The sequence below is a fragment of the Meleagris gallopavo genome, chromosome 14 (assembly GCF_905368555.1).
Source record: "Meleagris gallopavo chromosome 14, MGAL_WU_HG_1.1, whole genome shotgun sequence".
Taxonomy (NCBI): domain Eukaryota; kingdom Metazoa; phylum Chordata; class Aves; order Galliformes; family Phasianidae; genus Meleagris; species Meleagris gallopavo.
This window is the reverse complement of record NC_139417.1, coordinates 16115692-16256662: the sequence shown is the minus strand read 5'-3', so window position 1 is coordinate 16256662 and position 140971 is coordinate 16115692. Positions and strand designations below refer to the sequence as shown.

The window sequence follows — 140971 nt, the reverse complement described above, 5'->3', positions numbered from 1 at the left end:
CTGTAGGGTCTGGATTTACAAGGGTTTATGAGACCTGAAAACCATAGATAAGCATTTAGTAGGATTTACTGAAAAGCCATAAATGAGACTTCCAACAGGAGTTGGGTACCTTCTGCAAATCTCGCTAACTTTATATCTATACCTTTAGGGGTGTAAATACCTTCTGAAAATCTAACAGACTCTCCCCTCTTATGGTATAAATCAAAACAGGGCAGCCTGAAGGATGGGAAAACCATTTTCTAAGTGGGGAATCTGGACCCTATCAATAAGGTCACCATTCTGCAAACATTTTTAGCATAAATGCATAAGAAAATTTGTTTTCCTTTACGTGGAGAGCAAATTGTATGTTGTAAGCAGGTGAAGCTGCAGCAAGGCTACAGATGGGCAGGATTTTGAAGCTCCTATGGCTCCAGGATACCCTCCTGCGTGTATCCATGCAAGCAATTTGTTCTGTCACCCAAATGGCAAAATGTGCTCTGTGTTTTCTGGGGCCTCCACACAGCTGAGATCCCAGAGTGGAGCACTGGGAGCCCTTGCTCTTCCTCATCTGGAGATGCCAAACGTCAGGAGGTCGATGTGAGCAGGTTCCTGTGTGACCCTGCCTTCCTGAAGGGAAAGAACAACACCAGGCTCTGTTCTGCTTTTGAAAAATTCTTCTGATGTGAAAGGGGAAAAATGGTGCTGCAGGGACAAGGATTGAGCTCAGTTCCAAAACTAACAGACAAACAAAAAACCCCAAATAACAGAAGGCCCAGGAGCCATCGATCAAAAGGAGCTAGATCCCCAAGTGGCTGTTCAATGGGGCAGTCTCCAGCTCCCCAGGTCTCCATGTACAGCTGAGTGCCAGGAGTGAAGAGATGCATGTGAGGATGATTCTTTCTCACACTGCAGGATCTGGTAATGGTCCCTGGGGCTATGGTCCCTTGCTGCACAAGTGAAGTGCTGGTGCAGCAATGTCTGAACACCGCTGGCCCTAAGTCTGGTGATTTCTATCCCTAGGGGGTGCAGGTCCTGCAGCAGGAGCAGAGCAGAGCTCAGCCATCACTGTGCTGTGCGAGCTGCAGGGCTGCTGGGAAAGACAACAAGAGGGATTGTGCTGGAGTGCCTGGCTGATGTAGAAGTAAATCTTAGGAGGCGACGCAGAGTGCAGCTCCTTACATCGAGCTTTAAGACTAATTGATCGCTTTCCCTGAGCACACAAACCTGTCTTTATTTTGAGCCCGAAAGGAAAAGTTCTCTCAAAGTCACCAGAGACAAATAATCCTTCAGGAGTCACTGCTGACAAGGATTTATATTTTCAGCCATTTTTCAGTTGTGTGCGTCTCCATCCCGTCACATTAGTTTGCTAACACTTCCCATGTAACAATGAGACAAACAGAGCATTGTGCTGGTCCAAGCCAAACATTCATCTCTGCTTGGCGCTGGTTCAACGGGCCTGTCAAAACTCCTTGTGCACTGGCCAGAGCTCATTAACAGTGGTTGGATGCATATTTAGCATGGAAAAGAGCTTTACCGAGGGCTCTTAGTAATGCGGGACTGAGCAGAGAGGAGGGTGGTGGGAAGCAGAGAGGGGACACGTTCTTTGCAAAGTTGAAATGAAGGGAAAAAGTACATATCTGTGGAGCAAACATATTTCAGAGCAATGCTTTGTGCAGAAGAGAAGCGAGTTGCAAAATCCCTGGGCCCAACGCCAGCCTTAAATCTGTCTCAGAAGAGGCTCTGATGTTATCGCTCCTCAACGTGCATTCACTTAGAGCTGCTCTCACTGGGATGGGAGCAGATCTGCTGACCACAGCCCTTCTCCCCAGCCAACCTGTGGAGGCTGAGAGTGGTTTGGCCACAAGCAACTCCACTGAAGTCAATGAAAAGATCTGATGGTGGGGTCTCGCACCCCTGGGTGCTGTGTGGAGCTAGCTCAGCCCTCAGCAATCTCAGAGACCTGTTGGGGCTGGTGAGCATTTCAACAGGAGGGAGAGGGAACTAATTACACAGCCTGGGTGTTTGTGTTGAGCTGGTGTCAAGAAAGAACAATCAGGATGTGAGTGAAACTTTCCAACTTGTCCATGGTGTTCTCGTTGCTTTCTGCACATCTTTGCAGCAGAATCCTCCATCTACAGGAGTGTTGCAGATTTTCAAAGACAGATGTTGATATATTAAAAAAATTTACCCCCAGAAATGCTCACATGAAATAGACAAAGAAATTATTTCCTATTTCATGTATCCATATTCATGTACCCATGTCCCAGTTTGTCTAAGAACACCTATTACTAAATTCCTGTGTGTGGGGATGGGTTGATAGTTGGGCAAAGTGATCTTAGTGGTCTTTTTCAACTTTAATGATTCTACGATCTCCTAAAACTCTCAGTACAGTTCCAGTAAGTATTCATTCTTGGAAAGGAACAACAGACCCTATGTGCTGCAGGAGAAAGGGAGGAAAAAAGAGAAAACCTGTTGGTATTGAAGAAAGCTTTTAGTTCCTTTACAGAGAGATGATTCAGTATGAGGGCAAATAATGAAGATGCTGGAATTGAGAAGATCATTAAAAAAAATGATGAAAGAAGTTATTCATGGACTAATTGCCAGAATGCTTGAGGCAAATGCTAACAGTTAACTGATTGAGTATCTCAAGGTGTGGCTCATTTAAACCTAGCATCTCTGATTGCTTATTCACTTAACACTTGTATGCTTGCTTGCAAACAACTGCAGTGCTCATTCTGCTTTTTTCCTTCCTTCTACCTGGCTGTGCTCTGCGAGATCTTGAATGTTCCTAGTGTGATATCTCATAGTGACGTCCATTCCAATCCATGCAAGCTGTTCTGGGCCCCCAGCAGCGTTCTCTGTGCCAGGATCTGCCTTTTGGAGGTGAGCTGTGCAGTTCTGTTTGTGGTCCTCCAGGTGATGAGGGAAAACGCAGCGCAAGGCTTCAATCTCTGCTGCAGCCTTATCCCAAACCACTGCTGAGAGGAGGAACTGGGGGAGATGGGCAGTAAGAACTCTGCGAAAACAGCTCTTCAATTTTAAATATATTTTATTATTTTAGCTGGAGGAAAAGAAGTCTAAAGCATGCCGAAAGGGAGGATTCCAATCACTGTAAGCTAACTGTTGCATATCCTGTGTATCTTTATGACATGAACCTGAATGCACGTGTTTCACCAAGAACCCCTGGCTCTAATATCAGTTTGCTTGTAAAGACAGATTCCATAAAGAATGAACAATGTGAGCAGGGTGAGTCTGACTGGGGGGGAAAGGCTGCTTTTGCACCACTGAATGTCCCCAGCTTGCAGCACAGCTGCTGGCCCTGCATAAGATGGACCCTCCCACCTCCAGCATGCATTGTGCATAACTTTGTGCAGGTGGGATCTTGCTTCCAGCCCTCTGCCTATAGGAATGCATCGGGTGGTTCGATTCAGTGTTTCAATGCCACGTTCTTTCCATTCCAAATCACCGTGCAGCACCAGCAGGTGACCTAGCTGTTGTTCAAAGGGAGGAGAAAGCTGGTGATAGTGGAGACCACAGTGGGCATTCACAGAGCGGTGAGATGTAATACAACGCAGGAGTAAAACTTCACCTCAGGCAATAAAGTTTGTGTTGGGCAAAGGGAATAGCAATAAAGACTTTTAGGAGTTACTGTGAAATGTAAGAGTTTCTTAAAATCAATTACCTTGTCCTTCAGAGAGACTGACTTGATTTTATTTTTTTAATAATGCAATAATCAATAATAGATTAAATCTCCATTCCCTTACAAATCCTCTTGCCTGGGAACAACAGAACAAAGGTCTCCAGATGTCCACTAGGAAAAGCAATCTGAACACCAACCTGCATGGTGTGTGTCTTAATCCAGAGCAGGCATGTGCACGCAGTGACCCTTTCCCTCTCATAGGCTGCATGGTGGAAGAAGCCCATTCCTGCAGGATCAGGCCACAACCTGCTGCAAACAGCCCTCTGCAGTCCCTGCCTCCAGGAGCATTCGGCAACCCATGTGTTACCCTCTGGTTTGTGGGCAGCACTCATTGAACTGAGAGCTGAGGGATGTGGTAGGGTGAGTTGCAGTCAAAGGTGGGGAGCAAGTCCAAAGCAAGCAGAGCTGTGGCCATGGGGCTGCTGCATTGCTGCTCTCCTCCCTGTCCCACCCACACAGAGTCAATGGAGGCTTTCCTGGGGCAGTGGCTGTGGGGCATCTAACAGCATGCCTGCTGCTGTGGAAAGAGAACGTTTTGCTCTTGTGTGCTGTCCAAGCTGCATCTCTCCAAAGCATTAAGATTAGCTTGGAAAGAAAGGTTTGGAAGGAAAATTGAAGTGTAAAATTGCTTACTTGGTAAGCTCAGGGAGGAGGGAGTATATCTGCAGACTTTGGGATTCTGGCACACGATGATGCTAAAGTACCTGCGTGTGATGTTTCCTCTGTTGACATCTTAAAAACGCGAAGTAAGCAGAGGCTGGGATGCAGATAAGCATGGGGCTGATGAATGCTCACAGGGGGAAGCTTAGCTGGAAGCCATATGGACAGTAGAAAGGCACTTGTGTAGCCTGGTCCCTGGCAAGTGGGGCTTTGCTGCTCCAGCCACAGGGCAGGGCAGTACAGCCTGGCTGTACCAGGGCAGCTTGGTCAGAGCTCCCTGGCTTGGCTTCACATCCATGCTGGGTGTTCACAATGTCACAGCAATGGTGTAAGATGGGAGCAATGTTCCTCCAGCCCTGTCCTGTGCAGATCCCAAACGCCACTCGGGACACTGGGGAAGGCATACCACTGAGAGCATCACTGCTGATCTCCGGGATGCAGAGGTTGACACGTCGCATTAAGTGCAGAATGTTTTATTAATCACCAGAGTAAACGAATACATAAAGCCTCCTGAGCTCATTGGCAGGAAGGCAAGTCCTGCTGCCCCAAGGCTGCAATAATTTATGCTCTTCTCTTTTAATGCAGTGTCTTTTCCTGTGACTCCACAAGATTTAATGCCCTTCGGAAAGGGTGTGTGAGAGTAGGCTGCAGGCACTGCTGTCAGAGCACCTCATGCCAGGGTCACTGCAATGTGCACTGCTCAAGCAGCACTCCAGGCTAATGTCCCTTTTGGGTTTTGCTGCTGACCTGGCTGGAGCCAGGAGTTCATCTCTGGCTGCACAGTAGCCCATCCAGCCCTCTTGTCTATGCATCTCCTTGTAAATCCATTCTGGAAATAGGGGAATAGGTGCAACTTTCAGGTCCTCCCTCAGTAGGACTGGGATCCTCCTTTGGGCTCCACCACTGTGGTGCTGAGGGTGGGCTCCCAGGGCTGCTCTTGCAGCAGACATGGCTCTCTTGGAGCTGCTGGAGGTTTTCCCTGTTGGGAGCCCCCCGGCCAACTGGTGGGCCTCTCACCAGAAATTTGGGCAGAATCGTCTTTGATGGCCTCCTGCTGCTCTTTTCTTTCCACATTCCATCCCCCCCCCCCCTCCCACCCCCGCTTCTCTTTTCTTTAAAAGCTTTATTGCAAAGCAGTGGGTCGTTTCCTACCTCTGTGCCTCTCCCTTCTCAGACCCCACTCCTTAGGACTTTTAATTTTTACCTCTGCTTTTAGGTCGACCCAAATGACACTCGCTGTTCTCAGCTTACAAATTAATCAAATTGTTACAGAAGTAGAGAAATGCTCTGGTTTTGGGTTCTGTTGCAGTCCAGCAGGGAGGCTAAGGGGAGGTGGGGAGGGGTAGATGTGTTTCTTTCTTCTGCCCCTTTTCAAGGAGCGAAGCCATGCAGTGTGATAACAACAAGGTGACCAAACTCAAAGGGATGGCAGTGGGGATGGCTGGTGTCTGTGTGTTAGGGACCCCACAGACCATCTGAGTGAGGTCTCCCCCTTGAGTGTCCCGCTTACCATGGTGATCCATGAGATGTGTGCAAGGAAGAGCCTTGCTGTAACAGGGCTGTGTGTTAATTTGACTCATAGAATCATTAAGGTAGGAGAAGACCACTAAGATCATCAAGTCCAACTGTCAACCTATCCCTACCATGCCCCAGCTTGTCACCCATTCCCACTATGGCACGTCCCTTAGTGCCACATCTACCCTTTTCGGGAAGCTCTCCAAGGGTGACTCCAGCCCTTCCCTGGGCAAATTTGGGTGCAACGAATGGGCCGATGGAGTAAAAAATGTGAGTGAGCCTCTGCTGCAGTGCAAAGCAGTTGCCTGAGGTGCAGGACGTAAAGCACTAAGACCTTCACTTGCTTCTTCTCTGAGCAGTGAGGGCCATTAAAAATAATTGCTCCTTTCACTAAAGCCAGAGGAATAAGAAAATTGGTTTCTAAAATTCAGATATGAAGGACTAACCAGGAGAGGTTAACTGGAGTAGGCCACAGCAGCATAGTTTTGGGGCAGTCCTTCACATGGCATCACTGTCATCTTCAGGAAAAAGCTCACTTGAGGTTGGTCTTGCTCAAGTCTCATCATATGTCAGCACTACAGGCCTGCAAAACCAGTAGTGGAGAATGAAGACAAGCAACACAGTCTCCCCTTATGTAGCAAACCGGAGGCACCATTACTATCCTGTCCTGGGTGATGTCCCAGCTGTAGATGCAGGAGCAGTGCTCTGGGTGCAGCTCTGGCTGCAGCTGTGCAGCTGCTGATTTTTCTTCCTGCGCTTTCATGCTAACTCTGTCTGTTCCCATTGGTACCCTGATGCAGTTTTCTCTATCAGCCCAAGGTGCAGTGCAAACGCACGCAGCGGGAGATGCGGCCCTCGTGGGAAATCTGTGCTGGCTTCAGATAGACCTTAATTTATTTGATAAAGGCAAAACTGTAAACAACCTAATCTCCCCCTTGGGCCTTGCAAGCCTTCCTAATTATTAGCACCAGAAGGAAGATGAGCTAGATTTCTGCTCCACCAAGCTCGGGGGATTGCATCCCTTCCAGGTCTTGCTTGAATGTTTTCTGGTAGCATGCCTGGGTCTGTGCTGGCAGTTGGGAACAAATCCCTGCTCTTCGCTGTGTGTGCCTAATTCTCTGTGCCTGTGAGCAGCACCAGCTCCTTGTGACACTTTGTGGATGGGTGTCCTGGGACCAGGATTTTTGGTTCATCACAGGGAAAGTGATGGAAGCAAAGAAGATGTGCTGAGAAACTTTTTTTTTTTTTCCCCTCTTGTTCCTTTTGTTCATACCTCCCAGGTAAAGACTTCTTTTCGCCCTGGCTTCTTTTTATCTCAGTGGCTTTAATATTCACAACTTAAAAAGGGGAAGTACATGGAAGAGGTAAATCTCCGAAGTCTGAGACTACAAAGCTACTGAACAAGACAGAGCTGTGTGAAGGTAATTGCAGGGGGACAAAGGAAACCAATCCTCATCGTAGGGCACAGCTATTGAGCTGCTATGGACTTTCCAAATCTGCTCTGCATTTGAGTTTCACATAGCAAAGACATTTTTAAAGGTGCCTATGTTAAATTACAGGGTCTTGAGCAAATGCATTGCTGAGACAGAGACGATCTTATGCCATTCCTGTGCATAATGCTCCTTCCTCATCCAGCGCTTGTGTGAATGGTTTCCTTCTGTCCTTTCTACAACATGAATGACTTTCTGCTCTTTTATCTCCTTTTTCTCATGTGTGCCTTCACTGCTTCCCTTGGGCTTGCTTTGGTTTTCTTCTTAAATAATATTTTTCTGTTTTAATGTCTGCCAACCCATGGCTGTAAATGCAGAGAATGATGAAGCTGAGGAAACTGGGGTGTTTTTAAGGAGGCTGAAGGCCAGCAGTGATAGGCACCAGCGTCAAGCCTGGCTTAGGCATAGGGAGGCAGCTTGCTGGAACCAGATGATCTCATACAAGCCAAGGGAAAGATTCCCATCAGACTCAATGGGCTTTTGTCTTTTACCTGTTATGGATAGGCTCCAATTTTCTGTGTAAAAACAGAGCCCAGACCCCACTGGTATGAAGGTTAAATCTTTCAGATTGGTGAAAATTTCTCCTGAAGCACCATGGTACCATCACCTGCTTGCCAGGGCAAGCTTAGGGCTGACATCTGTCGCAGCCCAAAGGGCTCAGACTGCAGAACCCCTATGGAGCATGTGGGTATTTCATGAAGCAGCACCCATCCTGTGCTCATCCCAGGTGCTCCCTGTTGGGACCATGCTTGCCTTGGGCTGTGGGCTGCTGGAAGTTGAGCGTTTCCAACTCATTTCAGTGCTGTTCCAGAGGCTGCTGGAATGCAAGACACTTCCAGAGTATTTTAATAAATATAAAAACTTAAAACAAGCGCAGACATGCTGGCTCTTGCCAATTCTCCTTCCTTTCTCAATCAGGGCCTGTGTTGTATTTTTTTTTTTTTTTCTTGGAGTATCAAGAAAGAGCAAAGCAAAGGATATGACAATGAGAGGGAGGAGAAAGCTCTGCTACCCCTAATTCACAGCAAACCTGTGTGCACAGCCTGCACCATGCTGTTCTGCACTGCTGCAAGCACCTGATGGGAAGCATCTCCCTGTGCCTGGTAAAGCAACCTGACATTGGTGGGACACAGTCTGTTACCCCACTTGGCACCCCGCTGCTGACTGTGGGGTTTGGGGCTTCTGGGCACTGGCTGTGGGCTCACTCCCCTGGAGGAGAGCCGAGGCAGCGCTACCATCCCTCAGCCAGAAGTTAATCCGACTCCACGCGACCAGAACCTTATGCTCCAGAGCCACAGAAATTAGCTTTTCCTCCCTCATTTCAAAGCTAATCCTGCCCAGAGCTGCTTCGGCACAGTCTCGCCTCCCTGGTATCTGAAGGCATGGAGCCGCAGCCGCGCTGACATTTCTGGCTGCAAATGCTGCCCTCTGCACACACACTTGATGCTGATACAAGGTCTCTTGGCTGCCTGTGCTCAGCCCCATCTGTCGCAGTGGCACTGTGCCCGCCAGCAAGATGCTATGCTATATTTACTGGAGCAGAGGTGCCAAGCAGACCAGATGTTTTCAGCAGGAAAGTGAAGCAGGGAGGCAGGGGCCCTTCTAAAAGCACTGGCCCTCTTGGCAGCACTGCGAGGCAGCAGCACGGGGAAATGAAGCCATGTCACCCAGCTATCAGCATATGGCAGCCAGCATTCCGCAGCTGGATGCAGGAGGGCTCCATCCTCAGCACTCCAGGTCAGCTGTGCTGGTACTGAGATGAAGAGCAGAAGATGGTGCTCGCCGTTGGGTTTTGCAGCCATGAGCATAGCATGCTCAGCCATCATATCTGAGGAGAGGCAGTGAATAAGGTGACGTTTCCCCTTCCATATGAGCAGGAATTTGGATCAATGGCACTCCCTTGTCCCCCAAGCAGTGCATAGGGGTTGGGATCACTGGATGGAGCGCCAGGGTGGGAAGCACTGTGTGGCTGTGGTGGCACCTGCAGCACTGGGGAAAGCTGTTTCTCCTCTGCTTATCCTGAGGAGCTTAATGTTTTTCAAGCAAGCACTGGAATACAAAAGGCATCGGTAACAGCAGTGAAGGTTTTGGGAAACAACTCATTGGTATCTGTTCACACCAGTTACAGCAAAACCAACCCTACAGGATTACAGGCTGCTCAAATCCAGGAATGAAGGGTGTTTGAAGTGCCTCACTGTTAGCAAAACCCCCAAAGTGTTTTCTTGATATCGTTGTCAGGGAAATGTTGAGGTTGGAGATATTCACCCCACAAGTGCCTTGGCTCTGCCGTCAGCTGTGGATGTGCATGGAAGCTGTGTGCCTCGAGATCTCCTGGTGCTGAGCAGTGAATGAGGCAAACCCCACAGAGCAGCTCACATGTGGATGCTCAGAGCTGACAACGCTGCTCTGCCCGAGAAGAGATGTGGTTCTCCAGGGTTACAGAGAAAAAAGCATGGGAAAAAAAGCAAAAAGTTCGAGCAACTCTTGCAGAAATCTGGCACTTCTATATTTATTGTTCTGATTGACTTGAAAACTGCACTGCATCTGTGTTATTCCAATCAAGCAGCTCAGTGCTTCTGTAGTGTCGCAGTGAGCATCTTGTCATGAAGTCGAGTTCTGGAAAATAGTTTTGAAGCTCCCGGGACCACGACCTGTGTTTTATTGCTGTTGGCTGATGCTGTTTGTGGAAGTTGGAGCGGCGAGCTGATAATTTGCCAATCACCACCAAATAAGAACAGCTCAGCTTTCCTCGTTGGTCTCCCATGGGAGATCTCTGCTGCTTGAGATGCTCCATGAAACAGAGCAAAGCTTTCTAAATTTACGGGGAATTGGGACGGACCAAGGATGTGAATGCTGCTGGCTCCCAGACAGACAGAACTCTCTTGTTTTTGTTTTTTAAGTGTGGAAAATGGAGCTTGTTGCTGTCAGGGTTAGCCCATCCCGTGACTTATGAAGTAAATGCTGGGCCAAGCTCAGATCTCGCATGTTTGTTTGTTTTTAGCAGAGCTGGCCAGAACACGGCAGCACTGTGATACTACCAGAGGGAGGCCTTGGGTTTTCTCACCTTTAGTTCTGAAAGCCTGGGAGGCACACGGCCCTCTGCTCCAGGCAGCCCACAGCTGCAGAAGCAGTGGTGATGCCATGGGTGAGATTGAGCCCTCAGCTCAGAGGCCATCGCTGGCAGCTCGGGGAAATCCTCACCAGAAGCACCGCTACTCTGCGCTGTTGTGTTCCCCCCAAAATCCCCGGTTTCAGGAGATAAAAGCATCACCCACGCGTGACTCATCTTGTTGGGTGTGTGTTTTCCCTCCTCTTTCGAACTCATCCTGGAGCTGCGTGTGCTGTTGTGAACAGAAAGCAGCAGGACGGAGGGGGCTTTTGGGGGAAGGAAGGCTGAGAAATGTTTGTGGTGAGTGAGTGCCGATGGGCATCGGTGGTTGGGAGCAGACAGCCTGCTCTCTGCAAGGCACTGAGGAGCGACTGGTGAGGGGAGAACTTGGGTGCATGGGGAAGGATGAGGAAGGCTCTGACCTGCTCCAAACAGATGGGGAAAGTCCCCCTGAGTCCCATTCCCCTGTGGGAAGGCTGAGAGTGAGAGAGGCTCCTCTTGGCCACACCACTGAGAGCCAGGTATAACCACTCGAGGTGAATTTAACAAGATTAAGTCTCCCTGTTTGCTCTCCCTTGCTCTCTTCCAGCCCCAATTAACTCCTGCTTAAGCTCCCTGTTCCCAGCCACTGACCCCAGCAGGGGCTGTGGGATGCCCTGGAATGGGGCACGGTGGCACTCCAGCATCACACCATCTGCTCCATTGCCTCTCGCTGTGTCTGCCTTGAGCCCTCGAAGCTCTGGAAGAGGAGCAGTGTCTTTGGGTCGGTGGCAAATGGAGGAGATGGTGATGGAAGAGAAATCCATCAGTTGCATCCCTGCACCACTCCCCATCTCCACTCTCCATCTTTGCTCATCCTCCCGTGGTCGGGACATCCTGCACTCTGCTGGAGAAGCAGACACTTTTGAAGGGTATTTTTAACATCACCTTCTGAAAATGTTGAGGCTGAAACCTCCTGGCAGACAGAGAGCTATTCTTCTCTCTGATGAAGAAACTATTTCCTCATACATCTGGTTCATATTTTTTCTTTAGGTTTCTGCCAGAAACAATTCTGAAAACAAAACGCAGAGCAGAGTGAATGTATACATTCCTGAAGGATTCCTTCACCGCTCTTCTCTGACCCAAACTACAGCCCTCCTCACCAACCATTCTTCCTTTTTTTTTTCAATTTCTTTTTAATTAGTTTTCCTTTCAAAATGTGAAAACATACGGCCTGATGAGCTCTGGAACGCTGTTGCCTGCGTCATATAAAATGATCTACTTTTAGAAATTAATTACAGACAATACGACAAGGAAAATACTCTGTTGCAGAAACTGTTGTGTTTTTTTTTTTTTCCTAATTATTTGAGCCCATTATCACTCCAGTCAGATTTTGTCTGGAAATCCTTATCAGATATGAGTTTTGCCACTCTGAAATGTTGTGTTTTTCTTGGAAATCCAGGTTTTAACCCCAAAAGGGGAAGCAGTGGTGCTTGGAGCTGCAGTTAGGGTTGGTGTGCAGCCCTACGGCACTGTGCCGGCTCTGGTCTGGTGCCACAGGAACAGTGCCAAGGCAATGCTGGCAGGGTGGAGCTGGTGGGTAGGGGGAAAGCAAACAAAAAGCTTGATGGAAAAAAAGTGAAGGGAGAGGGATATCCCAGCTCTGCTGCATCTAAGCCCCAACAACTGGGAAGGATGGAGCAGGAAGCTGATGGATCAGTGCAACTGTGCTGCACGCACCTGCAATGCACGGTGTTGTCATAGCACCACACTGCTGCCCCTGGAGCTGCTGCTGGGGAAGCAAAGCGTTTGCAAGACATTGGTTTTCCCTAATTGGGAACAGATACCATGCATTAAGAAAAAAGTGTGCAGCCCCAAATTATTTATGTTCCTTGTGGGAGCTGTGACTGCTCATTTGCAGTCAGCCTCTGCTCATGGATTTTTTTTTTTTTTAATTATTTTATTTTTTGCTAAGATATCCAGCAAATGCCTGAGCTAAAGACTCCTCATTTTGCGGTCAGCTCGATGGCAATGGTTGCAAGCAGCTCATGGAGGGAGGCTTGCTGATGCAGAGCAAAAAAACCCAGGCTGGGAGCAGGACCCCCTCAGCCTCCCTCCAAAAAATCTCAGCTTTTCATTTCTAGCTTAGTTTCCCTGTGAAAGAGCGAGTGTGAAACGCCTGGGAGCTTTGTAAAGGCAGCCAGGGTTGAAGGCATTCCTCGGGCGAGCCCGGTGCTCTCACTGCCCGAACCGAGGGAGGTAGGGGCGGTTCGCACAAGGCTGAGTGACGCTGCGGGGCGCCGGGAGCAGAGCGGACAGTCGGGCTGGGGCAGAACTCGTGAGCCTCCTCTGGGAGGACAGCAGGTCAGGGCTGGGGGCATCGGGCTGCCCTCAGGGAGGATGGAGGAAGGCAAGTGGTGGCCGGGGTGTGACCCTGGGAACGCACTTCTGGTCGCGGTTTGACCCGCTGTAGGTGGTTATTCAAACGTTGAGAGTGACGGGGGTTACAAAGTGGGACTTTCTGGCTTTCCAGGGAAGGAAAACCGCCGGGACGCGGCGTGAAGGCAGCAGCTCGGGCTGCTGGAAGGACGGGGCTGCTCCTGCCGGGGGGGATCCGTGCCCGCTGCCTCTCCTGCAGAGAAATGCCGGCTCTCACGCAGTAATTGCTGCTGCTTGTAAGCCGCGCTGCTAAAAGACCAAAGTGACTGATTACAGAAATGGGAAAGGATTAAAATCTCTAAAACAATGCGAGGGGAAGAAAATAGATGAGTTAGCAAGGGAACCGGCTTATCTCTTCTTGAGCAAACAAACAAGTGGAAGCTAATTTTCCGAGCCAGCAGCTGAATGATTAATGGAACTCCCCGTGATTAACCCTCCGTCACAAGCTCACCCCCTCCGGATAACCGCTTTGCACAGCCACTGCTCTGTTTCACGTCGGGATAAAGACGCGGTTTGATGGTCGTAAATCTGCCGCTCAGGTTGTATTTAAAAGGGCTGTGACGTCCAGGTATATCTGGGGAAGGCAGAAAGCATCTTGCAAAGACGTTCCAGATGCACAGCACACGTACTTGTTTTAAGCACCATTCGTTTGTGCCTTTCCCAGCGTGCCATCACAACAAGCTCTGTGACACAGGAACAACATACTTTAAATCAAGAACTTGTCTTTTTCACCGCATTTTGTTAAATGATTAATTTGCCTTATATTAACTTAAAATGAGCTCATTAAGAGATTTCTTTTTTTTTTCTTTGAAAGCACTGCTCATTATACTATCATTTTAAGTAATTAAATCAGAATAAATGGCTCTGTGAAGCTATTTTAATGTAACATCTAATTATATCTGACCTAGACGCTGAACTATAATCATTAACTACATGAACTGTGTAATGTTCTGCAGACTCTTAAATAATTTACACTGGCTGGATTCAGCTGTGTGGTGTTGCAAGCTGAAGTCATTAGATCCCATGCACCTGTAGGCTGTGTGAGGCTGCAGGGTAGAGGGTGTTTCAGGTGGGTTTTCCCCAGCACAGGGTCAGGCTGCTGAGCTGTGAGCTCTGTTTGGTTGGGTTGTTCTCCTTTATGTTGTGTGTGAGGATGGAGCACGTGTTTGCCTGATGCTTCCTTCTCTTGGGCTCGCTAACCAAGGTAATACATTGAAACCAGGTGTATTTAAATGGCATTAGTCTCTCATTTAGATGCTTTCACATAAGTGGTCAGAGTACTTGGTTACAAGAAGCTTGGGCTTTCACTGTGCTGAGCTGCATGATTTCTGTTTCCCTTCCACTGAAGCTGTGCCTCCATTTTAAAGAATTTTTTTGCATCCAGGCTTCTGTTCCCTGAAATACTCAGGTAATATGTGCTCCTTAAAATGGGTCTGTCCGGAAAAGAGAAATAGGCTTGTGGGACTGTAACATCTTCCTAACTCAAACAGATGGAGAGGAGCCATGTGCTGTCATGCCACCACCACCCCATCCATCTTCGTGTGGGAAGGGGGCCATGAGCACCATGTTGCAACCTATCCAAAAATTGCTGGTGCCACCTATTGGTGGAAAGTAGTCGGTTATAAGACGATTAATGCGTCTGATTGTGCCCTCTGCTTCTCATTTTCCAGCTGGCAGGTGGGTCAAACCAGTTTTACTGCTGGTCTTCGTATCGCTTACTGTTGGCAAACATTGTTTGCATTCCTCGTGTATCTTGGATGTGATTTGCAGAGCAGTGGCAGTGATGTGGCTTGTGGCAATGGCCCCATACAGCCCTGGGGATGTGTGTGCAGAGAGGGCAGGTCTGCAGACTTGAGCTGGGAGGCTGGAAACCTGGCTTGGAAAAAGAGGTGATTTTAGACATACTGTTGAGCCTACTTGGCTTACGTTGGGCTTCCCTATGATAGGTGACCACAGTCATGGTCAGGAAGATGAGGGATGGCAGTGTAACTTGGGGGTGCGTGGCTTGGTACTGGGGGTTGTGCCCACAAAAAAAGGAAGTGTGGGAAAGGATCTCCCACCCTTGGGATTTTTCAGCCTTGCAACAGAGGTGAACAAAAGCTGGCTCCCTGCCGTGCTGCTGCCTCAGTGCATGAGGCCTTCAGCCAAGCCCTGATAGGCAACAAAAAGCCATGCTGGCCTCTTGCCTGGTGTGCTTAAAGAGTTTTATAGCTGTCATATAGTGCAGACCTATATTAGCATCGGGTTTAATACTCCCGGGAAACATTCAGCCACAGCACTGACATCATGGACTGAAGGCTCCAAAGGTTCACTTGCTTAAGTGGCTATTTGTAACAGAGTCTTTTAATAAAAGCTCGTTAGAGGAGAGCTCCTGCCTGAACCTGATTTCTGAGACAGATGGAGCAGAGCACAAATGCCCAGCATGGCCTGGGGTTTGGGGAGCAGCCCCACGAGGGCACTATTAGGGAAGGAGAGAAGCTCTGGGTGTTGCATAGAGACGAGTTTCAGTTGCTGGAAGGGCTGGTGGGACAGAGGTGAAAAGGGCTCAGACATCTTCAGCTCCTCCTCCTTGCCCTCACTGCTGATTAGTTTGGTCCCCAAACAAGGAGCAGAAGGTGTAGGGTGCTCCCAAGTTAAGACGATGGGGTGTTGGTGCTTCTCTGTGCCACTGTGTGCACCCAAAGGGGTGCAGTGCCCAGCCCTGTGCCACCACCAATGCTCTTGTGCCAGCCTTGAGCTGCAGTCTGTGTTCAGGGCTTCCTTTATGCTTTCTATTGCAATTTGGCTGAATTTTTTGTTATTTATTCTTGAAGCACAGGGTAAAAACAATCTGAATTCTGGGGAAGAGTTTTTTTAAATGCTTGTCTCCTCTGTAATTTTTCTGTCATGCCGTAGAGAGGAGCTGCTTGAGATATTTCAGCAAAGAAATTACCTACTTCAGTCCTAGGTGTTTTTTTGTTGTTGTTATTGTTGGTTTTCTAAATGCCTTAAAAAAATTTGCTCTTTGATGTGAAAATTATATGCACTTAGAGATATGCTAATATGAATCTGAACGGAGGAGTGCTGAGCATGGAGAGCAGCTCGTTTCCAGGCTCTCTCCTTCACCACCTGCATCTCAGACAGCCCCAGCCTCATCCTTCCCTGTGCAAGTCTCTCTCTATAGCCATGCTATTTACATGCCTATTCCTCATTTAAATTAGGTTTAAAAGCAGATTCTCCGTGTTTGCATTGGGAATTTGCCTTCCCTCTTTTTCAAATGAAGAGTTTATGCCTTTTTGGTGGCTCTGGTTTTGCCAAAAGATGTTGGTGAGACACCGCTCAGGAGATGCTCCAGAACCAGCTGTGCTTTCCATGGCTGTACCCTCACTGCTCACAGCAGAGCTGAAGCTCAGCTGCAGCCCTGGGTCTCTGGTGGTCCCAGGCACTCCCTCTGCTTTTGGCTTTGTATGGATGAAATCTTACTGTTAACTGAGCTAAAGCTGCCTGCCTTGGTCGTCAGTTTTGAGGGGCTGCATGCTTCTGCTGTCTGTCTGCTCTCAGAAATGTTTTGCCTACAGTTTTTTACATATGCAAAATGAGATAAGCTGGTGAAAAAGTGCAGTGGTAGAATAGCAGCCAGGATTGTATCTTCATGTTTGTTTCACTTGCTGGTTTCTGAAGCAGAGCTTGCAGCCTATAAAGGCAGGCTGGTATCATCGCAGCTGGGGGTGACGGTTTGCAGTGGTGCCATGCTGTGTGCCCAGCATGATGGCTGAGATGGGAAGAGCTCCTGCAGAAAGCCTGGAAAGCAGGAGGTGTGCTCTCCTGAGAAGCAGGAACAGCAAGGCTTAACAGGTGCTGGTGGCACCTGTGTCTTTCAGTGTCCCTATTGCATGGGGGCATTTCCCTATAGACTCTCAATTATAGAACCTCAGGCTGGAAAGAAGGGCCCTCAGTGCCAGGCTGGCCTATTGATTTCCCAGCTGTTCTATGGAGCAGCTCCGTATCTGTTTGTTGCACTCATGAATTCAAGGCTTCCCAAGAGACACACCCAAATTCCTCCAAAGCTTCCAAACCACTGCATGTTCTGACTGTCTTGCATTTGTTCGTGCATTATTTGCTTCCAGGTCTTTTCTAACCAAGAAGGGCGCTAAAAATAACCACTAAATTTAAAATATATCTCAAGAAGTGCATTGCTTATCTGCCTGTATGGTATCTGTGAAGCTCGACGCAAAATCTGGGGATACAGCAAAGGCAAATTCAGGCACCCTTCACACCTGCTCAGAGGAACGCTACTAATGAGCTGTGTGGGACTGGTGACTCTTCTCAGTTACTTGTGTCCATCCAAGCTCAGCAAAAGCTGCAATCCAGCAGCTGGGGATTGAGCAGTTCTTCACACTCAGTTGGAAGTTTGCTGCTCATTGCCTTTGCTCCCAGCACACACTGCTGGCTATTGGCTCGCCCTGCTCCTGCTGTGCAATACGTTGCTGTTCCCAGCCTGGAGCTTGCTTTTTGATTTGCATTGATGTTAAACTAATTGTTTAATCTAAAACCTGCATGCAAATGAGAAGGCTTGGGTATAGGCTAAGCTTTGCTGCTTTAAGTGCTAAACCCAGTTAACTTAGAGGCATGTAGGCAGCATTTTAACCTTGCCAAAGGGAGAACAAGCAGGTAGATCTTCCTCTAGTAAAGCCAGCTCTGAACAGGGTTGGCATATTCGGGGGGGAAATAACACTGCAGGGTAAGAATGGAAAAACAAGCTGTATCTATGAAGCTTTGTATTAAATAATCCATTGTAACCAGCTTTGGCTTTCCCATCACATGCAAAACTATAAAGCGTGTGCTTTGTAGGGTTGTGTGAGTAGCTGGGGAAGGTTTTAGCTAGGGTGCTTGTGTTCTGTATGGGAATGGAGATATTCTGGCTCTTGGGAGGTTGTTAGGGGAAAGGTGTCTTAAGTGTCTGAGATGTGTGTGCTGTGAGTGTACTTAGAGCTGCAGGTACTTGGAGCCCATCAACAGTACAGCAGTGAATTAAAATGAACACATGCATGTGTCCAGTAGAACAAAGAGAGCATTAAACAGGCACTATCCTTTTTGCTGGGGAAGAACAAAGTTTCAGAGTCCATAAATAAAACCTTTTTCTCTTCTGATAAATGTTTTGAAGGTAACTGGTGGAAACACCAGACAGGTCACAAGCATATTTCAGTTCTGCCCAGCAGAAGGGCTGTGCGGTTGGGTTGATTCATGGCCCTTTGTCATGTCCTGGTTATCTCCTGTCACAGCAGGTTTGTGCAGCAAGCTCTACACTATGTCAGTTCCTTGTTAATATTTTAGGGGAAACAGAGAACAACCATATCATAGTTGGCTGATATCTTCTCTTTCATTTCTTTGGTTATTTGTCAGGGAATCGTCTATACTGAAAGCCTGTGCAGAAATGCTGATGTGTGTGCTGTGCGCATCCAGTGACTTCTGCCATCATTGAGTTAGCCAGCAGTGTGCTGTGAGGGGCTCGGTTCTGTCAGCTGTACCAGCCGTTCAATGCAGTGAAGAGATGCTGTGTGCAGGCACATCGGCTGCTATTCTCCTCCTGCTTGCAGCTGGAATGAGCCCTTTTGGGATGGAGGGAGGTGATGGACACAGTGCTCTACTGCTTTGCTGTGCTGAGCTTCAAAGCTGCTCTGTGAGGCACTCATGCTGTGCCTGCAAGTTATCCACGTCTGAACGAAAGATACTCCTTAGAAGTCCATATTAAGCAACATAAAGTCAGAACTGGCTGCTCAAGCATGTGCTTTGGTAGGTTTTTCTGACCAGGCATAGTGTAGCAGCCATGGCTGAGCTGCCCCCATCACTCCAAGTGTGTTTTGTGCCACAAGCAGGGATGGTGTGGCACAAAACACATCCTGGGCTTGTGTAGATGCTGGACCTGCAAAGCTTTCCATGAATCTTTCCTGAGCATCCTTTGTCATCAGGAGATGCTTGGCAAATCTAACTGTGAAACATGAAGAGAGTGTATGGTTAGATAATGAATTATGGGCAAGAGAAGTAAGGTTACAGATTCCTTTATTCACTGTAGCTAAATAGTTATTGATTAACTTACCTGTAGTTGTTTTGAACTTTTGCCACTTCTTTCAACATAAGGATGTACTACAGATCCTGTATTTCTCACTGTGATGCTTGAGCTCCACAGCATATATCTATGTAATGCAACCTAGGGTTGCTTCAGAATATTGTTGGTGGCTTAGGTTTCTATACATTTATATTTTTATATCTTTACTTGTGTGGACTCTGAAACATTGCTGAGTATGTATACAGAGAGGAGAAAAATCTTTTTTCTATCCTTGGAGAACTCAAGAACTCAAGCCAAATGATACGGTTTCTGGAGAGCACTGCTTTTTGAGGACTTAGAGTTAATATTGACAGTGAGGCTGTGGGAGCTGGGCACCTGGAAAAGGCATTGGTGTGGAGACGGCTGAGTGAGGTGTCAGTTTTGGCAAGGGGATCAGTGGGGCTTTCCAGAGCTTGCATTTCCATTTTATTTGGGAGTCTGTCACTCAGCAAACACCTTTAACCTGGAGACACCATTTCAAGTGCAGCCTGTTGTCAAGGCTACAAAGAATTGCAGATGTGTGCGTGTGAAGCACTGAGCAAACAGCATGGGGTTTAGGCGGAAGGTTTAGGAGCAGGGTGGTACACAGCCAGCATCCCATGCAGATTGCTCACCCAGCTGCAGTCCTGCTGCACTGCAGGTGTTTCCCAGGGGAGAGGCAGCCTGCAGTGTGGGCTGGATGCTAATAGCCTGATCTGGGCCTGGACAAAGGGCCCTTCCCTTCCATGCTGGGCTGAGATCTGCTTTCATAGCCCTTCAGCGTAGACATGGTAACATCTGGTGAAGCACCAAATGGGGAATAGCACTTGAGGGAGAACATCAGGAAAAAGATGGAACTCTAGGTCTACTGAGTGGGAGTCTGATGTTAATTCCCTTTTTTTTTTTCCAAATGATATTTTCTGAGTAGGTGATAATCACTAGGCTCTTACTATTTAATTAAAGGGCTTAGCAAGGCAAACGATGCAGAGAACATGAAGCCTGGGAGGGGAGAGCGGGTGAGGGATGCTCTGTCATGTCCATGTGGTTTTAATCTGAAGGTTTTAATCCATCTAATAGTCTTTTTTGATGGGAGTGAGTGGGTAGGAAGGCCCAACCCCTGAGGAAGAGGAGGTTTGGAAGGGGAGAAGTGGGTGGGCAACACCATCTCCAACCACCTGGGTTGGTGCAGCTGGAGGAGCCAACGGCAGCCGTGCTGCTCTGGTCTGAGTGCTGGGAAGCAATGTTGTGTTGTCTTCAAATATTGATGTGACCTCCAGATGACGCTTCAGAAATGTGCACTGATGCTCTTCATGTTTCATTGAAATCCCAGAGAGATTTGTCACTGCCTGCTATGAGAAAAATACGATACTCCAAGATTGCTAATTTAATAACTTTTCAGTAGTTGTACTACAAAATGAATGCACACATGAATGTGTGAGTGTGTAATGAATATTTGGAGAATTTAACATAGCGTAGATTTGTTCTGAGTTTACTTCTCATAGTGCCTGCTGCAACTTCTGCAGCTCTCCAAAGAGACTTGGCCCCTTGGATTGAGAGGGTATAATTCCTGGGTATCATTTTAATTCTTTAAGCTTCCAAGATCAGTATAAACTTTTGTCTGCTGAATGGTTTTGGAGGTGAAATTGAGGAAAGGAGGGCCTACGTATGGAAAGATCCTTCATAAGAGGAAGGTTGTATGTCATGAAGATGAACCACATTAACTAGCCTCTATCTCCAGCCCGTGTTGGGAACCTAGGTGAATATAGTGGTACTGATAATTAGTGTGTTCTAGGCAAGGAGGATCATTTAATGCTAAGCTTTTACATTAAGACTGCGGGAAGCGTGCCTGGACTCTCAGCATGAATGTGATCAAATCCATATGAGGACAGGGTTATCAAATTCCCCAGCTTCCCGCAAAAATGTTGTGATTAATCATGCTGAGAGTTGCAATTAGACCAAATAAAAGCAGCATGTTAAAGGAGCAACGAAGGAGGTGAGATGAATGTTATTAATGAGCGGGAGTTCTTGGATTTGTAGTGTTTTTCAGCAGCTCTTGCCTGAAATATGTCAAACAAATAGAAGCGAGATAAATGTAGAATCAGCTGGCTGCACATTACCCACGAGGATTTGAAATGAGCGTTGGGGAGAGGAAGAAAGATCATAATTACCCAAAGGAAAAGGGCTAAATCTGTGGAGTGAAATAGTTATTAACGTTAATTGTGGCTATCATTGCACAGATGTGGAAGGCAATGCCATGTGAGGTTTTGAATGTGTGCTGTGTTCCAGGATGGTTGGCAGGATTGGGATGGACATTTATGTCTTGCATAAAGGACATCAAGCCCCCTCTGAACCCTTGTCTTTTATAGGGATATGAACCTGTGGGAGGAGAGGGAATAGGGGAACCTTCATCAACTGAAACAACAACACTGGCAAAAAGCATCCTGTAGTCAGGTTGGCCAATATTCATCTCCCCTTCGTGGGTTCTTCCATCAGCAGAATGATGCATTGTTGATTATTATCTCCTGTAACTTAATTAAGTTGTCATACAACACCTTTTCAGGGTTTACTTGAACTTCAACAACTTTTATTTTTCTTCTTCTTCCATTGGTTATAATCTTTTTTTTGGATTGGTTTCATGACGGTCCTTTCCAGCATACTATGGCTATTCAGCTTTCCTTATCTGTTTTTGTGCTGTGTGCTTGCAGAGATTTATGGGCTGAAGAATTAGATGCAGAGCAGGAAAAGGGGAAATGGAGCTAAAAGCATTAAAATCCTGGAATTCAGGCATTGAAGGAATTAAGTCTTTAAAAGAAATAAGAGGAAAACCTGAACTCAGACCGGTATGTGAAATCCTTGTGCTTGGCCCCTGAAAAAGAGCGGTCTGGGACTGCAGTCCAGGCCCTGCATTTCAGGCTGCAGAAAAGGAAACCAACATTGAACTGTGAGAGATGCCTCTGGTTTGGAAGGGCTCATCCTGGCTGCGGCACCCAAAGGTCTCAGTGGTACCCACACTTAGTGGTCAACTGGAGCCAGGTAATATCAGTACCATCAGCAGGACTGTCTCCCAGACTCCTCCTTTGCTTTTACATCCTCTCAGCCACGTGAGTGGTTTCCTCAGCCTCAAGGTCAGGTCGGCTCTTCGCAGTCTAATGGGGTTTTTGTCATATTTATTAGGTGTTTGTGTATATCTTACCACTCAGCCTTTGAAGCTGTCCTCTCCTGTACCTGTGTCTAGTTTAATTCATCTGCAGTTATTGGCTGTAGTTGAGTATTATGTGGATCTGAATGGTGTAGTTATTAATTTAGCCTTTGGGCTTTTTTATAGGGCTTTAAAAATAAACTGGGATATTGCAGAACAGAGAGGTAAGCAAGGCCTGATCGTGCCGTCTTGTGACCCCTTCCCAGCCAGGCTGAGTTGGCAAAAGACTTAACTACAGAGAACAAGTTATCTCCTCATCTTCTCCCATAAAACAGGGCTCTGTAAAGCCTGGGGTTTGCAGCTGCCAGCTGCAGTAGACCAACAGTTGTTTGTAAGAGTTTTGAATAGCAGAGATAAAGATAATGACATGTCCTTGCTACTTGGCATTTAGTTGCAGTGATTGTATCCTATAGAATCTGAGCCACTGCAGTTCCCTGTGTCCCCAGCGCTGTTTGCAATGTGCTCTGTGTGCCAGGACTGATGTTACCCTTCTTGTCAGGTTCCCCTGTATCTGCTTATTGATGACTCTTCCTTATGCTGCATAGGTGCAGCTACTTACCTGCTTAAATGCTGCCAAAACACTCATTTTGACTAAAACAATGTTAATCCAGAGCAGATGCCTAAGTGCATCTTACAGAAAGCTGCTCATGCCTGTAGACCTGTCATCGCTCCTCTCGCAGGCACGTTTGTGCTGCTCACATGGTGGCCACCTGGAGCTGGTGGTAACACAATGGTGATGTCCAAAGTCCTGCCTTTGTTCTCCACCAAATGAGATTTCTTCCTGTGCTCTGTAGCTTTTTTTTGTGTATGGGGGCCATGCAAACCCATTTCCATGATCTGAATGTCAACATGAACCTGAAATACTTCTTGCTGTCTGAGAAACTTGTTACAGCAAGGTGTGTAAGCTGTGCCAGCAGTAGGGTTTGCTGGCTGCCTTGCTGTCTCTTCTAGGAGCTGCTCTGCAGTGTGGTGGCTGGCTTGACTCACAGCCTGAAGGAGCAGCTCAGTTCTTGTGTGGTCCTCAACTTTTTGCCTCTCCCTTGAAACTCTGCTCCTTGAAATGGCCTTTCCTTGGACTGCAGCTTTTAGGATCACTGTATGCTTGGGACTGCTGAGTCCTATGTGAATGCAGTCCCCCTACTGGGAAGTGCCAAATGGTATTTGAAGTCAGGGAAGAACAAATGCAATTGGGTAATGCCTATCCAGGCAGCAGGTTCTGCTGTGGCTCTGCTGTTGGGCTGTCTCCCCAGCTCTGTGCTGTTGCACATAATCAGCATTGCTCTCCTGTCCTCTCCTCTGCACTAATTTCCAGCCCCATTGGCAGCATCTGTACACTCAAGTGGTCGGAGTTCTCCCCTTCTCCCCTACCCATGGCAGCCTTGATTTTCTTCTTTCGCACTACATGGGAGAAGTTTAAGACTCCTCAAGTGGACTTTATTTATTCTGCACCTTGGCCAGAGGGGAGACTGCTAGTGCTGTGGTGTGAATTACAGTAAAATAAATAAATGCACTAATTGCTGCTGCTTTACCTTGGAAAGGATACTTGCTTATGAAAACATCCCAAGAGGTGTGGAAAAAAAAAAAAAAAAAAAAAGGGCCAGGTTAGCTGTCTGTCCTAATGAGCCATTAACACAAGCCTGTTTAAGATAGAATAATAAAAAATCCCCCCTGCTGAACCCAAATGAAGTTCTCATGTTGAGTTCAGCTTGCTCTGGGCGATGCTCTTCTTTGTACAGGAGTAGTGGTGAAATGGAGTGTGTGGGACTGGAGGAGAGGCAAAGCAGAGGTAAATCAAGTTGATGCTGTGAAGGAATTCACACCCGCCAGCACTGTGTGCATGGCTGTAACCACGTTCTTCTGCTGCTTGCGAGCCAAAAAATTGACACAAAAAGAAATGACGGGGGGGAAAAAATGCTAATCACCATCTTTCCTTTCATATAAATGTGTTAATGGTTTAGTAAGTGTTTCCAAAAATGTGTGTGTGGGATTAAAATAGAAACCACAGCCAAGTTTAAAATGAGCTCTTGGCTGGAGAGCAGACAGTAGTGCATGTCCTTGTGCTGCGGCTCCAGTTGTGGAGGGGGATGTGTGGGAGCACACTGGGGCAGTAGGGTGGGAATGGGGTGCACTGGGGGCACTCCGGTGGTGTTTGGGGAGCTCAGCCATCCTGCTTCATAGGAGCAGTGCTCTGCATGAGCAAAAAGTAACACGTACTGAAGCATGCAAGTGTTGCCATGGAAATCAGGAGTTGTTACTGGGAGCAGGAAAAACATGAATGATCTGAAAAACCATGGGTTATTACAGCTTCCTACCTTCTGCTCTGCAAAACCCTCACCTAAATTATTTAATTATGGGCTAGCAGTTGCTGTGCATGCATGCTGCGGCTGGAGCCAAGCAGAGAGGCAGGTATGCAATTGTACCATGCTGAAGCTTGTAGTCCATGCTCTCCATCACCACACTGGTCTGCAGTGCTGGCCGTGGGTATCCATACTGGGACCTCCCTGGAGAATGCAGCAGCAGCATGCAGCCAGCCCCAGAACACCAGGAAGCCATGCCAGTGCCATCACCTGCAGCATTCCAGGGACACAGGGTGAGTGGGGGGAAGCCTAAGGAATTGACTCCAAAAAGATCAGATGGGAGCTGTGCTGAAATGGGTGCAGCAGTGTGTGGAAGTGAGATGGTATTTTGGAAGTGCAAGTTGAAATATATTTAACAGCAACGAAGACTGGAGGTCTGCATTGGAAATGCCAGCACACTTGCTGCTTCCACGGTTTTATTTTAAAGTCAAGATTCGGTGTGCTCTCTGAGAGTTGCAGTGCCCCCTGGAAACACTAGGTCTGTAATAGATGAAAGGCTGCAGACTGGATCCCGCAGGAGCAGTCTGGGAGCTGCTGGCACCTATGGGGTTTACCTTTGACAGCCTGGTGACTGAGTGTGCAGTGCCCTGTAAGGATGGAGCTGCAGTTTGAAGCCACGCTTGTCTGTGCTTAACAGGCAGCTGTGCTGAGCTACAGGGAGGGAAATAGAATTTACTTCTAAGGATGCTTCTGCTGTCTGTGGACTTGTATATTTGAGTTTGCTTTGAAGAGCCAAACCAATCAACCACATCTGGGTGGCAGGTGATGGGGGGTTTTGGTGCAAGGTGGCACAGCGCAGGTGAGAGCTGAGCAGGGATGGTCTGGCTGCAGTGACAGTAGTGACCTCATCGGCACTGCTGGGCAGCATGTGGCTGTGGGGAAGGACCCAGTATTTCCACTGCACTGGGGTATTTTTGGTGTTGCTGTGATTAACTTTCTACCATTGGCCTCCACCTTTGTGCATATAAACTTGAGCCATCCCTTTAGTAGAGGTCTCAGAGCATCATCTTACAAGGAGAAAAAGAATTTTCATTTATAATCCATGAGCCCTATTCAGCTATGGACTGTTCTCCCCCTCCCACTGCCAATAGGCCTCTAAGTGAACAAACAAATGTCTGGAAATACAGGCAATTTAGCTCGGAAGAGATATCATCAGCGTGGTTCAGAGGTTAATGGGCATGGAGGATTTATAACAAACCAGGACTATAAAGAACAAAAAAGAAAAAAGGAAAGGAAAAGGGGGGGGGGGGAAAGAGTGGAGGGTGTAATCTAGTTGACATCTATTGTTCTTTGTGTAACGGCTCATCTGTATTCTATCTGGTCGAGGGTATTACAACGAGAATTCAAAAACGTGTGCACGTGCACACGCACATCTCTCTGTGCGCACATAGATGTGCTCGTATAAACTGAAATATAACGAGGGAAAAAGCCCCTGTAAGTTCGAACCAACTACAGCAATCCATATATCTTTATTTGCTGCCAACATCCAAGCGCTGAACTCTCGAGGAGCCTGGATCTCTGCCATCATCTGTCCGTGTCTGATCTCTTTGGTAAATACGACGGCTGCCAAGAATGAGGCAAACGCAAAGCACTCGCAGATTAGAAAGAAACACATGGCAGCCACTGACCTGCTGAAATCATAAAATACATCATGAAGTAAGAAAAGAGGGAAACAAATCATCCTCTCAGGGACTGCCCATCTGCTCGCATAAAGCCGCAATCATTATTGCAAATAAATACATTCAGACTGGAGAAGCCTGGGAATAATTTAGGGGGTGGGCTATCAGTTTTTGCTTTTCTTTTTCTTTTTTTGGAACCCTCTGGAAGTTTTCCTACATAAACACGATGATATCATTGGGCAGAAATAGATATCTATCAATTGTACCCTTTTTAATTATGTAAGGAGCGAGTCTTTATTTTATAGGTGTAATTATGAAAAGCAATTACCTCCAGGACAGGATGGGGCCATGGTGCTGGAAACGGAGCCCTGCGAAATGGCAGCTCCATGTTTTTTCAATGGAGGGCGGATGTAGCGGTATTTACTTCATCTGAAAGGTTCTGCAAAGAGAATGGTGTCTGTGTTTTTGCTATGAAACGAAGGGATAAGGCAAATGGCTTCTATTAGATAGCTTAATGCATGCTTTGCTATTCTTTTTCTTGATGCTCCATAGGGCTTTATCCAGGTATTAAATTCAGTGCAAGGACACAACTTGGGTTGGATCTTTTTCAATTTTAGGCTTTCTGGATTAAATTTTACCCTAGAGGCCTGGTGTGCATACAGACCTTGCTAAAGCCCAGAGTGAAGGAGTGAAGCAGGGAGGGCTGGCATGGGAGGAGAGAGCTGACAGCAGGAGCTACATGCAAATTTTGTCATCTCCTTTTCTTCATTGTTTTCTTTCCTCTTGCTCCTTTTCACCAAACTGCTCTGGAAACCTTCCCTGCAGGGGTTATCCTGTATTTCACAGTGCTTGCCTTCTCCTTGAGACAAAGGTGCAGTTGTGAGGCATTTGGTACTTCGTTCTGCTGGGATGATTGTTCCTTAGTGTGCGGAGTGAAAGCTGTGCATGGTGTGTGTTGGCTGCATGGGGCTGTGTGCTCAGGATGTGCCCTCTGCATCCCCATCTCTCATGTTGAGCTATCCATCACCTCCACAGCACTCAGAGAAATGCCTTTTCTCTTTAGCAATCACACATGTTCCTTTTGAAATAAGTGTTTCTGAAACAGCAAAGAAAGGTGTTAAAAATACCAAAATGGGGAGAAAAAGGTGCTTGTATGGGTTTATTCCCTCCCATTTGGCCAAACAGCTGAGTGTGTTCCCTCAGACCCATGTCTTCATCCATATACATGTGCTCACAAGACCAAGCAGTGTCTGCCAATGGAGTTGGTGTGGAGGGATGCCCTCACGTCTCACTAGTTGTCCCCAGGGGTCTCAGACCAGCAGCATCTCTGAGAAGCCCTTGGTCACACAAGAGCTATGCCACCTGTCTTGGGGCAGGACCTTTCCAACTGCACCCATGTATCCTCCCTGCTCCATCCAACCAGCTAGCTTCCCCTACAGCAGGGAGGAAATGGAGCAGGAAACACACTACAAATTCATAACCTTCCCAGTCCCATTTTGGAGTTTCAGGAGTTAAAAGAACAGCAGTTACACCGAGAAAGGCTTTTGTTATGAGATGACTTAGCAGAGTCAGGAAGAAAATGAGGAAGAATCCCCCAGCGCCAAAGGCAGGCTGGCTGAGTGACCCCTACTTGCTGGGAAGCCAGCAGGGTGGCTGGATCTTGTCACGATGTGTTAATGTATAGGTTCCTCCCATATACATGGAAGTGAAGATTTGGTGCCTGGTGCCAAGCAACTCTAAAAGCACAGGGTTTTCCATCGCTGTGAGCTGCTGCTCCTGTTATGTTGTTATGCCTTTAAAGCTGCATGAGAATCCCTGCTTTCTGGTTTCTCTGAATTTATTTTTAATACTCCTTGTCTGTTCATTCCTCTGCTTTATACCCAAACTCCTCTGGGAGCCTTTTCTGTGGGTACAGCCCAGCACAGACCACACAGTGCCAGACAGCAGAGTGGCACCTGGCTGCTCCTCCTGCTCAGTTACAGGCACTGACAGTGGTGGGACCAGTCCCCTGAGCATTTGTTGGCACATGTTATTTCCCTTGGATTTATGAGTATCTTTATACGCTTTGCAGTTATATTTTGATCTTTTAATTCTCTTTATTTCTCTATAGGGTTAAGTTAACATAAGAAATTGCACCTTTGCTTAATTCTTTCCCCACAGTTAGCAAAGAAAATCAGTTCTCCTTCTCACCCGCCCTGCAGGACTGGAATTGCTGCCTGGTGTTTTTAGTAGATGGCTCCCTACCAGTATTTATTAGTTTGTGGTATGGCAGAATTTTCAGTTTTCTCCCTTGCTTCATGCCAAACTTCCTATCCTCAGTGACAATGGGAATCCAGATATATAACATGGGCTGTAATATGTCATCTTCAGAAAATAACGAGCCAACCAATTTATCATATTTTTAGTTTCCTCTTTATGGATCCCAGGGGGTGCTCTGTTTTGTTTTCTTTTGCTTTTTTTGTCTCTGTTCCAAGATTAGTGATGAAATGACATAACTTATCTTTCTTATTCCCTCAAGATACTGCGTTTGCATGCTTGCCATTCTGCAACAGCTAAAGCTCCTCATTCCCTGGGGGAATGTTGTCTCCCTGTTGCTCAAGCCTTTGCAGGACTGCGTGCCAAACTGTGCTGCCTGAAACACTCTAACTCTCGTATGGCCACAGAGAGGGAGCACAGGATATAGCTTTACTGTGCTTTGCTCCAGTCTCCCCTTGCCATGTTTGTGCTCCCTTGGGAGCTTGTACCTTGCTGTAGGGCCTTTCACAGCTTGCTTCCCTATTCTGACTCCCAAAACGTTGTCCAGTGCAAATGGTGAAGTGATGTGGGTATGAATAAGTGACCACAGCAGATGGTTGATTTCACTTACAGTGTGGGCTCTGTGTTGTGGCACCCAATTGGTTATTTTCCATGTACGGACTGGGGTTGTGTGCTGGGATGCTGGCTTTGGAGAGGTTTTCCTCCTCAAATGATCACTTAAGGCAGCTAACCTGAATTTTTAGGTGATGCTGGGCATTTGTGGGACTAGCCTTGCTGTAAATGGTTGCTAGGACAGTTGCATCTGAGGACAAGCTTCTTGTTGATAACCAACTAAATGCTGTCAGTCTGAGGTCCCCATCTTGCCCCCTCCCTGCCATGCTGCAAGCAGAGGTGAGATGAAATTGCATCATTTTGGCCCAAAGCAGGGCTGTGGCTTCAGAGCAGCATGCTACAGGTGTGAGTCCATGTGGACCAAAACATGCAAGGCAGCATGCAGGGGTTTGTTGAAAGCTGAAACAGATCCATATCTGTTTTCTCCCTCACCTTTTGCAGCCTGCTTGGCTGGTTTAAAGAAAAGCTGGTCACATGCCAGATCACATGCTGGTGAACCATGTTGGGCTGTTATGAAAATTATTGCATTAAAAGCATAACATTGGCAAGAAGTTTGTTCTTTAATAGTGCATCCTGCGGAAATGATGCGTCTCACTTCAGCTGAAAGCAAGTGCTTGCCTCAACTCCTCTGCTATGGGCACACTCCCCTTCCTCTATGGCTGAGATGTGCTCCCATCCCAGCACAGGGCTGCAGTCCAGCTCTTTCCTCCTTTCTGTGGTGAAAGAGGTGACCTTGCTTTGCTCAGGAATTTGGGGCTGTGGGACTGGTGTACGTTCTTACACAGATGCATTGTGCTTTTGATGGAAGCACATTGCTTTCTGCTTAAAAACCGTGCATCAATCTCTGTATCAGCTGTGAGACACTGAGATATAGATCTGGGTCTCTGGTCTTTAGGCCATGCAGGAAAATAATGTGGCAGACACCTCAGAAACATCTGTGGATGTCATCACTGAAGTGTTGCATCAAAGCCAATTTTGTTAGCTGTCACTGAGCCTAAGTGATGTGCTCGTGGTGGAGTGATGGAACACCCCAAACTCTTGGGACAGGTGCATTTCATCCATGGACCATCCATGAATATCCTGCAGCATCTGGATCTGCAGCACTTCCATCCCCTTGGGCAGCCAAAGGGCAGACTCCACCTGTGGAGGCTTCATGCCACAGTGCTGGGGTCTGGGAGAGACCCATGTGTCCTACATGGGTGGGGAAAAAACTGGGTTTGGTACAGTGCAGCCTTGGAGAAAAGCGTTTTCTCACCTAAAACCATTCTTCAGAAACACTGAGGTATTTTTGGAGAAAAAAAATCCTCTATGAATGTACTTGTAAATCAGGATTGTATCCTGTAAGATGGGAACAGCTGAGCTCTGGATATGGTGGGGGAAAATAAGGACCTGGGAGGCACAGGAAGCATTTGGAGGGGTATTAAAGGGGACAAAAGGCGCCTGGATTAAGGGAGACACAGGACCCAAACTCCACTGTGTCAAAACCAAGAGTGTTCTTCTGTACATCCTAATATGCCTTAATAACCTTATTAAGCATAGAGGCACCTGGATAGACAAAGCACCCTTCATTTTTCAGGTGAATTTGAAGATTTATGGGCAAATTGAGGATTAGCAGGCCTTTCAAAGGCTTAGGGAGGAGCTGTGAGCTGTTGGTTTTGCTCCATCCCATCGAGGTGGACTCTGATGACGGCTGGAGGAGCCTTTGCCATGCTCTGTCTCTTTTGGCTGTTCCCCTGTGGCACAAGAGGGGTTGCTCTGGAGCTGCCTGCATAGGGCAGAGGTTGGATGGGCTGAGCCAACAGCACCGACCTGCTTCCCTCTGACACAAGTCCTAACTGCATGGGGCTGCTAATTTCACCCTAAACTCTTGCTTACAATTTCTGAGATGGGCAACCTGTCTATGCAGCTGGGAGGGACAGAATGTGCATGTCTGTCTGCTTTATACAGATGCAGAAATACTCATTTGTTGCTGCCTGACAGCTTTCCATGAGCTTTGACCAAGTGTTTTCCTATTCCCAGAAATCTGGAGTACAAACCAATGTCACCTATTGCAGTTGCCTTAACAAGCCTTCCTGGCAGCAGGATGCAGCTCCAGCTTTGTGGTGCTGCAGAATATGTGCCCTAGGGTCAAAAGGAGAAGGAAGGGTTTGTCCCTGTACCTGGGACAGAGGCTGGCTTTGACCCTTTGGGGATATGGTTCTTTGCAATGCTGTAAAAGAAAAAACAACAACATTAAAAACAAAAATCACAGCTTTTTCATACTTAGACACCTTAGACAGGTGTTAAATCCCTAGCACAGACCATCTTGTGCATCTGTGTGGCTGCTGTGGGTTTGCCTGCATGGACCACCTGTCCCTTTACGTCTAACTTTATTCTTTGCTTACATTTTCCTAAATGCCTTAGGCAAACAAATGTAATTCTCTTAATGAAAAATGCATATATTTCTGTTAAATGGATCTAGCTGTCACTGTGTGGCTGCGTTCCCCCCATTCGGGGCTCACTAACAGGCTGGGCTCCGCACATGTGCCGCATCCATCATCTGTCACAAGTGTGCACCGAGGCATGCAAGGATCCGAGCACTAACTCTATTTCCTAGCAACCAGAGGAAACCATCACACACCACTATTTTTCCTCTGTCAGCAGGATTGCTCCAATTTATGTAACCTACAAAATGTGTGTTATCACCACAACAAACCATATATTCTGAGGCGTTATTTACAGCCCGGTAATCAGAGATGCATCCCTGCAGCCTGGTGCCTAACGCTTCCTTGCTTGGGACGATGGTTGGTTGGAGACCTCATGCAAGTGTGGTTAAATGCTTCTTTGACAATGGTGTTACCTGCTTAATTATTGAGGAAGAGAGCAAATTGCGTGTTGTGTGCTGAAATATTGAAAATAGCTGAAGCAACCTTGATTCTCAGGCTAGGGAGAAGGATTTGTACCTGCAAATAACTGAGTGGGATGTGTCAAAATGGACTGCTGGCAATAATTAGCTCTACAAATGACAAAGCTGGAAGTGTGGAGGAGTAAACTCATCCTAGGGAATGTCTGATGGAAGCAACACTGCTGCAGTGGTGCTGGGAGACAGAGCTCTGTCTCACCACAGAGGCTGCCCAGCAGCTCCGCACAGACTGCCTGAAGCCTCTGCAAGCGGTCAGTGTGTTTGGGTCATGCAGACTCCTGGGTTCTGTCCTTGGGATGCCCTGGTCCTGCAGGGCAGCCTCTCTGGTTGGCTGGAGCCCACCTGGGTGCCACCTGCCAGCGCCAGGCTGTGATCCAATTAACTTTTCAGGAGGAAAAAAGGCTTCTGGTTCTTTGGCGCATTTGTAAATCACAAGAAGCAAATGATTCAATCAGCAGATGAATATCAAGGAACCTTAGTGAGCAGCTTCTGCATCACCAGCCCGTTTAACAGCAGATTGAGCTGCAGATTACTGAGACATTAGAGCACAGTGTGATGCATCACAGCGTAAATGGAAAGGCTGAAATCAGAGCAAATTTCCTGGAGAGCTGCTTTATTTTCCTGTAATGCCAAGCCCATTATAGTCCAAAGGTTCTTAAATAACTCTTCTAACAGCAGATAATTTTACAGACTATGGCAAAAAACTGAGGACTACAAAAGGAGACAGAGATGAGGGAAACACTGTTTCAGACGGTTCAATAGAGTAGGGGAGCTGTGCAGCACGAGGGAGCTCACAGATTCATAAGGGCTCATTATGTGAATGCTGCAGCAGTCTAATCCAGAGCAGATTGCCCACGGGTATCTGCTCAGATTAAACACCCTCGTGGTGTCCCGCCTACTGCGAGGACATGGCATCACACTGCTAAACCTCTCCAGCCTGCATGCTGGCATGATAATGATGATGCAGGGAGACCACAAAAATGTCAAGGCTGAGCCCAGCAGATGAGCAGGCAGTGCCAGCCTGACCTGCAGCCCCACAAATGCTGGCTGCTGCCAGCCCACGCACATTTGGGTTTTGACAGTGATGCAGAAGCTGCTCAGGCTCTGAGCATGATGAATGTGTCACCTTCAGGATGCATAAAGGCATCTGTTGCGTCAGTTAAACAGGAGCGTGGTGGGCTGTGGAGTTTTTGTTTGCTCGTTCGTTAGCTATTCAGCTCGAAGTAGTGGAGCCTATTTACATGTGTAGCTTATTATTTGAAAGAAGGCAGCATGGTGCATAATGTGGCCTCTGAGTTAGAGCTGAGCATCACAGTAATGATAAGCCTGAGAGTAAGGAAACACTTATTTTTCTTGGCTGAAGCTGTTCCCTATTGGGATAGCAGCCTTGCCAGCTGCCAAAGGTGTTTACTGCTGAGCACACTGACACTGCTAGGATCCCAAAGGGTCGGTTACCCAGCTCCATGGTGTTGCAGGTTTGTCCTGTTCTGGCTGGGACAAGCCTGAGCTTTTCTTGGTGGCACTGAGCAGCCCATATGCTCCCTGCTGCTCTCAGCTGTCCTCATATTGCTTGCTCCTCCTGTATGGAGCCCTGGGTGGGTGAAGGAAGCAGCTTAAAAATAACCTGCCAGAACCAAAAAAGCCTGGGGGGTATTTTTAGCTTGTAGCATTTCCCTGTGTGATTCACCACGTGGCCTATGTGTGGCTGAATCAGCCCTGGTGGAGATGAGATGCAGGGAGAGGACAGGTGGTGGGGATGGTATGAGGGCTGCTGAAGCATCCCCTGCGCCCTTCAAGAACTCTCCTCTCACCCCCTCAGCTCCTCGAATCTGAGGCTGTTTTGGTAAAATACACTTTGTAAGCACTCTGGCATAATTTGGTGCTTTTTGGAGGCTTTGTTTTCTTCCCTTTATAAGTCCAGGTGCTGAGGCCAAGCAGGGTGCTGAAGGAACCAAGGGGCTCCTTCTTGCCCGCAGAACTTTTTGCTCGATGTTTAATGCTGAGTGATTTCAGCGTGTAATAGCATTACCAGGGCTTTGGGTTTGTTGAAACAGTTGCAGCAAATTAAACCTACTGGGGGCCCTACAAGCATGTGCGTGCTTGGAGCAAACCTCAAATCTGCCACCCTCTTGGGCTGCATTCCAACCCCTGGGAGCTCACAGCTGTTGGAACAGTTCCCTGAAGGATTTGTTTCCCTCTATTTACAGCTCAGCCGCTCGCTACCCCCAGCTTCTGCAGGCACAGCTCCGCTGCTAGCAGCGTGATGGCTGCTGTGAGCAGGGGGATGCTCTCCCACTTGTTTTGATTTGTATTGGTTTTGTTTCAGCTGACTTTGGCGAGAGATTTACTCGCAGTGGTTTTGGGACTATCATGTTTTAAATGAGGGTAATCAAGCCAGCACACTGTGCAAGCCAGAAAATGCAACAAAGGAACTCCTGAGCGTGCTGCAATTCTGCCTGTAGTAGGTTGTGCTTGTATTACCAGGATAAAGTTTAGCAAAAACCAAACTTCACATTCTTTATAGGCATTAATTGCATCCCTTCTTCTTCCATGAGTACAATCTGGAGTCCCCACAAGGACTTTTGCAAGCTTTTCCAAGGAGGAAAGAGTGAGTGAGACAAAGTTTGCTGCAAGATCCACACATATTTTGAAGTGTTTCTATCTTGCACCGATACCCATCTGTGTATTTCTGTGTAAGCAGTTTCAATTCTAAGCTCTGATGTGCTAAAATATGTCCTAGACAGTTTTGATGAGACACATCACTCCTAGATATGCATGTTAATGATAGGCTGGCTGCCCAAATTGCAAACCCCAAAGGAGCGATGAACAGGGTGCATAACCTGGGTGTAGAAACAAGTCATCCCAAGGGCCATCAGTATGGGGCTACGTCCTGCATCTGAGCTGCTCTTGCCATCTGTGCAGGACAAGCTAATGCAAAACAAAACCAAATACTCTTTTATTGCACTTTTTCCCAATATGATCTTTTCAAAGAAAGCTTGCATCATTATCTTTTATTCAGGATTTTTATTTTACTAGTTCCAGGTGACCGATGTATGTGAGAGTTGTTCCCCCATAACACACTGCAGCCTCGCTGTGTGCTGTCTGTATGGGGCTGGGAGTTACTCATCCCCATGGCTCGAGCTGCTCCTGCAGCTGGGCCAGGGGCTGGCTCAGGTCCTGCAGCAGGATGAGGAAGGAACAGGAGGAGCACGGCATGGCAAAAGGGCTGCTGGCTCTGCCCACACCTGAGGTGGCCTTGCCACAGCGTCTCTCCAGCTTTGCTCTTGTTGCTGCTGTTATTAATTAGCACAGTGCCTGTGAAATACTGGAAGCCGATCAACGTTTTGGTGGAGTTGGGCTGCAAAATTCTTCTTTATTTCCATGGAAACCACTCCCTCTGCTAGGGAGGCTGGTTCCCAGACAACGGGCCTCGCTGTGCCACAGGGCTGGGAGGGCAGCATGAGGTGATGCCACAAGGCGAGCAGCCTCCATGTCCTCACTGCTCACATGCAGGGCATCCGCAACCACGCTCACAGCCTCTGCATGCATGTATGAGCCTTGCCAGTACTGGTTGGCTCTGCACAGAGCTACAAATAGTCCTTTAGATAGAAATGATCGAGGTTAAAGGCTTTGCAGTACATGGGTACAGTGCTTCAGTTGTAATTAAACAAAAGAGTCGCAGCCTTGAGCCTCTGCCGTGTCAGTGTGACAAACAGAGGAAACAGCCTCTGAGTGGCAGTGGTGAATGAGCATAAGGCAAGGGAAGGAGGCCTCCCAGCTGGCAGATCCCACGTGCACAGCATCACCTCTCTGCACGGTGGGCTGCAGGGCACAGTGTGGCTGCAGGAAGGGACCTCAGAGCCTGGAAGCTCAGGACACAGTGCATCTGTTCACAGGTCCTGGATAAATGCGGAAAAAAAACAAAAAAACAAACAGAATTAGCTTGATGAAATCAAATTGGATTTTTATTTTTTATTTTTGGTGAGAAGAATTAGAAAGATAGTCTCGTGTCAAATGAAGTTTGTCATTTGACCTGAAACGAAGTTTTTCCTTAATTTCCTCCTTAATATACCTTTCCATTGTTGTACACACACCAACATCAGCGTGATGTTTTTAATAACATGTAGATGGAAATGCTCTGCTTCTAATAACGAGAAAGCTATGAGTCACTGGTCTGTGACAGAGGCTAGCGATTTGCAAAATTAGACACAACCTTTCAAAACAAGTGACCCCATAAAACTGTGCCAGGTCAAAGTCAATCTGGCTTGTTTTTACATGAGATTTGTCTCAGCACAAACAAATCCACAAAGGGCACTTCTGGGCTGCAGCGTGCATTTAAGCAGTGCTTAATATCTGTTAGTACTTCGTGCCTGTGAAGGAGAGCCTTAAACTTTCATGTTCAGGTGACTGCTTTTGTAAAGAAGATAGTGTCAATTAAGGGTGCAAGGAGAGAGTTCATCAGAGGCTTCTGTGCAATGTCATCACTGCAGTAATGAATGCAACCTGCTGCCTGGGGAGCCGTGTGCCCTGCTGGGCTGCTTGGCTCAGGATCTCCAGCTCTTTCATGGGCAACTTTAAATAAAAGGCTTTGAATAGTTAAGTCTGAAATCAGTGGATGTAGGAGTGTTATCTTTCCTCTGCCCTCTCAGCTTCTGCTTGTATCCTAAAGCATCACTGAGCTGAGGATGGAGTACTTGCTTCCATATGTCTGCTACACGCAAGGGACAGCCTCAGAAAGCCACGGGACAGGCTATGACACTAGGTTTGATTTGCACATGAGACTTTCTGTTAGCATGGGGAAAATCTGTCCATTGTAATTTCCTGCCAGTGGGTAAACCCTGCTTGTCAGACCTCGTTAGCTAAAAGGCTGCTCCCATGAGGTGACTTTGTGTTTCTGCTCATTGCCACCCAACAGGGAGCCTGCAGCCCTTGCCGAACTCCGTGCCACTTGTACTCCGTTTTCCAAGTTGTACCCAATAAATTGTTCCTCATTCAGAAAAGGTGAAGAAGACAGTCCTAGAGGCAGCCAGTCTGGCTGTGTGATGGGGTTAGTTTGATATGCTTGCACTGCTATCAGTCAAGGTCAGGTCCTCAGCTGGTTTCTATCTCAGCAGATGAAGACTTTCCAGAAGTGACAGCAAGGTTCTGGCTCCAGCATGCTGGTGTATTGTCCACAAATGGTAGTTTCAAAGGAAGCTTTGGGGTTTGCACAATGCCGTGTTGCTCTGCTTGTTGCCGGCATCCTCAGGGTTCCTGCAACAGGCAGAGCACGGTTGTTCCTTCCCTGAGGCCATTCCATCTGGTTAGGCCAGAACAACACGCTTCTATCAGCTTGGTGTCTTTCCAGGTTTGCTCCCTTAATTGTTATAATTAATGCTTATTTTATTCAAAGTGTCAAATTGCTTTGCTATGAAGCAGAGTAAAGCACTTCACTCTAGAAAACAAGACAGTATATTTAATTGATATTGAGCTGCAGCCACTAATGGATTTTCAAAATACAATAATCAAAAGGAAATCGGTGTAACGTGACATGGAATTAAAGTGTTCTGCCATAATATCCAGTGACCTCACCTGGCATATTGTATTGCCATGACTGCTTTTGTCATGAAATAATACAAAAACAAAATGAATAATTTTCAAGCAAAGTAGCCACAAAGCAATAAAAATCATTTTGGAAAGAAATTCTGTAGTTGCCAGCTGCATCCTTGCTGCTCTATGAGGGGAGGTGGCCTCGATGATGAAGCTCTCTTTTGTCACTATGTTATGGAGAGGGCTTGGTCGCATTTGCTCGCCCTGCTCAGCAGTGGGAAAGCACTCCTGGAGCAGTGCTGGAAGCTGGGGGCTGCAGAGCAAACCCTCTATCTTTGCAGGATACAGCTGCAGGACATGAGAGGTGCAAAACCCAAAAGCAAACGAGGTGAGCGCAGACCCCGTGAACCCTGCAGTGTGAGAACCAGCTCTGCTATTTAGGCAGCCTTCTCATTTCCTGTTGGTGCTTAGCTTCCTCAAGGCTTTTTGTTGCAGTCGTCTTTATTGGGTTAAATATCACCCGACAGCTGTGTTATGAATCTTGTCACTTTCTCTCCAAAGGTTTTCTTGAGGTTTTTCCAAGGCTCCCTGCTGCCATGGAAATGCCCCTCATTTGGAGCTGGTACCAAGCCCTGTCTGAGCAGGCAGGTGAGAGGAATGCTATGGATGCTGTTTTGCAGCCAGTCACTGTTGTAGCAAGCGAGAGCCGCCAGCCTGGGAGCAGTTGTGCTGCCTGTGCTGAACGTCAACTCATGCTTGAACACTTCGCTGAATCTGATGGACTTAAACATGTGCTAAGTGCTTTGCTGAGCTGGGTCTTTCTCCTGATTTATGCCAGGGTAGATTAAAATAGAATCAACCCCTTAAGTGGTCTGTGCAGTGTTGTCAGCAGGCTGGGGCATAGCGTCTGTGCTTCTGTTTTAATTAAAGGTTCCACCTATTTACGTGGAATCGATCAATCTCTGCACAAAAACATCTTTGCTGCTGATTAGCGCCGTGCTGCAGACAAATGGCATTAAACACAAATGACTTTTTGGAGAAGTAATTTATCTACGTGGAAATGAAAACTACCATTATTTTAACCGATGCCACTGTGTGATTGATCACACTGGGCTCCAGCACTGACTCTGCACGTGGAGCAGTGCAGGCTTTGCGGCGGTGCCGGTGCCAGTGGTGATGTGATGGGTGCCAGGGATCCCAAATTGCTGGGGCTGGGCTTTGTGAGCCAGGGCTGCCGTTTGAAGCTCAGCTCAAGCCTCTGAAACTGCGTTCATTAGATCGTGCGTGGAGCAGAAATGAGCTGAATGTGGCTTCACTGATAAATTCTTAGTGGGCTGAAGGCTAATGGGTGCTTTAATGGAGAAATGCAGCATTCCAGTGTGCTGGAACAGCAATAAGGGAGTCTATGGGCCATCGGTAATATACTCCTGGTGATTAAAATCACTCTTCTCCCAGACCCGCGTCTCTCAACACGCTCAAGGCATTTATTAGTGGTCCATTATATGCCCACTTCTATCTTACTGCTTAATTTGAACGCTAATTAACATCATCATACTTTCTAAAGCACAAATGGCACTTGGTAGTATTTCATTAACTCCAGGCTCTGTCTGGGAGCAGTAAGTGCCCAGGTTTCCCTTAAAAATGCCTCGATGGTTTCCCAGGGCTGCAGTGGGAGAGGAGCCCGGCGTCCATGTGGTCCCATCCTCCAACTCTCCCTGCTGTGAGGGAAGTTTGTGGGAAGTAAACCCATGACTTCATTTCCCGAAATGCTCGGGCAGTAGCCAGCAGGCTGCATGTATGTCTTATATGTCTAAACATGAGCTTAATAACTTTGCTGAAGTGGGGCCCGAGGCTTGGCTTTGAGGCTGCTCCCAGCTCTGGGTGGGCTGAAGCTGGGAAGGCAGAGCTCACCCGAAATATTGTGGTCACTGTGCCTCTCTGAAGCAGCCTATATGGATCTGGAGACTTTCGGAGCATCTTTCCTCAGGTGTCTCCTCTCTGAAGTGGACAATCTTTATTTTCCCTTCACGTCCCCATGAAGCAAACCTGGTGCTCCCTTCTGTCTCTGCTCCCGCCCTGGGCAAAGCAGGGTCCTTAGTGATGTCCCCTTAGCAATGGATCCTGTTGGGATATTGGCTTCACATTTTGCAAAACCAGAGCATATCTGCCCTGTGCTGCAATTCCCAGGTCCTCTTCTGGAGGGCTGCTGCCTAAACACTCTGCATCTTGTACTTGCACAGCTAGTTATTCCTATTCAGTGCAATAATTTCTCCTGCCAAATCCTTTTTAGCAATCATTTAAGCCTCTCTACTGTTTAATCACCTCTATTTCTAGTCTTTCTTCTGACACAACAATCAAAAACACCCATTTTGTTAAGTCTGGACTTTGATTACAATGAGCCTTAGGGGGAAATCTGCTGTAGGACAGTGAGGTGTTCCCATCCCTAGAGCCCTGTCCCTGCACCAGGGCTGTCATCTCCCCCCTGCAGAACATTTGGGGCATCAAAAGCGTTCTTTGCAGTTTCCTCACAATTTTAATACAGCGATACCCGACGGGAGGGAGCGCAGCACACCATCCCCTCGCCTCGCAGGAGCTCATTTCTCATCTCTGCAGTGCTTTTGTCGCCATCTCCTTGGCGCTGCTGTAAGTGAGAAGCCAGGGGCTGGGCAGCGCAGCATCCCTCTCCTCAGGCATTAACACTTAACAGGAAACTGGGGCAAAATCAGTGAGCAGAAAAGGTGTGGGGTGTTGTTTCCCCCCTTCCCCCGGAATTTCTCATTGTTGGCCTTTTGGCTGAGATTGAGCATAGTGTCATTAGTTCAATCTGACATATCCTGTCAGCAGACCGAGCAGTGCTTCTGCAATGAATTTCACACTGGATATATTTCTTCTGCCGCCAGCTTGTCATGATCCTGCCCTGTCATGATCTCTTTTTTCAGCCTTCTCAGCTGATGCACAGACAGCAGCAGAAAAATGAAGTGTCCTTTCTCAGCAAAGATAAGCAGCAAGGTGAGTAGGGAAGCGATTGGGTGATTCAAGTGCTTCTCCAGCACGCACAGACAGGCAGGGCACGGTATGAATAAAGACTGGGTGCCAGTGAGAGGCTGTCAGTAACATTACTACCTGTCATGCGTGTGTAAAGGCATCAAGCAGCAGGTGGGCGGCCGTGACAACCCCTGGAGAGACATCTCTATTAGTGCTCAGTGCTGCACCGGTGTGAAGCTGCAGTGTGGTAAGGGTAGGCAGGCTGCTCTGCTTAAGGTGGAAAGTGACATGTTCGGCAGTTGGGGTGATTTGATTTGGCTGAGGTTTGAGGTGGTTTAGAATCTGCTGTGAGTCTTCCTATCATTGGATCATGCCCCAGATTCCCAGTGCTGCAGCATATTGCATCTCGCTTTCAGGCTCTGTGGAGCAAATGAGCTTCTGAGCCTGATGGTGTGGATTTGGTATCCAGATGGGTGACTTCTCTCATCTTCTGTTCTAAACTGGATTTCAGGATTGCAAGAAAATATAGCAGGAGTGGTTTTCCTGCACTGTCTGACTTACAGAAGCAGTCAGTGATTGCATCTAGCAGCCCTTTCTTTTTCTCCCCAGAAGCCTTCTTCCCACCTCAGATCAGATCTGCTTTCTAGAAGCAGCCTTTGCCAGTGTTGGTTTTGTGCTGGCGAGGTTTCTGGCAGTGGGATATTTTTGGTGCTTAGTGTCAGGCTGTTTTGGGTGCAGGCAAGGAAAGCTGAAGGCTGCAGGGATGTTGGCAGCAGGGTGGCTGTCCCTGTGTGAGCACTGCACACAAACCTGTCCTGTGCATGGAGTGGCTGTCTGCACTGCTGTGAGTTCCAGGGAGGCCTGAGAGTAGCCTTGTGATATCTAAAGGGAGGCTTTAAGAAGGAAGAAGACAGACCCTTCAGCAGGATCTGCTGTGAAATGACAAGAGGAAATGGTTTCAAACTAAGAGGGAAGATCTAGACTGGACATAAGGAGGAAGTCTTTTTTGTAATAAAAATGGTGAGGCACTGGAACAAGTTGGTCAGAGAGGTGGTAGATGTTGTGTCCTTGGAGGCGTTCGACATCAGCCTGGACCAAAGTCTGAGCAACCTGACTGAGCTGCAGCTGTTTACTGCAGGGGAGTTGGATTAGATGCCCTTTAATAGGTCACTTCCAACTCAAAAGGTTCTGTGGTTCAATGAGCACTCCAAGATTTTGTGCCAATTTTAATTGTGTGAATTTAATTATAGGATTTTCTGGCTGTAGTGAGGCTTGTATGCCACCTGTCTTAGCTGAAGCAGCAGAGCCCAGGCAGAGGGGCAGCCACAGCCCAATGGTCCTGGCACAAGGCAACAACTTCTTTCTGCCTGGGATCTCATGTATTCTTCTGCACTGAAGCAATCTTGCTTTTCTCCTGGGCAGTTTTTCTCCTGACGATGCGGGCCCTGGTGAAAAGCCAGATTCAGCAATGGATGGCTCTGCCCACTGAAGGTACAGCTATCAGAGCTCTGGTCATGCTGCTCATGCTGCCATAGTAATTTTCACAGTGAGCTGTGTCTTTCTTGGCTTTCTATGCCTCTTCTCCTAGGCTGAAGGTGGTTGGTAGGAGAGAGATGAAAAGCTGGGGGTGGCAAACAAGTAGTAGCACCCATTTCTGCTGTGTCATGGGGGTGAACAAGTCATTGAGCTTTAGGCAATTGTAGAAAATCCTTTGTCTTCTCTAAAGTTTCTCAAGTTGTTGAGAATATTTGCCCCCATGTCTCGGGGCAGAGATGCAGTTTGGGGTTTTCAATTGTTCAGCATCTCCCTGCTCCCACCAGTGTTGTGCTCTGCTACCGCTTGACCCCATTTCCCCACACCAATAAGGTCAATGCAGAGCAGCACTGTCTGCCCCACAGCACTGCTCCCTGGAGCTTTCATTGCTTATTCCTTCCATTTTTCCACTTTGCACTGTTTAAAAACAAGCAAGTAAGAGCTCCCTGGAGCCAACCGCTCGTTTGCTGGCAAGGACTGCCTGTTAATCAATTAAAGCTCTGCAAATGCAGCAGGGTGGGTGATTAAGATGCTTGTCTCTCTAATGCATGCCAATGGGAAAACTGCCTGCATGGAAAATATAGGTGTGTTGGCCTCAGCCTTGAGCTCCTTGTGGTTCTGTGAGACCCTCTGCAACCCCAGCTCCTGGACACTGATATTAGGAGGGAGGCACTTATCACAGTGTTTCTGAGCTGTTCCAAACGTGTGCCCTGCACCTTATTATCTTTCTTAGCATAGCTTTGTTTCTAATCTGAGCTGGAATTGGAGGTTCATGAGGGACAGAGTCTCTGAGATGCTCCTGCCTGCTGGTCTCCTTCAGCACTGCCACTCCTGTGAAAGGGCCAGGATGGGGAGAAGGTCCCTTTATCCTAGCAGATACCAGAACCTTAATTAGTTGGGGATGCTTTTTAAGGTGACAGATACCTGACTTAGTGTAGTAAAAGGAGCCAGAGGTTGTAATAGAGAGTAAAAATGGCTGACGGAAGAAGGATAGCAAATACCAGTCCTTGCTGGACGTAAGTTATTGCCTGGGCACAATCTCCAGGGCAGCATCTCTTTGGGGGAGCCTTGCAGATGAGGTCCTCACGGTGTCTCTGCCTGCTGGGAACAGGCTGACATTGGGGATTTCTAGGAAAAGGTACTGATGAAAACAGCACTGGAAGAGCATCCAAAGTGTGCCTTGTGATGATGCTGTTGCTCTCCTGGCCTGCTCTCAGAACAAACCTCAAATATAGGGAATATTCCAACCCTTTTGAATGTCTTTTTAATTTTCATCAGTCATCTGCATTTCCAGGAAGGAATTTGATTCATTTCAGAGCCATGAGAAAGGCAGTGTGTGACTACAAAGCTATTCTTATGCTCAGCTGATGGAAGGGAGAATGTTGCTGCTGTGTCTGCATGCTGCAGCAGTTTATGGTGTCCTTGCTCAGGTGTCACTTTGAAGGATCACAACATAACATTGGTGTCCCATAAGCTTCAGTGCAAAAAAAAACCCAAAACAAACCCAAAAAAGTTGCATGCATACTTGCAGTGATAGAAGTGATGTGTCCATGCCCTCAGCTGGCCACTGGTCCAAAGCCCATCAACCCATCAAGCCTTTGAACTGGCACCATTTGCAGAACTGTGACGTAAAGCAAAGTCTATCAGTGTATTTTAGAGGCTGAGAATAATAGGAGAGCAATGAAAAAAAGGCTTTATGGGGCAGGTCCGTGTACCCCAGGTGTGCTCTGCACAGCAGTGCTGCAAAACTCCCCGCCACAGCTGCTGCTGTGGCTGTCCCTGAAAGCAAAATAAATCAGAACAATCGACGATTTGAAATGTATCTATTTACTATTTTAATACTCAGGTTTCATGGTAGCAGCTGGTCCATAAACAAACTGGCAGCAGCTGAGAGGAAGCCCTGCATACAGAGGCAGGCAGCCGCCACCAGAGAGCAACCTTGTATGCTGTTTCTGTGGAAATAGCACTGAGCTGGGAAGTAACACATCTTTCACCAGTCTGTCTCTTTTCTGCTGCTCCCCAGTCACTTAAAGATGCAATAATTGAAACTTGTCCATCAATCATGTTAGCAGACAAAACAACATTGTTTCTCTTTTCTTTTTCTCCAAAGTGCCGTAGCCTGATCGGTTTAACGTTGGGAACAAAGGTGCAAAGTCAAAAATCCCACTTAGACGTGTTCAAGTGTAAAAGCACATCATCTTTGGGGCGGGGAGGTACAGCACTCATTGTTTAGAAGCATTCTAGAGGAATACTCGAAAAGCAAAAAGAATACCAATACGTGCGCACGGAATATCTTTGGGATGAGTAAAAAAAATGCCAAGACATTTACATAATGTCTGCACATCTGTAGCCCTCTCATCCCAAGCGGTGAAACGTGTAAAGGGGTTTAGCAGTGATTCCTGTTTGGGCTTTCTTGCTAAATGCTGGGCCTGTGCTTTGTCATCTGGTGTGAACGTGGGGCAGGGTGGGCTGCAGCTCTGCTTCACTGTGGAAATGATGAATGTTTTTCCTGAGCAGGTTTTTCTCATTTGCCACCCTCCAGCTCTTCCCCAGTCCTCGAGGTCACTTTGCCATCCTCATACACACGTTTTTCTCCAGAAATTCCTGCCTTGGCCTTGGCACATTGAAACCCAGAGCAGTGTCAACACAGGACTCTTGTTTTGGGTTCTTGTTTCTGCCATAGCGTTGCATTGGATTTGAATATTTATGTACCCATTTCAAGCTGATCTAGCCGAGGATGCTGGAACAGGTCTAAGGTTACTCACTAGAAGAGCTGAAGACAAATCTCTCTATGCAAATCTTTTCCCTTTCAGGGTCAGTCAGGGAAAACTGCCTATAATCAGCTAAATAAGCTGTAGGAGGCACCAGCTAGTTTATAGCTGCTTGAGCAACAGGGGGACCAGCACGCCCTGAGTCACAGTGAGCTGCTGCCTCCCACCCGGCCATTAATGCTCCCGTTTGCAAACACTAACCAGTGGTTTTAGTGAGCCTTAAAATTAGTGGTCTGATAGTTACTGTGCGTTTCTCCCTCTCTAGTCCACTGAGGATACCACAGCTGTTAGAGTTCATAGATGCTGTCCCGGAGCTGAGCTATGATTTCAGCTCTAGATGGTTATAGTTCAGTTAATTAAAGCATGATCGTTAACTTAAATGTGCTGTTAATGTTCTCGGTACCTTGTGCTTGTGATGCTTGCTACTGCCTCCAGGTGTTGTTCAGCTTCCTCTGGGACATTGGTGGTGTGAGAGGGGGTCTCTCACATGCTCACCATCCCATGTTTGATGGTAGACATGGAAATGCTCATGTTAGTGTTAGGCTGGACAATGGGTTTTCCTTCGGCTAAAATCCTTGAGCTGTAAGACACAAGTCCATAACAGACCAAACATGTTTCCTGAACTTCACATGGTTCTGGTCATATGGGCAGAAAGATTGAATCTGTGCTTTCTACCTCCTAGTTATTTTTTGTTGTCCTTACAGGAGTCTTATTTTTAGATGATTTTCTGAGTTAATTCCAATCCTATTGCAGGGAACTCATAAAGCTGTTATTGCTCAGTCACTCCATGTCTCCTTGTTAATATAATATGATAAGCAAGGTTCACAGAAGCTGCCTACACTGGAAGAAATAGAACAAGAAGGCATTACTGAACACTGAGGGTTTTTGAAAGCTTCTTTGTTCAGAGATTGGGAGAACAACCTGTTAAACCCCATCCTCACTAAGAGAGCTGCAGATTTAAGGCTACTGAACAGAGTCATCTCTCCAGATGTAGGTTGGCATGTGGGTTCACCGTCACAAATATGACTTATGATTCATCCCCAGCATACTGGTGATGGGGGCAGAGAGTCTATATTAGGATGCATGCTGAATGGTGAGGGACAGCTCACAACTGGAAGAATGCAGAGAATGAGGCCACAGGAGACAAAATGTTTCAGTATAGCCAGGCACATGCTCATTTGCTAAAAGAGAAGAAATTTCAAGTGGTTAACATAAGGGGCGATATTCATTTTCCTGCAGATAGGCATCTTGATGGTTATTTTTACTCCGAGCAGAATCCTGCCAGGCCACCGGGTTCCTCCAGAGCTCGTGTTGCTCCTGCAGCCTTGCAGTGCTCAGAGGCACCCAGCAGCCAACTGGAGTGAAGAGGGAACATTGCGAGGGAAGCGTGTGGGCTAATTCCTTTGGGGAAAAACAGTGCAGGTACTGCAGGTGATGGGAAGTATCTGCCCCATTATGTCCTTCCCAGGTCCCAGATTTGCCCCAGGCTCTGGGCAGCTCCCAGCTGTGGCAGCACTATGCCACCCTGGGACTCTGCCGTTCAGATCTCTCCTTCCTCAAACTCGAGGTATTACCGCTGCCTTTGAAAACGCTCATGCAAAGCAGAGAGTTAAACCCAAACTTCCATCTGTTCATAACAAGACATCTTCACTGGCTGAATTTGATTAATTTAGTGATTACTATCAGGAGACGGCAGTCTCTCCAAGCCCCCCAGCTGTTCCAGCATGGAAAGCCTCTTGCTTCCCTATAAAGGGCTGCAATCATTTCCTCTGTGTCTTTTATCTAATTTCATTAAAATAATTCAGCTAGTCCACTCTGGCCAGCTGTTCTTCAGGCCTCCTGGCCTGCATCGCCTATCCAAGGCTGCTGGTGATGATGTTGGATTAATCTTTCCAATGATTTTGCATCTGTCCTCTGCTCTTGGAGTTGTTCCAGCTGTTCTCCAAACACAGCTGATAATTTAACCACCCCCCCCACCTCTACTGATTCACCAGCCTCTGAAATCTCCCAACCGTGCTCCACTTTCATGCTTCCCAAACTGGCAATAGCCATTGATAATGTCATACCAGTGTTCAACATGCCCTTGGCCCCACAGATTCCTTCTCTTTTCTGTGTGCCAAACCCCAGAGCGGTCCCTGCATTCGTGACCCACTCTGGCCCAAATGCTTCTCCCCTGTTTTCTGCTCACAGTGTCCCACTGTGCATACCCCCTTTTCCTTCTCTGGATTTGGGTTCTGCTTCATAGAGGTGCTTCACAGAGGCACTTCACAGCTTTCACAGCGAGGAAGCTTTGCTCTCTTTTTTTATCTATCATGGATAGACAACTGTGGTGCTTTCTGAGCCTGAATATTCTCTCCTAGTTGACTGGAGAAATGTGGCTATAGCTTTCTGGATGCTATACTGTCCGTTAAATCCTCCCAGAGATGCTGAAGCATTGGTCTACACTGTAATCACTGAAGGATTACAACCAGTGTCATTCCACATTAGTGGGATTATTAAGTAAAATTGGCTTACAGGCTCTGGCGTGCTGGCAGCTTCCCCCGGCTGCACAATAGCTGCTGTCCCTCCTGCACACCGCCCCTGCACTGCCTCCCTGCCAGCCCTCCCATTGATTTTAAATTTCACTATTGACTTTTAAAGCACTCAGGGGCTCAGGGTTTTCTGTGTCATTGATTTATGGCTTTCCTGGGAGCTGGGACAAGCTTCGAGATCTTCATCCATCAGCCTGCTGTCATTGTTGGGGTTTTGCCCTCAGATAGCAGCAATGACACGCTCTGGATCCAGCACTACTGGCGCTCACTCAAAATTTGAAGCCCATCTGTTCGTGACAAGACGGTTATTAGAAACTGTCCTTACTGCACAGCAGGCAGAGGTGGCTGCAGCATTGTAGAATCATAGAATGGCTTGGGTTGGAAGGGATCTCAAAGCTCAGCTAGTTCCAACTCCTCTGCCATGGGCAGGGTTGCCAGCCAATGCATCAGGACCAGCTCCAACTGCCCAGGGCCCCATGCAGCCTGGCCTTGGGCACCTCCAGGAATGCGACATCTCTGTGCAGCCTGTGCCAGCACCTCACCACCCTCTCCTGTTTAGTTTCCCACTGTAGCCAGCATCAGGGACACATGGAAGCAAGGGGCAGGTTATGGGAAGATGCTGCCCAGTGGTCCTGAGGCACTTGTACCTCCTGATACACCCGCTGTACATGAGTGAAGTGTTTGTTCCTTGTCTGCAGACACATGTTATGTAATATACTTCACTTCCCATTACAATTTTAAAAAGAAAACTAATACAGACTACTGCATCATGGCAATAACAATGCCAATTGATCATGGCAGTATTTTGAGGTTGTTTCTGGCAGGTGCCTTGGTGAATTCTTTATAAAGCGTGTGAGGGTCCTCTGAGGGTCTCAGGGACCCCCTTAACCCAACCCAGCTTTACGTTTTGTCTTCATGATTAGCACAAACAGCATTAGGCTGAAGTATAGCCCATTTTTGCCCTGCTTGCTACTCTTGTGCTCCTGACTGCACTCTGAGGTAGACACTGTGCCCATGAAGACCCAGCTTGGGGTTTGTGCTCGTTCTGTTCGACCCTGTGTACCCCAGGAAGCTGAAGAAGAAACAGTTGAAAGTTGTAACTTCTGGTTCTGAAAGCCAGAAAACAGTTATAATTAATGCAGAACACGGGATGGGATTGGCTCAAGGTCTGTTCCAGCTATGGTGTCCTTTCAGGTTAAATAGGGTGAAGTGATACACAGTCTCTTCTTCTAACAGCTCTGCATAGAATAGTTATTGCAGTCCAGGGGGCAAGAGCATTGCAAGACTTCCTTCATGCTTTAGTATCTCTCATCATTTCATCGAGAAAGTCCCAGGAAAGTCCTGAATTTCATCATGGGGATAATACTGTACTTTCATTTCCCCTTCCTGGCTCTCTCTCCCCCTTCCTGCCTCTGCCCTGGGGCACTGATCTTAGAGGAATCCCCTTCCCTGCTTTGTCCTCTGCCAGCTGTGATGTGTGTTGTGGATCTCAAGAGCTGTGCTGGTGCTTAGGGCCATCCGTTGCCCTGCTGAGCAGGTGGCTGGGCTCTCAAAACCCACAGTGCATGTAGCTGCAGCAAGACCACGTCTTGCCTGCCCTGAGTTACACTCTGTATGCAAAGAGTGGAATAAGTGAATGAATAAAACATTGGCATTGTAATGCTGCAGACAACTAGAAACATGATACAGCCACTGAAGGCTGGATTTGTGCTTCCCAGCAGCGTTTGATGTGGGTCACAGAGACTTTCCCCCAAGGGACTTCTGGTCCCTGGGGACCTGGTTTACGCCAGTGCTGGAGATCAAAAGCCAGGATGTGGTGTCGCACAGCCATAATAACTGCTGTCCAAGCTGTGCTCAGCTCCAGATCTGTGAGACAATGCTAAAACACAGCCATTGGCCAGCCAGGAATAAAACAATTTGTGTTGGCTGGCTCTGAGAGGGGATTCACTGTTTTCATCACATGCCACTGCTAGTTCAGCTGCGTGTGGAGGAAAAGAAGAGGCTTTCTTAGGCTTTATGAATTGGCTGGCCACCAGGACCTGAGCCCCTCTAGATGTAGAGTTCATCCTTACAAAACTCATCTTTCAGTTGTGGAAACGAGCAGGGCTGGGTTCCCGTCACGCAGCCCGGATTGCTGTAACCACTGATGAGATCTTCGGATACTCCGACCAGTGAAAAACCATTGCATAAAGCACCGAAGTGCCAGACGTGTTGCTAATAAATTCCTATGATGACTTTTTAATATTTACTTATGCTAGCCATTAAGCACATTCCAGCCCTTGCTGGGACTAGGTGAACCTGTTTCTATGCAGACAGGAGCATCTGTTGTTTGCTGTTGAACCAGAGCAGAGGCAGTCCTTAGCTGTAAGGAAAGCACCATGTGGGAGCCCACATGATGTTTCTGCACCAGAGACCCCCATCTTGGCACATTTTCCCTTTGCTAGGTATCTCAGCCTGGGAGAATGGTGTGAGATTTCCTCTATTTGAAAATGTGTGTTCCTGCGTAGGTTGGTTTGTGCCCTTGGGGAAATCACACCTCATCTGTAGATCACTGCATATTAGTCTATGGCTTCTATAAATATGAATTTAAATAGTCTATTATCTCAAAGCACTGTTAATGTTATTATTCCCACTTGTGAGGTGCACAACATATACAGAATATGCTCCAAATTCATTACCTACCATTTTATGTTGCATAAATTTGTAGTCTGCTCTTTCCAAAGAGATGAAACCTGGCTGTAAAATTTATTGAACAATTACTGCAGTGTAGCTTAATTAGCAACTTTGCAAACCTCTGAGCTTGAAGTGCTTGAGTCACTTTATTAGTGGATTTGAGGTTAATATTTCAGATTAATAATACACGTGAGCATTTATTAAACTCTAGACAACACTTCCAAATAAATAAATAAATAAATAAGTTATTATATCTGTAACAGTCTGAAGGAACAGAAAGTTGCAGGTGGCCCAGTGGCCCAGGTGCCACTCTCTTTCCCTTTGTCAGTGTGGCTGAGATGGAGGGATGGCTAAGCTCCCTGGAGCACGATGGGCTCATGGGTTGCCATTGAGTTTCCTTCTTAGAACAAGCAGATGGTAACCTTTAAAATGGGGCTCTTTACTCAGAGGGTGGGGAGGAGCTTGATGTTTGGAAGGCAGCTGCTTTGTATCTTTGAAAATAAAAATCCCTACATGAGGGTTCAAGTTCCCATGCAACACCTGTTGCTGAAGAAATCACTGAGTATCACTCGACCAGTTTTGGAGTGACGATGACTTGAGTGATCTGGTTCTTGATGGCTCTGCTATGCCATGCTAGCTTGTGAGGCCTCAGTTTCCTTTAGTACTTGCTGTGTTGCAGTGAAGAAGAGCAGGATATTCCCTAACGACATCACAAGGCTTGCAGTAGTGATGAATGCAAATGCATTTGGAGAGCCAAATTCATGCGTAAGGACTATGTATAACTCATCAAATTAGCGCTTGTGAGATGCACCAGTCTAGTGCTGGCTCTCTCCATGGGGATTAATTTCTTCCAAATGACTTTCATGTGGTGTGCAAACTGGAACTAGGCATGCTCGTGATGCTGTGGTGGCAGTGAAAGTCTCTGTTGGAGGGCTGGGAAGGGCTGCGGGAAGAGCAGGGCGTGCAGCACTGCACAATCTTTATTTCATTTCTGCTTTTCACTGCCTTTCTGGCCCCATGCATCAAGGTTGACTAAACTGATCCTTGCTCCATCTCCCACACACCTCTTGGAGGTCACCAGAGGAACCTCTGAAGGTTTTCAGTGAGTGATGTGGAGTCTGTGACCTGCTAAGCCAGAGGCTGAGGAGAGCTGTGGTTGGATCTGATGGCATCTAACACCCAGTGAAGGTCTGAGATGGGAATGAGCCACCTCCAACCCTATCCACTTAGTGAAGTGCCATATAACTGGTAGTGAGAAGGAGGCATAGGTTCTTTGCACAGGCATGTGGCTTGGGAAAATGTGATAGCAATATTGTGAAATGTTGGAGACTTCATCCAAGGCGCAAAGATCACCATCATCATCATCGCCATGCTGCTGCCTTGCCCAGCTGTGACAATCCCAACAATCAAACCTGGTTTAGGTTAAAGGCTCTGTTGCATGAAGGGCTTACCTCTGCTCCTGCCCATTCAGTGTCACCAAGACAAGCCTCCTCCTGCAGCCATCCAGATCAATCTAATTGTAGGCAATAGAAAATGATGCTTTAAATAAACCTCATTTGCATACTGAGAAAAACTTCTCAGCTTACTGAGTATGGAAATTACCAGCAGAAAATCGTTTATCGTCTCGGTATCAAAATATCAGAGGTTGCCTGGTGCCTTTGGGAAAATCAATTGTGATACAGCAATATTTCTCACTTCCCCATATATAATGTGATCTGCCAAATTTAATCCAATTTTGCATTTGATGGTCCCCAGTAGGATGAAAAGGTGAAGCTAATGTCATATAAACAATGCCAAGCATCATCCCCCGTGAAATTTTGTGTGACAGTTGAAAGGTGCCGAATTATCCCAAAATAGTCTAGGGACTTCACAGCTCAGGCAAGCTGGCAGTTTGCAACAATGCATAAATGTTGTTCTTCATTTTGCTTCTGTTCTCTCTTTTTAATTGTAAATTGAATATCAGTATTTCAAGCCAGTGGGTGGAGGGATGAAGGCTGACATGCTGTGCCTTGCACTACCCTCAGTAAGGAAATGCTGCGTAGTGAGAATGCGGGGGCAGGAGCAAGGCTTTGCTAAAGCCAAATCCTGTCTTCACCTGGATCAACTGAGCGTCTCATCTGCTGCCATTGTGGAGTAATTGCGTTTGGTGCAAAATGAGTGTAAAGGTAAAGCGTTGTTACAGACATGAGTAATGTCTGCAATGAGTAATGAGGTTACCACAACCCTAGGAGGGGGTGAGACTGGTGAGCTGCTGAACCTGCAACGTGCTGGATGGCAGCAGTCTGCTGCCAAATTACTGGCATTCAGCTTGGGAGCTGCCAACAAGCTGATGGAAGTGCTTCCTGTGGATTCATTGTCCTGGAAAATATTGTGAGTGTATCTTGAAAGCAGTCCTGTGCTTTTAGCTCCTTTTCAAACTGTTCTTTGACAATATTCCTTCATTTGTGCTTTCTCTGCTTTGTTTCATCACTGAGAAGTGCTTTTCTAGCCTTTCATAGCTGGCAAAGGGACAGAGGGAGGACTGAGTGTTTGGCCACTCCACCTATTGCTCCCAAGCAGCCATGGTGCCCTGTGGCACTGTGGCCTGGCTCAGCAGGGACAGCAGGACATGATTCCCACCCTGGGCTTAAAGATTTGGGGAAAGAAAGGAACTGTTAATTACAAGCCAAATGTCCACCTTTCTCTTGCATGGCAGCAGCTACCCTGCCCTTTGACAGCACCAAAGTCCCCTCTGGCAACATTTGAGGTCTGGTTTGGTTCCTCCAGGAGGGGTGGAATGTCCACTCCCATTGCCTGACATGTGAGAGGACATGGCTGAAACCACGGAGGATTTCTCCTTTTGGGATTTATGCAGCAGAGTCACACCTCTGGCTATACCACCTTCAAACCATTTTGATTTGTCACTTTAGGCTGGCTCCAGAGCCCAGCTGAACAGCTTTTCCATTAGCTGTAATGGGCTTGTGGACCAGCCAGGTGCTCGGAGCAGGGCTGCAGGCAGGGACGGCTTTGTCACCTCCTGCTGGATCACTCTGCAGAAAGTGTGGGGACCTGGACCCTGCCCTGAGGCAGGCAGTCGTTGTTGTTCCTGCCCTGGGGTCTCACTGGGGGTGGGCAGGGGCAGGAGTCTGCATAGCTGTATGAGCAATCCCCAGCAACAGTGTGAATTCTCCTGCTTCTGCTGTGAAAACCAGACAGAAAATCCTAAAGGCAAAGTTACCATTAGACAATTATGAGACATCTCCAGCTAAGCAAGCCCAGCATCTGTTCAAATGCTGATATCTTTAGTTTTCAATTGCTGCATTACATGAAATACAAGAAGAGAAAGGCACGTTACTGTTTTAACTCAACCTTTCCAAACAAATCTGTATTCACACTGTACCATAACAGAGGGACCAAGGAAGCAGACAGGAATTTATCTTCTCCAGAGAGTGATCCATCAGTGCCTGCTTCGCAGGAACATTTTTCAGACATCTCAAGAGCACCATGCACAAAAATATACATACCATGAATCTCCTGAGCAGACAAGGGCTAGCTGCAATGACGGCAGCGGTGGGAAGAGCACAGACCAATAGCAGAAGCCTGGCAGGAGAAATTAAGATTATTCCACTGAAAACCCAGCAAAAACAGCAGCAAAAAGTTTGTCCCCTTATTAAGCAAATGATTCACATTTCCATCACCACCCGAGCCCAGCCTTTCACATACATCTCAGCTTGCAGGATGTCAGTATGAGTGAGCACCTCGCTCTCCCAGTTTTGAAGCATCTGGGTTTGGTCTCATGGGGGTAATTGGAGCCAGTGGGAACTTCTGAAGGAAAGTACAGGTAGAGGCCAGCTGAGGTCTCTTAACATTCTGCAAGAAAGCCACTTCTTTGTGGGGCTCTTTTCCCACCCATGGAGCCAACCCAATGTATCTCTGAGGCTGAACTGTGGTTGAGGAGAAGACCACCATGTATATTGTGAGTCCAAAACTCACCCTGCTTTGGGAGATGCTTTTTTTCCACATGACTCCTTGGTGAGTTGAGCTGTGTTGGCTGCTGCAGCATGAATAGAGGCACTGTTTGAGCTGCCCAGAGAACGCTGAGGCTCTGCAGGCTCGTCTGATCAGCAGCAGCTCAACGGGGATCCTGTGATAACAAGGATGCTGAGATTAGTTGCTCCTGCTGCTCGATGTCAGTGTATACTTTGTGCCTTGAGGACAGTGCTTGATTAGGGAGAGAATTCCAGAAATGGCAGATTGTACTCAACTAGTGATGTAAGTAGTAATGTAATTACAAATTACCTAATGCTGGAAGTATACTGTGGCTAATAACTGTCTAAGGCAGGAGAAGGATGCTGCCTCTCCAACTAGTGTTAGTGTAAGAGCCCATGGCAGAAGTGTGACTGCCTTTCTGGAAGTGTGTGGGGCAGAAGAGGAGGGAGTAAGGACCAGAGTGCTCTGGGTTACACCTAAAGCTGGCACTTGGACCTTTTTCAGCATTGCAATTTTATGGCAGGACACTTATGCTTAAATGAGGGCCCGTTGAAACAAATGAATCTGCCCATATGCCTCCCATGTTGGACTGAGATTTTGGTTTAAAACTCTAGCATGAAGAGCATTCCTGTTTCTAACAACAAAAATATTTTCGGCCTTATGAGAAAAGATTATGTGAGAAATACGGCACTTCTTTGCATAATTATTAAATGATCATTATCCATAAGTGTAAGCTTCCAAATAGCTAACTTGGTGTCTTTTTAAAACTAACATTTGTTATAACTTACTCCAAAGTTCCCAGCATATGGCTATAGATTTCTGTAGCTTCACATTCTTCCACCAGTCAGCTGAGTAATTAAATAGCTGGGCTGGAGACTTTATTATCCAGAAAATCTGCAATTGAGCATTTGTTGCACAGAAAATGGACACATTTCTTTTCTGGATGCATTTTGGATGCAGTAGAAATCTGAATCTCTGGTGATTTTGTTAATAGAAGTTTTCCAAGTGTTAAGCGATATCAAATTAAGTGAAATGGAACACTTTGTGGCTAAATATTTCACATCTATGTACAAACTTCTTCTCTTATTGAAGGCTGTGAGTTGCAGGCTGGCCCCTGCATTTCCAGCATGCTGAGTGAGATTTTAGCCCTGGGACACCTATTAAGGGTGATGAGTGTCAGAGTGCCTTGTACTTCTTTTCCATCTGTGCAAGGTAAAATGCAGGCAAAGAGCCTTTTCATTTCTTCATCTCTGCAAAATGCCTTGCAGCTTGTTTTCTCCTGGCCTAGCTGGAACTCTATGCTGTTGACACTGTAGAATAATTTTTCTTTCAGAAATGATTTGTGTTATAGGGCCTGGCACTGTATCTCCAATAACCAAGCAAACAACACACTGCATTAGGGGCCGGTCACCCAGAATGGGTTTGACTCAGCCCTGTTGTTTTGGGGTTTGGAGGTGGATGTACACTGATTGCGAGGCAGGGAATGAATGCTACCCAGGACAGGGATGGATGTGAGGAGCTGACCTCACCCACGCTTTGCCCCAAGACATGGCATATGTTGAATAGCACAGCTCCAGCCCACCTGTCTGCCAGCCAAACCTCAGTGCCAGATGCCTGTTTTGAACCATCAACACTTCTGTGCTGCAGGAACCTGCCCTGATTTGAGGAGAGGAATGGCATCTTCTCATGCATGGCATGGTCAGGTCTGGTTGTGTGGGGAGGTCTGCAAGATCCACTCCTTGCTGCTCTGCATGCAAGAGAGGCCGTTAACAGCTGGCACTCAAAGTCTGAACCCAGGCATTAGCAGGAGGTGGCAGGGAAGGAAATCATGTTATTACACAAAGCTGATTGACTTAGTCTTGATTTTAAATGGTGTGGTGTGTGGGTCCCTCTTCAGGCTTGATCCACAGCCTGTTAGAGTCACTAAAGGACTTCTGTGGATGTCAGCGGTCTTGGGCTCAGGCACTAGTGTGATAACGGTGCCTTTGTTGCTCAGTGTAGTTTCTCAGAACCTGGTTTCTATAATGCAACTGCTTCAACACAGCCACTGAATGCAGAAATACCTGCCTTGATCTGCTTAAACTGCTTTTATTTAAACTGAGCGCTCTCTAGAGAAGTACACTCAGTCAGAGTCCTAGCAGGGCCCTGCTGCATGCTGGCGTACAGCAGGCTTCCCTTGCAAACCATGCTGGGGGCATCTGGTGAACGCCAACAAAATGGAGCCAACAGGAGTGCCATGGGTTTCTTCAATGGTTGGAGCCCTTGAAGCCACGCAGGCTGGTGCTTATTGCTCTTGGTTGTGAGAAGGCCCAGCAGCATGGACCCTTTCTGCTTTGAGACAGGTTTGCTGGCAGACAGAAGAGGCATTGCCTGGGACCTGCAGGAGCACTCATTGGGTGCTTTGCCCGCTCCCAGCTCCTCACATCTCCCCTTATGTGCAGGGGTTGGTGCTCCTTCAGTAGATCAAGCCTATGTGCTATAAAAGCAGACCTTTAAAAGCAGACCTATAAAAGCATTGCCTCTGCTCAGATGTCTGAGTACCTGGAAATCCCTTGTGTATACACGCTTTAAGGTTTGGTGGTTTCCAAACCTCCTCATTCACTCTGATTTCTGTGTTCTGTGGTTTGGGGAGTCCCTGCCTTGGCTATCCTGCTTCAAAAGAGACATAGGAGAAAATCTGCTTCTTCCTAGGCAGAAACCACTGTTCTGTTTCCTCCTTTGAAGAACAGCCACCGAGATTTAACAGTCCTTTGTTATCACTGCTGTTATCACCCGCTTGGCAGCAAGAGGGGAGTGCAACTTTGTTCTCATTCTTTTGCCATAGCACCTACCAGCAGGCTGAGCTTTGTTTGAAGCAATCGTGGTTTGCATTGAGAACTCTGAGGATATTTTTAGGGTGATAAAATTACAGAGATGATTTGGGGCAATGAATTGAATCAAAGGAGTGGCTTTTGGCTCCTGTTCCCTTGCCAGCATCTCGTGCTTTATTTATAGCCGCATGTATGTGCGTGCATTGCTACGTGTTCACCTCTTTCCCCAAATCAGATGAAATCTGCCTGGCACAGATGATATCCAGACTATGTTTCCTTATTCATCAAAGGACTGTTGCGTCATGTTTCATGTCTAAGTCATACCTAGAAGTGCATGAAGCGCAGCTTTTTGAGCTGAATTAAGATCAAATGAGTAGGCGGTGCAACTCCAAGCCTTTGATGTAGACAAACCAGGAAAGTTCTCTCCATGGCGAGAAGCCATGCACAGCTCCCTATTCTTCCAACAAACGGCTTAAACAACTAATAGCTTCAAAAGGTGCTCCCATGAGCACTCACCCACTTCCTGCTCATTCAGAACCATCCATTTAGCATCTATCTAAGATCTTTTCGCTCTGCCTCCATCATGCTGCTAAAGGAGTGATGATAAAAATTAATAGCATGACAACCAGCTGTGTTTGATGACCGCCACTAAAGCTGGCCGGGGAGAAAATTATATTTGGATTTTGGCCCACTTGTTTTAATTGGGCTTCCAAGGTACTTTTCATTTGTATATGTACCTGCAAGCTTTCACCTGAAGTAATTGTTTCTATTAGTCATCAGAATCATAGAATGGCCTGGGTTGAAAAGGACCACAATGATCACCTTGTTTCAACCTCCCTGCTATGTGCAGAGTTGCCAACCACCAGACCAAGTTGCCCAGAGCCACATCCAGCCTGGCCTTGAATGCCTCCAGGGATGGGGCATCCACAGCCTCCTTGGCAACCTGTTCCATTGTGTCACCACCCTCTCTGTGAAAATGGATGCATTGTGGCTGGTGATTGATCTGTGATGTGAGCTGCATGGCTGGGGAAGTGGACTGAGATGCGCGCAGCCAGAGCATGGTGGTCAGCAATGAGTGCTGAGGGCTCAGGTTGAGCGTAATTCCCAATGTGTTTTAAATAGAAGGGAGAAAAGAGAAGGAAGGAGAGGCCCAGAGTGGTGTGGATGGAGGGGAGTAGCTCAGTGTAGCTTTACGTGTGCGACTTCAGGTCAGGGCTGGTCTGTAGGAGAGATGGGGCAGTGCTGAGTTTGGTTGAGCACAAAGCTCTTTGCCATTCTGAAGTAATGCAGACAAAAATAAAATCCCAAATGCTGCCCTGACTCACGCTGGCTGTAGAGCTGCTTTCATGATTATCATGTTGAAAACCTTCATGTCTCAAGGTGTAAAAAAAAAAGCAGATAAATGGAGTCTTCCATCTCCTTCAGATGTAGGAAAAAAAGAATGACAACCATCACCGCCAAATACCTGGTGTGCTCCGACTAGCAAAAGAGATTTTTGCTGTTTTTCCTTCGTGGAAGAGGTCTCTTTGGCTGTCTCACTGATCCCTCAGGCCAGCAGCTCTGCGCATCTAGCAGGGGCTGCTTCACCTCTCTGTGCTCATCCTGTGGAGCAAACAGGGCTGGATGAATGCTAGCAGAGAGGCGAGGCAGCTTTCTTCATCTGCTGCTTCTCTGCCTCACTTGCCCAGAGCACTTCACAATTATAGAACTCAGACACTTAAAATAACATCTGGGTAAGGAAACAAAACAAAGTGTAACTTACAGTTCACAACCAGCTCCCCAGAAAAGAAAGGAGATTAACAGGTAATGACTTGTCTAAAGAAATCCATCTGTTTAATCGCCTTGAAACCTCAGACAGGCAAGGCTAGGCAAATGCTCTGAGATGACCTCTTCTACCAGAGATGCTTCTTTTTTAGAAAGTATCATGAAACAAAGAGCTCTCTTTTGGCCCAATGGAACTTCCCTGAAGGACTTGATTTTTTTTTTTTTTTTTTTCCAGACCAGCTCTCTGTTGGGTTTGGAGAAGGAAGGATCTGGTAGGAGGGTGAGGAGAAAGGCAGGTAGATCCTCCTCATAAAGCTGAAGGCCAATTGCCTGGAGTCTGTCCTCTGCTTGAGCCCTGCAGCTTCCCTGGGGGTGAGAGAATAAATGTGAATAAATGTTAGAGGAACAGAAAACAATAAGAGCCTTAGACTGGAAGCCGTCTGGGAGGAGTTTCAGGGAGGTAGCAATGAGTGCGGAGACTGCAGGTCCGGGTATCTCGGGCAGGAAACCAAAACAGGAACTTTCAGTGGACAGATGCTTTTGCTGTGTAGGAGACGTCAGCTCCGCATTGGCCAGGATCTGCTGGACAACTCTTGACCTGTGGCTTGTTCAATGCAGTGTTTCTGGTAGTTCAGGTCCCAGCTGCTGTGACTCTGGTTCAAGCCAGCCCCATGAACACATCCAGTCCCATGCTGTGAGGTTTGGATTCATCTCATTTCTCAGCTGTGGCTGCTCCTCCTAGCACAGAGGAAGATGCCCAAGTTAAAGCTGCTGAGCAAAAGTGCTCTCTGTACAATTCTATCAGCAGAAGTTTCCTTGGTCACCATGTTTCTGATATTATTCAGGCTCTGATGGTAACGGCAAGAGTTGCTGTAAGGTATCGTGAGACAAAACAGCACCGCAGCATCCCTTCCCCACTCCTCACCTTTGTTCCTGGGAGGATATCAGTGCTCTTTTGCAGCAACACTTGAAATGACAAATTACAAACGAGTCAATTTTTCAAACTTCAGATGCTGCAACGATTCAACACAAACAAATGCAATGAAAATAATTAAAGGTCAAATGAAAACTCGATATCGTTAAAGATCTGCCATCATATCCACACAGACCCATAGTAATTATGATGCATGCACAGTAATAGAAGCCTAATGGTTGCAAAATGTTCTTTGGATTAATTGGCTTTGGCAGCTTACACACTCACATGATTTTCTACATTTTTGCCCATCCTGACAATCATTCTGTGCTCTAGGCAATCTTTGCCTGAGCTGTCTGTCTTTATAACCATCACATTATTCTGGCTTTTTGAACATCATAGTGCAGTAGTTTGCCTCTCAGCACCCAGTATGGTTTAATCATGTCTTTATTGTGCACCGTTGTGTAGAGGATAGTTGTTTCTTTCCTTTATAGACAAGGCAGTTTGCCCAGGGAAGGCAGTAATGACCCTGGAGCCATGAAAAGTGAGTTGATGAGAGCTGTGGGTCCGCAGACAGAGAATTTGAACTCACTTTATGGCAGTACCAACACATGGAGTCACTACAGGAATAATGGCACATCTTAGAATAGGTTAGGGAATTAATGCCACACCACAAATGGAGCAAGAGCTAGGAGAGTGGCTTCCAAACCCACTCCAGTTTGATAGACTCATTCCACAGGTTGCAGAAGCATAGTTGCAGCTGGGCTGCACCCATCCCCACTCCCCCAAAAGCCAACACGCTCACTGGGGCAGCTCTGGGTCAGTGAGAATATGACTCAGAGCCAGCACCTTCGCCTTGCAGTGGTACCACACCACATCCAGAACAACAGGGGGATTTTGAAGCACTGTATCCCTGACTCCATGGGTGCTACAGCCCATGCACTGAATGAGATGACACTTAAACAAGTACTTAAGTGCCTTGCTGCATCAGGGTCTGCATTGCTTGGAGTGAAGCAGGATAACTTGTAACAGACAGGCCACAATACGGCAGATTAAGCCTGCCTTCCAAAGTTAAGGTTATCTGAGCAAATTGGCAGCAGTGTCAGCACTGAAGACAGCTTACATAAGATGAAGTTTTCAAGTGAATGGCAGAAGTTATGCTTTTTGAAACTGCAGTCTGGGAGATTCTCAAATGCTGTTCTATGGTCCTACCAGTAAGACAAAACCACAACAGGCAAGAATGATAGCACTGCTGCTATCTTGCAATATATCTTGAGAGAAATGAGCTAAAGTCTCCAAATGTATGTTCATGGAGGTCTTTGCCAGCTCTGCTTGTGCAAGTGACAGTTCTATTTAAATTGCTGCTTAGCCCTGCATTGCATAGGACAGGGCAAGGACCATGCAGGGCTGAGCATCACTGCAGGAATGTTCCGCCTCGCACGGTCTGCACGCACAGCAAAATGTGTTGTCAGAGCCAGCTGAACTTTGAAAACTGGGCCTGACCGAAGCAAATCTCCAGGGAGAAACTAATGCAAACCTTTCATCTTTTCTTTCTTTCTTTCTTTCTTTTTTTTTTTATATATATATATATATATGGAAAATGCTGCAAACTAAAAGCATTGTCTGCTTGCAACTCCAGATGAAGCCTAGTAGATTGCCAAATCTCAGAAAAGTCTCTTGATTAGTTTGCTTATTTTGGTTCTCTCCTGCACACAAATACAAGGGTACAACTGGTGCTGCACTCTCCCGTTGTGAATGGTTGCAGTGTTACTCTCAGCACTGTTAATCACAGAATCGGGGAATCATTTAGGATTGAAAAGACCTTCAGGATCATCAAGTCAAACCATAATGTTTGTAGAAACTGCTCAAAGTTTTTTTTTAAATTCAAATTAAAGTCCACTGAGTCTAAAATTTGAGTTGTTATGCTTAAGAATACCCCACCCTGCACCATTTGGGCTTCTTCCAGCTGTCCTGCAGTTGCTAGCACAGCAGACAGCTTCGGGAAGGCGATGCTGTAGTCCTTCTCAGCATGTGTTGCCTTGAGAAAAGCAGATACCTTCTAAGAAACACATTCTTTTTCAGAAAGCACTGGAGATAAGGTCACATTTCTGACGCAGCCACACGTTATGGCATGCTGCCTGTTTGTGACAGTCCTTTAAAGAATGATTAAACAAACGTAATAGGCAGGCACGAGTACTGAGGCCCCATCTGTCTGAGGAAGAGTCGGAAGTTAATTTAAGTGACTTCTACAACATGTCGCCTAATTCCAGTGGCAGCAAAGCTAATTAAGATGGAGTTGGTCCAAGAGCACGGCGGTGTGTCAGTGGTTCGGAGGCTGCCACAAAGGCACAATCAAACCCTTACATTAACGAGGAAGTCGGGCTGGGCACCCTGAGCCTGCGAGGAAGTGCTAAGCAGCATAATTAACTGGGTATCTCAGTGCCATTGATAACTTCATGAATATTTCATACTCTTTTCCCACCAATCTGTACTGACAACTTGTGACACGCAACTAGCTGGGGTAAAACGCACTTAGCATGCAGTTGCTGTAGCTGTAAATTTATCATCAGACATTATTTTCTTAAGGATGCTCCTCAAGGAGCCTAGCCAGCAACTCATCTGAGCTCCGAAGGCCAAAGAGCAAGCACAGCCCGTCTCTAATGACTGCTTTAACGGTCTGTTAGCACCGTTAGCACCGAGCCAGCTAGCCAGCCACGTGGGGCTGTAGCCCTTGTTAGGGAATGTTAAATGAGGAGGTCCCTGAGGAGGGGAGCTCAGCTTGGCGGGGTCTTGCCTGGAGGCTGGGTGTAGCGGTGCCTCCTTTTGCCCTGATAGAGGTTGGTAACTTCGTGCAATATTTGCTTGATGTTGTAGGGTAAGGGAGAGAGGATGTGTGTTTGAGAGTTGGTTTGAGGCTGCATCCAACTTAACTTTTCCAGGACCTAAAGGGGCCTGCTTTGTTACCAGTCAGAAGAAGTGACAGCAGTATCCAAGTGGCTGTGCATTGTATCCCTCAGGAGAGAGGAGCAAGGTCTGCTGTGTTTGGGTGTGATCCCGGGTCTGTGGGTTGCATGGGGAAAAAAATAAAAGAGGAAGGAATTGTGCACTTCAGACTGAAAGCAAGCTATATGTTTACATAAACCTCCTGTTCTTAAGTCAAAGCTGTGATTCAAAGGGAGGATTTGGGCTAGCAGGAGGGAAAACGGATGCGTCCCTACTGTGCCTGGTTTCCTTGTCCAGTGAGCACACTCCTCCCCCAGTCCTGCAGAGCTTCTGGGGCTCCCTGCGTCAGCTGTGCCTTGGGGACTTGAGAGAGGGTAGAGGTGCGGAAAGGGGGGAGATGGCTCAGTCCTGCACCTGGAGCAAGCTGCCCCAAAGGCCCTCTGCCTCTGCGTATACTCTCCTTCCTAGGGAAGGGGCAAGCATCCCTGCAGCCTCCTGTGGCTCCCAGCTGGGACGGCTTAGGGCACGATGCTGGAGGCAAAGATGTGAAGGTGGCACTTGGGGACACGGCTGGTGAGGATACTCAGTTTTCAAAGCAAACTTGGACCACCTGGACTGCCATGCACTTTGCCTCTCTGTGCATAGCAATCGATTTAAGACTTGAAATGTGTTTAAGTAGCACTTAATCAGAAAGGCCAAATGTTAGTGCTGCATAATTCATTTTGCCTTGGTTAACTTTTGGGCACCATGCTGAAAAAGATTAATTTTGCATCTCTCCGTATCATCTGTGCAATAGGAGCAGCAGCAGCCTTGCCACAGATATTGCAAGCATGCTCTTACCTTTTATTCAGTTGAGTTCATTTTTATCTCTTTAATCGTAAAACTATAAAAACAAGATGATATTGGCACTGGTAATTGCGTAACAAACCATTGGGCAAGAAAGAGCACATTTAAAGTTGTGTTATAAGCAAAGAAGATTTGGGGGTATTAACGACCTTGAGTATTGAAACTGAGAGAGTGAAACAAATGTATGGGGTTACAGTGCATTTAAAATACAGGAGGGAAATAATAAATCAGATGAATAGTTGTAAGGAAATTGAAAATTGTGGGGAGAGAGTAACAAAACTACACAGAGATTGAAGGACTTATGCCTCTTGCTAAGAATGGTAATGAGAATGTGCGATTTGAATAGGTCTAAACTGCCCTTGAAATATCATTATAACTTATTTGAAAAGACATTTACCATTTGTATGATTTTCCCAAATGTAATACATTTCCTTGCATCTTTGTTCATTCAAAGCTCCTGAAATATGCCTGAAATAAACCCATATTGGAGTTGAAAAATAACATAATGTTCCAGGAAGTCAAATTAAAAGCATTTTTTTAATCAGTGAGGCCTCCACAGGAAAGCATTGCTGTGCAGGGAGACAGAGGCAGCGTCCAGGTTTATTCTCTTTTCTTTTCTTCCTCCTACAAATAAATGACCCAACGGAATGAGAAGCATTGGTCACAAAACCAATCATCCCAGCAGTGTGCCCCAGCACATCAAAACACCACACGTTAACCTTGTCAGCACTACCTATTTTTTTTTTCCTTGCAGTTAGCTACGAGCAGGGCCTGGACACTTGCACTGCTGTGTCTGCTGCTGTTACACGAGGGCTGTCAGCACTGTGATGGGAATGCTGGGGAGGCAGCAGAGAAGCAGAAGAGATGAAGCAATTTAGGACACAACCCAAAGGTTATCCAAGCCATCCAAGCCATCAGGAAGCTTCGTGTTGGTTCCTGCAGCCTTCAGCAAAGGCACAGCTCCCCTCACTGTAACCACATCTGAGCCACTGCAACAGGCATTACTTAATAGCGCTGAGAAGAGAAACAGAAGAAAATTTCTTTGAAGGTATGTGCCAATCTCCCAAGTAACATTTCCAGCAAAAAGGCAACATAAGAGCTACTACCGCTGCAGACAGAAAAGGAAAATGCAGTCTTCTTCACCTCTCCAAAGCCACAGTGCAACTGGTGCTGGTAAATGGCTCTGAAATAGAGGCTCAGACTTTCACCACTACTTGCTCCATTTGTGAATATGTTCATCTTGATGAACTTAGAACCAATGTTGTGAATGTCTTCCAGTTAGCTGTATATAGGAGGTTATTGTAAGTCCCTTGCAGGGAGAGGGTATGGTTTATTTTAAATGGTGATTGTGAGCACTATTTTGTAAATAAAAATTCACTCCCAAGGCTGTTGGTTTTTTTAAGGCAGTCACCTTGGGATTGTATGCAAAGATGCCATCTCTTCTTTTCAACAACTATTCCTCTCTGATCATGTAAATTCCATAGTTTACCTGAGCCTGAAGAGGCAGGAGGATAGGAAATACAGGCAAACGGAGGAGAGCCATTTGCCACCACCCAAACAGGTGACTTTTTTTTCCCTTTCTTAAAGATTCAATGCACTAAAGTCACAAAAATCAAACTTACAGTTCCCTCAGCAGCCATAATTCTGCTTCTGGCAGAGCAAGAGCGAGGCATAAATATGAGCTCCTACCCAGCAGTACATGCTACATACGTGCAGGGTGTTAAGTTATGGGTGCTGGGGGAGCCATGATTTTGAATGTCCTGACTTGTGAAGTCCAATATTCTGGATAGTTTGTTCCCCTCCTTTTTACTCTGTGTAGTTATAAATTATATTACAGCTCTTGGTCTTCATCATACTGGCACAGCAGTTTGGGTTATGTGATTGGCTGGAGACTCTCTTCTCCACGAGGAAGGGATCACAGTTATTACGCATAGAATTGTCAAGGCTGGATCCATCTTCCTTTGTAGCACAAATTTTTAAGCCGAGCTGTGTCACTCAGTTCTAACATTAATGGTGAAATAGGGAAGCACACATCATTAGCAATCTACATGGGAATGTAACCCCATTGTACGTGAGTGGTGATGCTGATCATACAGTAGGTATGTGAAGGGAATATATATATGTAGAGATATGAAATGGATATATGGAGATAGAATACAACCCTAAATGCCTCATGTCTTTTTGATGTGTTTCAGGTTACCACATGAGTCTTTCCTGTGGATAACTTGCCATGTTCTGATCGTGGATGTAAAACCTAAGCTCGTACTGCATCTAAGAAAGCATCTTTATTCTATCAGCTCAAAGCTAAAATCTGTTTATGTTTCCAGGTCCGTTTCAACCACTTTTCTGTTGCATACTTACTTTTAGCCAGAGCTACTTGATGCAAGCAGAGGTTAGAGACCTTTGGGGCTAACAGTAAAGGTAAGTTTTGATTGAAGCTGAAAGATCTTTAGTTGCATTAAAATTTATCCCTGCAAAGGACAGTGCCTGAGATTCATGCTATAAGTGCTTTGCTGAATAGAGGTTCAGATATGCTTTTTGTTGATTTGTGACCACGGTTTGTAAAGTTGAGCTTGTGCTATATCACTGCCTTAAAACCACATCCATGACAGAGTGTCATCTTTATATTCTGACTGCAAATCTTCAGTATTGAACTCTACGAACGTTCAGCTGTACCAGACTCTGTGAAGGCCTACGTAAGAAGGAATAATGTGGTATAAATAAACTCCATCTGACTTTTTTTATAACGCTTTGTGCAAACTTAACATGCAAGTCAGGTGTCACAGTAACTGTTGGAAAAATGTAATGCTGACAGTATTTGGTAATAAAATAATAATCGCTGCATGTATCTCTGATGGAAAGAGATTCACATCCTTTTGAATCCCTAATTGTGTGCCACACTACATTAGAGACAGATAGCTCCATTGTCTCCACCTTTCAGAGATGGGAAATTCAGAGCAACAGCAAGATGTTCTAGAAATAAGCCGGTTTAATGAAGCAGCAAATTAGACTCTTCTATCTCTTTATTTAACATGTAGTCCCTTGAATTTATCAGAGTTCATTACAGGGATGCAAAATAGAAAAGAAGCTGCAAAATTCATTTGCAATTAGAGCTAATGATTTTGAAAATGGCTTTTCATATTTTTATAGATAACGGCTATTATTCATTATTAAATTTATGTCACGTTTAATCTAATGAAATGACATTCTCTCCCTTCCCTTGTTTCTATTGTTTATGGCTTGGGTTCTATAAAAGGAAGAATCGTAAAGATGCTGTATGTTTCTTGCCAGCCTGTGACATGGCTCCTGATAGCTTACTTCTGTGACTCATGTCAGAAGAATGGTTTTAAAATTTCCTTCCCAATTTAATACTTGTATAGCACTTGACACATAACGATACCGAGTAAATGCAATCCTGTTGTTTCACAACGAAATCAGATTTTTCATTAGGACAGGTTGAAAATATATTTGATATGGAGTCAGGGATGGGCAGGCAGAACAGAGCAGTGGATGAATTTGAGGTAGGAGATGGAATTTGAAAGAAGAGAGGGTCTCTCAGAAGTCATGGCCAGCCCTGTGCTACACACCTTCCCTGAGAAAATCTGGTTTTGTTGTAGGTATGAGCACAGCATTTTGAAGGAGGGCTTCTGTCTTGCTGCAAGCTTATTAAGATGCTCTTTAACTGCTTAATAATAATCAAAGTTGCTGAAGATAATGTATTGTCAGTTCGCTTACCCGCGTAACGTCATTTCTCTGTTTTCTTTAATATCTGTATGTATTATTAATAGTTAACAGCCCTTTCTCTAGAATAACAGATATGGAATCACCATTTCTGACGTAGGAGGCGAAGTGAGCTGTTGATGTTATTTTTGAAAAGGATCTCCTGACATGTTATTTCTAATGACTAACGCTGCTTTGTTTCTTTCCATCCCCTCTCCAGTTTCAGCCTTTCTTCTGTTTCTTCTTAATGTGATGAAACCTGAGTCTGAATGGGGAAAGTTCATTCGTAATGTGGCCAGCCCTGCGGTGTTGAGCTGAGAAAGTCTGCGGTTATCATTTCCTCCTCTGGGGCATTTGTGGATGACCATTGCTGCCCCGAAAGCACCCGCCTGCTTGGCAGCCCCTGTCTGGCCCAGTCTGCAGCCATGCAGCATGGCGTATCCCACCCACAGAGAGGCTTTGTACCAGCACCACCTGGCTGGGGGTTACAGCCCCAGGGTTCAGCACTGCTTTTTGCCTCCCCATGCACAAAAGGCCAGTGTGGGTCTCCCTGATTGGTGTGCCACCAAAGGAGCTTACTTGTAAATTTGTACAGCGCATGGCTAGGAATCAGCTGTAGCAATCTGCCCACAAAACTCAAGCAACACCAGAAAAACTCATTATTCAATACCTTATTTCATGGTCTGGAAACAAGAGCAACAACCCCAGCCCTTCCTCCCCTTACAGCAGTGCAGTTTCCATCAGTCTTTTCAACTCCTAATGAGATTTAGCGCTGGGGAGGGATATTTGTGCCAGAAGAACCGAGGCTTCTGATCAAAAAGGCATTGAAGTTTGCAGAAAAGTTCCTACAACATTTGGATCAAACCCATTTCTGTATGGAAGAACAGAGTTAATGCCACCTTAGTGAAGGTTTTAGGAGCTGTCTCTCGGCTCCTATGTTAGGAATGTGTTTGTGGAAAGTCTGTGAGATCTTACCAAATGAACTCGTCAGAGATTCACCCTGTGCCAAAAGACACGTCGCCCTGGGGATGCTTGCACCAGTTCATGGCCTCCTCTCCTGCCCCAGTGCAAAGAACAGCTCCTGCTGATGGAGCACAGGCTGCTGTCAGAGAGCTCAGCAGCATCTCGAAAAGCAAAATCGTCTGTGGCTCTGCTCCTCCTGCAGGAGATTAGAGCTGAAGGAGGGAGTGCAGAAAAAGTACATTTTCTGCTAGCAAACAGAGCCGAAGTGACAGGGAAGTGGCACTGTGACACACACACACAGTGTGCACCTTACTCTGCCGTTCCCCTGATGATCAGTGTTACCCGAGGCATTTTGCAGATGAGTGCAGTTACCTCTTATTCCCAGTAAGGATGCAATGTGAAATGTAAATACTGGAAAGGTTAGGCTGCTGTACAGCAGTAATTACTCATGCAGTTATGCAGGAATAGAACAGCAGTAGATCTTTGAGTTTATGATAAAACAATCTCAAAAATACCCTGGGCTGAAATCAACTGTTGTATACACGCATCGTTTTCCCCTAACTGTGACCCACCTGGATGCAGCCTGAGGCTTTGCAGAAGGGCCAGCAGCCCCCAGCCCTGCCCTTGGCAGCAGCCCAGCACATCCTATCATTGACCTGATGGTCCCATCCCGGCTGCTACAGAGAAGCACCAACTGTGGGGACTGGGACCAAAAATACCCACAAGCCACATTACAGCAGAGCTTCACTGCTTCAGCTCTTTCCTTCTAATTAAACCACTTTGATTGTTATCACAACAGCACAAGGGCCATGGAGGGGAGAACAAGAGCACCTCAGGGCTGGCTGCAGGCTGCAGAGCCTGGAGCTGAGTGCTGGCACCACAGTGTCCCCAAGGGTCGGGTGGCACGGGAGCCATCATCAAACCCAACACCATACATTCGGATGATTAATTTCTGTGCCAGCACAGCCTTCACAGATACACCCGAGGCCCTGATCTTAATGAATCACATAAAATGTTATGCCCTTTGGAAAGGCAAATATAACCCAAGTAATTATGAGCTGCTTTTTTTTTTTTTTTTTTTTTTCTGTCTCTCAAGGTCCAACTTTGGTCCAACTATGCGATATGCTGCTGCTACATGCACATTTTGTGAATGAATCTTCACTGTTGGAGCTGTGGTGGGCCATGGAGGGAGCTGAGATGCTGAGGGCACTGTGGGTCTGGAGGAGCAGAATTCATGAGGGCATGTTGGGTGCTTGCCTTAATGGCACAGCCCGGCCTTTGGAGCTGCCGAAGCTGCTGCCACTCGTGGGAATAGCTGAGGATGGGATTTGTTCTTTATCAAAGACTTTATTCCCCTGACAGCTGAGCCTGAGCTGTGTGTCCACTGAATCCAGCCCTTTCATTTTCCCCCTTTAAGTTTCAATCTCACAATTCTCATGCAGCAAGGACAGGCTTAAGCTTGACTGTCAGTATAAAAGCCTTTTCTTTTCATATCACTTCTCCTCCGCAGTTCAAACCAGCTCCAACCCCACTAATGTCAACTTCAAAGGCTTCCCCGTGCTGCAGCCACAGCTTTTCCTGCGGAGCCCATCCTGGTGACACCAATAGGTGCGTGGATGCCAGGCATCAGCCAGCCTTTCTTCTGCAGGCATTGCTGTCCTGGCAGCAGCAGACTGGGAGCTTGTCCTTGTGCACAAAAAGCCCCAGAGCCTTTTTTTTTCCAGCTGACGTTGGATCAGGGATGGAAACATAAACATGCGCAGCCAAAGTTCTAAGTTCCTTGGTTCCAAGGCCAAAGGAAAGCCCCAGCTCCCGCGGGAGGCAGTTCGTTCCTGGATGCTGCGGGATGAACTTGCTCTTGCTGTCCTCATTCTGGGCAGCTTTCTGCTGGGGGAAGTTTAAGATGTCGTTAGAGATGATAGCGCATGGAGTGATTTCTTTAAATTCATGATCTATTGAAACAAGTCGTATTTCCCTGGGTTTGTGTTTAACGTCATGCAAATAGGAGCATTCAGTTGGAGAATGTTATGTGCATGATAGATAATGTTGAGACGTTTAGTTTTATTTTGAGCAGAGTATCCTGTTTATGCTGCTAAGGAAAAGTAAAAGCCCCATCTATGAAAATTGCTCGTGCTTTTTTCAGATCTGTGCAAATCATTGACCACGTTGCTCTGAGCTGTACTCAGGAAGAGCAGACAAGGGAGCAGAGGAGGGGAAGTCTCAGCTATTTATGTTCATTCATATAGGAGGAGGAAACAGCAGGAAAAGGTCAGCTGCAGGAATTCGGATTGGTGCAGTTGTACAATGGAAGATGCAAAATGGAAGACCTTTTCTCATAGGCAATTATCACCATGATGTGAACAAGCATTTAGCAGCTTCCTGACTGAACGAGGGATGGGTATGGGTGATGAGAGGTAAGTCCCTTGACACAATGCCTGTTAAACATAGAGCAGTTGCAGCTTAAAATGCCATCTCAGACAGGGTAGTAAAACGAGCTGGAAGTGTCCCAGCTCCAACTGCTGCCCTTGGAGAGACCAAGTGCAAAGGATACTGTGATGGAAGCTGTCATGAAGACTGAAGTGGGAAAACGGAAAAGATTTCACAGTGGCTTTGACCATCCCCTAGAGCAGTCCCTGGAGAACCATTGAGAACCCTTGCCTTCCTGCTCATCACAGCATTCGGCAATGCCAAAACAAGGAATTGCTGGTTACATCACTGGCTGGGATTTAGGGTAAACTGAAGGAAATATTTCTTCATCTATAGTGTAGTCACTCCTCGTTGCTTCAGGAAGTTGAGCAACTGGGTTTAGAAAGAGATGGTTTTAGAAAGAGATGGAGCCCTACCTGCACACTGTGCTCCATGCATCCATGAGTGTGAATGCAGCCAGTGGTTCAGGCCTCGATCTGATATCCCAATGCTTCTCAGAAAAAGGACTCGAATCTCCAGCCGTGCAAGATGAGCCTGGCTGGGCTGTGGTCTTCTCAGTAAATCATAAGAATATCTGTTCCTCATTTATCTGCTGCATGGGCTGGCTGCAGGAAGAGCAGCATTAGGAAATAAGGCTCCGTAGGGATCACACACTGGCGTGAGGTTAGGAAAACGTGATGGGCTGTTCCTTGCTGCTGCACACGAACATCATGGCACCAAGATATATTGGTCACCAAGGAGTTCCTGAATTAGATGGGCCATGATTGGAGTTAATAGCAATATGAAAGAGGCAACACTTGCAAAGCACAAATGGCAGCACTCCACCGGCAGCAGCCCACTGGTTGCTCACACCGTGCCTGCTTGCTCCTGTGGGCCTTCTTCAGACTCAGCAGAATTTGGAGGAGGCTTCCTGGCAAGCACCCAGCCTGTCTCCCAGGGCAAAGGGCCACTCACCCTGATGATGCTACCGCATGTGCGAGAACATGTTTTTGCAAGTATAGTGGCTGGACTGGTTTCCACCAGGATTTATCTGCTGGTATCATCCCAGCACAGGGTTAAAATAGAGTAGCGTGTGAGTATATTGTCAGGTCAACAAGAAAGTACGCGATGCTCTCATTCAGTAATGGTCTCACTCAGCTGATCCCCACGACCACATTGCCTCAGGCAGAGATGCTTCTGTGGGACCTTTGGGGATAGGAGATGTTGGCTTTTGGTGAGCAGAGAGGCATGGAAAACATCATGGCCTTGTCCCCCTGGGTTTTACCTCCATCTGTGGTCCATCTCCCCAGATAGCGAGCTGCTGAAGGGATGAAGCACATCTTCCCAGCACGGCGCTCACCACTGCTGCAGGGAGCCAGCCCCAGCCTGCATTGCTGGGGTTTTGCGCTCGTTTGATCTTTACCATAAAAGCAACCCATGTGAATTCCTGCAACAACGAGCTGCCCTTTGCACTAGTGGCTGTGGAAATGGGAGCTGGCAGGAGATCAGAGCGAGGAGGGGGAGCGGGGTCATTTGTCCTTTGTAGCATCTCGCCCGCAGGTGACGCAGGAGGTCGCACTCGTTCCTTGCAAGCTGGGTGGGAGCTGCACCCGCAGCCTTCCACTGCCACCTCCCTGCCAAGCCCAGTGACTCTGGGAGAGATGAGAAGATGTTAACCTCCTGGAGATGAGAAAGAGACACCACGGCTTTCCCTCCGAGTAACCCAATACACTGAGATCCAAGGTCCATGTCAGCGCTTTATTTTCTGTATCCTAACAATAACAGGAAAAAAAAAGCCCACAATAAAGCCCCAAAACTACCAAGCCAGGGTTTTAATCCTTTTCCCATCCAAAGCTGTTCTTTAATGTGGGCCTGGGAAGGCAGACATTTGTTAGTTGTCATGGCTGGAGTGATTCAGGAGCATGCAATTTGCTCAGTACTCTGGGGTTCTTGGAGATGTGTGTCACCAGAGAGATGTTAGAATCCTCAAAGTTCACATTTAGAACAAGGAGTGAAGTTTCCACACCGGGGATGGCTCTGGTGAGGTGAAGCAGTTTGCAGCCGTCCCTGCAGGGCTTTCAGTGCATGCTTTTTGCTAATGTGCCTTCTCGCTGGGATTTTCACCTTTCTGAGCAATCTCACTTATGGATGAAAAGAAGAAAAAGAGATTCAGTGGTACCACAGCTCTGGAGCTGAGTGGAAGCCCTGCCTTTAAGCAGTAGTGGCAGGGAGAGAAAACAAGGAGAAAAAGGACAGAAGTGAGAAAGGTGGAAAAGATAGTACAAGAAAAAAATCTTGTGGTGGAGCTGAAGGCACAGGTCAGAAAGCAGATGAGATCTGCAGGTGTGCCCTCTGGCCTTGAGCTGCCAATAAATGACCCATCCCTGGTGGGAGCAGAGCTGAACAGAGCATCCCAAGGCTGGCAGTGGCATGGCAGGAGTGTCTTCATCCCCTTCCCACCAGCCCATTGCCTGGCTGCAATGAGCTGGGGCTGCCAGGAGTTCGTGCTGGTGTGTGCTCAGAGGAGAGAAGCTTCTTCCCCAAAGCAATCAGTGGGAATGAAGATTGAAAGAATGTTTCCCCAAATTCCAGCGACCTTCCCCAAAGCAACACTATGTCTTCTTGGCAAAAGGTCTGCATTTTTTCAAAAGACATTCATGAAAGTTGCAGAAGGGCAGTGAGTCCCTGCCCGTCACATAAATCCCATTGATTCACTTGCAGTTGTGCCACCCTGAAATGTGAAAATGCAGTGACATGAATGTAGAAGAGTAAATACAATCTGGGTATAAGTCAAAGGAGTCATTTCTCACGAGAAACAAGGAATCAGTAGTTTTGTTTGCGTGATTGCAGCTTTTTGTTTTTATTTTTGGTCTACCGATGCCACAGTTTCATGAGTGGACTCTGTAATCTTCAAGTCTGAACTGATGGGAGGATGTGTACTTTGCAACCAAAGTGATTCATGTGCTTACATGATCCAGTGCAGGGTAAGGGAGTAAGAATCCCTAATCTAGAACATTAGCACTTATCAGTTAAATGCTCTTTTTTAACAAGCTGCAGAACCATCATCTTGCTTCTTACATAAGGTTCTTCGTAGACTACTATGACAACGGCCCTGAAAAGCGGCATAATGAGACACAAAGAGTGCGAGGAACATGCTGCTAGAACAGCAGCTCATCGCAACTATTCTTATCTGACCTCAGAAAGGAAAACACTTCTGGATGCTTTTTGGATGATAATGATGTTTTTAACTCTTACTTTATTCCTGTGCTCAAAGGGCTGCTTCTGTTGGTGAGCCTGTGGCTCGCTGGGTCTGTGAAGCTCGCAGGGCAGAGCTGGGTGGCTGTTCCTCCCCAGTGAGGAGGCTCCTGCAATAACGCCAGAGACCTGGTGGAGTTTGTGGGTGTGCTGGGGAAGACTGGGGGTGGGATGGGCTGAGGGTTGTGATGCTGGCAAAGCCTGGCTGCAGAGGAAAAAAATGAGAGGGGCCGGTGTCAACACTGAGGTGTTGTGGAACTTGTTCCGAGCTTCTATTTCTTTGCAGAAGGTGGAAACCTGTGGTGCTAGAGGGTGTGATATCACCTGCTGCTCCAAGTCGGTGAAATTCAACTGGAAATGAGGTTTTCAGGGTCAGAGCAGTTTACCGTTGGAGGTGCTGAAGTCTTCACTGTTTTCAGCCCAGGTTTGATTTCTCTTGAGGTATGCTCCTGTTCAACAAAAAGTTCACTCTGCCTATTTAGCATTCACTAATGGCATTTAGAAATTCAGATCAAACTGCCCTCTTCTAACCCTAAAACCTGCAAATCTCTCAAGACTTGTCATTTAACCAGCTGGTTTAACTGGTGCTGGAGGTGGTAACCACAGAACAGATGGCCGTGGCTCTGGCCTGCAGGCAGCGAGTTGTCCCCTCCTGGTGGCCAAGGCCCATGGTGGGGCAGATCCATGCTGACCTCGCACTGCTGCCTGCAGGCAGTGCATGCTGGACCCCTCCTGCAGCAGATGCAGTGTGCACTTGAGGCAGTCTTTAGGGAAAAGCAGAGCTTGCAGCACGGGGGAGGACTGGTCATGGTCCTGTACCTGTCCATGGAAGCACTTCATACAGGTGATGCTATTCTTTCCATTCTGGAGTCAGCAAACTTGCACTGAATTCCACCCATTGCTTGACACATAGTGTGAAAGACTGAACAAATTACGTGCCGTTGTTAAAAGGATAGTTTTTAGGACGAGAAGTTAATTCTCCTGTCTCACATTATCTGCTTTTTCTCAGTTCTTTTATGAGAAAATTGTCTTTTTAGATGGCTGATTTATTCCCATTCTTAGTTTTTTCAGGAACCTGTAAACTCTGTAGTGCATTATCACTTGAATAGGCCAAATAATTATCTGAATGCCTACTCACAGACAGTTGGCTTTCAGTGAAATTGAGGCTTCAAGGAGAATTAGAGAGAGCTACCAACCGCACTGGGAGATAAAAATAGGCATCTTCAAGAGCTGAGGTCTTTTACGTGATCATCAATTTACTGTGTCAAATCTAACATAGCGTGGGTATTTCAGAATGGTATTTCCTAATTCTGATGTTTGAGTTTTTACAATAGGAGACATTCAGCAGATTTAGGAAGGTGATCTGAAAATTGGGCTTTTGGGGTTCCTTATTTGAAACTTAATCCTTCCTGAGCAGCCGAAGGTACAGATCCACAGAAGCCCTAAGGCATAACAGCACTAAAATATGGAGACTCACCTCCCAAGCTTTGACTTTTTTTAGAACATCAGCCATTTAATTGGACCCGATGTATTTTTCATACCAATTTTGCAGTCACCTCCAGGCCGTGTAGATGTGTAAGATCTTTTCTAACAGCAGACAAACTCTAGAGTGTGTTGGTTGTGAGAAGAATGGCATCATGATGGATGTTAAGTCCATTGCAGCCATCCCAGGGTACAGCACTGACCTCCTGGGCTGGCAGCTTCTCACACATCACAGCTGTGGTTACAAACAGCATTACAAGCAATGATGTCCACGACGTAGAGCTCCATAGTGTTATTTCCTCCTTTTTCATTCATCTTTAGTTCTGCTATGGTTTTGAAGCTGAGAATGATAATTTGTACTTTTTTTTTTTTTAACTTCTGGGCACCTGGGCATTGTGGAAATAATAATTCATTTTTTATATTTATTTATTTGTTGTTTGTTTCCAGGATACAAATAAGAATTAAAACACACTGGGCCCTTCAGCTGGCTCGACTGGTGATGGTTCAAGCCAGCCACGTGGACTTACAACAGCCACAAATCCGGCCTGGTTATTTTTAATACTTCTTGTGCGTCAAAATTGGCCTATCCCAATTTGCTTTTAAAGCATCCTTGGAGTGTGACTCCATTTACTCAGACCGTATTTGTCTTGAGTGCACTTTTACGAAATAGCCATAAGCACCAAAAAAGCCACGTCTGTAATGCAAACAGTGCCAGACAGCCTGACCCCCCCGGGGGTGCCGCCAACAAATCGATCCGACAGCTCCCGACAAGGATGGAGCGGAGCAGGGCTGTGCCCAGACAATAAGTGCGTTATATGCTCCCCTTCAGCTGCACTTAGCCTCACTTCAGCCAAAGAATGAGACTGTTTCAGGAATCGTGTAAATACAGGCTGCGCAAAGACTCAGCCTTCCTGTTTGGAAAAAGAGAATTTGAAAAATCTGAGAAAACAGGGAGCTACGTGTGGGAAGGGGTGAAGTGGAGGGGGTGGGAGGGAGGGATGGACAAGGTTGGGACAGGGAGGCAGAAACGGGATAGAGATGAATTAGAGGAAAGGTGAAAATAAGTATAGAGAGTTGAAAAATAAGGAAAAGAAAACAGAGACAAAAATACAGTGAGGGGCACTGAAGGGAGCTCTGCATGTGCTTCACTGCTTCTCTGAAAGTTTGCACATTCACTGCGCTTTGGTGTTTTCTCTCCAGAGGGGACGGAGGTTCCCAAAGGCAGCACCATCAACCCTTCCACCTCAGCAGCCCACAGAGGTGATCAGCTATTGTGCTGGTGCTGGGGCTGCAAGCAGTGCTGAGGGTCCCCAACCCCACTCCTCTCATTTCTTCCTCCAAAGCTGGACTAGGGGGAACTGGAGAACCACAGAGCCTGCAGGAGCAAAAGCAGAGAGGACTCGGGCATTGGTGTGGGGAGATCTTCAGGCTGGCACCAGCACCTTTGGGCTGCCGCTAGCCTAGGATGTGCCCTAACCTGCCGCATGGTCTCCCACCTGCTGCAGGGTCCCTTTGGACCTGCTGTGTGATGCTCCCTACATCTCGCAGGACGCCCCCTGGGATGTCCCCTGGCTGCCACGCGATGCTCCCTACTTGCAGTAGGATGCTCCCTGGGATAGCCCTCGGTTACTGCGGGACGTCCCCCCAGGACCCACTGAGCGATGCCTCCGGGGATGTCCCTCGGCCGCAGCGGGACACCCGGCGGCTCGCCCCCCCGACGTGCCCCGGGCTGTCCCCAGCCGACCGCGGGTGCCCCCCCGCCTCGCCCCGGCCCCGCGGAGGGGTGCGCACGGCGTCCCGCGGCGCTGCCAGGGCGGGGGTGACTCACGGCGCGGCACGGCAGCCCCCAGCTTTATAACGGCCGGGGCGGCACCGGGACGGCTCCACCGCGCCGCGCCCGCGGGGAGCGCAGGGGGCCGGGGGCCGGCAGCATGCGGAGCCTGCGCGGAGCCGCGCTGCTGCTGCTGCTGGCGTTGCTGCCCGCGGGGCGCGGAGCCGTCATCACCGGGGTGAGCGCCTTCGCACGGCACCGGACGGCACCGGCGGACGCGCCGGCGGGCGGAGGGCTGTGCGGGGGTAAAGGGTGCCGGGCTGGGGGTCTCCGGGATAACCGATAGCGGGACGGGGGTCGCGGGGCTGTGTGGGCGCCGGAGAGGCGCCGGGACTTGTGTGGGTAAGCGACAGAGAGACGTGCGGGGCTCCCTGGGGCTGGGGATGAGCGGAACTGGGGGTCTCCCTGCGCTGAGCGACACCAGAACTTAGGGGGCTCTCTGGGGTGAGAGATGTCCGGTGGCGGCGGGACCCGCGGGGCGCTGCGAAGGATGCGCAGCACGAGGTCTGTGCCCGGGGCGCTGCTCACGGCGGGGCGGGGGCTCCGGCCCTCCCGCTGCCCCCGGCGCTGCCCGGCTCGGGGTCCTCGCGGCTCTTGCAGCCGTGTGTCCGCCCGGCGGCACCGCTACTGCCATCACCGCTACTGCCATCACCGCTACTGCCATCACCGCTAAACGCTGCTGCTTTTTTTTTTTTTTTTTTTAAAGTATGACCGTGCTGCTTTTTTTCCTCATTGCGAGCGAGTCCTCCGTTGTTGTTGTTATGTGTTTAGGCTTGAGATTTACTTTGCTTGTGATTATTATTTTTTTTTTTTTTCCCAAAAACGTTATTCAACCCAAAGCGTTGCATCACTCCAAAGTAAAATGATTTTTCTCGTGTTTGCTTTGGGTCGGTGACCCAGCTCTGGCATTCTTTCGGCAGCTCACGTGGCTGCTGGAAGCACCAGGCACTGCGGGGCCGTGCGGGCTGCGGGTGTCCTCTGAACTCCGGAGCAGCTCCGGGACGGCGCCGAGTGTCAGCGGGAAGGAATCTTTCCGTAGTTGAGAAACGAGTGTTCCTTTTCAACAGAACTGTTTCGAGCAACGAGGACGGGTGTATGTTAGCCTGTCGCTGAGGTTGTGGCTACACCTCTAAAGCATAATGAATAAATTAAATAATTGCGAAGCTCTGAATCATAGATTAAAGACACACAGCGTTAAAAAATCAAAAACGTTGATACTAAAAACGTTACATTGGTAACTACTGCAGTGTGTTTCTGCTCGAGCTGCTCTGATGGGTTTTTGGCTTCTGAATGAAAAGGGAAATCTCAGGTGGAAGCTGACATACGTGTTCTCATCCACATCCTCTGAGACAAAGTGCTCTTTGCAATTTAAGACTCAAACAGAACCTTGTGGCAGCTCACGTGCTGATTTCCGCTGGCTTCGGAGCCAGCATTTCTCATGGACTTTTTCTCAGGCTGTGTTTTCTACAAAGCTGTGTGAAATGGGGCACTGAGGGGGGATGAGCTGTGCCCAGAGCACGGCAGGAGGGTCGGGGTGAACTCATGTTGCTGCTCACTGTGAACAGCAGCACTGGGGATGCATGCTTTAAATCAAACATTTTGGAAGGGGGATCTTAAAAACTCTGCCAGATGAATATATGTGTGTGCATGAGAGTGAGTTCTAAACCATAGCATTGTTCAGCACTGCTTGCCTCTCCCCAAACTGTTCTGCATCCCTTGCACTGCTCTGCTGCAGGCAAAGCGACTCCAAGACCATCAGTCCTGTATCTAGGGTAAAATTATACCATCAGAAGGATTGTTTTATTTTATTTTGAGAGAGAGAAGAAAGAAAACAAACATTACCTACCTGGAAGGCTGCACTGGTAGTTTTATGGCCACGCTGTTCTTTTAAGTAAATATGCTGCATGTTTGGGCTCGCTCACGGCACAGAGCTCTGCTTCCTTACATGTGTTGAGGAGAAGTGCTGGCCATTGGGTTGCACACATACTGACAATAATTGCAACAGCTTTTCCCTAAATTACTCGCTGATCTGGCATTGCTGTTTGAAATAGCGCAGTGTTTACTCAGCAGAGTGCAATCTATTGGCATTTATCATGTAGATCCCAAGGTGAGACCTGTAGGCATTGACTCAATGACTGTCCTGCTGCGCAGCCTTCCTGGCTTTTAGGTGCATTTTTAGAAGCTGCCTCTTGCTGTGCCTCTGGCCTCTCAGCCCCACTGCCAGACATGAGAGCAGCAAGCTGCCTGACCCTACTGTTGGGGCATCATCAGAACCTTTAACTAACAGAATTTCTCACTGCTTTGGCAATGAGTGCATATGATTGAGAGTCTGATGATCTTCTGGTCAACAAAAAGAAAGATGTGCAGTAACCTGTTCCAAGCCCTAATACACTTCATGGATTGCACTTCATGGTTTCTGGTTTTTGAAATATACCCAGTAGCTTGTATTTTAGTTTGTGCTTATCTAGGCCACAAAACGCATTGGATAAGTGACTGATAATTTAAGTTTCCCCTTGAAGGGTATGTGCTACTACATTTTCTTGGGCATGGGCACTCACACAAAGAGTTTTCAGTTATACAGTCGGGACTTCTTTTAGTTATATGTAATTCTAGGTAACAGCCATACATTCCCTATTTAAACTGATATTTTATCTACTTCCACTTGCAGTTTGCTAATAGAACCTATCAAGCACTTGCATTTGAAAGGCACTCAACCATCAGACATTACCATAAGAAGCTAGAAGGAATAGGTCTCTAGAAGTCTTTAAATTCATGGATGATTTCAATTCTTAGCTTCTCTGGAAGATGGGATTCCATTTGTCTGGTGCCCTGTGTCCTCGCATCTCCCTGAGCTCCCTTAGGCTCTGGCTATGGGTGGAAAGTATTTATGCAAGCAGAATAAACAATTTCACTTTCTGGAACCGCAGGCCTGCGACAGAGACCAGCAGTGTGGAGGAGGGATGTGCTGTGCTGTCAGCCTATGGATCCGCAGCCTGCGGATGTGCACACCGATGGGCAATGTAGGAGAGGAGTGCCATCCTCTGAGCCACCGGGTGAGTAGGGTGCAGGGCTGCAACTGCAAATGGTCATAGCCCCTGTGGTTATAGGCCCTGTGATGTGCAGAATTGTAACAGCATCCTTATCCCTGGTGGGGATACAGGCAGCAGACCCCCAGGCTCTGGAGCTTTCCGCTCCATCCTTGTTGGGACCAGGTGGAACAGAGCTTTGTGTCCCCATCAGTGGTGACCCCATGGCCACACCAGCACCTTGGAGACCTCCAGGGGACCTACAGATATCTGGCGATTGGCTCCCCACCTATTGCTTTCCTTCTCAGCAACTAGATGGTGTCAGCTTGATGCTATTAGCAATCCAATGGCATCACAGGGCAGGGTCTGCAGCACGTCTGTAGGTGGCATCACTGCTATTATGCACCTTGCACATAGATCCTGCATCCCTCCTGTGTCTCTGCTATCACCCATCCTAAACCCAGAGCTCTGCATATGGAAGGTTTAGAACATATCACTTAGGCTGCTGGAAGCTGCTGTGAGTCAGTCCTGCCAGCAGCAGAGCTGTGATTGCAGGTTCTGTGCTGCGCAGGCAGCCGAGAGGTGCGATTCCTGCAAGCTCTGCAGTCGGTGACCCAGGCTGGGCTGGGGTAAGGTGCAGGGAAGTAGGAAGGGGTACTGGGCAGGGAGAGCCAGCCACTGAGGGACCCTATGGTGGCACAGGCTGCAGGGCACTGCTCTCTGAGCGCTCCTACCGCAGCTCTGCCGTGGCCGTGCCCTGCTGACACCCGCATTCCTCCTTCCAGGTGCCCTTCCCAGGGCGGCGGATGCACCACACCTGCCCCTGCCTCCCCAGCCTGGCCTGCATGCGGGCATCACCCAGCAAGTTCAGGTGTTTGCCGGACTTCAGGAAAGAAGACGTCTTCTTTTAGCAGGAGCTGCTCGGTGCGAGGAGCCGCCCGTGTTCTGTTTGTTGTTGTGATGAGCAAGGTACTCGTTGGGGACCCCTCTCCCATCCCTTCCTGCCTCACCAACATCACAGTGATGATGCTGTACTGTGCTGTAGCGGCCAAAGTTTTCTGAAGGACTTTCATTTTGGGGTGGGCGAAGTGGGATTTGCTGCGCAGTGCAGATTTCAGACATCAGCTCTGTTGCTGGACAGTCCTATTGTCTGTGTGGCTCCAGCTTAACACCAGAATGAAACCAGCCACAATAGTTATCACCTTTGGAAAACTTTGGCTGCGTTTTTACACTTTGGAATGCTTGAATCGAACTGAGATTTGAATAATTATACGGAGTGAAGCATATGACAATTACCAAAAACCCACCTTTCCATTTCACTCCTTGGTTAATATAACTATGTGTAAGTTAGGCACACCTCCATGTTAAATGTTTAACCAATAGATGTAGATTTTACACTTTTAAAAAGTGGCTGACAGAACCAAAGCACTTCAATACTCAAAGCATTACAAGACTCTGTTATTTTAATACTCTGAGATTAGGAAAAGTCTTTGTTACTGGAGTTGGTGTAAAACTACCTGATCATCCCAAACTATGTATTAAGATGCAGTTTATATTAAAAAAGGAACCCTGACATTTATTGTAATGGGCTGCCTGACTTCTTGTATATGTACCGAATTTGCTGTGTAAAAATTCTGTATCAGAATAATGGCAGTATATTATTTGATTTATTTTAATATTATAACATTATTTTGTCATTGTGGTTTTCAGTTTTTATTCAGTGTAACCTGTGATCGCATCCCTGTTATCACAACCAAGCTGTGCTCTGGGAGTGGAGGATGGGGAATGTCGGAGGAGTTAATGTGAGAGGTTTGTCTTTGCACGTGCCTCAAAGCCTTCAGCCTGTCAGACGTGCAGTTGGTGGGTTCTCTATGGAGTACCATGCAACTCCACGCTTACTTGTGGCCCTGGAGATGGAATTCTGATAGTTTGTGTGAGGTTCACACATTTCTGCTCTCAGACACGCAAACGTATGCTGACTCTGGGAAAGGGAAGCTGTTCATCTTCCAACAATCAGAGCCTTTGCTGGTGGTGGTGATGGGATGGAGCAGCGAGCGTGCTACACTAGAGCAAATACCTGTACTGCTGAGAGGACACATGTCCCAGTGCATTCACCAGGCACCTGCCCCCACGGCCCTCTGGAAGCAGCAAGCAGCCACTGGAGCTGCTGCTTTGGCATTAGAAAAATAGAGAGACTTGGAGAGATTGGAGGGATAGCATTGCACCTTTCTGGCTCAGAGCAGCCCAAGTCCAGGGCTCATGTCCTGATGCCAGCATTCCTCTTTACCCACTAAGACTTGCTCAGGTTCTGCCTGGGCTTCCATTTTTAGGAAGGAACACAGAAGCAGCCCAGTTGTGTGTGTGTCCCCACCTCTCACTCCATTCATCCCCACAAAGCACTCAGAATGGATCACGGCAGCAGCTCTCAGCCCTGCTCCTGGCTGCCAGTGCTGTGACCCTGCAGCAACTGCAGGCCTGGTCTGCATCAGCTTCTGGCTGTAGTGCTCTCCTTCATCCTCTCCACTTAAGAGATCCATGCTAATGCTGAGTGCAGTTTTATTAATATTGGAGAAATATTATTAATTATTAATACAAATATGTGCATTAATCTTTAATGTTATATTAATATTGATATTACAGGCGTGTTACAGAATAACGATGCTATCACTTCAAGCTGGGAGAAGTTCCCTGTTTATCCCAGATTTTGGCTTAGTAAAAAGCCATTATAGGAAAGGACACTGCAAAATATAATGAGCTGCTGCCTTAATTTGATTCCTTGCTAATTAGTTAGGTGAGGCGAGGTGCTTTGCAGGGCAGGCAGCACCTGTGAGCCTGAGGGATGGGGAGCAGCACAAAGCCCAGCTGGAGTGTGGCCTTGTCTGCACTCTCCTGCATATAATCCCCCACTGGGTAATACCCCTTTTGAAAGCCTTACAAAGTCTTTGGGTGTAGGCAATGGTGTGTAACAAATTCTCTTGGCTGTTGGGTCAGTGGGGCTGAGATCTGAGCAGATTTTGTTTGCCCTAAACAAGGCCTGGGTTGTGCAGGAGGAGCTGAAGTTAGTGCAAGGCTGAGGGTCATCCAGGTGGGCTGGAGAACTGGAAAAACAGCCTGTACCTGTGTGGGGTTGCTATAAGGTATGTGAAATGGGGTATTTGTGATTCTACTCATGTTATTATGAAGGTGGGTTGGAAACCTTGGGCTTGTTATTGTCTTGTGGCTGCGCCATGTGAGATCTCATCGTGTGCCCAACAAAGAGGCCCTTTGCTGATCTGCACTGTCAGCACGATGAGCCCTGATGCTGTGCAGCCCCAGCGAGCAGAGTGCAGCCCTGGGTCCTTGTGGACACCCTCCCACTCCAGCAGCACTCTGATTTGTTATTACTGCACAGATGGATATTCAAAAGAAACAGAAGGTGCTGAGAGTCCCTTGATTTAAACAAGATGTCTCAGGAATTTGATCTTGACAATGTGTAACATGTTTTTCAGAAGGAATTAGAAAATTGCAGGAGGAGAAAAGGCTGTGCAAATACAAGGGGATTTTGATAACGGCAAAATCAATGTGCCTCTCTCTATTAGATAGAAATGAAATGCCAAAGCAGCGGGGGTACAGCTGTTACTGATCAATGCTGTGAGCACAGGAATGGAGATGAGCTTAATGCACGTCAGACTTAGAGAAAATCACCTACAATTTCCCAAAGGGAGGGCTTGGGTGTGTGCAGAACCAGCCCAGGGCAGGAGGCACTGTGTGGAACCCAACGCATGGTGCTGGGCTCCATATCTCTGCCACTGCCTTGCAGCACATGGAAGGGATCAAATTTGATTTAAATGTAATGTGGTTTTGTAAACCCTACAGCTGGAACACTTCTCAGCAGCAGATTGAAAGGTGGCTGGCTCCCAGTCTGGTGAGCAGAACCAAGCCCTGCTTACTTCTCTTGCACATGTGAGCATGCTTTGTTGTGCTTCATGTGGGTATCTGAGGGCTCTTTCTCAGCACAAAAAGGAGATTTTCTTGTCTCCTTTTTTTTTTCCCACTCACATGGATGAAGCCTTACCAGGAGGGTCCCTGAACCCTCTTGGTTCAATGGTGAAGCTTTCTGGCTGCTGGGTTGTCGTCATTTCACCCTCCACTCTGGTTCCTCTGAACTCCCTGAAGTCTCGAACAGACCTTTCACGCATTGCAACAGAGCCTTTGGTGACCTGGGGCTGGCTTACATCAGCACTTTTGCTCAGGCAGAGGTTGTGTAAGCGTAGAGTAAGGAAACGTCGTCCTCTGAGTGTTTGGGATCTACAGGGACAAAGTGGGCACGCCTCCATGCCCAGAGGTGATATCATACCGTGGCTTCACGCTGCCCTGTCAGCTCCTTGGCTTGAGTGCCCACGTTCCCCTTGGTCTGACTGTACATTGCATCCTCAGCTGCCTTCCTCTGCACCCAGATGTTCTCTGCCCAGCTGGGTTTGGCCTTGCAGTGCTGTGTATGGGGCCCATGGAGGGGGAACGAGCAGGAGGGCCCCACTGATTCACCCAGCTACCGGGCTGCTCACTGCCTCCTTCAGCTCCCGGGTGACAGATGGGAACAGATTGAGCGGTTTGATGGAGGGAGGTTATATTTCACTAAATCATCCCTCTTTCTCTCACTGTCAGAAAGCACCCAGACTTCAGCTCCACTTCTGATTCTGCCTGTGTTTCCCCCTTTTGGATATTTTTTTTTTAATGGCAAAGCCCTTTTGGCTCTACCTCTGCTAAATTTTCCAAGAACTGCACTGGTGTTTATAAGGAGAGATATTGGGTATTGTTCCTTTCTTTCACTGTCTGACCAATTGCTGTCAGACAGACAGGATGTGGTTCTGTGTACAAGTGCTCCTGGTTTTTGCTACCCCATGCTACTCAGGCAGAGCCCTGGGCACAGTGTGGCTGCTTGCTGTGGGTGGGCACATGGGCTCCTGCTGTGCCGCTCACAGATGGAGCACCCTTCCTTCCCTGGATGACTTGTTCCAATGATTAATCATCCTTCCACAAACATAGGACTGCATTTTTTAATGGCACACCGGTAAATAATGCTTTAGGAAGGGTGTCTCTTCGCTGGGAGATTGCCTGATTGCTGCCTACTCTATCAGCACTGATGAGTGCCTAAAATTAGCCAGGACTTCACAGTTCCCTGTGTCCTTGCAAGACTCGCTTTGAACTTGAAAGCCTCCTACACAAAGTGCTCTGCGGCATCAACCTGGTCACAGCAGAGGTGAAAAACACAGTGCTGAAGAAAGTGGCCTTCCAATAAATGCATCCACAGTCAGACCATGCGTGACTCATGAGATCAAAGGCATAGTGCAAGTGTTGAGGTCATTAAACATGAATTGAAATACAGAAATGCAATGGCTTGCATTAAAGGCTTAGCTTGACTTTAAAACTGAGTGATGAAAGCTTCTATAGTCAGTGATTGTTTGCCTGTGATAAAGGTCTGCTCTGGCCTTCAGTGGCTCTGGGTTTTACAAAGGTAAGCCAGAATAATTAATCATATTTTCAGATAAAACACCAAGGTGTGGAGCAGCCAATGACATGGGCCAAGTGAAAATGGGCTCAGGGATGTTCAGCATCAGCTCTAGGGAAAGACAGAGTGGTGCAAAAGGCCCACTGGAAATTCAGCCCTCAGTCACCAACTCTACAATTAATGGATGAGTGAAGACTGAGTGAGGCCCTATCAATGACATAGCATCGTTAGAGGGCACCAGCATGGGAAGGTGTTGGGGTAAGGCTTCTATCAGCCCCTTCCTAGCATTCTATGCCAGCTTTTAGGAGAACTCCTTCAGGGATGGTCTCTCTTTGATGGCTCCGTTGCTGTGGTTGCTGTGTATGTTATGATACTCCTGGGTTTACCAACAGCCAGCATAGGAGATGCTTCCTGGTTCCTATCACAATGCCTAATTGTAGCCTTTGCAGTTCTGAGCAACTATGAAAGAAGCCGTGCTAAAAATTGTAGGGGGGATCGTAGGGGAGATCTATTAGAAAACAGCTCCTTTGTCGTGTTTATTATAACACTTTGGTTTGAGATAAACCTATGTTGTATGGTTTCTGGGATGTTCTGATGTCACAGAATCCCTCCTCTGCAGCATAAGTTGATGCAGTGCCTTGAGCCACCTGGCATCGTGTTCTGCCTGTAGGTGTGCATCGCTGCCCGAGCCACTGCTCTGCTGGGTGCTTTGCAGGCAACTCTGAGCAAATGCCAGCACTGCAAGAGGAAACGTAACTGTTTGTAACCATGTAGGCAGGTGGCAGAGATCCAGCCCAATGCTGAGCATCCTTTGCTTGGAAGGGAGGGACAGTGCCAGCTCTGAGCTGAGCTCGGGGTGTCCTGGGGCAGTCCTGCAGCATATGGCAGAGCAGCCTGCCGGAGGTGGAGCTGTATCACAGCCAGGTAGAGCCCCGGGGAAGAACTGCTGCTATAGGAATAAGCCAAATTCCTGCCCTTTTCCTCAAGGCAACTGACTTCACACTGTTCTGGGAGGCAGTTTTGTCTCCCCTGGTGCAGACTTGGCACTGTCAGAGCAAACAGCAAGAGCCCATGGGTTACGTGTTCCCTGCACACCTCCACCACCAAATATGAGATCTTCAGGCATCAATGTAATACGCAAGAGTTAAATATTTCAGCTCTTCCCAGCAAACTTTCCAAAGCTGAACAACAGAGGCACCCTGCAGTATTCACAGGCTCTGAGTGCTGCGAAGCAGAGATGCCCATAAGGCAGTACTTGTTGAGATTTCAGATCAGTGTCACTTTTCACGCTGGCCTGATATAGAAATTTGTGCTAAAGCCTCCGCTGACACAGCATAGCGAGATTTCTGCTGGGTATACTTGCAAGGAATGTGTTAAATACCTGGGGAGTGAGGGAAGATGCCAGCAGCAGTAAGATTTCCCAGTGCAGCACAGCAACTGCAACTCTTTACCACAGCCATGCAACAGCAAGCGTGCTGTGAGCTCTGACCAGACAGTGGAGAGTCTCCAGGGGGGATGATGATGGCATTTCATGTGATGCCGACTCCTGTTGCCCAGAGAATATGAAACCATCACAAATGTCCTGTTATGGGTTATGGAAAGAATTTGATCTGCACGTTGACTGAGCACAGGGAGGTGGGAGAGGTGAGTGCCCTGCTGCCATGCAGCCCACTAAGCTCACCATAGCTTTGCATTGTGGTTAGAGGGAATGGGAACAGGTTCAAAGCATCTGAGTTTCTGCACGTGAGCCCAGCACTTGCACAACAAGCTGCAATAGCTTCCCGTGTGGCCGCAGGAGGTAATTATTGCACTCAGCTCCTGCTGAGCTCCGTCCATTAGCACTTTGAGGCAGAGCACTGGTGTTCTACGGGCAGCCGATGGCACAGAGCTCACAGCTGCTCCTCTGGGGTCCTACCAGCACCAGAGAGGGCTTTCAGGACTCAGCCCATTCTCCTTTGCTTTACTCCTCCACTTCACAGCAGGTGTCATCCTCTGACTCCCCTTCTTCGAGCATGGCCAAAGCAGTTAATCTCTGTGACCCACTTTCCCCATATCCAGACTGAAGGACGCTGTGAGAATGTGTTAATGCTGTGCCTTGGCGATGCTCAGCTTGGTTGTTTTTGTTTGTTTTTTGAAACTTCCTTATCTGTTCTCAGATTCCAGAAGGAATACTCATCCCCTGGTGCTCCCCTAGCCCTTGGCATGCTCAGCCCCAGGCTGGCCTTGCAGAGCAGCGCTGGTCACTGAACACTGCTACATTTTCTGCCACCTATCTGTCCTTTTATACTTAGTTTCACTGTTTTTTTTTTTTTTCTTTTTCTGGAATGAAGCTCTATTGTTCAACACCCTAGAGCCTGAATTAAAGCTACTGGAGTTCCTTCTCCCTTGTGCTGGTGAAGCTAGAATCATTAGCAACCTGGTATTAGAAGGACCTCAGGTACCAAATTATCTTTTAAAGGCAACAATTCTGTCCTAAGGGAAGTCCTGACAGGTCTCCGTGCAAGCAAAATGTACAGTAGAGACACCCATTTTACATCTCTCTGTATCTTTTTGCTATGGGTCTGGTTGCCACTAGTGGTGACGAGGCAGCGGTTCCATCCAGCAGACAGCAACCAGACCAACCCACCTAAGGGCATTTCATCACCCCCTGTATGTCCAACCTACTACACAACTTGTGCTTAATTTTCCTGGAAGAGAAAAATGTGGTCCTTGCAGCTTTTAGGGCTGTTTTAAAATAACTGCTCTCCCATCTCTGGGGTTTAAATAGAATCATAAGCACACTACTTATAGCTGGGATGCCAAAATATCTGACACTTTTAATAGCATAAGTGAGGAAACATGGGCTGTTTCCTAAATGGGCTGCATGAGAACTCAAGACTTCAGTTGGAGATCACAGTTCTAGGCCCCAGAGAAATACTTTATCTGCACAAGAGATTTCTTAAACTTTAAGGAGATGATTCTGCACAATTTGGAATCCCATAGAAAAGAACTAAACAGTAAAGCTGGCACACAAAGGACATTTGGAATGCAATTACTAATAACAGCATCAATGCATTGCACGTTCCTCTTCACAGCAGCTCTACCTGGATTACTCATCCAGGTTTACTAGGCCACAAACTGGCACTTGAGGATGAAAAGACGAGCAGTGCTGATAGCCAGCTTCTGCCGTGACCTGAAGTTCTGACAGTGTTCCTGCTGTACCCAGATGCACTTTCACTAACAGATCTGGAAGCGATAGTCCTGCTTTGTTCTACCCTACCCAGGAGCACTGTCCTTAACAGCCACACTACAGCCATTGCTCAGCTGATGGTTAACAGCCTCCGACTGCAGAACTGCTTCCAGCTCAGGCGTGATTTCTTCATGGAAACGGAGCTTGTTGCTGTCATTGTGCGACAGGCAGCAGCGCGGCGCTGACTGATGTTTGCTAAATGCTGCACAGTGCACCTGAAAGCAACGCATCGGGCACGGCTTCCTCTGAGTCACATCAGGATCCTGCCATCGTGCTGCCAGCTGAAACACTTCCAAAGAAGTTGTTCTAAATGAAGCAAGTTAGGATGTGCCATGCTGAGTAAGTTTAAGTTATCCATTAAGAATACAGTTTGAGACCAATATTACCCAAGCCATCACGTTAAGGAATTGCATCACCAATTAAAATCAGTGATCCACACAGTCTCTGCTCTACCATTGCGCTATATAAACCTGTTGCCCATCATGAACTTAAGTCTCCTTAAAAATAGCATCAGTCATTTTTATTGGTAAAAACACCTAAATTGAGATCTAACAGCAAGTAAGGATTGTGCTTGTCCATAATAACCTCGGCTGTGAAATCTACTCAGACACAAGACATACAACCTTCCAGATACACAAGCTATTTGTCAGCAAAGCAGAATGCTGCCATTCTGAGACAATTACATACAGTAAAGGTTTTCAAGATTTTATTAAAGAAAACAGTCAAAATGTACAAGTGTTACCCAGGTTTGTAGATAACTTCCTATAAAGGCAGTAAAATATGAATTTCAATCTAGGTTTTTAAAAACTGCTATAGTTGATTAGTTTTAAAGTTGGTATTTTAAAATCACATTTCACAAATAGTTCTGAAATATTACCAAATAAATAGTGCAACGAGAAAATCGAAATTAGTTCTACACTGTTTGCATGTCAGGCAAAAGTTGTAAGTAACTGCTTCAAATACTCAAACCATTTGAGAATGAATGAACCCACAGATCCCACCAAAAACCGACTTCCACTAAACCACACCAGGAACGTCCTCTTCTTGTTCTTCACTGAAATCAAATGATAAGAAAACAACACCTCTTGAGGTCATCAAAAATAACTTTAGTATAAAATTGTCTTGGCTTTTATCAAATATTACATGAGTAAAATTGTTAAGCCTTTATCAAAACAGACAGGAATAGGAAAAAAAAAAAAGAAAACGTCATGGCCTTAATCCATATCTGTTGGAATCATGTCTAGAAACGTTAGAAGCAAGACCAGAAACTTGGAGCCCTGTTTTGTTGTTAAAAACCACATAATCACAAAGAGAAACAGCTTCGTACAGCCTAAGGTTTGGGGGTGTTCTGCTCAAGTACCTGTTTCCATAGTCAGCAACCTGTTATGTTCTGGAGAGCACACGCAGAGTATAGAAAAATAAATAAAATAGCTTCTTACAGCCTAATGTTTGGGTGCCGGGTGGTGGCTCAGTACGTCCCCCACAGGTCACACTTTCTTGAGATCATATGCAGAAACATGGAAAATGGTATCCATCTTTCTTTTTTATAGGCTGAGGAAGCCCCCCTACATCCCAAAGCTCTTGAGATCGCACAGGATGGTGCCCTGGGTGCTCTGGATGCTTTGGCAGCACGGGAAGTGGGCTCGGAGGCAGACCCTGAGCTCCTTGTTGAAGATGAAGCAAAGGATGGGGTTGACCCCAGCCTGGGCAAATGTCATCCAGACAGAGGTGGTCAGGTACACCTGGGGGATGGAGCTGGCCTTAATGAAAACCCGCAGGTAGCAGGCCACAATGTAGGGGGACCAGAGGAGCAGGAAAAGCAAGGTGATCATGTAGAACATCTTGCAGAGCCTTTTCTCCATCTTAAACTCCTCCAGCACCAGCAGCCTCTTGATCTGGCTGTGGGTGGCCTGCCTGATGCCCACCAGGGTGGGCGGCGTGGGTCCCCTACCAAAGCCAGCCGTCCAGTTGGCCGCCGCCTGGCCCGTGGCCCCCGGCCCATGGAAGGTCCAGTTCTGGCTGATGGCCGGGACCAGCTGGGCCGGCTTCATTTTGCGGTGGCCGTGGATGAAGAAGAGCAGCTTGATGTAGACCAGGTGGGTGGCGGCGATGACGGCCGCTAGCATGAGCATGAAGCCCAGCGTGTCGTTGGCCTTGACGTAGCGGTGCTCAAAGATGCACTGCTCCTCCTCCCGGATGAACTTGTAGGTGCCCACATCGAAGACGGGAGGGAAGGCCATGGCCATGGAGAGAGTCCACACCATGCACACCACGGCCAGGCAGGTCCAGCCCGTCATGCGCTTGGCATAGAAGCGGTGGTGGGCGATGGCCATGTAGCGCGTGACCCCCACGCAGAAGAGCAGGAAGGCGGCGTGGAAGCAGAAGAGCACGGCCAGGAAGGCCAGCACCTTGCAGCTGAGCAGCCCGTGGGGCCAGGCGGCCCCGCTGCGCACCGACAGCATGACGAAGGGGAAGCAGGCCAGCGAGCGGAGCCCATCGGCCAAGCAGAGGTCCAGCAGCAGGTAGTACGGGGCACGGTGCAGGTGTCGGTCCTTGAGGATGAGCCAAGCAAAGAGCACGTTGCCTGCCAGGCTCACGCAGAGGATCAGCCCCAGCGTGGCCAGCTTCAGCCCGGAGGCGCTCAGCAGGCCGCCGGCGCTGGGCAGGTGCGGGCTGCTGCTGCTCCCCAGCTCGCTGCTGTTCGCCATCGGGTCCTTCTTCCTCCTCCTCCTCCTCCTCTTCCTCCTCCTCCTCCACCTTCTCGCGGCAGGCCCGGGGGCTCAGCGCCGCGGCAGCGCTCCGGGGCCGCGGGCCCCGCCATCACCGCCGCCTTCCGCCGCCCAACCCGCGCCGCGCGGCACCCCCATCCCCGCCGCCGCCGTTCTCCCCCCTCCGCCACCGCCGCCGCCGCTCGGGCGAGGAGCGGCGCTGCCGCCGCACTCCCCGCGGGCCATGCGGCTACGCGCCCCGCTAGGGCCGCGCCCCGCGCCGCCGCCGCCCCATGGAGGGGAGGGATGGAGGAAGGAAGGAAGGAAAGAAGGGGCTCCGGGGGCGAGGCGCGGAGCGGCGCGGACCCCCCTCCCCCCTTACCACCGCCGAGCTGCTCGCCGCCGCGCGGGGAGAGGGGCCGGCCGAGCCTGCGCACAGCGGCGGCGGCTCTGCCCAGCTCCCGGCGAGGACAATGGGGTAAATCCCCCTCCCTCCTTTCTTCCTTCCTTCCTTCCCTCCCTCTCTCCGCAACTGCCTCCGCCCCCCGCGCAGCCCGGCCCCTGCGGAGCGCGGGACCGAGGAGAGCGCGCAGCGGCGCGGAGCGGTGCGGAGGTTCCGCTGCCGCAGCGCGGCCCGGAGCGGAGCTACCGGTCCCCGCCCCGCTATCCGCCGCGGAGCCGAGCCGCTGGCGGTGTGCGGGAGGGGAGAGGAGGGCACGGCCGTGCGGTGCCGGCTGCGCGGCGGCCTCGGAGAGGTGGGGGCGGAGGGGTGAAGTCATGGCTGGAGGTGCGTGCGCGGCACAGGTGGGTGCGCACCCACGGACGTGCCCGCTGAGAGCCGCAGCGTGCGGGTATCCGTGTGGCAGAGATGTACCTCGCCGTGCCGCGGTCAGAAGCGCGCTGCCGCCGGATACATCCATGCCGGAGCTCTCCCCGTGTGTGCGCGGAGGGAAGATGCTGCCTGTTGCTGCGGGTGTCCCCGCTGGGCAGGGAGTGCTTCAGAGGGTGCAGCTCTGCAGCGAGCTGATGGACAGACATCTCAGCGGGAACACAGAGGCAGTGCCGCCTCTTCGAGTCAGAGCCCTGACATGTGGGATCTGATGCACCTAAACAGGCAGAAAAGAAGGATATTTAGGGCAAGGCCCTGGGCACACTGAACACGCTAATGCAATTATTGTGCTGCTGCTGGCCTTCCATCATGGCCTCTCGTGAAGGATGCATCCAAAATCCCTTTCAAAGGATTAAAAGCCATCAGTAAATTCAATGTTACTCCAGAAACAATTGCAAATAAATTGTCTGCATCAGCCCCAAATGCTGGTTCTGGTGGAGAAGCCTTCAAGCAGGGCTTTGTGAGCGGTGTCAGAAATCTGAGCTGGGGCTGCGTGTGACCTCAGACATCCGGAGCAGCTGTAGTGTTTGGACACTGATGGAGCCTACAGCAGACTTCAGCCCAAAGGCTGGTTGAGGGCAATGTGTCCTTTGCCCATGAGTCTGGTTTGGATCTGGTATTTATTGAGTGCAAAGAAATTCTAAAAGCACACACACACAAAAAAAGGCAGATAATTGAGGCTGCTTTTTGCTTTCTACCAACACATCTGAGCTGTTCTCAGTAGTTAGGTTTCTCATTGGCACTGGAGTTGTGCTGTGACAGAGGATTGCCCACAGGTTGCTCAGTGCTCTCTGCAGTCTCCCACGCAGGCACTGCGGGCGGTGACAAGCTCTGGGTGTGTGGTGTCCTCTTGGCAGCTGGCACCAGGAGCAGCTTTCTATGGGAGATGGGGGGACCTCGTGCCTGGGGCACTGGGGCCACCGCCTGCAGCCCAGGACTGGTTGCTCCTGGGCACACGGGGGAGCAAAGGGACCTTACCTGCTATGGGAGCTCTGTGAGCAAGGCAGCAGCTCATCTTCTTCTCTCCTCTGTGCCTCCCTGCATGAACACCAGTGCAGCTGATCTTGCTTGGGCACTGCTGTAATTCACAGCTGCTGTGCCAGGCTCGCAGCAAACTGCTAGCTCATCTTTCTTCCACCTGTAGCTTGGAGAGAGCTTAAGTCAGAAGGAAGTGCAGGGACAGTCACAGTGTTTTCACCACGTGTCCCTTGGCACCACTGCAGCAGCAACCAAAGTGTTATCTCCTGGGTGATCCAAGGGAAGCAGGAAATGTCAGGATGTGCCTGAAGGTTAAAATCTGAGCTCCTGCCATAGCAGAGACACTGCTGGGAAGTAGAGTAGGTGGGAGCAGTCAGCCACAATGATTTTGCCATCACATGCAATTCAGGCAAGGACAAGTTAACAGGTACAGTAATTGAGGAATGATAGAACCATTAAAGTTGGAAAAGATCTCTGTGATTTCTGAGTCCATCCCCAATCCATCCCCACTGACCAGGTCCCTCAGTGCCACATCTCCACAGTTCTGGAACACCTCCAGGGATGGTGACCACACCACTTCCCTGGGCAACCTGTACCAATGTGTTATTGCTCCTTCTGAGAAGAAATTTCTCCCAACATCCAATCCAAACCTCCTCTGGGCCATTCCCTCTTGTCCTATTGCTGTTACCTGGGAGCAGAGGTCGACCCCCACCTTGCTACACCCTCCTTTCAGGGAGTTGTAGGGAGCTGCAAGGTCTCAGTGATACTTGGTGACAATGACACATTAAGGTAACGTTCAGATACTGGTTAATGTGAAAATAAAATGAGAGGCTCTATGTCTACAAAATTTATGCTACTACCTCAAATGCTTTGAACGGGAGTCATGCTTGCCTTCTAAGCATGGCACAGCTGTGCTACATGGCAGCAAAATGAGGGAGGGCAACTTTGGAGCAGCTTTGGGAAAGCATTGCACAGGTGTTGGGGCAGGGGGTTGGGGCAGGGCAGGCACAGAGCGCTGCCATCAGGCTGAGTGTGATTCCTCGGTCAGCAGGGCAATAACAAAGGGTTTGGATGTGGCTTTGTTCACAGAAGTGTTGGCACAGGCACACCAAATGAACGAATGACAGCAAAGCAGATGGAGCATTAGTGTCACTGCTGAACCCAAAATTGCTTTGCATGCATTTGGAGAGCGGCATCTGACAGCCCTCGCATCTTCCAAGGGCTTCTCCCCGGCTGTGCAATATTCCATGTGCTCTCCTGGGGAGGGAGGAGAGAAGAGTGGAGGAGTGCAGTTGGCACAGCGGGGAGCAGACTCGGGTCTCCTCCAGCCCTCAGAGATGCGCTACTGCAGAGCAGCACTCCTTCCTGCTGCACTGATCCTCCTCCACAGCAGCAGAACGTTTTGAACTCCAGCAACTCCTCTCATTTTTCCCCCATGTGACTGTGAGTCAGGCTGAGCTCCTCTATTCTTCTCCATAATTGAGTAGGAGATTATTTTGACTGGAAATAACCAGACGCAGGTATCATGGCTGTGAGTGCCTCCGTGCGTGCCACTTGCTGGAAGTTCTGAGCGCCCTGCAAAGGGAGCGGGCCTTTAAAGTGCACTCAATGGAGAGGGAAGAAAGCAGAGGGGAAGAATAGCTGCTTCCTGCTCGCTTCTCTCACTGCCTCTTCTCCACTGAGCCGTTGAATGGCCAGGGACATGCTGCTCTTCTGAAGCTTTTGCAGCACTCCCCTGCTGCAGGGCACAGCCCCGGCGAGGCACAAGCTGCCCACAGCAGTGCTGAGCAAGCTACAGAAAGTCCTTGCTCTGAGGTCTCAGGGCCATCTCCCCATTAACAGATTTTCCTGTTAGTTCTCTTCCTTATGGGGCTACAACCATCTGCCCAGTCTGTGCTTCACACCTTTGTCTTGGTGGTACACGTGATGCATTTTGCTTTTTTCTCCCCTTTTTTTCACGTAGGTATAAACTAGCCCAACAAGGTATAACAAGGAGCATAACTTGGGATGATTCTCTAAATTTTTCATTAGCTGATTACCTGTGAGCACTTTGGGGATAAATCTAATTGTCAGGGAGAACTATCGACTTATTTACATTGCTGGAGGGATCCTGTACCATTGGTGACATTAGTTCAAAGGTTGGTTTATCAATAAGAGTCTTTCAATATAATCTCTACTGAGGAATACAAAATAATGACTTGCAATTATAAAGTATAGGTTCTTCTCTTAGAGAGCCGTTAACACTACTGTGCTCTTAAATTGCTGCTTCAACAAAGGCACTCTCTTGGTTACTTTTGAAATACAGAAATAGCACATAAAAAGCTTATGCAGTTTAGAAGTGTTCGTGAGTCTCAAGCAACTTTGTGGGCCAAGTAAAGCACAAGAAGCATTTTTTGTTGTACTATTCTATCAACTGAGCTTTTAAGGCAGCCTCATGAAAAGGAATTTATTATTTTAATGGCACTTTCTCTCTGCTAAAATGTCTTGCTAACTTACTGAAGCTGAGCTTGAAATAATAGAGAAAAACTATCAGAAAAGCTGTGATGTAGTTTGGAGCTGAGTGAAAATTGTGCCGAAATCTGAGCCTACCCAAACCCTGAGCTAAATGTAAAATGCCCCCAGGATTGTTTGGATCATCGTGCAACCTGTTATGGATAACGAGCAGTCGATTTCTCTGTCGTTGGGTTTTGTTGCTGTGCTAGTTGTTTTTTGCTTGATTTTTTTCTCCTTTACTTGGTGATGTACAGTGCAAAGCCCCTGCATACCGTGTAAATGCCATTTTACCTTCCCAATAAGAACATGACGATTAGAAGAGCTGTGGAGAGCTGTATGGGCTTCAGCTGAGCAATGTCTGAGTCCAACCTAGGGTACAGCTCCCATCTGCCAACCCCCATTTGCACCTTTTCTTCCCTCAGGGTGGACCTGGCTCTCTTACAACAAATAAAGTGGAGATTTTGATGCTGATTTCAAAGGATGCTAAACTGAGCTCCATGAAAAGACAGTGCTAGCATGCAAAGCTCCTTTTCTTCTTTGCTTATTAATGCGACTAATTAAATGTTTGTATTTTTTAAGCACTAACTGGTTTTTGATGGTCGTTTAGAGACTTTGAGAAAGTCAATAATTTTGATGAAATAAGACTGTAGGCTCCAGAACAAAGTCCACAAGGAATGTGTGACGTTGCTAGGATACAGCTATTAGTATTTTCAGTGGCTGGGGTATTTTTTGGTGCGTTTTTTTTCATAGACTGGGTCTCACCTCTCTTACAAACAGCAGGATATGTGACTGCCTGATCCCATTTTCACAACGCTCTCCCACTTTACAGTAAGAAGGCAGACTTGACCTATTCGTTTCATCCACTTTTAGTTGAGAAGAAGCCACACACGAGTAGTTTTGACTTGAGCTACTTGGAGTGCGTTTGATCTGAATCTGGCGTTGGAGGTGCGGGATCGATGTCACAGTATGAAGTCAGTCTCCCTCTAGCGGTTCGCTTCCGGAGGGCCTTTGGTTTCACTGCCTTCAATGGGTACAATTTGCCGGAGTGCGATGCAAAGTTCAGCGACCCTCTGTGAGTGGTATTGAGCTCCTCATGTGCATGAGATGAGCATCAAGTCTGCACAAATGAGTTTATGTGTACTTTTTTTCTATTTTGTAAATCTTACATTTCTTGCAGTATCAACACAAGATGAAGCTTCCACCCGTGGCTCACATTGCAGCACTGCTCAGCGTGTAGGATGTGACTCTTTCATGTTATTTCCTTCAGCTGCATACCGGGCTGCCTGTCAAAAAAAGATCAGTATTTAAGCTCATGTTCCACATCAAAGCAATTGCCAGATGTGGTGCCAATAATATTCCTTTGAATTTAATGTAACACATTGAATAGCATGGTGGATGATGCTATTTTGAGATCCCCGGGTTTGGGGAAGCAATATCTAAGTGAAACACTGTGCAGATATTTTGCTAGGAAATAAGCAAAGGAAAGCTATTTGGAAGTTGTGCCCAGTGTATAATTCAGTTCAGATTTGAGGTCCACAAGTTTCTTGCATTTCTGCCCATGATCTCATTTTCACTAGGCGTTGTTTCTTTAGGTCCTACGATAGGTGTAATGCCTCCCATGCATGGGGAACAGGAAGGGATGAAATCAGAAGCCTGTTATCGAAAGCTGTGTCAGAAATTCAGGTCTCCCAAAGCCTGTTGCACGGGTTGGATATTATGCCAGTTCAGCTCCCCAAAAGCAACTGGGTCAAAAATAAAGATAAGGGCTTAGGGTCGGGCTGAAACTTCATGAGCAGCTGTGACCAAACAGCAGTGATTCTACAATGCAAAACACCTGGAAGGGCTGATGTCCTTCACACTGTTGCACTGAGCAAAGGCGAGCAGGGAGTTTATACGTTTTCTTTATGAGCATATTCACTTATGGAAAAAAACAAAAAAAAAAAAAAAAAAAAACCTCTGGGTTTTATTTGCTTTGTCATAAACCTGAGTTGCTATTTAGTGTTGGTTTTGCTTTATAAACTGTAAGGAAGAGAAAGCTGAGAAAAGTTTAATACCATTTGCCCCAGAGTGAGCAAACCCCCATAGGATTTCATAGGACCCTGGAAACAGAAGTTGTGATGTGCTGTCACCTCTCTGTGAAGTTCTGCGAGGACTTTAAGGGTAAAGCTTTACTTCTCTTTAACTATTTCCTGATGGTCAGCTTCTTGGGCAATCAGGGCTTCTCCACCTCTTAGGAGATCACCCCAAGTACTTTCCTTTGCACACTGCTGTGTAAAAGCTGCAATTCTTTTGCACTTCTTAATAGTGGAAAAAAAAGTGGATGTAGGAACTCAGTATCCAGAGTCTGTCTGAGATTTGCTCCAGTGTCATTCACAGACAGAAAGTGAATAGTAGGCTGTGTTTGCAAGGAGGTGATGGACACCTGTGGGATGTCCACACATGCATGTGTTTGGTCTGTGCCCCCTGCCTCTGTGGAAGGCAGTTTCCAGGAGGCAGAGGGGAAAAGCCTGTCCTGCAGAGCACTGCTCAGTACTGCTCGCTGACCCAGGCACTGGCTCATGCCTGCCAGAAAAACAGGGGGTGCGAGCCAGTTAGTTTTGAACAAAACAAAGTTATGCAATATCGTTTAGTTCTGACATGTTCTCAATATGCAGCAAATGAAGAACTCACTAAATACAGTATATCTCTGGCCATATCATTTGAATATAACTTGTTTCCATGACAACCTCTGCTTAACAGCTTGGCTGATATGAAATCATTCCTAGATGGGGGAGCGTTTGCCAAAAGCATTTGGATTCAACTCTTTAATATCATGCTTTAGGTTTTAAAAAATGTTTATTTAAGCCTTTGGAAGCAAATATCAAATCAGATCCCTTCATCCTCACCTCTGCTTTGGCTTTCACTTGATCAGTTCATCTTCCTGAGAAGCGATCAGAAGCAGCTCCTGCATTACTTAATATGCTTCTGAAGGCACAGGCAGTGTTTCAAGAGCCAGTGATCATGACAGCAGCCTTTGGTACAGGAATCACATTTCATGGCTGTTGGCTCTGCATGCCAGCAGGGCATCAGCAGCAGCTGGGCACAGCAGCCAGGGCTTGTGCTCCAGCCAGCAATCAAGGCCAGGGAGGTTTATGCTGCAGCAGGCTCTGGCTCCAAGTGAAAAAGAGGAGCACCAGCTAGACAGAGGTCTTTCTCAACATCTCACAAAGTTCCTTTTTTATCAGGAGAACCAAATAAGCAAAAGCTGGTTATCAGCTTGATGTTCCCCAAGGTGTCATACCTACTGCCTCGGAAATAGCTGTGGAATGCTTCCAGCATGGCAGTACAACATGACTGCTCAGATGGTGCTTGTTCTCTTCCTCGCTTGCAGGTGCTAAACAGTGTTAAAACATAGCTAAAATAAGCCTAATGCTTTCCTAATATTTCTCAAGTATGCAAGCACTGTAGTTGCCACAGTGATGTTATACAACTGCCAGCAAGGGGAAGGATGGTCCTGAATGCTTTAAGAGGCTGCCTGCCCCTTCCAGCCTCTGCTGCTTGTATTGCAGGAGTCCTATGCTCTAGCTGGAAGCAGAAGTTGTGAGAAAAGCCACCCAAGCAGGCAGATAATGCCTCGAGCATGTGTTGCTGCCAGGCTTGGGGATGATAAGGGCAAGGCTTTAAATGTCAAAACCATGGAAGGAGTTACAGTGTTTTTTTCCAGCTGCAATGTGCCTGCTTCAATGCTAGTCAGCTCCACACCAAAGTGCTTGGGCCCTCATAGCAAACAGGTGCTTAAACTAGGTGCAGGAAAGCAGTGCTAGGAGCATGCAGAATGGACCTGAACTGTATCTCTCACTCTACATCACTTGTTTGTTTGTTTGTTTTCTTTCTTCCCAATCCACCTTGCCAGTGCTTGTCTGGGAAAATTCAGCTGTTACCAGTCTGCAATCAGCTGAGCTGAGCTACCTGCTGACACCTCCTCTTAGCCACCCAGTTCTGCTCCGTAAGAACTTTTCATGGTAGAAAATCCTTTTTTTTTTTTCTTTTTTTTTTTTCTGACCTTCTGCAGAGATGAGCTGTGGTTACCCCATCTTTGCACAGCCTTGGAGCACGGAGTTGCACCCTAACACAGTTTGTGTTGCAAATCTGCTGGGGAAGGTACGGAGGCACAGGAGATGGCATCAGCAGGGTTTCTTTAAATGTGAACGTTCTGGGGATGCGGCAAATATCAATGAAACACATTGTTAATTAAAGCCTATAAATCTCTCTCTCAAAGTGCTAGCAATTTCCTGGGACTCCTCATCTCTGAATTGGTTTTGTTCAGTGCAAGGAGGCTGAGCAGGATCAGGACGCTGCTCTCACCTTCATTTCTCCTTGTGAGATCCCCCTCAGGAGATGTGTTCTTGCCTCTGTGTCACGACTTAGAAATCTCTGTAGGTGTAGGATGTACGTGCTAATTCAACGCATCCTGTGATTGCCCTTCCTCCCAAACCAGATTAATTTACTGCTATCTGAGATTCCCACGACAAAACTTGTGCCCCTGCAAAGCCTGCCATTTACTGCTGTAAACAAGAAATAAATGGAGGTTTACATGTCTCATTTGGCATAATGACACAGGCTGTGCTGCCTGCTATTTGCTCTGTGTTGGAAGTGTGGGGGTTGTGCGTTGATATTGTTCCTTACAGCTCAGGTTGTTTGCAACAAAATCATTTGTTTTCAGTTTCAGCTGTAATTTTCTGGAGGATGAGCAGCTCTCTGGTGATGGGATCTGGAGGCTTTCAATGAAGTATGTTTGTCCCATCAGAAGTGGCTTCAAAGGGATTTAGTGCTTGTAATGTGTGCTGCTGGCTCTGGCCTTAGTTCCAGAGGGACTGTGCAGCATAGTAGAAAATTAACACTTCATTGGCAGCTTCAGCAGAGGGACAATAAAAACATCACGTGTGAGGGCTGTTGGTGGCCCAAGGGAGAGTGGTGCCCCTTTAGGTCACAGCAAACCCATGCTCTCCTACTTTTTTCTTTTCCATCTCTCCTGATCAAACCCAGGCTGCTGTGCCCAGATACAGCCATCTATTGCAGCACTTTGCTCAGGGTTAACATCTTGGATGGCTCACTGTTGAAACAGTGGGCACACCAATGAATTTCAGACTTCAAGCTCTCCCAGTCATTATCTTGCCTTCTATTTAAAGAGCAGTAAATTAAATTGCAGGAGATGGTGCAACTGGTTTTCCAGACCTTATTTAATTTGGCTGAGCAGTTAGCATTTTCCATCTGCACAACATAATCATTAACTTTTTTTGTTTCTTCACCGTCACTGTGCAGATTGCTTTTCACGGGCGATCTCTGCCCTTACTTACTGCCACATTTCATTTCTTTGCAGGAGCGCAGCTCCATTGATTCTTCTTTTAGGAAGGAGCACGTATAAAATTATTCATCCTACTAACGGAGCTTGCAAAGAATCCTATGTGATTCATGGTCTTTGATCCTGCTATCGCTTATGTGGGTGTTTAACTTTACTACAGTCCCACTGGGGAGAATCTTAAATTAAGAAAACACTATTATAAAAATAACGTGAGCCTTTTAAGCACAAGCCCATGCTGGATGATGAGAAACACCTCCCTTTAAACAAGCATGCAAATTAAACAGGTGGTAGAGAAGATGAGAAGAAACGAATTAACCTCTTCAGGTCTGGAAAGCTGTGCCGGGGGAGGGCGGGGGCCGTGGGCTCACGGAGGCTGCAGGGCTCACGGAGCGTCCCGACGGCAATAGGGGTGGGTTCGGGTGATGCCGTGCGGAGCAGCCGGGGGTTGGACTTGGCCATTCCCGGTCTCCGCCCCGCGCCCTCCTCCGCCCCACCCCATCCCCCGGGGGCGGAACCGCGGGCCGGCCGGGCAGGACATGGAGCTGAGCGCCCCGGGCCCGGCGCCGCCGCGACAACCGGGAGGCGATGAGGAGGGGGCCGAAGCTCCGGGGCTGCCGCTGCACTCGGCGTGGACCTTCTGGCTCGACAAGTGAGCGGGGCGGGGCGGGGCGGGGCGGCTGGGGGTAAATCGCTGCTCCTTCTGGCTTGGTGGTGGGACAGCGGGAGTCGGGTCGTGTGCTGCCTATAGGAAAACTTTTGGTGTAACGGGCTGGGTTGCGGGACTATGTTTCACGCAGCCACTCGACGAGCCGCTTCTGTTGTCCTTCGACAGCCGCACGTCGGTGCGGGCGATCTCCACGCCCCAATTTTAGCCGTGACGCCGCTCGGGGCAGCGGCCGTAGGGCCGTAACCCTTCGTGCCCGGGCCGGGGATCCTGCGGGTGGGAAGAGAACAGTTATGAGGGTGAGCAAAACTGCGTTATCGCAGCGCTGTGCCTCCGTGCGTACCGCAGTTCGTGTGCCTGAACTTTTATCTCCCATCTCCAGCGGTCACAGGGAGCTCCCCGGGCTGCCTATAAGCACTAGAAACCGAAACAGAAAGCTTGGATCCTGCCCTATTTACCTTGCTTTGCTGTGCGTTTGTTGTCTCGTTATTAATCTTCTGTATTCCCTCGTTTTCTGTTTCTGGTGTTTCTTCTCTCCCCTTGCTCAAGAGCACTCCTCTGCTCTGAAGGCCTTTCCTCACTCCGCGGAGCTCTGCTCCTTCAGGTTGTATCTCTTAAACGTGGTGACAGAGAAACGGAGCACGTTCATTGCAGGGCAGTTGGACTGGATGACCTTTAAAGGTCCCTTTCAACTCAAACGTCTCTGTGGATGGTGTGGAACTGCTGGAAGCGTGCAGGTGATCTCAGGTCCTGCAAATCAAGTCTTACAAGTAACCTCAGCAGTTATTTCTGACCTCCCGATTTGGTTGCAGATATGGTCAGGGTCTAAGCTGTGCTTTCAGTTTGGTTACTCTTGAACACTTCTGTGTGCTGCTGCTGAAGCTGCTGTGCAGGTGTGCTGTGCCCACAAGCCAGGTAGGGAGGAGCAGCCCGGCTGTACAACCACTGCTGGAAGTTAAAGGCCAGTTCAAGTTACTGAGGTGTATCATGATTTTTTTTTTCTTATGTCTTGATTCTGCTATATTTTAGAGTCTTAGAATTCATTATCTTAATTTATCCGTCATTCTGATCTCTTCTAAGTACATTTAATTAGGCAGTTGTTCTTCCTTATCTTATTAAACCATATAATATATTAAAAAAGTGGTGCTAGGGATCTGCATGTCTTTAGTCATACATATATACAACACTGAGTTCTGTTTACCACCAACGGTAACAGAATGATGGCGGGGAACAGGGATGAAAACAAAACAGAAGAGGTGTTCCATGCATTAAAATAAATACCTAAGGCATTTAAAAGCACACTTGAAATATGTTTTATTGCATGGCTAAGAACTGCAGTGTGAGGAGCTTGCTGTGTCACTACAGGCTCTGTAATGTTATTGGTGCACCTGCTGATGAGGTGTTGCTTGGGCTCATACAGGATGAACACAGCACAGAGTACAGCTGGGTGTTTTATTGTACCTCGGTAACACCTGGTATGGAGCAGTGCTGTTAGCTATGAGATGGTATTGATTTTGACGGTAGCTGTGTGTTAAACCTGGTATTTGGGCTGACATGCAGGAGGAAGTGACACTGGAGGGTAAATACAAGTTGGGAGGGGTATGGAGAGATGTGTATTGTTCTGTTATACTCTAGTGAGAGAGATCCATGGCATATGTTTTAACACCACCAACACGTGTCTTTTTATTAAGTCACACTTAAAATATATACCCAAAAAGCAGACTTCCTATAGCAGCTAGTGATATGAGCAATTCACCTAGGCTCAGCAGCCTCACTTTTATCAGAGCTTCCCTGGTGCAGCTCCTGCCTCAGTAGTGAATGGCTTTATTTGATCCACATCAGCGTTGCTTCTCTAAGTGCCATGGCACAAGTGTAGCAGGGGGGGGCTGTGATCCCGTTGCTGTTATCTCACACACGTCATGGGAGATTTGCATTTCCTCTAAGTGCAGAGCCTTCCTTAGTGTGTGTCTAAAATACTAAGTCTGGGAATGCTCTTTGTCATAGAATCATAGATTCATTACGGTTGGAAAAGACTTCTAAGGTCATCCAGTCCAACCATCCATCCATCACCAATGTTGCCTGCTAACCACGTCCCTTAGCACCACATCTGTCCTTGCCTTAAACACCTGCATGTACAGTAACTGCACCACCTCCCTGGGAACTGATCACTCTTCTGGAGAAGGGGGTGTGTGGAAATACTCATAGGCAGACACTTCATGTGAGACAGAGAAGCTGGCTTTTTTTCCTTCTGTGGAAAGAAATGAGATTTCCTTCTTAAATTGTTAAAGTGCTTCAAGGTCAAGATCTGCAGGTTCCCGAGCTCATACTGGCATGATGTCTCTGTAGTGCTTTGCATGCAATGCTCTGGTGACGTTGGAGGCCTGGGCAGTGTCAGCAGGGTTTGCAGATGCCTTTGGTGTCACACTAGGAAGCAGATTCCTGCTGGTGGCTCGTCACACGCCTGCTTGTCACAGCGAGGGATTGGTGTGGGGTTCTGCCTTTTAAATGAAAGGTTGTTTTTCTGACTTTTGCAGTACTGTGGGTTGATTGATATATATGCACAGACACTTAAGATTGTGATTATGCCTCACAAAACGTAATAATGTAAAAGTAAGGATTAGAAATCTGGTCATTATATTCGTATTGGACAGTGTATTCAATGTGAAGATTGCACAAGTGGGAATTGAAGTGAAATGGCAAAAGGCTCGGATGTCATGGATAACGGGACAGGCTGGCAACTTGAAACCATCCCTTAATGGGAGCTGGGGTTGTACATCTGTGTAAATATAAAGATGGTGAAACTGATTTTGTTTTTTTGCTGTGTATGTATGGGTGTGATGCAAATAGCCTGCCTGCTTCAGTGTGCCCTTAAATGTTTACAGCTATACTAGGTAAGTCCTTCCCTGCTGAAATAAGAAGGTACCAGAGCTGCTACTTGCCTGCTTTTTCCCTATGGAAAGTTGCAGGTTTGGCAGCAGCAGCTCTTGGTCCAACACGTGTGTGCTTGCAGGGATGGAGATGATGTACGCCCTTGCAAAAAGGCATCTTTGGAAGATCAGAGTGCATCTGAGCTGCCAGCTTTGCTGCCATGCCACTTCCAGCAAACAGCAGAATACCAGCACCCTTCTTTACAGTGCTACCAGCAATTGAACAGAGCTCACACAAGAGCCCACTGCAGAGGCCTCAGTTCTAGATAAACTCTGTAGTTTCTAGATAAACACTGCAGGGCTCTGACCCAACTGCTTTTCTTCTCAATTTGCTCCAGCGGTGCTTTTTGGGTCATTTTGTTTCTGTTGTAACTTTTGTGTAACTTTTGGGGGAAAAATATGCTAATAAGTGTTGTCAAATGTGAAGTAATGTTTATAGACAACTGGAGGAAAGAGTAAACATTTGCAGGTAAATGTATCCTTATATACTGCTTTTTCTCTCCCCAGGTTATACTGATGAGATCCATATAAATGTCATTTAGTAGATAAATTCTGATAACCGAGCCGTTTCCATAATAATTGGGAATTGTTATAACTGAGCACATCAAATATTTGAAACTAAGCTTAATAATTTCCCTTTTTCCCTATAGCAAAATCCTATTTATCTAGAATCATCTATTTCATCTATTAAAGCTCATGAGTAGGTGGCTTACAATGAAAAATGATGGTTAATATTATAAAAACGTTCAACCCAGTAAATGCATTTTGACAGGCTTTGATGGCTTGAAATCAGTCTTTGTCTGCATTCAGAATGGATTGCCGGATTTATTTAGTTGCCACAGCATGTTTTTGAGCTTATGCTTTGTAAGTAAATATTTTGCTTATTTGTAGCAAAGCCATTAGGGCTGAGTACTGACAGTGGTGTCTCCAGAAGTGCTCAGTGACTTTTAAGGCTCCAGCGAGAGGCAGGGATTGATTCCCACTGGGAAACAAAGGGCAGTGTGAGCATGTCTGAAAACAACTCCTATCCTTGGTTCTGTGCAGGGAAACAGAAGAGCTACAGTTCAGCAGTAAGCATTAACATCAGCACAACCACCTGGAGGTTTATTCATGGGTGAAACAATGGAATTTATCTTTGTGTCTCTTGTTCTTTATTCTTGAAGCTGGCAGCGGGGCTCAGTTGAGGTGGTTATTCCCGTTTCCATGCTCTGTTTTGACCAAACAGTCCAATGAGATGTGGGATGGTGGGTCTGATCTGCTTGGACAACCCCGAAGTAGCTTTGAAATGTCACCCCAAAATATTCAGAAGGTGCAGGAAAGTGTTGGGAGCCATAGGGCACAGAGTGGGCAGATAGGAGAGCTGCTGGATATTCCCTGGGCAGGCTCTCCATGGGGAATCCAGATGGGCAACTCCGGTGGGCCATCAACCCATTAATGCCCATCTCCAGCAGAGCTTTCTGTGTCCAGCTGCTGCTCCTGGCACGGCTGGCTGGATCGTTCCTTCCTGCTCATGGCTATTTGCAGTGCTTGTTGAGTTAATTCAAAACTAATTGTTTGCAGTGGCAGTAATTGGAAGTTCAGTATGGATGTATCAGCTGAATTCTGTTATTGGTAGCAGTAAAATTATCCAAAGTGGAAAAACTCCGTAATAACCTGCAAATACTGACCCTTAAACGAAGCTTCCTATCTTGTGTATGGAGCCTTTCAGCAAGGTGCATGATCACCTGACTATTCCTAGATTAGGAATAGAAATAAATGAACAGTCCGTCACCTTGACTTCCAAAACCAATAACTTGATGTCAGGTGGGTTGTTTTCTTTGTTTTTTTTTTTTCAGCTGACAGTTCTTCAACATCAAAATGAACCACCTTCTGGCCTGGGAGTGGAATATTCTGTTTCTCATTTTTAGCTGATCTTGAAAGTGGCATTAAATAGCTACATGACTACTGCAATTACATAGATAACCTTTGAAAGCTGTTGTTACAGAGCAGATAATCTGTTTTTAAGATAGCAGCCCTTACCACAGCAGCACCTCAGAGCAGCATCAGTGTGAGCACGTGGAGAGAAGATGCTGCAGAATGGTTGGGTTGGAAGGGGCCTTAAAGATCATCCAGTTCCAACCCCTTGCCCATATCTCATCCAATGTGGCCTTGGGCACCCCTGTGGGACACACAGCTTCACTGGGCCGTTGTACTGCGCAGCCGCCCCCAGGCAGTGGAGGCTCTGAGATCTGCAGGCTGGTAGCGAGACGTGGGTCGTTCCTTGGTCGGTGGTGTGAGACATAAAGGAGCAAAGTTAGCTTGGATTTTGCCCATTCATGGACAATCATATGTGCTTCTGTAGTTCATGAGCCATACAGATTGCTCTCTCTCTTTTCCCTCTCCTCTCTTCCCTTTCTCTTCCCTCTCTTTCCTTTTCCTCTTTTTTTCTTTTTGCCTCCCCTTTTTTTTTTTTTTCTCCCAGTCAAGCTCACAGCGGGAATTCAGAACGTAAGGCTGTGTTTTTGCCACGCCCATCACTCAGCCTCGCACCCGGCAGTTCTCAGCGCGCTGCCCCATGCAGGACGCGTCGGTCTGGCTGTTTCCCGCGCCCCGTGCCGTCCCCTCAGCGGCGGTAGGCGCGGTGCTGGCCGGGACGCACTGCCACCTGGCGGCGGGACGGGGCAGCGCCGCGCCGTGACCACAGCGGGTGGCGCTGCCTGAAGATCAGAGCGGGAAGGAAAGCCGGGCACGGTGGGAGGCGGGTCGAGTTTGCGCTAATTGCAGTTACTCAGAAGTTTGCTGGGAAACGCGATGCTCGAATTGGACAGCTTTGTTTTTCTTTCTTTCTTCCCGCAAGGTCCCTTCCTGGTACCACAGCAGCTGAATGCGCTTCAAACCTGAAGAAGATTTACAGAGTACAAACAGTGCAGGTGAGATACTGGAATTTTGCGTGCTGCAAACACGAAACATAAGGTGTGAAGTTACCCGAACACCCATCTGGGTGAGACACGCTTGGCTTTGCTTCCCCGTGGTGGGAGATGTGCCTCGTGGCTGTGTGGTGTTCCTTGGTCGCTGTTTGAATTGCCCTTGGCTTTGCCAACCAGAAGAGGGGATGGAGGGACCTGAGTTGCCACTGATGCCTGTGCTGCACTGTTACACTTGGTGATTTCCAGTGTGTTTTCTGTCTTTTCTCAAAGTTTGAATGCAGAAAATCATTACACAAAGGCACAGTATTACAGTGCTCGTTTTTCTCTCTGCCCTTGAGCAGATTTTTTCTGATACTTCCATCAAGCTGTCTTGCATTAAAGTGCTCTTACATCACAGAGCACTCACAGCAACGAGGAATTCTGCGTGTCTGTGTCATCTGTTGGTGCCAATCAGTGGGCATCTCTTGCTAGTAAATCAGGTTTCTCTTTTAATACCAGAGTTAGCGTGAAATTCAGAGGATTAGTCTTTGTCTTACCATGGTGCTCAGTTCATGAAGCCTCTGAAATCATGCTGATGGCAATGAACTAGGGATGGTTTCCACTGGGCTTCCTCGTCAATGACTGTCAGCCTGCGCTGTGTGTGATGTTGTCTCCAGCAGCAGCCGTGGGAGACAGCCTGCACGTAGGAGGTGCTGGACGAGGCTGTCTACAGCTGGCACGGCATGGAGGCTGTTTGCAGGCCCTGGGTTTGGGTCCAGGAGTGCAGGGAGGCAGCAGGAGAGGGAGGCAAACTGGAGTGACTTTTCCTTCTCTGCTAGCGAAGGTAATGGCTTTTAAAGAGAAGAGCCAAGGGCTGTTGGAATTTTACCACGTAGCGTTGCAATCTTTGTTTCTAAAGTTGTGCTAATGATTAAATATTAGATGAACTAATACTTAATTAGCTGTACTAATGCTCAGTGTTACATCCCTGCGTGTCGCTGCAACACAAGTCTTTAAAGGCCTTTCTTCATCCCAACTGCTGGATAAAGAAGAAAGGGAATTGGGCTCTCTTTACTCTTCCCTCCCTGTTGCTCATTGCTGCTGTTAGTGCCTTTTATCCACCCAAGTGCATCACAGCTTCTGCTTTTTTTCAGCAGAAAAGTTAGAAAGTGAGCTGATGGATCCTGGGTCCTTTCATTCTCACCCATTCCTGCACTACTGCATGCATCTCAGGTTCATGGTCTCATGAAACCCTTTATTGTGAATCTAGGTAGAGTATTTGGATTATAGTTAGGTACTTGGCTCAGCAGAATTATTGCTTGGTTTTGTTTATTTGTAGTTCAGGCTGATTCCAGTGAAGTTTTGGATGAGTCCTAATTGATGCCAAGTGGAGAGTTTTTACTTAAAGTATATTTAAGTATGTGCTTTTAGTATGTTTAAAAAGTTTTCAGTACTGATTTGTTCTGACACACCTCAGCGTAACTCTGATTTTGATATTTTTTCTCTCTATTCATACATACTCTGTCTCTAAAGCATATGGAAGCAAATTAAATAACTACAACATATATTTGCCACACACTGGGGCACAGTCATTCGGAGTTACCGATAGATGTTTGGTAGACTTTAGAAGGTCATTGGTATCCTTCTTTCTGCCTCCACCTTAAGCAGGATTGGATCTTCCTCACCCTCCCCTGTGAAGTTGCAATCGATTGACTTTGGAGCTTTTTCTTGCAGTATAGAAGGCGATGGGTCTTTGGCAGTAAGGTGCACAACAGTTTTAGAGAAAATGACCACAGAAGTAAATCTGCACTGAATCCATTCTCTTAATGCAGTCAGTGTTTCTGTGTGTTTGCTCGATGAAGGATTTCTGGAGTGTCTACAACAACATCCCTCCCGTGACGAGTTTGCCCCTGCGATGCAGCTACCACCTGATGCGTGGAGAAAGACGGCCCCTGTGGTGAGTGCTGCTGCGTGGAGATGCTGGGAATGGGCAGGGACAAACCCTGCATGGAGAGGGGTGGTGGGCATGGGCAGGAGGAGGGCTGTGTTTCTGCTGCCAGCCAGTGCCACAATGTGAGAGCTACAAGGAGTGTTCTGGGCTCGTGTCGAGCTCAAAAGAGAATCTTTCCTAAAAACACAGGCTGGAATTTAATTCTACTTTGGAACATAAAGGTCAGAAAGAAATTAAATTGTGAATTAACAATTAAGAAATTAAAATGTGGCTTTGAAAACCAGTTTGGGAATACACAGAACATTACTTGTATCTGAAATACTCTATTGCTTTTTTTCTCTTTGCACTGATGCTGGTTTAATCATGATGCAAATGACTGCATCCTTAACTGTTCTTCACCTGTACAAAAGCAGAGTGTATGCATAAAGATGTGCATACGAGCTTAGGTTAAAAATAATTTAAGGCATCATGAAGTGATGCATTGCAGCAAATTCCCACTTGATTGTGGGACAGTAATGAAGTAATGTATGAATCACTGATGTTTTCCTTTCGGAAATTGAGTTTAGCATGCCTTCTTCCTGATCCAGTTCCTTCACATCTTAATTAGCTGAGCCATTTACCAAAGAGACTTGATCTTTTGGACATCATTTGCACCAGATTGTGATTGGATTAAGGTTTCCTAAGCAGATCATAGTCTCAATAGCTGGATGTTGAGTTACTCTGGGAGGTTTCTGGCCTACCCTGTGTTAAAAGGAAATGCTTTCCTAGAGGGAAATGCATGTGAAGATCAGTGTTACTTTTCTAACAGTACTGTGACTGATCAGAATAGCTAAGTTGATTTAGAGAGAGATGGTGGTGTCTGTATAAGCCCTTGTGTGCAGTACTTGGGAACTTTGGAAGGGTGAGTGAGAACACTTTTGGTTTTCCTCAAGTTTTAGTTTTGGTTTGGTAAGTCCCTATTAGACAAGTAAAAAGCAAAGTCCTTTCTTGATGGTGCTGCATCTGCGTTACGGCTGTCCAAGTAAAGTGCTGCATTTTGGAAAGGGATTGCAGGAGGTCTGTGCCATCAGTAGCCCAGACAAGCTTCGGGCTGTTTGTTTGTTTGTTTGTTTTGTAAGAATAGGGAAATTAATTTCTGGTTGTCACAAAGCTGAAATGAAGTTTGCTCGTTTGTTGTTGTGTGTTTGTTTTTTTTTTTTTAATTAAACTGGTTAAAAAAAATAAGCTGCTTCTGTGAAAATATGCCCGAGTTTTTCCAAAATAAAAGGTTACCATAGTAAGACATGAAATTGCTTTGTGACTTGTTCCCATGCAGTGTGCAGCCACTTCAAAGCCTGTCTGTAGCCAGGGAAAACGTATATATTTTCCAACACACAAACCTTAGGAGAGAGATTAGGTGTTGAGAGATGCAGTTCATATGAACAATGAAAGAATTATATCTGATGTCAGAAGTCATAACTTGAGTCATGCTACCCAGAGTCAGTAATTGCATTTCAAAAGGGAATTTTCCGGGCAAATTAACCCCCAGACATAGGTTTATCTGGATGTGCATTTCAGTGCTTATTTTACTGATCTATTTCCCATAACTAGGGAAGAGGAAAGCAATGCCAAAGGAGGTATATGGAAAATGAAGGTCGCTAAAGAAAGTACGGTATGTAATACTTTATTTAGAAATATTTAATAAGTAGCTGTTGTAAAACTTTCTAGGTTTGACATTACCCAAAGTAACAACCAAACACCATCTAAGTCTACAATGTTTTGCTTTAAGATAGTGAGGAAAAGTTTCTTTTCAGATGATTCAGTATTTTGCACTTTCAGTCACATTTGTTGATGTATTACAAATCAAATGAAAGCTGCAGCATTCTATTCCACTTCCATTTGGCAAACACGGTATTTTCTAACCAGCTGTATCCACAAGACTTGGTTTGCCTGCAGGCACTCAAAATATACAAACATCTCTTCCTGATTATAGCCAGAACCTCAACAATGCTCTCAAGACTCCACGCACACAGTTCAGCACAAATGCCAGTTTCACTGAGCACCAAATGCTCCCAAACTACCCAACTCAATAGGAGTGTTGTGCTTGGCACTGCCTGTGCCCACCATGTCTGGGGGTGAGGAGCTCTGTGCTTTGCTGTGCCCAACGAGGACTTATGTTTTCCAGGGGTGCTGGGTCTCATCTAATGTCTCCCACTGGTAAGGAAGGATCTTGCTCAGTCTCTTTTCCCAATCCCTCCTGTGATGGCTCTGCTGCTTACCAGGCTGTTTGTGATGTCATAAAAAGCCATTTGTGCTTATTTGTAATATGATTGTGTAGCCAGGGGAGTTTTTTGTTAAGTGTATGGGAGTAAAGAAGAGTGGTGTCCCCTTTGGCAAGAGTTGGTTGTCTATCACTGTCACATCACTACTGTGTGTACCTCTTGTGAAACTGCAGTGTTTGAGTTTTCTTTCTGAAATTTGGAAACACAAAAGATAAGATCTGTTCAGGCATGTTGTTGTTCTATCCCTGCTGAAACAAGTGGCTGTGTGCTGGGTGTTGTGCCCCTATCAAATGCGTGCTGAGTGACTTTCCCTGCAACCTGTCATGAAGGGAAGGTCTGAGCTGTTCACGTGTTATTTGTGTGCCAGTGGGGGCTGGGTCAGACCTTCAAACAGTGAACATGAAGTGTGAGAAAAATGTGACAGCCTTGAGGAAGGCATTGGATGCTGAAAGATGGTACTTGAAACTTCAGCCAAAAGCTAATTGGCTTTGCCTGTGGGCTTGCTTCTGTATGTGAATTGCAGCTTTCTTCCCTCCAATCCCAAGTGATCACAAAAGATTCTGAAATGTTATTTTCTTTATTATAATCCAAGGTGTGAAGATGGTCAGAGGTGACAAATGGTTTTGGGAGCTGCATTGTGGGTGGTGAATTTAGGGAGCTCAGAGAAGCCACGTGTTTCAGAGCCTGAGTGATCACCACTTCTTGAGATGAGGATGCTTTCTGATACCTAAATGATAAATACCCCCACTTGTCCCTGGAAGGTTTAATTGAAAGAGAGCCTGACTCAATTTTTAGTACTTTTGTAAATAGCATAAATAACAACTCATGTCCATTTCTCCATTTTGGCTCTGTGCTTCTAATCATCACAAACCCCCCATGGCATCTCTTTGGCCAGGAAGGAAGATCTTGTACAGCCCTCGTTGGAAAAGCTGATATGCTTGAGCAAAGCTTGGTGAGGGTGGGAGGGAAAGGCAGTTTTTCTGAGGAAATCAGTCTTTCTATTGGTGTGACTGACAAAATACTGACATTTAAATGTTGTTGCATGTGTACAGTGCTTCTGTATGCTGGTTTTTAATACAAAAACTAATACTTTTTAGATCCTCATAAGCCTGATCCTGCAACTGCTTACTACTGGATGAAGTGCTTCCTACCCGTGAGGCCATTAGGACAACTCAGTAGTGAGCACTGTGCCTGGTAACGAGAGTACATGGTCATCCCACATTCATATCTGGGCTGGTCACTTGCAAGGACATCACCTCACATGCTGCCCCACCTCTAGAGCATCAGTTGTCCCATAGCCTGACTATGTGTTATATAGGATGAGATGATAATGAGTTACAGAAATGTGTGTTCCCAAAGACGGTATAGCTTGGAAACCCTTAAAGCAGTTTATTGGTTTGTTGTCTGCATAGCTGCTTGCTTTTTGCTTTAACCTCGGTGCGTTTAATTTTTTAATAGCACTAAAACTCAAGTTATCTCAAACAGCAGAATAGGCATTCTTTTAAGGCATCATATATTTTGGTGATGCAGTCAAATACAGAGGCTGATACATTCTTTATATACATATATATATTCTGTCACTCAAAATGCTCATCTTGGAGCATAGTGCTGTATGTGTTGGTCCAGAGACATTCCAAGTTTTGTATGGGCTTTGACTTAGGTGATAACAAATGTCAAAAGGAAATAAGAGTGTAACTGCTCTAGCAGAGCCAAAGAAAACGGCAGATAGCTGTTCCCCCTTATTTGAACTCCCTAGTGAGCATTCGTACTGTTGAAAGACAGGCTTATTTCATAGGCAAGGCAAATCAGATGTGATGCTTAAATATACATCCATTTCATTTACTGGTAGGGTTTTTCTGGCACTTCTCTTAGCACAGGCAGCGACTCCTTTCCACAGAAACAAACCATCACAATTAAAGCCTTAGGGTCTTTTCTCATGGGAAATTCTTGGGAGAATTCAGTGTGCAGTGAGAGATGGACATAGTGAAGGTAAACTTACAGTTTAAATACTAAACAATTTTTCTTTCTAAAATATATTTTTATCAGTTTTTATTTTCAAGTTCTAAATTCTTGTTCTGACTGTATTGAAGAAATTATGTAACACAATCATCTTTTTTGTCTGGACAACCTCGTAATGAGAACGCACTCAAAACTGAGCTAACAAAGGGAACTTTTAAATTGAGATAGTAGGGCAAAAGTAACTGCTACTACTTCTTCTTCTTAGGCAGCAGTTTGGAAAGAGCTCCTGTTAGCAACTGTTGGAGAGCAGTTCACAGACTGCTGTGCTGCAGGTAACTTGTAAGTGATTGCTGCTGCTGTGTCCATGTGATTACCAGGAGGAGGAGGAGGACAAGGCATTCTGGTGTTGCAGCACAGAGCTGCCTCTGGTCCCCAGCTCACCAGCCTATGTTCCTGGGAGGACGGCAGGTTATCAGGCTTGTAAACATCTCTTAGCCAGCATTTAAATGGTTGAGATTAAATTCTACAGTGCCACAATTCTGGAACCCCAAATTATGTTTCTATACCATTGTACTGTCACAGTTGGAAGATGCCAAATTGGATAGATGCCCCTGTTAGCCCTCGTGGGCTCCTGATTCCCTTGTAGGCAAGAATAGAAGTGATATTAAAGGTGAATGATTTTGTGGCACTTCATTAAAACCACTATGAGGTAACATTTACATAGTACAACAGTTTCTATAAATACAGTGTTTGTTAACTGTTCTGTCTGGTTTGAACATTAGTATTCTCTTCATTGGGGATTGCTCTTTCATTGCTTCAGTTTGTTCAACTTTTGGGCGCTTTCACAGCACATAAGTATTGAATTAGATGTGTCTCATTTAAAGTAGTTTTTAATGATGCTTCCTGTGCTCTGCAGATGATGAAGTCATAGGGGTGAGCATCAGCGTTCGTGACCGTGAAGATGTTGTACAAATCTGGAATGGGAATGCCTCCTTAGCAAGTGAAGCAAAAGTGTTAGAAAAGATACATAAACTTCTGCCTCACACCTCTTTCAGAGCCGTGTTTTACAAACGTGAGTATTTTCTACTGGCTGATCTCCACCTTTGTTAGAGAGACAAGGTGCTGGTGGGATGTTTCCATGGGAATAACCTCTCTAGTTCCTCATCAGCTATTTGGAAATGCAGCATCTCTCATTGCACTGAAATTATAACTTCGGGAATTGAAGAGATCTCTTTCTTTAGGCTCTATTTAAATGTGTATTTAAGTAGTGCATTCCCAAAAATTCCTCAGCACACTGTGTCCTCCTAGGCTGCTTGGACATCGTTGTCTTCTGTTCATCTTTTCAACTCCTTGGCAGAACTTATGTTTTTTGTACATCTTTCCCCTTCTCTCTCTCCCAGCACACAGAGAGCACCATGCCTTTGAAGGCCGACGTGGGAGACATTAAATGCAGCCTTAGGTTTGTGTGGTGAGGTGTCTGAGTGAGGACAGCAGGAGACCCTGCACAAGCACCACATGTGATGGTCCTCCTGAATTTAATGCTTCTCATTGGGCTGTTGCTACTGAAAATGAGGAAACGCAGTTGCCCTGACTGCTAAATGTGCCATTCATGACTTCTTACTTGGTTGTGATTTGAATTCATGTTTTTTTTTCTTTAAAAAGTTATTTGGCCACTATTTTTTTCAATCAGGTCATATTGATTCCTATTAAGATATAACATTTGGATTTTTCTGAACTCTTTGTACTTAAATGCAAACATGCACAAACGTTGGATGCTGCTTTTTTGAGATGGAGGAATACTGCCTTGGTGAAATGTGTTTTCAGTTTTCTTTTTGAGACATTCCTATCATATGAAGATTTACTCCCTGTCTTTGTCCCAGGAGATGAAGGAGTTGCATGGCATTATTCTAACGGGCTGTGCAATCTGCTCTTGCACTGACAACAGCACACATCCTGCAAAAGTAAATAGCAAAGTATTCACTGAATGGGCAACTGAAGAGATGTATTTATATGGGTCTGACCCTGGGTGAGATGATGTTGAATGTTTAAAGTGTGGTGACTCCCGAAGAACCCTGGTTCAGGCTAGAATTTAGAGATTTTGCAGTAAGAAACCCTGTGAACCACCCACCTCCAATTTATTTAAGAAGGGATGATAGTTACAATCTTTTCAGCTTATGATCTTTCTCTATACATTCATGACAGAAGTCACAAATTCTTTCTAACCCATTTGCCTAACCTGGTTCATCCCTCACACTTCTGGAGATGCTAGGCCTGCACCTGCAGAGGCTCAGATCAGAAATGCTGTTCACTTTGGTGCAAAGGAAGAAATTCTGTCACTTGTACTTTCCAGTGTCATTGCTCCTTGGTCATCTATTTTCTTTAATTTACAGGAAACAAATGGATTTTGTTTTACAGCATGAGTGTGAATATTAACCGCATTAATCTGTAAATGTTTGTATTGAGGTGTTGGTTTGCTTTACTGTTCTACCAAAGATTAATTTATCTCCTTGTGCAAGAAGAAGCTGTAAGATAGAGAAAGATTTGCACTCTGCTCAGCATTACTTTGTGGGTAAGAGTTCTTGTTTGGCAACTGGTCCAATGGCACTGATCTCCACGTTTGGTGTATTAAGAAGCAGCCATTAGAATCAAAGGTAGCAATAAGAATTACACATAGGAGAGGTTGGGTTTTTTTTTTTTTTTTTTTTGTAAACAACTTTGTATTTATGAATTCAAACTGTGCAGTTAGTGAGCATTATTAATTAAACACAATTTTGAAAATCCAATGTCTTGCTTCTGTGGTTGCTTTTTGAATCATCATAGAAGCACAGAATGGCCTGGGTTGAAAAGGACCACAATGATCATCTAGTTTCAACCCCCCTGCTATGTGCAGGATCTCCAACCACCAAACCAGGCTGCCTGAAGCCACATCCAGCCTGGCCTTGAATGCCTCCAGGGATGGGGCATCCACAGCCTCCTTGGGCAACCTGTTCCAATGTGTCACCACCCTAAAAATTGCATTTCTGGGATGAAATGTTCCTGCTCCATGGCTTTGGTGGTGTCTGGCAGTGTCATGGGTTAGTTATTACCTTACTCATCTCACTGAAGGAAAGGATTTTTCTAGCTGTCTTGCATACCCTTTCTTTAAGAAAGATCTCTGCTCGGACATTGGATAGGTGGTGACTTTATCTTAGCCATGATATGAAAGAGCTGTTTGCAAGGACACCTTGCAAACTTGTCAAGTTTTCCTTAGTCTGTATCTCTATTGTAGTACGTAAAATTAAATTATGGTTTGGGGTTTTTAATTTGTTTTGTGGATTTTTTTTTTCCTGTGCATCTTAAAACTCTGATAATGATAATTAATACCTGGTTTGATGAGTGATGACTAAAATTCAGCGTGTAGCCACAATCTGAAACTGAGCTTGGATCAAAATGTGCAATACAAGTTTTCAGGTACCAGACAAATGGCATTTTGGAGTTCAGCAAGCACTGCATTTAAAACCCATGCAGAATGTGTGCAGCCCCCTCCCATCCCTCGCTGTGAACGCCCACCTCTGTGCTGTGCATCTCCCCAGGCTGTGGCACAGCTGTGCCCACGGGGATTAGCTGGGAATGCCACTTAGTGGGGATGAAGGGCCGCCTTCTGGGCCAGGCTAATTAGCAGGATTCTGCTCTGCTAATTAAATGGCAGTTTGTTGAACATAGCTTATTTGATGAAATGTGTGGAAGACCTAAGAGTTAGCAAGCAAGGATAGGCAATGCTGCCTTGAGCCCATACCCAAGCAGTTGCTTCTGACCACAGGGCTTTGTTCTTTTATTCTCCAGCAGAGACATGTGACTCAGCCAGCTTGGGTTTGCTGCTGTTTTTTTTATTTATTTTCTGTTGTGCAGTGTGCCTTAGGGATGCTGCCTGACTGTGGAGGAATGCATCAGAGCATCTTCAGTCTAAAGCCACTTTGTGCTATGGTTCTTGCTGGGTCCTCTGTGGGCCTTTATTGCAGCCTGGCAGGCTCAGGGCAGGATGACATGCTCTCTTCAGTAGTAATTAATCAACTCAGTACTTGAGAACACAAAGCTCTGCAGGGCAGGAGGGGCTCAGGCAGTGCCCTGTTGTAGCCAGGTAATGGCACAGAGAAATAACAATTTCTATTTTTCCTGTAGTGGGATTGATATTCCTATGGTTGGGAGGAGATAAAAGCTGAAAAGGTAAAACTGTGCAAGAAGGGTTTCCACTAGTGCTGCTCCATAAATAAGCAAATCAGAGCAGTCTGAAAGCAGGGCCCAAAGCAAGCATCATCCATCATGTGCAGGGCCTGGACTGCGTTCAGCTTGTAATGAGTCTGGGAGAGCAGTGTTATGAATAGGCATGGGATGAATCCCCTTCTTCTTGGATCATGATTCTGAGCAATAAACATGCGAGACAATTTGTATAAAATAGTGAGGATTCTTTCCTAGAGAAGTCATTTAAAGCTATATTTGCGTGCTGAGGAGTAGTTTGAAGGAATGTTTTGTAGTTATATTGCCATACAAGTGTGCAAAGGAAAAACAAGGCATCCAACAGGTGCCAGGCAGTGTGTGTAGCCCTGTGCTGCACTGCAGTGTGCATTGCATGGTGCTGTGCTGTGTGAGCAGAGCACCATCGTGTCATTGGGAGTTGGGTGGTTCAGCAGCAGAACTGTGTGGTTTTTCCAAAGAGGGACCTATTGGTATGGTGGGGTTGATCAGAGACCTTCTGGAGCTCTGAGATGTAAAATGGAAGGAACTTTACATTCTTCACTGCTGTGTCCAGCTTTACTGTAGCCATGTGTGGTGCCAGGCTGCCTCCAGCCACCTTCCAGGCTGAGAATTCTCTGTTGGTTGGGCCGGCTTTGCTCCTCACTCCTTGCATTGCATGAAATCCCACAGGTGGGACTGGGTGCTGCTCCATGGAGGAGATGACACCCATGGTGCCCCAGGATGGGTCCTGTGCTGAGGTCCCAACTCTGTGCTGATGTCCCATTTCCCACCATGGTTTTGTCCTTTGCAATAGGATCCTGAGCTACTGGGGAAAAGAAAAATTAAAAATCTAGTTTTGTTGGACTTTGCTGCTCTGGCAGCTGCCCCCTGCAGCACTGTGCTCCCACAGCACAGAGCTGAGCCCTTCCTTCGCCTGCATCCAGTCCTAATCTCTGAATTAGGCCTCCTCTGATCCTCCTGCAGGCACAGGGAGAGCTGAAGCCTGGGAGGGAAGCTCTCTGACAGCATGGCTTTCCTGGCACACCTCTGTGGCTTGGCAGCATGCTGTGGGAGGGGGGGTGGCAGCTTTTTGGGTGGCTGCTCCTCCTCCTCTGAACAGGGGACCAAGGGCTCCCACCGTGCACCCAGAGGTGCAGCATGTGGTGTCCATGCAATGGGGAGGTTTTACTGCTGGGAAATCCTTGCAGCCACGAGGAGGCTGTGATGGAAGTTCCACATTTGCAATAGCTTTCCCTCTCGAAGGCTGCGATGGCTTCCAGATTCCAGTCTGGCTTTATCTCCTCTTTTTTTTTCTTTTTCTTTTTTTTTTTTCTTCCCCCCTCTCTCCTGAAATAAAGGAGTCATTAGAGATGGACTGTAATGTGGAAGGCACATGTTTGGATAGTGTTACATGTATATAGCAGTCTGGACGAGATGTCTCGCAAGGAGATAAACGAGCTCTGTGCTGGTGTGCTCCATCCCAGAGCCGCCTTTGAAGACTTCTAGGTTTTGGACAGAGAGCTTTCAGTAATTAAAAACTCATTTACTCTCCGCGTTTTGTTTGAATGTATAGATCTGAAACCATCGCAGAACAACTGAATCAAGCAGTTGCGAAGAGTTGAAAGAAAACGGATGGGCTCAGTGCGGGCCCGGAGCTGCCATGAGATGGCAGTGCGAGACCGGGGATGGGCGGCACAGCCCGGGGCTGCCCGCGGCTCGGATGGCTGTGCCGTCACTCAGTGCTGCCGTGTCTGGACCGGACTTTTCCTGCTTACACAGAGCACATAACGCCGTAGGAATTCGTGTATAAACAGTGCAGTAGAGGGGGAAGCTCTCTGAATTATGGGCAGCAACAAGGAAATGGGTTTTCGTTAACCGTTGCTGGCAAATTCAGAAAGCTTTTGGTTGCTGGGGGCGTTTCTGAATATAAAAACACGTTAAGAACGGTCAGGGCATCGCTTTCTGCTGGGCTCCCCCTCTCCCAGCACACTCCAGCCTGAGGTGCTGCCCTCCCCAGGCCGTGCTTGCAGCGTTGGTGATGTATTTGATACAAAATGCTCTTGAAAACAACTTTGCCAACAGTTCTGCCCGAAGCCATGCGAGAAGCAGCACGACAGCTACGACTTCTAATTAATTGTAATTAGAAAGCCTAAACCACGGAGGGCTCCTCTTTATGTGCTGCAGAGGGACTGCTTTCTGAATCGCTGCCTCCCCCCTCTTCCCTTGCCCAGAAACAACACGAGCAGTGCTCAGACAGGGCCTTGGCTCTGCTGTGCTCCCAAAGCAAACAGCGGCACATCAATGGCTCCGTGCCTTCAGAAGGAGAGTGGGATGCGCCCACGTGTGGAGCTGACAAGGTCAGGAGCGATCCTGGCAGGATCCAGCACAACCACGCACTGCAGCAGCCTTCCCTCTGCCAGCACATGGGCCGTGGCATTTCAGAGCCTGCCCTGTGGCACGTGGAGGGTTTGGTGATGGGACCAGTGGGATTTTTTTCTTGCTGACACTCCTGGTGGTGGTGATGCTAGGAAAACATTTGGTGAAGCATCCCGTGACCAATATGAACTTGACTGATGGTACTCAGTGCACATGGGCCAACGGACACGTGGCTGAGCCTCCTAATGCCATTTGGGATATTTTTTTTGTGCCAATCGCAGCATATTCATCAAAATAAAATGCCAATAAGTAAAGCATTACAATGCTTTCAGAGGGGAATGGGCGAAGGAAAGTGGGTGAATTCTGCCCCCAAATGGATATTCAATCTTATAACAAGTATTGTGGATTAACAAAAAGGGAGTGCCTTGGCTCCTCGCCATGCTCTGATCGCAGAGCTAATGCTTCAGCCCCATTAGCTTTCCATTGAGCTCCTGCCTCCCTTGTGTGCAGGGCACTTCAATGAAGCAACTCATGGTGAGCACATCTGCATCTGTTTCATTACCTTGGCCTCTAAAGGCAGTACCGTGTCCAGAGTGGGGATAGGAGCAGGGAGAGGAGCTGAAGGATGCACTGGGGAGGCGGCTGTCCCCCTGTGGGGTCACCTTGGGGGTTTTACTGGGGGATCAGGCAAGGCAGGGATGCTCAGAGGTTCACAGGGAACAGTTACACCTGTATGGCTGTGAGGAACACCCATATGGGACCAAGGATTTATGCTTTAAAGCAGGTAGAGAGCCTGTAGCCACAGGGGCACCAAGCCCAAAGCACAGGGGTTTAGGACAGTAGGACAGGAGAGCTCTTTCTCATCGATCCATAGTGAGGGGCTCTTGGTACCTGCACGGTGGCTGTTTTTTGGTTTAAACCATTACACGTGTAAACGATCCTTCTCAATTACAAAAGCCGGTGCACACTGGCACCTGCAAAGGAAACTCTGAAGGAGCTCCTGGCACGGTGCTGCTTCCAATGCTTGGAAGCTTTGCTGAGTCTTCTGAAACAAAGGCAGATGCATGGACAGAATACGTGCTCGCCATCTCCTTTCTCCATGAGTTTCCCTCCTGCCGTTCCTGCTCTCCCCCTGCTGCACTACCATGCCCCGTTTCCATCATCCTTCTCCCTCCACACAGCTGTTCCTGCAGTGAGGGTCCCCACAGGGTGCAATGCAGCAGTTGATGGGTGCTTGTGCTGCAACGTTGCATATGAACAGTTGGAAGTGTGGTCAGCCAATCCGGGCCAGGAGCAAAAGAAATGACTAAATAAACGCTGGGGCCACCTGTGTGCAACATGACAGCACTTCCAAAACAATGAAACGTATTTCAGATTTGATATGTGCTGCCAATTGAGTTTGAAGGCATCGATCTGGGCTGATTGTTGGGGACAATCAGAAAGTGGAAGGGTAATTGGCTGTCGTGTCCCTCATTGATCGGGCACCACGGTTCACAGCTGTGAACATTATTTCGAGTACTTTGCAGCATCTCCTCTAACGGAGGAACACAGAAATTAAGTAACAAGGTGACCTGCATGCTCTGCGAGGGAGGAGGCTGCTTTTAGCCAGCACGCCATTGCTGTAACCAAACGGAAAGGTGTTGTTAAATGTCATCACTGTAACCAAACTGAAAGCTGTTGGCAAAGGCAAGAGTGCCATGGAAGGGAAGCGTGGCTTTGTGCCTGTATGTGTGCATGGGGATGGCAGCCCCAGCTCGCTGCTCTGGCTGCTCAGCTGCAGCAGAGTGAAGCAGAACAAGAAGGCGCAGCGCGTGGGCTGTGTGCCAGGAGAGCGTGACCTTGTCTCTCTAGGTTGTTTAAGATGTTAAAGCAACAAATACTATATACCATGTGTTCCACCAGGGCTCGCTTGCAGCTGATCCAGAAAGAGCGTCCTGGGAGAGGAGCAAATTGGGAAGCGTCCCAAGCTGCTGCAATCAAATCCACAAAAAGTGCATATAAAATTTTTACATATAATCAAGAGGATGGAAAAATTACCTTATTCCCTACTGTGCACTTTGGATTAACATAGCCAAACATTATTCAATCCTAATACTTACAGTGACCACGAAACCTCTTCCTGTGCTTACCAGGAGCAGGCAGAGAGAGTGGCTTTTCTCCTGGAGGAGGTGCGTTTGGTGTTGCTTTGTAGCAGTCTGCTGTGTGTGCTGCTGGTTTTCACTAATCCCTGCTGCCTGCCTCCTGCTCCTCACCCTTTTGGGTGGGGACTGAGAACAGAAATCTGGTGACATCAGTGGGATTTGGTTAGCAGAGAGGTTCTTGTGCCTATACCCCAATGAACCCGAACTGGTGCTGGGGTGAATGTTCTGATCTTGGCTGCTGCCTGCACACCCTATCCATTAGGGTGTATTCTGCATCCCTGCCCTGCTGCTCAATGCCTTAGCAGTGTTTCAGGAGCAGTGTATTGGTGGGAAACCATATGCAGGAAGAAGCCACTGAATATCGTAGCCACGAGCAGTACCTGGCAGTGCATCATCACCTCTGCTCCAGGTTGGATTCCTTGGTTGGATTCCCACTTGTAGATGAAACCCAGCGATCTGCCCTTAGCTGTGCCCAGATTTCCAATTTCTTTCCCAATTTTCAGATGGCCAAACCCCATTCTGGCAACTTTTGGGCATGTCTCACTGCTGAAGGTGCTGAATTGAGCCCGTTGGATGATTGAGAAGGAAGAAGAGGAAGGCTGGCTGGGCCAGCAGCTAACACTTAGGGACAGAAAAATCAAAAATAAAAAGTCACAGCATTAATTTTCACACAATAAGAAGCTTTTCTCCTTAGTGTGTGGATATATTGCAGAACAAGCAGGGGGAATGCATGCCCCAGCTTAGTGAAACAAGAGTTAAACAACATCAAATCATTCCCCGTGATGGATCATTAAGAATGTGGAGCCTAAATGTGCAGTAAGATTACAGCATCGTGCAGATGTTCCTGTACCAGCAGCTTATTTTGCATATTGCAAAGTATAGAGATAATTCCTGGTAGTAGCAAACGCAGGCAAAGTCTGGCCTGTCCTATGGAGAGTGCACGTTTGGATTGTTCTACAAGGTGAGTGTTGTGGGGTGGAAAGGGCTGATCTGTGCTACTTGTCTGGGTGACATCACTGGCACAGCACTCCCACCCGCACCTCGCTCAGGACGGACGGACGGACGGACGGTACGTGTGCTGAGTTAAGTCGACAAGAGAAGGGACCAAGTAAGTAACACTGTGGTTTTCTATTATTTTTTTTTTAACGTGTATCATATTCTAACAAAATTTAAGGCAATGTTCTTCCCACTAATTAGTGTTTCCACGGCACTGCAAAAACTACAGCTGTAGGAAGAATTCAGGAAAAGTAATCAGCAGCACAATTAAGCAATCTGCCATAATGACAGAACACAACATTAAAGTAGAATAATCAGAAACACAGATATATTTTTCCTCCTTGATTTTCATTTCCCACCCAATGATTTGCTTTCACTGGGCATCTACAGAGTGATGCCTGACAGAAATGGCCACATTTAGTGGCTGCAGCTTTGGACCACACTCCAGTGATGATGCCCAAGATAATTCTTGCCAAACTCTTGCAGCTAGCATTGCTTTTAATTTATTTTGCTGCAAACAGAACGTTTGACTTTCTGTAGTCCTGACATTGACGTTGTCTTTATCTGTTGTAAAAAAGGCTCAGCTCTCCTAGTGGGATGGGGTGGTTCATGGTGCTTCTGCAGCCGTGGCCAGGAGAGGGAAGTGCCGACACCTGTGGGCAGGGGGTGATGGAATGGGCCTGTGCTGCTATCCCAGAGCTCCCCGGGGCTATGAGAGCCCAAGAGGAAGAGGTGCTTTCTTTTTTGGGGGATGGATTGGAAGGAAGAGAGCACAGATCTGTGGGAAGAGGCCTGAAGGTAAGGAAGAGAGATAAGTCTTGCTGTTCTCTTCTTTTCCTTGGGTGCTGCAGGGGAGAAGCAGCTTTGGTAGAGCTGGAGGTGAAGTGCGTGTCTTGGGATCCTGCAGGGCAATTGGTGGGGCTTAAGTGAGTTTTGTAGTGGAGCTTCTGGAGAAAGCTGTAGTCCAAGTGTGTAACCTCTGGTGAAATGAAAGGCCTTGGATGCTTGAAGTTAGAGACACTGTCTCTGGAGGCATTGGAGAAATGTGTAGATGTCCCACTAAGGAGCATGATTAGTGGGAATGGGTTGGGATTGGACTTGGTGATCTTAGTGGTCTTTTCCAACCTTAATAATTAATAATTCTAAGTCATGTGTGGTTGATGAAAATGCCAGTCAGAAATAAACTATAAACCTAATGAAATGACAACTATCAAATTACATATACTGGGAATGAAAGTCTTGTGATAGCAATGTAAGAGCAGCTGGGAGCATGGTACCTCTGTATCTTAGGATAGTTTGTCTTTTGGCTTAAGGAAAAAGTTTCAGATAAAAATTATCAAAGCTACCTCAAACCAAGGGGTGGAGGTATGGATTCCAGTTCCTTCAGGCACTGCTGAAGATCTTGGTGCCACTCCATTTAATTCCCAGTGCTTGCTTTTGTGTGGCCAGCACAGGTCAGATACCTGGTGGCCACAGACTGTGCTCACTGAAGCTGGTGAGAAGTCCCATTGCTATTGCTGCTTCGGAAGGGCTCTGAGCTGTGGCTGCTCTGCATGACCCTGTCCCACCTGGGAGATTCAGTCATGCACCCACCCAAAGCTGCTGCTCCTTCCCCACGTGCCTGTGGAACTGTAGAGCTCTGCATCCAGGGAGCAGGGATGTGTCTGCAACACTTGTTGGCGAAATCCCAAGCCATGGAGGAATGCTGGGTTAATTCTTCAGCTGAGTATCAGCTGAAAGTAATGTATACCCCAAATTAATGCAGACAATGCCTAGTCTGGTCGGCAGGCCCTCTGTATTCTTGAATTCTTTTCTACTAAAACTCAATAAAAACATGGGGGTGGAAGGTGCTGCTGGGAATTTGCTTTTTGTTCTGCTTAAGTGCCGTATTTCTCAGCAGTCTTCAAGTTTCTCAGCGTGAAGATATTGTTACATCAGAACTACTGTGGGTTTAACACAATTCTCAATTTGCAGGCAAATGGATGTATTGTGTAGGGGCTTATCCACAGAGGACTGTGAAACTACAAATTACAATCCAGCTGCATTTTCTTATCTGGATATTTTTCCTCTCATATGCCTGTGAGTTCTCTCCTGTACACAAGTAGAAGGCGCAAAGAGAAGCTTGGTGAGAAAGCAGAGACCAAACCTGAAGTCAGAAGGGTCCCTATCAGCACAGAAGGTCCCATGCACATGAGTGGATTCTATGTTTGATTGGGATGGTGTGGCTGATGTCCTTCCTGATCTGGATGGAGCCACATTAACATAGGCTGTGGTGTCTCTAGGTTTAGTGGTTGTTTTTGTTTGTTTATTTATTTGTTTGTTTTTTTGGTGACTATTTGGAGGGTTTTTTTTTTTTGCAACTGGCTCTAAAGAAAATCAATGACAGAGGTGACACCATCTGCTGAAAGCTTCTCCACCAAAGGAGGATGGGAAAGAAGAGAGCTACCCCTCCTCTGCTGATGGCAGCAAAATAGGGGACCGAGCCATCCAACCTTCCCTGCTGTTCCTCAGCTCTGTTCCCCCTCCTTGCAGGGAGCTCACCAGCAGGTTCCCATGGCACTGGCCTTGTCACAGTCACACGGCTGAGGCCAGGTTATCAGAGTCGTAGCTTGCTAAAGTTGGAAGGGACGCTGAAGGTCTCCAAGGCCTCTAAAGGTCTCCTAGGTCTCTCCCTAGGGCTGATGGCCACTCACCATCTTAGGCTGCCCAGTGCCCCATCCTGCCAGGCCTTGAGCACCTCTAGGGATAGGACATCTGTACCAGTGCCTCACCACTCCAAGCGTGCTTGGATCCAGTGCTGGAGGAAACCAAGCATGTTTGGTTGGAGATTCAACATCCCCAATAGATAGGACCAGCTCTCAGTTGTCATTCTTCAAAGCAGAGGGCTGCATTACCCAATCTCTGTGATGTTCTGGACACCTGCTAGCCTGTAACACAGTGGAAACTCAATGACTCCATGATAACATTATGTTTATTTGCTTCCTTTCAAATGGCTGTGGATGTGCAGGATGCTGACAAATGGGATTTGGACTCATCTTTTAGTTGACCAGGAAATAAATATATCAGAGTGAAAGTACTTCTCTGGGCTCTTGCTGAGATCTGAGAGTTGCTGGCCACTCTGTACCCTGGCTCAGTTTAAGCAGCAGAAATGTCCATGCGTTCTGTCAAAGCACTTTACTTGTGACAGGCAAAGTGCTGCCATGAACTAGAAAACCATTCAGAACAAATAAATGCATTAGTTCAATGCAGGGTATCTTATATTTGATACACAGCACTTCCTAATCACTTTACAGAACATCTGGATGGCCTTGAAATGAAACCACTGCTGGCGTCATCTTCCATTTGGACATGGGATCCATTTCTGAGGCCTTTTTCCAGGAGGGGGCCTCTTGGAACTCTGTATCAGGTTGGGTCCTGCAAGTCTAATCTCTGCTAAATAAAATTAATGGCTTCTTCAGTATTAAAGGAGCACAGAAAGTAGCATGCAGGAGTCAGCTCATAGTCCCACTTGTAGGACTGCACTGAGAAGTGCAGATGTTACTGATTGGGGCACTTTTCATAGGGCTGTACACTTTTAGGGAAGTACCCAGTGTGGGTGTTTCTCCAGCAGAATGAATGCTTAATAACTAATTGCGAGTGTTAATGTGGCATACCAGAGGCTGTAATTAAACCCCCTGTGTTGGAACAAAATGTGGAAGAGCACACAGCATGTGGACACTGGCTGTTGCCTGAGCTCCACTAAGAGCAGAGGGGCTGGCAACGAGGGAGAGATGTGCTGCTATTGCTGTGAGCTGGGCTCAGCTCAACAACAGCGAAAGTGTTTGCAACATCTTCTTGTCAACATCTGTTTGTCTTTGAGTTCATGAAAGTGAAGAAAATCTCATTCATTTTATTTTATTTTTTTTCTTGTGCTGGAATTTTGCATGATTGTTGCTGTTATTTTGGCAGCCTGAACGATGCTGGAATGTTTCACCTTTTTCCAAGTTTTTGAGCTGGGTTGTTCGTTGAGGTTTGTCACATAAATCATGAGGCTTTCCTTCTGCTGCCAGCCAAATCATAATTCTTATGTCATATGCTTTTGTTGTTTGTTGTTTTCTTCTCCTTAAAGCTCCAGCTCCTGGGATCACGAGAATGCATGAAAATCTCTTACTTCTGCTTTCTGTCATGTGTTTGTTTTTCCTTTGGTTTCCAGCACCGAGAGCTGTGGAGAAACTTTTGGGTGTCATCTGAAAAATGACAAAATGGAATTCATTAAATTCCTTTTTTTTTTTATATATATATACCAGTCAGATAACTTTTGGAAACTGTGACTCATGATTTTGAGTGCTCGGCTCTGGCACGGCCACAGCTCTGCTCCCACGTGGCCAGGAGCACTGGAAGGAGCCACACGGGGCTCGTCTGTCTGCACCAACAAGTCCCAGCACAGAGAGCTGGGCTGGGAATCCACAGAGCCCTGCTTCTATGGCATGCATTCCCTGTATACCTGCCCTTTGGGAGCTGTTTCAGGACATGCCTCTATCTGAGTAATTTGGGGTGTGTGCGTGGAGCCCCTCTAGATGGCAGCCATGTGGTGGTGGGCCAGAAGTAGCTTTGAGTGTTGCACGTGCACTTCTAGCATGAGCATGGCTCCTAGGTGATGCTGTTGTACAGATGTTGAGCCCTCCAGGCTCAGAATGCTCTGAGACATGCTGAGTGCAGTGCTGTGTTCCCTCCTTGGCTTCTTGTAGAGGCAAATGGATCAGTTGTGCATCTTCTGGGTCTGTTGGAGAGGAAGAGGATAAGAACCTGTGGCCTTTCTGCTTGGCCAGACAAGTGCGCTCTGCAGTGCCAGGGGCCTTGTGTGGGAAAGCAGTGACACTGTATGACCAATGGGGGGCTTCACTTGCCATTGAAACTCCATGCACCCTATGTCCAACAGCTTGTTGCCACGAGGGTGGTATATCTCAGCTCCTTGGAACCATTGGGTGGGATGGGGAAGTCTTGGGAGATCAATGGGATGAGCGTGGGACAGCTGGGAGTGAGCAGTTCCAACTCCATTCTGTCTGCACACATCAGCTGGAGGGAGAAAAAGGGAAATGACCCATTGGGGCAGACCTGCTGAGAGGGACCAGGGGAAGAAAGCTGCTTTTGGGGAGTTCACCTGGAGTTGAGTGTGGGCACCTGGCCATGGGAGCAGCCAGGCCAGCACCCAGGGGCTGCTGCAGGGGGGCAGAGGCCGGGGTCGCGCTGAGATCCGGCACCTCCGGATGCGGGCAGGGAGCTGTGTTTTCCAAGGCAGCACAGACAGGATGCTGAGGGGTGGGAGAGACAGATTTCCTTCTGCTGTGAATGGGCTGGGGGTGGGGTGCACGGCTGGGCTTTAACCCTTGCCTGCTTCTTTCTTTTCCAAAATGAACTGGGATCTTGGGAAACCACGACAGGACTTGGAGGCACAAAAATTTTGTGTCTGTTGGCATGAGGATGGTGCTGGGAAATTTGTTACCTGTGTGCTCTCACCCCTTGCCGCACCCCAGGCACTTCTCCTTGGCTCCATGCTGCTTTTTGCTTTGAAGTTTGTTCGGTGGCATTGCTAGGACCAAAATGAGCACTGGAGGTGCCAAGGGAGGGGTGTACAGGATGCTGCCTTGTGTAAGACAGAAGTAAATGGCAGAAGCAAATTGGGAGCTGGGACAAGCTACCTCTGGAAGCCTGAAAAAGAGGAGGATTTAATTCATCTCTTAAAAAGGGGGAGAGAAAAATCTTAGGACGACCTCCTGAAATGGGTCCTGCCCTTGCTCAGCAGCAAGAGCTCTCCTGTGTCTGTTGCAAAGTCATGAATAGGACAACACAGAGGAAGTGGAGCAGGAAAAAACCAAACCAAGCACCACCAGTTCCCACTGCCAAATGTGAGTCCTTGGAAATGCTGGACCAGAGCAAAGCCCTTCGGGCATGTGAGTGTGTGCGCAGACATCTGGGAGAGGTGCCGGCTGGAAGGGATGGCAGGGAAAGCTCTCCTGCTTTCCTCATGGCTCCCAGAGCAGCAGAGAGTGCAGATGGTGGAAAGCTGGCAGCCAGGCTGCAGGTGTGGTGAAAGAGCAGTGTTTTCTAAACACATTAAGTCCTTATTGCTCCAGCCTTTTGTAGATAAGGATCAGCTTTGACTCTAGAAGAAATTACAGCAAAAATAGTTGTCTATGGGAGGATGAATACCTGCTTCCAGGTTGGGCTTTGTAGAGCTGAGCTTCGTAAACAAAATATCTGATGTGATTAATACAGTCCGAGGGTTGGTGGAGATGTGCCTCAGCCTCTCAGTATCGGGGTGGAAGCTGCAACGCGTCTGCCAGAGAATTACCCTGAGCAGGAAGAAACAGCCAGAAGGCTCTTGGGCGTGAGGATTCCATTTAAATTATTTCTTCTCCCAGAAATAATGGCCCTCCTGAAAGTCTGAAATTTTGCTGAGATTCAAAACACTCTTTGCTCTGCCAACGTTTGATGTGCGAAGATGGCAGAGAGCGCTTGTGAACCACTGAGAGCTGAAGAGTTTGTAGCAAAACATCTGGTCTCTAGGTCAAGCTGATAAAGAAAGCTTTCGGTAGCTCTGATATTGCTCCTGCCCCTTGCTTGTGCTAATTTCAGTGGGAGAAACAGTCCTGCTGCTGACCTCACTCAGAATGTGCCGAATGTGAATGTTGGAATGCAGAGATAGCAGCCCTATGGCAAGTGTGACTTACAAATAAAACAACGGGGAGAAAAGTGCTGATGATATAAGTGAAAAATACTGGAAATGAAATGGATAGCATTGAAGTCTGAAATGGGGCGGCTGGCAAGAGAACCAACCTTCCTGGAGCCTGCTCCAGGAGCTGAAGGGATCTCCTTCTGCCAAGTGTGCTGCTTGTTACCTGGGTTTGCACAACTGTCACAATGGCAGTAGCTCTTCCTTGGGCTACTTTTGATAAAATAATGCAAAGGGAAAGATGAGATCGACTACAAGAAATCACTTTTTTTTTTTTTTTTTTTAACCTAGGAGGCTGGGTGCCTGCCTGGCATCAGTTCCTGCTCAGTCTGGACAAGGCTGGATGAGCCACCTCACCCCACCAGCTGCCCACTGCTGAGGGCAGGATGGGCATCCCACACCCCAGCCACAACACACACTGAGCAACATGGAAGTGGTCAGTTTGGGCTGATCTGTGTGTTCTGGGGGTGATCTGTTCCCCTAGGTGTGATGAGCTATGCTTTGGTGCTGCCAGGAGGCAGTGACGGGAGAACATGACACATGATGCTGTTCTTGAAAAGCAGAAGGCTGGGTAGGGACTTTGCAGGTGGATATCTGCTCTGTGATGGTCTTTGCTTGATCTGCAGCAGCACACCCAGGTTTGCTCTGCGTTGGAGCATCCCCAGTGTGACATTCCTCCCTCCTGAGCTCAGGCTGTCCCTCCTCTCCCAGGCTCGAGCCTCAGTTGCTGCTCCGTCCAATTGCTCCAATTAGTGCTGTGGTTTGTTTTTCTTTATTAAGAAGGGTGCTTGAGACCTGCTTGTTTTTGAGCCCAGCTCTCTTTAATCTGTCCTTGCCATCATTGAGGTTAAGTGAGTTTCCTACCCAGCAGCTCCTTGGGAAAATTAGAGAGAATCTGTGAGAGGCAGCCAATAAGCCTTCCACCATGCAGATTTTGTCCAGCAGAGCCTAATAAATTAGGTCATGCTGCCATATGCAGCCCAAGCTGGCTGGGCCGGTGTGCAGGGATGTGTCTGGGAGCTACAGGTGTGCAGGAGCCGGGGTGGAGTTGCGCCCTTCCTTTCCAAGGACCAGTTTCATTGGTGCAGAGAGATGGATGCCTTCCTGCGGGAGCTTATTGTCTCTGCCAAAGCATCTCAAACAGCTCTGCCAAGGTATCTCGGGGCTGGGCTAAGTAATTATTTCGCGATTAGATGTTGAAATCAAATAAGTTAATCATTTTACAAGCTCGGAAGAAAATCCATTTATTTAATCTGAAACTCCTTCACAACATCTGTGCATAGCTCCATCATCTTCTGCAGAGCACCGGCCTGAGAGCCAGCAGTGCTCCACCAAATGGCTCCCGGGGCAACTGCTGCAGAGGTTTGGGACTGAGGGCAGCACCGCACGCTCAGCCCCCAGCAGTGGTTGTCGGCACAGTGGGCACCTCCATCTCCATTCATACAGCACAGAAAAGATCGAAGCGCTAACAGGAGAGACTCCTCTTCTGAAAAGCGGCTTTAAATGATGTCAAGAACCACCACAGTGATATGGTTTTTATATAAATAATCATTAATTACATGCAAATCAGACTTTTCCCCACCCCTTCCATTAGTAGCGTCTTGTGGCGCTCTCTGTCTTGTTTCTGTCCGCTCACTTCGGCTGGTTGAATGGCAGCAGACATCATTTGCAATGCTAACGTCAGTTACGGGTCAAAATGGACAAGGAAAACACAACCCGGGGTTTTATCAATGCAATAACAACCAATTCTGTCTGGAGATGGCAGCGCACTGGGGCTTAACCTCTTCACTGCCATGCAGCAGGAGCCACTGAGAATTACTTTTCTGGTCTCTCCTTCAGCTATTTCTATCTTATTTTCACCCCCTTTCCTTCTCCCAACCATTGTTTTTTCCCCTCTCTCCTCTGTCTGCTGTTTACCAGAGCATCTGGTAGTGTTTATCTCCTAAGAAGGAGACTGCTGCTTTCGTAGATATGTAACCAGAGTGGAAGTTTTAATCTTTGTTGATGTTGGACCTTACGACTAGGAAAGTCACAATAGTGGAAAAGTTGAGATGAAATAATACTCCATTGGAACACAATTCTGAGGCAGCATCAGCAGAAAATGCTCCATGGCAGAAGCTGCAGTTACAATCGTGGAATGGATGGGTTGGATGGGTGCTGACAGACCTCCCAGCTCCAACCCCCCACAGGCAGGGCTGCCAACCACCAGCTCTGCATCTCCAGCTCTAGGGAAGGTCCTATAAGCCATGGAGGGAGAGGAGGAGCTGCTCCAAGCTCCAGCAGATGCAGACAGTGAGTGGTTGGTGTTTGGAAGCTCTTACAGAGAAAAGGCTGTACTGGAAACTGCAGCAGGAGATGGTGCTCTGCATCTCTTGCTCTCACAGGCTTTCTGCAGAAGCCATAAGGATGCTGAGCCTGGCTCAGTTAGTTGTCAAGAAGCAGTGCTGTCACCCAGATGTGCAGAAAGCACTGCAGGGGCCTGGTGGCAGGAGGCAGGTGACAGCAGGGGTGAGAGTGGTGCTCATAGCAAGGTATTCTGCTGCCTTCTCTGGGGACAGGGCACTGAACCTGCAGGAAGGCCGTGTTGGGAGCAGGTGTGACATCCATCCAGGTGGCTGCTGCCTTCACAGCAACAAGTTCAGGTGCTAATACTGTAAATGCATTCACAGATTTGGTGGTTAGTAGTTCTTTTTTATAGCAGTAGCATCTAATGTAATTCAGATTTCTAACTAAATGTCCTATTTCAGGTCTGCTCAGGTGCTTTCTATCAGGATAGATGCTAATCCTTACCAGGTCACTTGTAAACCTGGCTACAGACTTCTCAGGAGGTGGCACTGTGAAAAACTTTGCTTTGGGGGCGGAGGTGATGGAATGGAGCTCAGCCTACAGCTTTGCTATAGCAAAGGCCGCAATGCACCAGGCTAAGGAGGTACCTGGCACAGGGTAGCAGGGTGTCCTGCAGCGGTGTGCCAAGCAGAGATGTGCAGTCGGCCTGTCCCAACCTCTGAGCCTTCGTGGTGAGTAGGTGCTGAAAGAGCCCAGGCCTGTGGGGTCCTGTGGCCCCAGTGGTGAGATGCTAACTTGGCAACGAGGAGGTGACGGTCACTGGGGCTGTACTGTGGCATGGGCATGGTGGGGGGGAGGGAAGGGGGGCACCTCGGAACAAAGCCACCAGCGAAGGGGGTTTGTGCACAGAAATCTCAGCCTGCTGCTTCCTGCATGCAAAAACGCAGTCTCAGCAGCAGCGAAGCGGTCTGTGCACACATGCCAAACTTGTCATTTATAAAAACTCAAAAAAAGCTCTGACAAATGCTGAAGCTGTTAGTTTTGACACTTCTGACATGAAACACTTTGATTTTTTCACTTTGAAACTACTTTGTGTTCAAAATGTCCTTTAATTTTATTTTCAAGCAAGGGGGGGGGGGGGGGAGGGAAGGGGTCTTTTTTTTTTTTTTTAAATTCCCTAAAAATCAAAATTGAAGCGAAATCTTTGGATTGACTCAAGATGAAATTGTGCCTGGATTTTTGCTCTCACTGGGCTCACCTTCAGATGCTCAGGTTTGGCTTTGAGTCACCTTTTTTCCCCGTACATTTGCCGGTTAGGTTATTGAGGGCTGCAGAGAACGTCAGCCCTGGCTCAGCTGAACTATTTTTTTGGTGACTGTCAGTTGCAAAAACAAGAGCCTCACTTCTGCTTTCCAGGAGATGGAGTTCATTTTGCATCTCGCTGGGATAAATATGAACCTGTATTTTTTTTTTTTTTTTTAACTTTTCTGCAGAGGGTTTTGTTACGTTATCTGTTTAGACATTCCGTTATATGTTAGTAATGTGAATAATGACTATTCCGTGCTGCTGAGCTCTCCCTCTTGGCACAGGAGCGGGGCGTCGGGAGACACCTGGCACTGTTGACAGAGCGCTGAACTCGAACGCCTTGCGCTGTGACAGGGCAAGCCCAAATATTTTGGGAAGAGCCCTTATTATGTTACTGCAGGGCTTGGTAGCTCCGTGCTGGGGACTCGCTCTGCGTTAGCACTGAGCTGACTGCGCCTGTTGTTGGGGGAGCGGCGTGAGCTCTGGTATGGCAGCAGCTCTTGGGAAGGGGATTGGATTTGGGTGTTTCTTTCTGCAGGAGATTGGCTTTGGGTGTTTCTTTCTGTAGGCACTGAGGGCCATCTTGAAGGTGCTGCAACTCAGGAAGAGGATAGGAGACCCTGATGGATGCTGTTCTGGGGATTGGGGAGAGAAAAGCTGAAGTTTTCTGCAAGGGAAAAAAAAGTTAAGTGTAGTTCTTATTTGTAGATCGACACAAACACTTTCTTGGGCATTCAAGTACACTCTTAGACCTATTTTCTTCCATCGGCTGCAACCCAACTCTTCTGGTGTACTTCATGCACCTTCTGCACAGCCCGTGTCCAGCTTGTGGTGGCCCAGATTAATTGCCTGTAGACTTTCAGTGAGATTAGATGTCTTCTGGTGTTTGCCAATTCACGTATAGCAGACAATTATATTCAGGAAGCGATGGGAGTTAAATGGCATTAATTTCCATGAATATTCATTGAAGAATCACTACCAAATTCAGGCAGATGAATAGCCCAACTCATATCCAAAGGCCATTTATTTCTCCCTCCCTTCCCAGGAGAAGGCAATGCGCACTGCCTGGCAGCTGCGGGCACATGGCAGTAGGCTATGGAGTTGTCTCGGGGAGTTCCTGATGCACTGGAGGTTGGAAGGATACCTCAGGAACAGAGAGAACTGCTGTGGGTCAGGGCAGCACACTGTTGCCCTGCTGCCGGGCTCTAAGCAGAGCCGCCCCATCCTGTGTCTCAGCACAAAGAGCAGAGAGGGATGAGTCCATCTGCAACGCTGCTTCATGTAGACTGTACATCATGTAGATGATGTAAGATGATGGTTAAATTGAAAAATTATCTATTTCTGGATGCAGTCCTCATTTGGGTCATTTGTAACTTCCTGTAGTCAGACAAGCCAACTGAGACCTTAGCTGTGTTGCCTTCGCTCTATCTTTTGTTCAGTTCCCCCAGCTGGGAAAGCATCTCCAGTGGGTGCAGCTGCTGCCGCCAGCACTGGGGTCAGCCAGAGCTTGTGGATAGAGGGCATGTCTGGGCCTTGTGGTTAAAGGCTGTTCTTTAAATGTTCCCTCTCATGGGAACTGTCAAGTCAACCCTTCCCATCCTTAACGTAATCTGGGCAATGGAAATCTTGGTGTTCACTTTCATGTTTGCGTACCAGATGCTGGGCAGAGCAGCACCTTCCACCTTTTCTAGAGGTAGCCATTGCCCGACCCATCCAGACTCCAATTACAAAGGGAGAACCAGCACAGTGCATTTCTCCTTTAAATGCACCTACCAGCTTCTGAAAGGGCATGCAGCCTATAGCTCAGCTTTCCATGCCTGAAGCTCAGGCAGGACCGCGGCACAGCGCTGCATGGGCTGTGCACCCACCAGGAGCAGCATGGGGCTGGGAAACAGCCATGCACTCACGTGCTGCAGGGCCCCAGGACCTTGGGGCCCGGCTGCTGGGACAGCAGAGGTGTGGCATCACAGTAGCTTGGAAAACATTCTGACTTTAAACCAAGGAACGCCTATAATTACAGAGGCGTCATCACCTTCATCATGTTTTTTCACCTAACAAGCTGTAGTTGCGGCCTGTTTGCACCCCTGCCAAAATGTGCAGTGTTTGTTCCTGGGATGGTGGTGCTGGGGGTGGGAATATGGAGCATCCTTCTCCAGGCGCGTGTAAAACAATCCAGCAGTAAACAATTCAGGTACAATTAGCAGTGATGTTGGCGGAGGGAGCAGTCCCACTGCTGTGGAATTAATCACGTTGTACAGCGCTGACGTTACTGGTTTAGTTTTGTGAATTCAAAAACAGCAGAGAGAGTTTTTGATAAACAGTGTTTATTCCAGGATGAAATGTACACCAAATCTCTCTCAGAGACAATGCGGGGGGGGGGGGGGGGGGGAGGGAATTGCTTTAGAAAAGTTATTTTAATGCAGTTATCTCCTTTTCTTTTTCTGCTGAAGAAATAGATGAACAGAAAAGCCTCAGCCCCAGCAGCTCAGAATAACCCACGCTAAGTGGGGTTAAAGCTGGGGCTTCCTTTCTGTTGCGCAGCTCCTAGGCGTCTGCTGGCCCGCAACGCGCGACCCAAACATCACCTCCGCGACTCTTTATTTACAGTGATTTTCCCCAACGTCACGAAGGACGTACCGGCACACCGCCCGTCCCGCACCCAGGTGCGCTGCCGGCGCTCCCCGCTCCATGGGGCGCTGCCGCCGGGAGGTGGCGCCGCGGGCCCGGCCCCGAGAGCGGAGCGCGGCGGGGGGCGAGCGGCTCCGCGCCCGGGGGGACCTGCGGAGCTCCGCGCCCCGCGTAGCCGACCTACGGAGCTGCTGCCGCGGTACCGCGCTTGGCGAGCTGTCCCCAGCGCCGGGAGCTTGTTTCAGCCCCGCTGGAAGGCAGAACGCAAAAAAAAACAAAAAACAAAACAAAAAAACCCAAACAACCACCAACAAATACTAAATCCAAAAGAGGGGGAAAAAATAGGTTCCGAACGGGTTCCCGCAGCCGCGAGGAAAGAATTTGTAACGAACAAAGTCGGTAACTCGGGGCCGTCTGCTCACTGCAGCACCCGCCGGCCCCGCTCCGGCTCCCCTCGCCCCCCGCATCCCACCGCGTTGCTCCCGTGGCCGATCGGTGCCGGCTCTCCGTCGGGATCTGAAACTTTACGACGCTGTTCTCAGCTTCCCTCCCCTCTCCGCGTCCCCCCGGCGCCGTCCCGCGGGGCAGTGCGGGGACCCCGGCGCGGGATGCGCAACTCCCGGGGAGCAGCGCCGCGCTCGGCTCCCGCACTCCCGCTCGGCGGCCGGTGCGCGCCGCTGCGCACCCGCGCAATGCTGCTTGGGCGGGGGGGTTGGGGGGGTTGAGGCGCGCAGGCTGCGCCCGCTTCGCCGCTCCGTGCAGGTAAGGAGGTGGGGGGGGGATGCGCGGATACCCGCGGGCCTAACGCCCCCCGGCCCTTCCCCCCCTTTAATCCACCCGCGTAGCGTGCCGGGACTGCGCAGCGCGCGGATGGAGGGGAGGTTGGGGGGAACGAAAAGTTGCTGCGGGCCCGAGGATGCGGCGCTGCCCTGAGCCTGCCTCCGCGCAAAACACGCGCAGCGCTGCGCACCAGCTTCGCCTTCCCCGTGCGGCCGCCCTTTCCCCCTTCACCCCGCAAGCGATCGCATCCGAGCTCCGCAACCCCCACCCCGCTTTTATTATTATTATTATTATTATTCCTTCCCCCCCCCCCCCCATTTTTCCCCTGCACCGAGCCTTGTTTACCCAGCAGGTGGATGTGACGTCAGAGACTGACAACAGCAAAAAATAACAACATCTCCCTCCGCGGGGGTGGCGAGGGCCGCCCCCAGCCCGCCCGGAGCGAGCGGCGGCGCGGGGCTGCGCGGGGCGGGGAGGGGGGGGGCGCGGGGCGGGGGCGCGGCGCGGGGCGGCGTGCGGGGCCCCGAGCGGAGCGGAGCGGAGGGCTCTATTGTTATTTACCGAGCGGCGGAGCACGCCGCCGCCGCGCCGCGCCGCCCGGGCTCGGCGTGCCGGAGGGACGGGAGGGAGGGACGGGACGGAGAGGCAGCCCCGAGCCGCTCCGCGCCGCCGCCCGCCCCGGGGCCGCGCCGTGCTGGGCAGGGGCCAGGCCGAGCGCTGCGGGTGAGTCCGCCGTCCCCCGACACTTTCCCCGCTCCTCCCGGGGCTGTTGCACTTCTTCCCCCGCCGCCGGTCCCACGTGTCTGCCCTCCCCCCCCCCCACCCCTTTACCGCCGGTACCGGGGGGGTGAGGGGGGCGGCGGTGCGCACCCGCGGAGCCCCCTCCCCCGCCCTCGGGCCGCGCAGCCGCCCGCGCCCCCCGCCCGCCCACTTTGCAAACTTCCGCCCCCCCCACTCCAAAAAAAACAAACCCGGCCCCGCGTCGCGCGCGCCCTCCGCGCAGTGGGATGCGCCCCCCCCGCCCCTCCGCGTTGTCTGCGCGCTTTTCTCCGGGTTCCCCCGCGCCGCCGCGCAAAGGGGCGCGCAAAGCCCAACTTCAGTGCTCAGGGCAAGAAGTTGCGGCGGGGCGGCCCCCCCCCTCCGCGCCGGGCCCCGCTCCCCCTCGGCACCTGTTGCGACTTTCCGCCCGCGCTTTGCGTTCCGCGGTCGCTCAGCTCCGCGCCGCGCATCCTCCCCCACTCCGTGTCCCTCGGGCCCGTTGCGCCCATCCCCCCTTTCTTTTTTTTTTTTTTTTTTCCTCTTCTCCCGGAGACGAAGTGTTTGAATAAACACTCGCGCCTCCTCAACCCAGCGCAACTCGGCGCTGCGCGGGTGCGGTGCGCGCATCCCTCTGCCCCTCTCATCCCTCCGCGCAGCCTCAGCGCCGCGGAGCCGGGGACGCCCGGTAAGTAGCGGCTGTTCCGCCCCGCGCAGCGCTGCGCAGCCCTTCCTCGCCGGTGCGCGCTGCAGGCGGATTCCGAGCGGCGTATCTGCGCCTCTCCCGCCCCCCCCGCTGTCCGTTCCCCCCTCCCCCCCCCCCCCCCCAAAAAAAAGAAAAAACAGCCCCAAGCCGCGGTCGGGCAGCAGGAGGGCTCGGCGCTGTGCGGCGCACACCCCCCGCGGAACTATTGATGACTTATCGGCGGGCCCCGCGCGGAGAGGGCGGTGGAGCGCATCGATTGTAGCGAGCCTTCCTTCTGCCGCTTCGCATGCCATGATTTTAATCGCTTTGGCTGAATCAAACCGAGTGAGATTACTGTTTTTTTTTTTTTTTTAAATCCCCTCTCCTTCTTCTCCTCCCCACCCCCCCTCCCCCCCGGGGCCCCGCACCGCCGCTTCTCTCCCGGAGCAGCGGCACGAGTTGCGCGCTCCGAAGTTGGAGGTTTCATTTTCAGTCTGCGCGGCTCCGGCCGTACCGAGGGCTGCGGGTCACCGTCGCTCTCCGAGCTGCGTCCTTCCCGTGCCGCTTTCCAAGCGGGTGCTTTACCTGCCGTGCCGTGCTGTTGGGGCCGGGTTCTCGCCGAGCCAAACTTTCGAGTCTGTCATCGAAGAAACTTGCCGCTCGTGCTGCTCTCTGTGATTTGCTTTAATTTAGGCGGAGGGAAACGGGCGCTGCGCTCGGTTCTTATTTCTGCAGTTGGTGTCAGCGCTGAGCAGCCCTTGCTCGTTTAAGTTGGAGAGATCTCGAAAGCACCGAAGCAGGGAAGGAGGTGCTGTGCGTCTTTGCGACCAAAACTGGGGGAAAAGGGGGAAATCAGGGCTACCGGCTTCATTCCTCCATTCCGAATTCCTTCCCTACACTGTCTCCCCACCGGAGTGAATGGAGCGGGGCACTGGGGGAGGAAGCTCTTCACTAGTCACCATTCAAAAGGTGCCGGCTAAAATCTCATTGCAAAAAGGTATGATAGCTTTAACGTCTCGCATTGGCAGCATTCTTCCCCCTTAGTCTGTGGATTAGTCATTGTGTGTGAAACAGAAAGAAAATCACTTTTTTTTTTTTTTTTTTTAAAAAGTAAAGTAAACAGCCTCCAACAAGTGAACCTTGACAACCCAGATTAAGGCAGGCAGGGGAGATCAAACGGAGCTGCTGCTGGGCTGTTGTCAGAGCCGCCTGGCTGGGAGCGCCGGGTGCTGCAGCGGGGCACAGCCGGGCCGTTAGCAGTGCTGCTCTTTGTTGGGAATCCATAGGGTAACGTGGAGAGAAATAATGCTGCCCTTCCCCACAAGGCTGTCTACTGCTCACGGCTTTGGTTGTGAAGTTAGGTCGGTGCACGGGAAGGGCTGGTTTTATTGTTATTAAATTGTTTTAATTTTTTTTTTTGAGGCTTGCATACACTTGGAGAGCGATGGAGGATTTGGTTTGGTTTGATTTCTGCCGCCTGGAGCTGCGGAGAAGGCGGCGTTTCCAGTAATGCAGCGTTCAAAACAGCCTAAAAGTTCTGTGGAATTCAACCCTGATTTCTGCATCTCTGATTTGTAAGGAAACCCAGGCGTGTTTTTCTCGGCATGTGAGCGGTGCTGGTGTGTGACGGGTTGGGTGGCGATGAGGCGTTGCACACCGTGTGGCTGCAGCCCTGAGTGCTGGAAGGTGCAGCGCCGTTCCCGGAGCGTTGCCTGGTGGCACATTTGCTGTAGCTGTGTGCTGTGCTTGGTGCAGGGCGAGGTGTCACCTGGTGTCGGGGCTGCATCAGAAAGGTTCCACTGCTCTTTCATTTTTTAAGTGAAATTTGTAGCCAGGGGTGTGAGGCGATTGCTGGTTTTGCTTTGGTAAATGTTTCAGTGTGAGCGTTAATCAGATGTCACCAGTGCAGTTCAGGGTTATTTTTGATGCTTTCGTGTTTGCATTCAGACAGCTCAGTGCAAACTCCACCAGCAAGCCCCTGTTTTGTTCCTGTTCTAAGTACTTCTGTTCTAAGTGTCCTGAAACAATGGGGACAGCCATTGCAAGCAGGAGGAGAAGGCTTTACCCCGGTGTGTGTGAGCAGGGTGCAGACCAAGCGCACATCCACTGAAGAATGAAGAAACCCAAATCCTTTCCCCAGAAGTACTTCTTTAATTAGCAGCGCAGATCACACAATAAGTACTTTATGCTTTTATAAGGTAAGGTTTCACAACCATCCTGCGTAACTTACAGAGCCTGTACTTTTTTATGGCGTATACTTTCATTAGACAATAAAACGTGCGTGTGTTAAACATGCACACGTATGCTGTGAAGCCGTTTGGGGTAACGCAGTGTTTTTTTATCCGCTGTGAACATTTCATGCCGCAGTCGGTGGCAGTGGTGAGGTGTCGCTTTGGGAGCAGGCAGGACGCTGGGCAGAGTGCTGAGCGTGAGGCATCGCTGCATGGCATGGGCTGCAGCGCTGCTCCGTAGCACAGGACCACATTTTCTT

At 47.8% G+C, this 140971-nt stretch overlaps 5 protein-coding genes and 1 long non-coding RNA gene across 12 annotated transcripts in view; 4 read left to right on the top strand and 2 right to left on the bottom strand.

The window, feature by feature from the left end:
• The first annotated feature begins 52136 nt into the window (after positions 1-52136).
• LOC146543435 (uncharacterized) lies at positions 52137-72882 on the top strand. The gene is made up of 4 exons (XR_014886416.1): positions 52137-52272; positions 63902-64195; positions 65343-65568; positions 67088-72882. It is a non-coding gene; the product is annotated as an uncharacterized LOC146543435 (long non-coding RNA).
• Positions 72883-76828: 3946 nt separating this feature from the next.
• PROK2 (prokineticin 2) lies at positions 76829-81527 on the top strand. The gene is made up of 3 exons (XM_085235692.1): positions 76829-76982; positions 79732-79857; positions 80616-81527. Exons 1-3 carry the CDS (start codon positions 76905-76907, stop codon positions 80739-80741), a joined length of 330 nt encoding a protein of 109 aa, XP_085091818.1. The 5' UTR covers positions 76829-76904; the 3' UTR covers positions 80742-81527.
• A 7518-nt stretch (positions 81528-89045) lies between these two features.
• Positions 89046-91407, bottom strand: GPR27 (G protein-coupled receptor 27). Its single transcript, XM_010718732.4, has one exon. It carries the CDS (start codon positions 91253-91255, stop codon positions 90113-90115), a length of 1143 nt encoding a protein of 380 aa, XP_010717034.1. The 5' UTR covers positions 91256-91407; the 3' UTR covers positions 89046-90112.
• LOC146543434 (uncharacterized) lies at positions 91258-92336 on the bottom strand (the record flags this gene model as incomplete). Its single annotated transcript, XM_085236161.1, has 1 exon — positions 91258-92336. A coding segment is annotated over exon 1 (918 nt), but the record flags the coding sequence as incomplete, so codon positions are not given.
• A 9027-nt stretch (positions 92337-101363) lies between these two features.
• EIF4E3 (eukaryotic translation initiation factor 4E family member 3) lies at positions 101364-116386 on the top strand. 3 transcript variants are annotated; one of them, XR_014886308.1, is made up of 7 exons: positions 101364-101605; positions 107384-107456; positions 109265-109389; positions 110974-111034; positions 112742-112838; positions 113869-113935; positions 114520-114589. XR_014886308.1 is itself a non-coding variant. In XM_010718731.3 (7 exons), exons 1-7 carry the CDS (start codon positions 101379-101381, stop codon positions 115048-115050), a joined length of 756 nt encoding a protein of 251 aa, XP_010717033.2. In that variant the 5' UTR covers positions 101364-101378; the 3' UTR covers positions 115051-116386. The 3 variants fall into 3 exon arrangements, 2 of the variants coding, with proteins under 2 accessions (XP_010717033.2, XP_085091817.1); XM_010718731.3 differs by lacking the exon at positions 112742-112838 and adding an exon at positions 115004-116386 and having other exon boundaries at positions 114520-114675; XM_085235691.1 differs by lacking the exon at positions 112742-112838 and adding an exon at positions 115004-116386 and having other exon boundaries at positions 101438-101605; positions 109295-109389; positions 114520-114675.
• A 21245-nt stretch (positions 116387-137631) lies between these two features.
• FOXP1 (forkhead box P1) overlaps positions 137632-140971 on the top strand; it is a 341328-nt gene continuing 337988 nt past the window's right edge. For 4 of the 5 annotated variants that reach the window (XR_014886272.1, XM_085235545.1, XM_085235546.1 and 1 more), the window contains exon 1: positions 137632-137762. The gene's annotated coding sequence lies outside the window, so the exon portion shown is untranslated. Of the gene's footprint in view, positions 137763-138345; positions 138484-140971 lie in introns of those variants that run through there. The other variant, XM_085235540.1, reaches the window with a different exon arrangement.

What these genes read in the sequence shown, in the direction of transcription:
- PROK2 (XM_085235692.1), top strand. Translation starts at nt 76,905, where the DNA reads ATGCGGAGCCTGCGCGGAGCCGCGCTGCTGCTGCTGCTGGCGTTGCTG. An exon ending in GCGGAGCCGTCATCACCGGG is followed by an intron (nt 76,983 to 79,731) that starts GTGAGCGCCTTC and finishes CTGGAACCGCAG; the next exon opens with GCCTGCGACAGAGACCAGCA. An exon ending in GCCATCCTCTGAGCCACCGG is followed by an intron (nt 79,858 to 80,615) that starts GTGAGTAGGGTG and finishes TCCTCCTTCCAG; the next exon opens with GTGCCCTTCCCAGGGCGGCG.
- GPR27 (XM_010718732.4), bottom strand. Translation starts at nt 91,255, where the DNA reads ATGGCGAACAGCAGCGAGCTGGGGAGCAGCAGCAGCCCGCACCTGCCC.
- EIF4E3 (XM_010718731.3), top strand. Translation starts at nt 101,379, where the DNA reads ATGCCGTGCGGAGCAGCCGGGGGTTGGACTTGGCCATTCCCGGTCTCC. An exon ending in TGGACCTTCTGGCTCGACAA is followed by an intron (nt 101,606 to 107,383) that starts GTGAGCGGGGCG and finishes TCTTCCCGCAAG; the next exon opens with GTCCCTTCCTGGTACCACAG. An exon ending in GGAGAAAGACGGCCCCTGTG is followed by an intron (nt 109,390 to 110,973) that starts GTGAGTGCTGCT and finishes TCCCATAACTAG; the next exon opens with GGAAGAGGAAAGCAATGCCA.